The sequence below is a fragment of the Sminthopsis crassicaudata genome, chromosome 2, assembly GCF_048593235.1.
Source record: "Sminthopsis crassicaudata isolate SCR6 chromosome 2, ASM4859323v1, whole genome shotgun sequence".
NCBI classification, from domain to species: domain Eukaryota; kingdom Metazoa; phylum Chordata; class Mammalia; order Dasyuromorphia; family Dasyuridae; genus Sminthopsis; species Sminthopsis crassicaudata.
The window spans coordinates 561,942,888-562,087,066 of NC_133618.1; positions in this window are offsets into that span (position 1 = coordinate 561,942,888).

Genomic DNA, 144,179 nt, shown 5'->3' on the forward strand with positions numbered 1-144,179 from the left:
GCAGTGTTATATTGGCTGTGAATCACAGAGTACCATGATTTTAGAAAAGTCACTATATTAGATGGCCTAAAGGGTAAAGGGCAGAAGTTTATGTCCAACAAGAGCTTTGCAGATAATGCATCCTCCAGCATAGGCCGCACCAGCAAGGGTTAAGAAATGAGAGTGAGATAGGACAGCTGCAGTTTGTTGTTTCACTGGTACCCTTGAAACAATAAAAGGGCCAGAGGGAGATGTGTAGCAGGCATAGCCTTTATGGAGGATTTAGGGAAAGAAATTGAAAAAAATGCAAAAATATGTTGTAGGGAATGGCTAAGATCTGCAGAAAAAATGCCAGAATGAGGGAGATCTTACATCAAGAGTCCATTAATCTATTGAAATATGGAAATTGCTGTTTTTCTCATGTAAACATGAGGTGTCAAAGTTATAGGAAAGCCTAATGTGGAAGAGAACATTCCTATTATAATTATATCAATATATAATGTATTAATTATAAGTTTATTGTGAACCAAAACATGGAAAAGTTCAGAAGCAATAAAATACATTTGCTGGGTTCTTAATTTTAGATATTTGTGCACTTGCTTTTGATGTGGATTGAACAACACCCTCTAATTTCTTCCTGTTGTTATCAACTACAATAAGCCCCATTCAGTTCATGAAGTTGGCACGAATGCTTGTGTCTGATTATTATCAGCAATTCCTGTTTCTGCGTTGCCAACAACACTAAACACCACAAATGGATGTTTTCTAGACCACTTGTAATCTTTATAGTCCCAAGCATATTGAGGATAGCATAAGTAGAATCTGAGAATGTATACAGGATCATGCCAAGTACAATATGACTTTTTTGATCAAAAAAGCAAATATTAAGTACCAATTGTGTAGAGTTCATCATATATTGGCTTATCTGATAGCTCTATGAAAAAGCTCCATCAGTTCAAGGATATGTATAAGTTGATAGGTATTGATTTTAGGTTTTTTTTTTTTTTTTTTGGAGGCTGGGGTTAAGTGACTTGCCCAGGGTCACACAGCTAGGAAGTGTTAATTGATTTTAATTTTTATGAAAGAAAAAAAGTTAAGTGGATCTAAAATGAGCACTATTGGCCAATTGTATACAAAACTGACTCAGAGAATGAGAAGATGGTGAAGTGCTTTGGTTACAACCACTAACAAGAAAAATGAATAGGAGGAGAATGGGCCAGAATAAACAAAACAAAACAAAAATAAAAATAAAATAATTACAGCCACAATGGCACAATGTGGACCAAGGGAGCAAAAACATTAATTTCTCAGTAGAACCACAGATCAGGTTGACAACAAGATAGAAAGCAGAAGTTGGTGGGCACTCAGAATGCCATGGAAAAAACAGTGTGTTCAGCCCCTCTAAAAGATCCCATGTTAAAAAGTTCATAGGGTTTTGGAGGTAAGCTTTATTGGAAAAAGTATTTCATTTGAAAATAAACTGGGAGGGTCATGTAACAAAAACAATAGACAATAGACAGACTGCCTAATTAAGAAGTTAAATTCCAGAAGACCCATAAATAGTTAGTGGGAAGCCAAAAACTTATTGTGATGAGCCAATGGTCTTACTTTTTGAGCAATCATGGCCAAAGTGAGTGCAAGATCATTTATTAAATCTGGCATTTAGAGTAATATGAATATTGTGTGCAAAGCACTCTACTAGGAGTTGTGTAGAAAGAGCTATCATGAAGATGTGATGAATCAAGGCAGTTGTCACAGATTAACCTTTTGGAAAGCCCTTTAGAAGGCTTTTTTTTTTTTTTTTTTTTTTGTTCCATCCACTCCTCTAGCCTCTTGATCTACAAGCATAAAGGTAATAACTCAGGCTGACATCTAGTGGGGCATCTTAGTATCATAGATTGATAGAGCTAGAAAGAGCTGTCTTAGAAAAGCTCTATACTTAGGATTTTAAGCCAAAATTGGCCAGAGATAATTTATTATTATATAAATATTTCTGCTTGGAGAGAAGTCCAGAAATCCAAGCCTGTGTAGTTACTTCTGGTGATCATGAAGTCCCAAGCAATTTCTATTTTCACTTCCTAGTAATCATGAAACAAGACAAAATAGTTTAGTTTTTTTCCCATTTATCAAGCAGAACAATAAGAATATTTGTGTTGGAGGTGGAGTTGTAGGAGAAAACTTCCTGAAACTCCCTCTCTAATTACTTCCTCTAAAGATTCCCTTTCAACCTGGTTAACAGTAAACAAAGAAATACCTCTCTTAATTGGATTCATCAAAAAGAAATCCCCACTTTTAGTTTGGTCACTATAAATAAGACAAACTTTCTAATGATTTTAGGCTCAGGGAATTAAGATTCCTCCCTAAAATTGATTAAACCTTCTGTTTAATGAAGACTGATTAGGTCTTTGATTCAAATGAGACTTGAGCTTATGAGTTATATTTTTTCTTAATATTTTATAAGATAGATGAGGCCTTAATGTGCTTGCTTGGTGTGCTTTCACAGGAATTAAAACTTATTTAGTTTAATACTATCATTTTACAGAGAATGAAACTGAGGTTTAGATGGGGAAACAAATTATTCAGAATCTTATAGTGACTGGAGGTTCAAGAGCTGGATTTTCTGACCCCAAGTTTAGTGTCTTTTGACTACATCTCCCAGCTGCCTATCAGCTGATGTTACAAAAGAACTCAAGTTCATATGCCTAGAATTAGTCTAAAGTACTTCTGTGTATTTCATGAAGACAAAATTTTTTATTACTGAATTAGATTTCAATCAAGTTTAAAATATTGATTAGTCCTATGAAAGCCCACCCTCTCATTATCCATCTTTCAATCCATATTCCCTTCTTCTAGGCTGTTACCTAAAAGATTATATATTTCTCCCTATCTCCATTACTTTTGCCTCCAGGCCTAGACTGAGCCTATAATTTTTTTTCTCCTCAATCCCTAAAACCCAAAAGGAAGCCCACAATGAAGGCAACTCAATTTTGAACTTTTTAAGGGATCAATTTTCAAGATAGCTGAAAGAGGAAAGGAAATCTAACACTGAAATTATATTAGAAAAATATCTCCACTATGATGTGGATAAAAAGCATGGACTTGCCTGAGAGTTTCCAAATTCCCCACCAAACAACTTTAAATAATGCCTCAGAACAAATTCTGGAATGATAGACCCTGCAAAAGGACAAGGTAAAAAATTTTCCAGCCCAAGACAACTTAGAAGGTTTTCAGGGAAGGTCTGTTACTTTGGGGTCAGAGTGGAGTGCAGTCCAGTATACACTTTGCCTGCATGGGCCATACCTTAGTAAAAAATCTAGGGTGATCAAATTATCAGAGGCAGAAGCAGCTATTAGAGCTCTTGCCTTGCAGACATAAAGGAGGCTGGACAACTGGTCAGAAACAGATTATAGGGGACCATTTATTGGTACTGGATGAAGAAATCTGTTTTATTGCTCATATGTAAATCTGAGTTACAGTTCTGGATTACAGTCCCAGGGTGAGGAGGAACCTTAACACACCAACATTTGTGGCTACAGAGGAGTAGGGATGATGATCAGAGCTGAAAAGAGTGCTTATGGTCTTGCACAGATCAAAGTACAGGCCAAGACAGTAGTAAACACACTTATTCTCAGATCATACCAACTTGGAAGAACTGAAAACTTCCAGACTTCCAGAACTGTAATAGTTGCAAAAAAAAAAAAAAAAAAAAAAAAAAAAAAAAGAATTATTGGATTACTTGCATGCCATGATTTAAAAAAAAAAAAAGAGTTTAGGAATCATCTTTCAAGAAATTATCAAGGAAAACTGCCCTGATATTCTATAACCAGAGGATAAAATAGAAGTTGAAAGAATCCACCAGTCACTTCCTGAAAGAGATTCCCCCCCCCCAAAAAAAAAGTTCCCAGGAATGTTGTAACTAAATTCCAGATATCTCAAGTCAAGCAGAAAATAAGGATCCAGAAAGAGACAATTAAAACATCATGGAGTCATAGTCAGAATAATACAAGACTTAGCAGCTTCTACATTAAAATATTGGAGGGCTTGGAATATGAAGTTCTGGAGGGCAAAGGAGTAAGATTACAACCAAGAATTACTTATCAAGAAACACTGAGTATAATTCTTCAGGAAAAAAAGATATTTAATGAAGCATCTCCATCTTTTTGATGAAAGAACCAGAGCTAAATAGAAAATATGACTTAAAAATACAAGGTTCAAGAAAAGCATAAAAATATTAAAAAAAAAGAGAAAGAAATAACAAGGAATTCATTAACCTTAAACTGCTTATATTACTACATGAGAAGATGATACTTGTATTTCTTAACTTTCTCACTGATATGGAATTGGAGTATATATAGACAAACGGTAGAGGTGTGATTTGAATATGATAAGATGATCTCTAAAAAATCAAAGTCTCACATAAAAACATCACAAAAAAGCTTTTACAGTAGAGTAAAGATAGGGGGAAGACATTGCTTGAACCTTACTCTCATTGGAATTGACTCATAGAGGGAATAACATACACACTTTATTGGGTATCAAAAATCTGTCTTACCCTACTGGATTGTAGGAGGAGAATGGGACAAGAGATAGAGATGGTGCTAATATAAGAAATAACAGACTGTGTGTGTGTGGGGGTTGTAGTCAGAAACAAAACAACTTTGAGAATGGATAGGGTTAAAGGAGATAAAGTAGAATAAATAGGGAGAAATACAGTGGAGGGAAATTCAGTCAGTAATCATAACGGAACAACATTTTATAGCAAGTTTCTCTGATAAAGTCCTCATTTCACAAATATGGAAAATTGAGCCAAATTCATAAAAATAAGAATTATTCTCCAAATGATAAATAGTCAAAGAATATGAACAGTTGGGGAATGGCTAAACAAATTGTGATCCATGAAGTAAATGAATATCACCTCACTATAAAAAGTATGTATGAACAATACAGAGTAGCAGAGTAGCAGAGGGAAACTTAGATAGAAAATTAAGTAGACAGAATCAGAAAAACAATATGCACAATGACTATAAAAATATAAATCAAAAGCATAACAATAAAACAATTAAAACTAAATACTATGAAACTATAATGTTTATAAAAGAAAATTAAAAAAACTAGAAATTGAAAAAAGTTATTATGACCCCTAAGAAGACAAATGAAAATTTATCTTTCCCTCCTTTGCAAAGGTGTGTAAGAACAGATGTAGAACACTGCATGTAATGTTGGATTTGGATGATGTGTTGGCTAGTTTTTCCCTTTTAAAATTCTTTATTACAAAGGAGAGCTCTTTGGTAGGGGTAGAAGAAGTATTGGGAAATATATTTGGCAACCTCATCAGCTCCCATGGATTTAGCTATCATATTTATGCATGTGACCCCCCACAACTATATAATGTATTGAATGTCTCTTAGGAATCTGAAATTGAACATATTATCAATCAAACTCATAATCCTTCCCTTCAAACCCACCCATTTTCCAAACTGTACTATTTCTTTTCAGGGAATTACTATTTTTCCATTCATATAGGTTGTTTAGTAATTTGGCTGTATCCATGTCTTAGTGATCCTGTGAACCATTGCATGTCAGTTATTGTCCATGACTTTTCTTGGCAAAGATCTTGAAGTGGTTTGTCATTTATTTCTTCAGTGGATCACCTTTTGTTAGGAGTCTCCACTATGACCTCTTCAACTTGGCTAACTCTGCCCAACATAATCCATAGTTTCATTGAGCTGTGTAAGCCTTCCTACCATGACAATGCAGTGAGTGATGTAGGAAGGGAATTTGCAACTTAGGTCCTACCTCTGATTGCTTGTTCTCCTTTATTTTACAAGTTAGTATTATCAATTGTCAAATCTTTTCTATATCTACAGCCTCTATTTAATCTTCCCCCTTCTCTTTACTCACAAGGCCTTAATGGAACTTGTCACATTTTGTCTGGTCTATTGATATAAGCAAATAATTCCTCTACTAGTCTCAAGCTTCTCCCCTCTTAAATTTATCCTTCACATAGTTACCTAAGTGATTTTTTCCCCTAAATCTCAAGTTTGACCATTGATTCCTCTGCCCAATAAACTCAGTTTCTCTTTTACCTTGAGGATCAAATATATCCTCTTCTTGTTGACTTAAAGCTATTTACAACCTCGCCCCAACTTTATTCCTTCACCACTTCATACCACCCCCTGCTCCCCAAATTATCTTGACTATTTTTTTTATAGCATTAACTATGTTTTCCTATATGACAGAACTCAGGAGCTGCTTCTTTTTTTTTTTGTTTGTTTGTTTGTCCAATAAACCCCTCATGACTATTTGCTGATTCACTGAAACAATAGTTAACATAAAAACAAAAGCTCTCAATACAATTAAAAAACTTTTATTTACTGAAACAAAACAACATATTGAATGCCCTCTTCCATAAGATGTCTTTCTTGTTAATGTTAGATTCATACAAAAATCCTTGAAAGATATAATAGCAGAGAAAATTTTATTTGATGAGTTATTATGAATATCAAATAAGGTAATTAATAGAATGATATATTTCAAAGATACTTGCCACTGTCAGAGAAGATATCCAATGTGGAATAAAAATGGAAGTTAGAGTTTATATATATGGTGTAAAGTCTGGGCTGGTTCCCTGGAGGCCTTAGGAACAGCTGGAGTCAGGATAAGTAAAAGTCCTTTGTCTTTAGGGGGAGAAGTGAAGGAGACAGACAAAACTGCTACAAGGATCCTGGATTCTTGAGTCCAAAGTCACCATCTCTTTCCTCTACTTCCTGTGAAGTCTTCTCCTCTCTCTCACTCTAGTCCCTAATCCTTATCTACAATTCTCTTAACCCCAAACATTGAGCCAGCATTAACTGTGAGAAGAGCAATTCCAAACATATGCTAACAGAATCATTGTCCAATAAGTAATTAGCTTAAGTACTCGGTTGTCTGATTCAAGTGCACCTATTCAAAGTTTCAGCCCTTTACAATATAGCAATGTCCTCCATATACTTCCGTTTGCAGATGATATTTTGCTGAATATATCAAGCCTCAGAACATTGAAAAGCCTTCTCAGAGAGTTCACAATCAGTCTGAAAAGCTTGGCTTAATTTGTTGCATAGGAAAAACCAAGTAGAATTCTTGTCTAGACTGATATATGGTTGGGAGAACAACTTAAAGAGCTGATCAATTAGTACATAGGTCTTGGATAGACACTATCTCTAGACAATGAACTGGACCCAGAATTGAAATTACCTTTGGGAAACTGAATAATTCTTTAGTTGATCTTAACTTTTCCACTGAAACAGAAGGTCAATCCTTAAAAGGTCAATATTTCTCCAATGTTGATATATGGCTATTAGTCATAAAATCTTACAATCTCTAAAGAATTAAAATTTGTGTTATCCAAAATGCAATGGAAAGATCAAAGAGATCATGGATCAATTGAATAGTTGAATTATGAGATCTTTAGAAAACAAGGATTTTTCCTGCCAGAAATTGAGGTCCATTCTTTTAGAGTCTAAGTTGCTGTCCCATATAACATTTAGGGCCTCTTTCTTAGCACTCATTACAAGCTTGGTCAATAGTTGTATGTGTACATATCTTATCCTTCTTATTATTCAGAAAGCTTCTTGAGGGCAAGGACTTAGTCCTATCAATTTTTATATTACCTGAAGCCTAGCAGAGTAATTCATGTATAACAGGTTCTGAATAAATGTCAGAATTGAATTAACTTCCATCTGTTCCATCCCATTGGATCACCCTTAGGAAAATCTAATTAGCCTTTTTCCTGGATATAAGGAATCCATATTTATTCCATTTTCCTGAATAAAATCATGTAGTTCAATATGAACTTGAACAATAATTTCTATTAAAATATTCCTAGCATATTGAAATTTGAATTACTCAAGAAACTAGAAATTCTCGACCTCTTAGGGAAATGCATTCCATTTTTGGGCAACAGTGATTTTTTAAGTTTCACTAGTTTTTAAAGTAGCAGTTATTAAATTTTTCCCTCTTGGTTTCTTTGTCTTTGATCTCTCTCATACACACAAAGATACCCTTCCCATGATATTCCAGGGAAAAGCCCCAAGTAATTTGAATAACATCCCTGGTGCCCCAAGGAGAAGACAGACAATGGAGGAATAATTGACTGAGGCAAGGGAATTTTGCCCATGTCAAAATTTCTACTTTAGTTATTTAAGGAGAATGGCATTTGGGAGAGGGAACAAGAGAAACAAGACTTAAACTGAAGAAGAGCTAGAGATAAAAAAGAAGGACATAATCTGAAAGTGAAAAATAATTGATCTTAAGGAGAAAATTTAAGGAGAACGAGAATGGACTATAAGAGAATGAAAACAATCAAGGAATTGAGAAGAAGGGGAAGGAACATAGAGAGCAAGGTAAGTTTTATAGTGATCAAGAGCGTAATGTTTAGTCAAGTAAAAGTGGGTAAAGGCACAATTCTTGGCATATAATAGGCATTTAACTAATACTTATGGACTGACTAACCTTGAGAATCTCTCCACTTCTCAGTAAACTGGGGCCAACAACATTGAAACAAAACCCAAAAAATATGAAAGAGAAATTTCTTGTGAAGACTGAGAAGAGAGTAGGTTTTAAAGGAGCAAAGGTAAAACCTTATCTATCAGGAAGAGGAAGGAGAGAGTTTTTACTCAAAGGAAAGAGGAAGAAGACTTCTGAATAATTGATGCTAAGAAACAAATGTGAGACTTTCCCCCAAAAGCAGGGAGGTGGACGCTCTGTGTTTGATTCTTGTCTTCAAAGGAATATTGATCATTGATGCTATTAGATGAAGGCTCATTCAGTAAAGGTTTGGGTAGAGGGAGAGGAAGAAACATGTGGTGACTGGTAACTTCCTGCTGAGGGCTACTGAAGAACTAGGTGACCCAATGGATAGAGTGCCGAGCTTGAAGTCAAGAAATCTCATCTTCCTGAGTTCAAATATGGCCATACTGTGTGATCCTGGGGAAGCGACTTAACCCTATTTGCCTCAGTTTCCTTATCTATAAAGTGAGATGGAGAAGGAAATGGCAAACTACTCCAGTATTTTTGCCAAGAAAACTCCTAATGGTATTGTAAAGGGCTAAACATGACTGAAATAACTGGATAACAAAACGTGACAAAGATAGAAACGTGCACTGGCTTTCCAGGGCAAGTATTTAAGACATGACAGAGTATGGCACAAGATGTGTGAATAGATGACTACTAACCAGTGATTTAGGGGTGCTTTAAAGAGGCATAGAAGATAAGTTTTGTACAAGAATGTGAAAACCTTAGGACAATTTATTTTTATCACTGCTGCATACAAAGGATTCAGAAAACAAAAGGATATTTGAAAAGTAATTAGTTGATTAAGAAGATGGTGTATGTGAATGAAATTAGGATTTTGTGATTGATCATGGGTTAAATTAAAATATAACAATTACTTGCTCTTGTTCAGGGATGTTGTGAACTAAACAAGGACCACTAGGAATACATTTTCCTGAAGTCTTGAAAATATAATCAAAAAGAGCTTTAAATGAAAAGGAATCAGGTGAGACAAAAGCTAGCAAATGGATATAATGTCGGATACAGTACAATGAAGATGCCCAGAAATTCAAAGGAGACAAAATTAAGCAAAACCCATGGCTTTCAAGTGGCTATGTAAAAGCACAAAGGAGGGATATCAAACTAAATGAACTACAGATTCTAATGTATGAATAAAATTTGACCTTATAGGTATCATTAAAACTTGGTGGGATTAGATCTATGACTAGAATTTGGCTGTGGGTAGTTATATATTATTTAACAGAAATAGAATCAGCATACTATATGAGAAAAGGGCAACATTGCATATTAAGAAGATACACTCATGTGAAGAAATTCAGGAACTTGGGGCAGACAGTAAGAACTTTTGAAGAAAGTTTAGTGGATTCAGACACAGAAGTTATTTTTATAAAAATTTTATCATTTAATGAAGTATGCTAAAGACCACCTGGAAGAATGAGGAGTTCATGAAAGAGATCACAAGCTTAGTAGCAGAGACATGATATAGTTATGAAGGTGTGTATGTGGATGTACTTCCATTATTTGGATATCTGCTGAAATATTTTATCTGACATTTATCTGGCCAAAGTAGGTTAATTAATACATTTTACCTTGCCTTAATGATTATTTCATTTTTCAAAAAGTGGAGGAACCAAAATGATAAATCATTTTTCTGGATCTGATTCTCACTATTAGGGAAGAGCTGTTTATTAGGATGGGTATGATGGGTACATCAGCTGGGAAGTGGTCTTTCCAGCTTAGAGTTTGTGATAGAGGAAGAGAAAGCCTAGAATAATTTATTGTGATTTTTTTTGGGGAGGCAGATAGCAAAGAGTCCAGAAAAAAAAAGGCTACCACAGATAAAAATTCTACAAGGTAAGGCATTCCAGGAAGGGTTGGATGCTTTCAAGAATGAAATTATGAAGACAAGAAAGAGGTAGAAAAAATGCCAGTGAAGAAAAGAGAAGGGATGTTTACATAGACTGATGTGAATTAAATAGGACATTTGCGAGCCAAATTAGATTTTCTTTTTAAAAGACGTAATTAGAAGGTATAGGCAATAAGAAATGTTACTAGATGAAGAAAAAAGCCTGTTATAATCCTGTAACAAAAATCTCAGGGATCCCAGCACTTAGAATAAGCAGAGACTATTAAGGAAAGCTAAGGAAGAAAAATGATTTCTTTTAAAAAAAATTATTGAAAAAAGTGAAGGATCAAAGAAGGAAGAGGAGCCATTTTGGGAGGAGAGAAAGAGAAGGAATACATGCTCAATTCTTATGTCACTTCTGCTTTCTCTGACATGAAGAGTGATAATTAGACTGGAAAAGAAAGAACAACAAAAAAGCTTTCAGGGAATTGATAATCAAAGTTAGTTAGGAAGTAAGAAGAGAACACCTTGCTTCCTTTGATGTTTGCCTTATAGTCCAGATTAATTACATTCTCAGATATTGATATCCAGTTAATCTATCCACATCACAACTTTTCCCATTATGGTTTAAATATATCATGGGTCCGCATAAGAATGGGTGGAGCAGCTAACTGGTGCAGTGGATAGAGCACTAGCCCTGGAGTTAGGAGGACCTGAGTTGAAATCTGGTCCTAGACACTAAACACTTACTAGCTGTGTGATCCTGGAAAAGTCACTTAACTGAAGTTGCCTTGCCCAAAAAAAAAAAAAAAAAAAAAAAAACTAAATGGGAATTTTTTGTGAGTTTTGTGGAAGCTGCAGATGATGCATTAAGACCAGCAAAAGATGCAGAAAAGATGCATATCATAACAGTATGATATGATATAAATGCATTTTATCTTTTAATATATATTAATTCAGACTTCTCTGAAATGGAGGGTCAAAATTTTTATATGAGTTTTTCAGATTTCGGGGACACCACAACCTAACCCTGTGATGTTGAAGTATAACTTTAACTGGGAAATATTATTAGCCTTTATAGAATGGCAGACCAGAAGAACAAAAATGCAATATTAGAGAATTGTCCCCCTTTCTTCCTCTCCCCCCAAAGAGAGAATAATAGAGTCTGCAAAATATACACCAATAAGCTTCACCAAAAATTTGGAAAATTTCTAGAACACATTATTAAAAAGATGCTTAATGAATAGCTAGACAAAGAAGCAGTGATCACAAAGAGATAGCATGGCTGCATCATAAAGATGGCAAGCTCAATTTAGAAAGCCAATACAAACTTATGCTTCATGAAAAAATGTATCATATCATTCATGAATCATTTATTAAGTTGCTATGCACCAGGCATAATACTAAAAGCTGGGATAAAAATACAAAGCATGAAAAATCCCTACTCTTAAGGAGTTTACCTTCTTTTTTTAAAAAATGTTTTATTAAAGCTTTTTATTTATAGAGCATATGCATGGGTAATTTTTCCAACATTGACCCTTGATACCCCTTTGTTGCAAAATTTCCCCTTCTTCCCCCCATCTCCTCCCCTATCTGGCAGGTAGTCCAGTACATGTTAAATATGTTGAAATACATGTTAGATCCAATATGTATATACATATTTATACAGTTATCTTGTTGTGCAAGAAAAATCAGATCAAGAAGGAAGAAAAAGAAAAACTGAGAAAAGAACAAAATGCAAGCAAATAACAATAGAGAGAGTGAGAATGCTATATTGTGTTCCACACTCTGATCCCATGATTTCTCTCTGGGTATAAATGGCTCTCTTCCTCACTGCACAAGTAAAACTGGTTTAAATTATCTCAATGTTGAAGAGAGCCATGTCCGTCAGAAGTGATTGTCGTATAGTCTTGTTGCCATGTACAACGATCTCCTGGTCCTGCTCATTTCACTCAGCATCAGTTCATGTAAGTCTCTCCAGGCCTTTCTGAATTCATCCTGTTGGTAATTTCTTATAGAAAAATAGTATTCCATAGCATTCATATACCATAATTTATTCAGCCATTCTCCAATTGATGGACATCTATTCAGTTTCCAGTTTCTTGCCACTACAAAGAGGGCTGCCACAAACATTTTTGCACATGTGGGTCCCTTTCCCAAGGAGTTTACATTCTATCCAGAAAATCAACATTTATAAATGTAAGATGGTGACCCTTTCAAATATGACTATTTTGGTGGCTAAAAAGACAGAAGAACATTTACATAAGGAACACTGATACAATCAGATTTAGAAGACATAACTTCTCAGATGCTGCATGGTATCCCTCAATAGGTGAATAAAATCTTTACCTTTTTGTATTAATGGGAAAGAGAATGCTTGTACCTCTGGTGTATAAATTTAAAGAAAGAGGCAGTTTTGACTACATAGTCAATGGACATAGTAGGTTGTTGTAGAATATCCATGAATCTTCTAGTCTTCCCCAAAGGAGGTCCCTGAGGTATCCCACTTAGGAACTTCACTTTAGGTCATATGAGAATGCACCAAAGCAGTATACATAGTTAATTTGTATGTTGCCTTTGAGGACAGGGACTCTTTTGTCTTTCTTTGTGTTCTTAATGCGTAGCATGGTGTCTAGCATGTAAGAAGTACATAATAAATATCTGTTGGCTTGACTTAATGTAAGGAAGAGTCTAAAACAATGCTAAAGTTATGAATAGAAGAATGGTGATGACTTTGGCAGAAATAAGAAACTTAGAAATAAAATGTTTTTTTTGGGGGAAAGATGTCACATTTTTATTATGATCATATTGAATTTGGAATTTCTGAAGAGTATCCACTTCGAACTTCCCCATAGGAAGTTGATGACATAAATTTGAAGTTTGGAGAAAAGATCAGATTTAGAGAGCTTTGAATAAACTGCATGATTAAAACTGTGGGATCTGATGAGAAAACCAAGAGAATATAGAGGAAAAAGTAAAGAGCCCGTGGGAACTCTCATAATCAAGGTGTGAGATACGAGTGATACAAAGTACATTGGTGAACCTACAGGTGGAGAAACAGGAGAGAGCAGTGTTATATAAGCTCAGAGAGAAAAGAGCATCCTGGAGGAAGCATTAAAATGGCACAAAAGGTTGATAAAGATAAGGACTTGAAAAACATCATTAGATTTCACAGTTAGGAGGATAAAGATTAAGAGATACTTGCTGGAGAGTATCATGAAAAAGGCAACCAGGTAAAGAGCCTTAAGCTCATGCTCTCTGGGGATCATTTGAAGCCACTTCTCATCTTTAGTTTGGAGAAGGGAATTAAAATTATACAAAGGTGGGTTGGGGTTATTCCTGGGCTAGTAGGTTCTTCCTCCTTTTAGGAAGATATATGAGAGAAGAGGATAGTTTTTTTTTTTTTTCCAGGACTGGTTAGTCTAGATGTTCATTGAGCCCCTTTACAACTTTTAAAGTCAGTAGTACTATGCTAGTGATGTATTACCTCTAATTCCTGGATTTAGTGGATAGACATGAGTGGGAGACACCTTGCCTTTCTTTGTATCTCTAGTACTTCACATAATTCCTGGCACATAATAAATTCTTAAATGCTTATTGACTGACACGGGGGGGAGAGAGAAGGCAAATGAAGAACCATCATGAATACACTTGGAATTTGAGAAAAAGACTTACTTTTTAGGTTCTAGTAGAGAATTTCTACTGCCTTTAGATAGAAGTCAGTGTGTAAGGCCTGGGGATTGTGAACATCATTTGCAAAAGAAGACTTAAGGAGGGTGGAGATAGGTTTATTTGAGCTGTAGACACTCTTAGAGGTTGTTCACACTTTGGCCAGGTAGTAAGGAGGTATCTCTTGGGAAGGTAAGGAATGCCATCTGCTGTATGCTGAGAGGTGTGACAGAATTGTGGAAAACAACTCATAGGGATATTATTGAATAAATGCTGAGAACTTTGGGCACTGGATAGAATAGGGCCTAAGTAGCTAGAAGGAGAACTTAAAACTGCAGGAATCAGGGTTGCATAAGTAAGGGGATTGGATGAAAGATAAGATGGTGAGATGGTTACCACCTTCAGGAGAGCTGAGGTCCAACTGTGGAGATGAAGGATGGGGAAGAGCGACAGGGAGCACAGATGGCTAACATCCTGGCCAAGGCAGGATTTGGTGAGTATTTTCTATTTTTTTCATTGATTGGGGAGCTCTTGGTGAGGATATTCACTTTGCCAATTCAGATAAGCACTATTTTTTTTCCAATTTCTATTCTCAGAGAGTTGCTTGGGATAATGAGAAGTTATATGACTTGCTTAAAGTCAAACAGAATCTATGTGTTGGGGCAGGACCTGAGCTAAGATAGTAAGCTATCAATATACCAAGACTGATGTTTGATTGCTGACACCATCTCTCCCTGTTTCTGTCTTTCTCTTTTCATTGATGTATGTGTACGTATATACACACATCCATGGTTACATACCAGGACTTTTTTTCCCCAAGCTGTAGACGTGAATGCTGTTTCCCTATTATTGTGGGGTGGGTGTGGGGAGAATTATGGGAGAATGATGTGGAGGTAAAAGATACTGACCTTACATTCTCAGGGTTGTTTTCCTGCATTTAATCACTTTTATTAAAATCCATCTCACATTGCAAGCACATTAAAAATATATTTAGTTTCACACCGTTCATGTCTTTAGAAACTAGCCATCTGCCCACTTCCCCCACCCCCTGCAATCTTGGGAAATAGTTTTGAGGATATTAGGCTGACTTTTCCAAACAGCAGAGAAGAGACACATCTCAGAAATATGCCCACTGTGCTAGACTTGTTCTTGCCTCTCAGAATAGCTTCAGCATTTATACCAGAAGCAGGAGACAGCTTTGATGATTGCTCACAGAAAAGAATAGGAAGCCAGAAGCAGGAACCTATAATGCCAGTAGGGATGGGGACTCTGTAGGACAGGCAAAGCTCTTCACCAGCTTCTTTTCCCCTATTGGGTCTGTGCTCCACTACTAAATGATAAAGAAAGATACTGAGATTCCAGCTCTGGAGCCTGGGGATGCTTATAGAAATGTTTGTGTGCAATGACAAATTAATGGTTTTTAAAGAATTATGTATGTGTTAAATATTGTGACAGGAAAGCTAAAATAACTGTGAAGACCATTCCATATGTCTCCTCTTGTTTATAGCCTGAATATTTACACTGTTTGCATCTGAATTTTAAATGATTTAGTATTTCAATGTACAGAATGCAGTCTTCTGACCAGGCAACTTTTGGTTCTGGTAGCAAGCAAAGCTGCTTCCCTCTTCTGTAAATAGATCCTGGCAAGAAAGAAGTTGCCATGGTGGTTAGGTTTCTGGGGATGACTCCCTACTTTGCTGTTATTTAAGCTTGATATTCTCAGAATTTCATTCACCAAGCATTACATGCATTTGAAACCATACTGTTGATCCAGTGTTATTGGGTAGGGGTGAGGGATTGTTTTTAAAAGATAGGTGCAGAATGCCTTGTGGTAACATAAATTGGAGAGAGATGAGATAAGAAAACAAATCACCTCTGAGACTTGATGGATCCCTTGCCTTCTTTTTCTTCCTGACTTCCCTCCATCTTCTTTAATTTACAAGTTTCTTGAAGAAGATCAGTATCTGCCCCACTCCCTTCTTTCTTTTCCTAGTCTCCCCACCCCCAATAGGCTGTAAGGCAATTTTATTTGTATTAATATTAATGCACATTATGTGAGTATCTACTGTCTACCTTAGTGTCTACTAGAAAGCACAAAAGAAAGAGAAAATAGGACCTCTGCTTAAGGAATGTTTAATTTACAACAATGTGGTAATAATACACACAACACACACATATACACACACGTGCAACACTTGGGAACAATGACACTAAAGCATGTGGGCCAAATACATAAGTGGAGAGAAGAAAAATGTACGATTAATTAGAAGAAGGAGGGGCATGGTCTCATGAATATTAAGAACAAATTTGATCTATATGCCTCTCAGCTTCAACAAAGGCTCCTAACCCATGCGGGTTTTTGTGCTTTTCTCCCCCACAGCAAATGGTCAAATTCTATTCAGTTCTATACCTGTTAATTCCTGATTTATAGCTTACAAAGGAACTTTGGGTATCCATTAGGATGCTATCACATAGACAACTGGCTAACAGCAGCATCAATGCTAAAGGCAGGGGTATTGCTGTGCTTGGATAGTATGTCCTCAGAAAACTATCCAGGACCACTTCTTACTTAAGGGATGAGCATTAGATACTGACAAAGGTTATATTTTTACCTTTCTCCCTTTTGACTCCCCTGTATCTGTGGATATGTTTTCAATATATCACTTTAGTTAAGAAAAAAAAATGTACCACTCCCTCAGGAAAGTGATTTTCAATGTGCCACTAGGTGGTATTGCTGATCCACATTTGGATAGTGAAGATGCTTGTTACTATAGTAACAAGTTTACAAGTTTACTGGGGATGAATACCCCTTCCCTTTTTCCCCCCCAGTTTTTTTTGAAGGAGAAAAATGGAAGTATTTGTGAAAGTCTGTTTTCTGCAGCAGGGAATATTATTGTGAAAAGAGGGGAAGAATCAGCTGGGCATTAGCCCACTGTCCAAGGAAATGAGAAACCAGAGTGGAGAGATTGCTTTTCCTAGCACAGTCAGTCACAAAGCCTGCATTTGTCCAGTATAGTGGAGCTCTAGTATATATTTGTTGCATGCATGTGAACATGCTACAAGAGCTCCAGTATAATATATCCATAGCCTGTAGTATGGGAGGCAGGTTTTTTGGGATGTGGCTCAAGGAGGTTCAACTAGGAGGCCACATCTGTCTGTTTAAATTGTAGATGTTCTGCTTGGTGGGGGAATGCAATGGACACTTCACACATGCATAAAACATGTGTTAAAGTAAGGCACTCCTGGAGATTGTTATTTGTATGTGCACATTCACATTCATACCTACGTACACATACATACTCAGGGACTCTCATTCCTCTTTGAAGAGCAAATCTCTGAAGGCCTGAATACTTCCATGCAAGATCAAAAGACCATACCTTTGATCTTCTAAGTACCTTCATGCACCCATTTTTATTCTCTTCCCCTCGAGGGGAGTGTTGCTCTCTCAGTATTTAGGATTTGGATGCCCACTATTGTGGAGCCTGTTCCAGACAGGTGGGAGAGAGTGCTCCTAGGCCTGCTGTGAACCAGATGTGCCTCACTATGCTGGCAGGGAGGGAACGCTTGTGTGAGAGAAAATTGCTCACCAGATTCCATCTTCTCAGGCACTAGGGGACCAATCAATAAATTATCTTTTCCTGTGCAATACTAATTTCCTGGTTCCTAGGACAAAATTAGTCCATTATCCCCAAGTGAACAGTTTAATGCAACAACAGATTCATTACGTATTTAACATAAATACTTGCCCTCAAGAAGCTTAGTGTATGTGATGTGTGTGGGAACTAGGAGAGAACAAGCACACACACACACACACACACACACACACACACACAAACACACACAAAACCATCATAAAAGGTAAATTGAAGAGGTCCACTGACAATTGGATGTATGGGGAAAGGTTTCACTGAGCTAATCCTTGAAAGAAGATGAAGATTTATAAAAGATGGATGGATGGAGGGGGAATGTTCAAAGCATGGTGGTGGTAGAGACAAATACACAAAACTAGGAGATGGAATGTCAAATTTGGAAAAAAAAAAACTAGCTGTCCAGTTTGGCTATCATATAAAGTTTATGAAGAAGAGTAGTATCTGAAGGAAAGCTGGGAAATAGGTACAAATCAAGTGGTAGAGAGAGAACTTATTTTATTTTAGTGATCACTGAAAAATTTTTTGAACTGGCGAATGACATGGATAGGACTGTACCTTAGTAGGATTGTTTCCTACTTCCTATCCCTTGTTGGATGGGAATAGATTTTGAGCTGGAAGTCACCTCAGAATGCATCTACTCTACTCCCCCTCCTCATTTGATAGATGAGGAAATTGAGTACATAGGTAACTAGCAAAATAAGCATTTGAATCCAATTTTGCTTATTCAAAATCTAGCACTCTTTCTCCTGCTCCACATTAGTATAGAGAATAGATTAGAGATAAGAAAGGATGGAATCAGGGAGACCAATTAAGTAGCTATTAAAGAAGTCCAGGTGACAGGTGTTGAGGATCTCAAACTAGCTAGGAGGTTTGCTGAGAAAGTCTCCTCCCTTGCACTCATTTTCTCAGTTTGCAATAATAATTAAAAAAATCATATCACACAGTGCTTTAAGATTGACAGAGTACTTTCTCTATAAAAATCACTTGAGAGTGATAGTTTAAGGAGTGTCATCATCATTTTATAAAAAAGGAAAAAGGCTTTGGGAGTTTGATTGATTATATGGGGGTCACATAGCTAGTAAGGGTCAGAGTTGGCCCTTAGATTCCAGGTGTAGAACCTCTTCCCTCCTAAACACACTGCTACTTCATGAGTATTATATTCAGGATAGGAGGAGTGCTAATCTGTTCTGAGCTTTGGTGCCATTGCTTGGGAGGAAGGGAGGAAAACAAGGAAGTCAGGGTCCAAGAAGGATAACATCATTGTTTTGAAAGCAGAGACTGGACAAAAGAAGAGGCAGAGGGATTGCCCAATAGGAATCCAGGATATTTCTTGGAATGTTTTTTACTTCTAGTTTAAACCTCTCTTCCTCTATTTCAGTAAATTAAATTGCTTTTTATTTGTAATAGCCTTTAATTGATTTTGTTGAAGTACTGTTTTTGTAGTAAGGTGATCTGGGGTCAGATTCTGATGATGATGCTTCCTAGGTAGACCCAGGCAAGTCAATTAACAATTCTAAGTCTATTTCCTTATCTGTCAAATGGAAATACAAAAACTTTATACTACTTAACTCATAGGATTTATTTAATATTATTTAATTTTTTTCCAATTACATGTAAAAATAATTTTTAACATTATTTTTTGGGAAAGATTTTGAGTTCCAATTTTTTCTCCCTCCTTCCATCCTCTTTCCCCTCCTCAAGATAATAAGCAATCTGATATAGGTTGTACGTCTCATAGGATTGTTGTGAAGAAAGTGATTGGTACACCTTAAAGTCCTGGTTAATTCAGTTATTTTTATTATTCCTCTGCTCAAGTCTCAATCTGATATTTTACTCAGGTATGGAGATGACCTTGGGTTTTCAAAGCCAATATCAGTAGAGCATGAATTCTGTCAGTTCTTCCAAGATAGAACACATATCCATAGATAGAAAAAAAGCCTAGGAGCCTAAATTTGGAGAGGTTCATAATATTTGCCAATTATCATTTAGCATCTTAGTCTTATTTTTCCTTATCTCTAAAATTGGAATAAAAATGCTTTTCTCATAGGAATTGTTTTAAGACTAAAGAGATGATACAAGTAAAATACTTTGCAATACTTTATTGTGCTGTAAAAATACCATTTATTATTGTTTGTAAATCATATATACAAATATATATCTTGTGTATTTATATATGCATATACACATAGGTAAATAGGTGGGTAAATAGATATGTTTGTCTCACTCCCTTCAGAACTAAGAGACTTAAAAGCAATTAACAGAGCAATATAGAAGCTGTTCATCCAGGAGACATCCTTATAGGCATTTTGAAAGCCTTCTGTTCCAGAGTATAACTTCCAGGCATTGAATAAAGTTTAGAGATAAATCAGTTAGTTGGGCCAGAGATAAACCTTTTGGAAACTTAGTGAAGTCTCTAGTCACCCTATACTATCCTCTGGAGAACCATTCATTATAGATCTGCTTAAACACCTATGAACATGGAAGTTGGTGAGGCTGTTGAATGATAAGAAAGGAGGAATAAGTTCCTAAGATTAATGCACTATTTATATAATGCTTTATACCTTTAAAAGTTTTGATATTTTTTATTTCATTGGAAGGCATTGGATATAGTGGACAGAAAAGTGACTTTTGAGTGAAAAAACCTGAATTCAACTCTGGCCTCTGACACATTATATGACCCTGATCAAATTATACAACCTTTCAGATTTGTAGGCAGTTCTTTAGAACTATAGTTTGCAGAAAAAGGCTTTATTTGCATTTTTGTTGTTGTTTTTGTTATTCAGTAGTATCTGACTCTTCCAAACTCCATTTTGGGGGTTTCTTAGCAAAAATACTGGAATGGTTTGCCATGTTTTTTTCCGGCTGATTTTACAAATGAGGAATTGAGGTAAACATGGTTAAATGACTTATTTGGGGTCACACAACTAGTAAGTATCTGAGGCTGTATTGGAACTTAAGAAAATGAGTCTTCCTAATTCTAAATCTTGCACTTATTCCACTTCACAATCTAATTGTCTTATTTTATCCTGCATTAGTTAATCCCAAATCATAGATCCAGTCCTATACCTATTTTATTAGATTTTTACAACAACCCTACATAGTAAATAAAATTATGGCTAACATGTACATAATGTTTTAACTATTATAAAGTGCTTTACAGTAGCTGAGACTCAGAGAGGTTAACTTAGAGAAGAAAATGGCAAGCCACCCCAGTATCTTTGCTAAGAAAACTTCAAATGGGGTTGCAAAGAATTTAGGGTGATTGAAAAATGATTTAATAACAAACCACCTTCTCCAATGTTCTTTGCATTTCATAATAAATACTGACTGCTTGGAAATAGAAGGCTAAAGAGAGTGGAAATGAATGCCTTGGATACACTAGCCCTGCCATGACATCCCCCAGCTCTTGGACCACCAATATAGCCATGTTTCATAGGACATCTAGCCATGTTTCTCCACACCGGCTTTGGTTCAGAGCCTCTGCTGCATTTTGTCATTGCCATATCACTGGGTAATTTCCATTCCATTGGAAAGTGCTTCTCCAGGAGGGAACTGCCATTATGAAGCTCCTCACTCGAGAACTGCCATTATTAAACTGTCGTTAGCAGCAGCATGCATGTCAATTAACTAAGTGTGCTGCTCCTTTCATCTGTCGCTCATCAGTGAAGGCAATGACTCCCTCAGGTGAACTGTCACCGAGCTTGCAGTTCAGGGGAGTAGGATTCATGGTCTGATAAACTCATCAAGCATCTCCTCCAGTTCTAATTGGCCAAAGTCGATCCCTGTGAAGGGCATCAATAACTCCACCGAATCCTTAAACACTGGTGCTCTCATGCTTTGCCCTTTCTCCTTCTCTTCTCCCACTCAGATCTGTACCTCTGTCTTCCTCACTTTTCTTCATTTTCCTTCATCCACAGTTAGTAAAATTTTCATGTCACTGAATCAAACCTGAACCCATGCAAAGCATCTTGAAGTTGCCATCAATATTTAAAAAAAAGAAAAGAAAAGCTTGTTTTCTTTTAGGGTAAAACCAAATAGTGGTTTCATCTTTCAACTTAATTCCAGAGCACTAAAGGACTGGTTGCTTATAAAAACCCTTTCTCAAGATGTGCCAGGAGCCTCTCAAACTCTGTGAAGCCATCCCCTGTGTAAACACACACAGACAATTGAAAAGACTTCTCAGAAGGAATGGTATCAGTTTGAACTTAACTGAATTGGGCCTAATGTAAAATTCATGCTGAGGTGTCACAAATGAAAGGCAGTTTATTAATCCAACTTATCTAAGGCAGGTAGAAGATACTCTTGCTTACATTACCAGCGGGCAAATATTCTCTATTCTAATTTGGACTAGGTTTCAGACTTCTTTTGCCAGGCTGGGTTATAAGAAAGCGGCAGGGCCCAATTACCTCTGGAGGCATTGGAGTCTCCACCTGCAAGTTTGTGCTCATATTCTCCCACACTGAATGCAGTATAGCTGAATGAGGCGTGATTTCTCTTCTGTTTGGACAATCTCAGTGTGTCCCTCAAGGATGGCTGTATGTGGTTCCCTTTCTATTTCTGATTTCTTTAGCTGGGTCTTGATAAGTATTATGTTTATGTTTCATGGGAAATTAGGATGAAGTGGTATGGAGTGAGGCATATGGAAAAACCTTTCCTTAAGGAATGATATTACATTATACATGTGCATATGCTATGGATAAAAGGCACACCATAACTAATCTTCATGGCTTGTGTGTGTGTATGTCTGGTGATAAATCTCCTAAGAGAAAAAGGATTGTGTCATTCAAGCAACAACTATTATTACATATGGTAAATATGATTACTGAGGCATTGTCAGGGAACGTGGAGAACAGGAGAATTCTACAACATTGCAAAAAGTTAAATATTATTCTAATTTTAAAAAAATAAAAAGGAAGAGATGGATTGGGCCTTATAGCCCAGCCAACTTGACTAAATTCTTAGCAAATTTTTAGAACATATTATTAAATCTATAGTTAGTGAAACCCTAAAAAAGGAAGTGATGAGCTCAAAGAGTCAGAATGGTTTTATCGAGAGCAAGTTGCATCAGTTTAACTTGATTTTGTTTTTGACAGTTTCTAGGCTTATGGGAAAAATGCTATAGATATAGTCAATTTAAATATGTTTTATGAAAGCATTCTGACAAAATCTTCTCATGCTGTTCTTGTGAAAATGATGGAGAGATGTAGGCTGGATAATGATGCAATCAGGTGGATTCAGAATTGGTTGAACAGCTGGACCCAAAGAGTAATCATTTGTGGTATAATGACAAGTTGGAAAGAAGTCTGTAGGAGAGTGCCCTATGGATCTGCACTAGGCTTGTTTACTATGATCAACAATCACTTGGATAAAGACATGAATGGTGTGCTTATTATCACAGCCAGTGGCATTCATGTCTAGAGTTGAAGCAGTGGCATTTTGGCAGACCCCCCTGGCCACTCCACAGCTGGCATCTCTACTGAGAAAGGCTCTCCATAGCAGAACCAGTGGGAGAGCCTGATACAAGGGGGGAAATTTCAGTTTCTACAGAAGTTATTGTTATTATGGAGAGCAGCATCTTCACAATAGCAGCGACTGGGTCCACTCTCTGACATATGCTAACAAAAGACAAGGAACTTTGTCTCTGAGAGATGAGTACTGCCTATCTCTGGGCTTGGAGATATGGGCTAATCCACCCTTGGGCTTCAAACCTCCTTAATTCAAGGGCCCTAGGAAGTATTATATTTCTCCTTGGGAAGTGGGCTATGGCAACTTTGGGCTGACTGCCATCCCAAAGGCAAGAATTTTCCCTTCCTTGAGTGGCGATTGTCTTTTTCCTTTGGCAAAGCAGTACTAAATCCAGTGTGTTTATCAACTCACAAAATATTTTCATAACAAAACAAACTTTTAATATAAAGGTTAAAAAGTACCAGGCCTAGTATGGCGCACAGGGCAGGCACTAACTCCTTTTCTGGTCTCAGCATCTCATTATCCCTGCACTGCCACCAGCACCACTATGGGCACTGACCCTAGGTGGTCTTTGATGTCTGCTCAAAAGCCCCTTCCTATAGACTTTTGAGGGGATGTTATTATCTTCTACATATATCTACTAGCCTTTGCTCTACTTCTGCCAGTGAGGATAATCTTCCTGATTAAAGATTGAAGAACAAGAGAAACCATTGTCATGGTATCAGTTTTTTTCTCTATTTTTTCTTGTTTTGTTTTTAAGAATTAAATGGATGGTCTACTGTCTGAGACAGATGAATAGCTCTGACATTCTATAATTCAGTGTCAGGTTGGATTTTCTATACTCTGATACCAATATTTTCTATTGAGCTTTGTCTAGAATTAAGACTCAAAATGGATATCCTTTGGAATATCAGCTATTGCTCACAAAATCCTAGATTGAGAGATAGAGGGCACCTTAGAGCAGGAGGGTCAACCTGGTGGCAGCAATCCCCATTTAGCAGTATTCTTCCTGAGTGCAACTTGAACCATATTGCCTGGCACATAACAGGCACTTCATGAAAGTCTTTAAAGCATCTCACTTGGTGATCACAACAATCTTATTAGAGGTAGATTCTACTATTATTATTACCCTTTTACAGATGAGAAAACTGAGGCTGAAAGTGTTTAAGTTACTTGCCCAATATCAAACTGCCAATAAGTGTCTAAGGCAGATGGGAACTCAGATCTTCCTGTCTCCAACTTCCTTAGTCCATTCACTATGATAAAAAATTTGTAAATACAAAGTAAGGAGAGAGGTAAAGCCCTAGTATTTGGTGGTGGGGAATGCAGATAGTCAGGAAAGGCTTCATGTAGATAATTAGATTTAAGTTATTTAACTTCTCTGATACTTTGTTTCTTCATTTGTAAAATGGAAGAGTTGGAGAGGTTGGTCTAGGTCAATGAAGTCAAACTCAAATAGAAATAGATTCCTGTAGATTTTGTATTTAGAAAACTACAACTTAACATTATCTATGTTCTATTGTATTTTAATTTAATTTGTTAAATATTTTCTATTTGTATTTTAATCTGATTAGGGTCTTACTGGGACCCTGTTCCTCTTGTTGACTCTAAAATCTCTCCCAGATCTACATCAAAAATCTATGCTCCCAAGTGCTATTGCTTATTGGTGTTTAGTAGTGCAAATGTATGGATAAAGAAGTTGAAAATTTCTGATTGTCTTATATGATTTAGTATTAACAAAATTCTCTTCAAGCTATTCTGAAGAATATTTGACTAATGAGTCAATATTGCTCATTACTTAGGGAAAATCCTAAAGCACACATATAGAGGAAAACTGAAAATGATCACAAAATTTTAGCTTTGGAAGAGTCCCTAGAAATCATTTACTAATTATTAAGTAAATGCATGGTCTAAATTGTCAACATTCTTGACATATGGTCATTAAACCTCTGATCAAGCAGTAGTACATTTCATTGTTGAGTAAGTTTAAACTTAGTACTTCTTATCGGTCTTAAAGTCGAATATATGTATTAGTTGAAATTGTGAATGTTCATCTACCCTTAACTGTAATTCTACCCACTATAACAACACTTAACAAACCAACTTTTTTTAAAGAAAAATTTCAATAGTATTTTATTTTTTCAATTGCATATAGTTTTCAATATTCATTTTTGTAAGATTTAAAGTTCCATTTTTTTCCTTCCTCCTTTCCTCTCTCACTCTCTCCTCAAGACAGCAAGCAATCTGACATAGGTTATGGATGCATAATAATTTAAAACATATTTATATGTTAGTTATGTTGTGAAAGAAAAATCAGAACAAAATGGAAAAATCCCAAGAAAAAAAAGCAAACAAAAAAATTGAAAATAGTATGCTTCCATCCACATTCAGTCTCCATAGTTTTTTTATCTGAATGCAGATGGCATTTCCTATTATAAGTCTCTTGGAATTGTCTTGGATCACTGTATTCCTGAGAAGAGCTAAGTCTATTATAGTTGATCATCATACAATCTTGCTGTTACTGTGTACAATGTTCTCTTGCAAACTAATTCTTTCTTGTACATGAACCTTTTCAGACATTTGAAGGGAGAAATTTTGTGCCTTCCTGTCTGTCTATCACTAGGAATATTCACTGTTTCTACTGTTGCTCATTTGATATTGCTTTTAAGATTTACAATAAACTCACAAATGAAAGGCAATTTCTAAGTCCGACTTATTTATCATTTGGATCAACAAGAAATCTAGGTACATGTTTGGGCTCATTACCATCCTGTTGACTTTCCTCTTTATGCAATTTGAAAATGAAATTCTGCTTTTAAAATTTTATTCTCCAGAACTAAATAAAATATTTATTACAAATGTAATATATCTCAGAGTACAGTAAGATCATTACCTTCCCTGTTAAAATCAGCAGCTAAGACCTGTTGGATTTAAGATTTTCATGTCTAGAACTACTACTTAAGTTTTATTTATTTTCTTGACCATCTTCCACCAGAGGAATGATTACTGTGCATGTTTTTCTGAATCCCTCAAACCCTAACACCTTCCTTCAATTCTGAAAGCAAAAACAACAGTCAAATAAAATCTCTAATTGCTCCTGGAAAAAGGTGTATCATTCTACAGATCTTTATCACATGAACTACTGTCAAGACAGGTTCCCCCCTATTCTGAATTTATAAAATTGGCCAGTTTGACCACTTATTTGATCTTACATAAAGGATAAATAGAAGAATCTAGTAATAAGAATGAATATGTTTGTCCTCCCTTCACCAGGAGGCCCAGAATCTTTCTTTTCATAAAGTTGGATTGTGGTCTTATATTTTTCATCCTGTTTTTCCATGATGCCTTAGTTTTGAGCATCAACCCAAAAATTTTCAAAGCAGAATAAGGTCATTGTATGGGATGCCTAGATTCAAATCCCACCTTGGCCATTTATTACCTATGTGACCTTGAACAAATCATTTAAGTTCTTCCAAGCCCTAGTTTCTTCATCTATAAAATGAGCAGTGAACTAGATCTCTAAGAAAGTAGTGTCAAATTAAAATAGATCTCTGTCCCCACACATTGATTGAGAAAAGTCACAAGTTAATATTATTGATACTATATTGGACTCACTGTATTTATTTTTGTTAAAAATTCCCTATTTGTATTTCAATCTGATTGAGGCCGAACTGAGGAGTTTTCCAGCCAAATGGGGCTTGTTGCTATGAGTCTGACACCTCTGCTCTGAGGTATTTTCTGTCTCTCAATCTATGATCCTGTGTTGTGAGCTGAATTCTAGACAAAGCCCAGCAGAGAAATGTTGGGATCATAGTGCAGGAAACCCATCACAAAATGTCAGAGCTGTTAATTTATCCCAGACAGTTGACTATCCATTCAATTCTTAAAAACAAAATACACAAGAAAGAAATAGAAAAAAAAAACCCAACCTTGCTATCTTGGTAATAGCTTCTAGTGTCCTTCAACCTTTAATCAGGAAGGTTATTCTCACTGGCAGAGGTGCAGTGAAGCCTAGTAGATAGATGTGGTCCGAGCCACGTTGGCTTTGGCTTCAGGAAACACTGGGTTTAAATCCCTCCTCTGACACTGGCAGCGTCACCACAGGGAAATAGTTTAAGCTTCTGGAATCCAGGTTTCCTTATCTGTAAGTAGGAAATAATACCTTTGCAACATAATTCCTAGGGTTATGGAGATTGAATTGAAAAAATACATATACAGAACAAAGCTTTCATGTCATGGAAAAGTCAGCCAAAGGTATTGATAGGACAGGCAAAGGCTTAGCACCTAGGGTTGGTTTTTGTTGAAAAAATGAATTGATTTGACAAATGTTGAGCTTTAGATAGGGTAACTGATTTGCCTGTAAATATATGGCTGATTAGTGTCAGGAACAGGATCTGAACCAAATTTTTCTTGAACTGAGGAGGAGCATTCTCTCTATCCATTGTGCCACACTGTCTCCAGCACTCCCATAGTTCCTCATTTACTATAACAAAAGTTATTATATTGTAAAAATCTAATATACATAGAAAAACCCATTGGATTCAATACTGTTTTGCCAAAAGTCAAAGACAATTGCCATTTAGGGAAGGGAAAATGCCTGCCTCTGGGGACAGCGGTCAGCTATATGTCAGTATCCTTTATAGTAGACCTGTACCCAGGAGAAGTATAACCTTCCAGTGTCCTCTGAGGAAGGAGGCTGGAGACTCAGAGCTGGGGCAGTCCATATTACCAAGCCCAGAGGTAGGCAGTGCTCATGACCCTCAGGAACAGTCCAGGTGCTGTACTTCTCTGCTATATATCAGAGCAGTAACAGTTGGAAGAACTGGAAAACAGGCATTGCTACTGTGGAAAGGCTGCTGCCATTCCACTGGGGCCAAGTTCTGGTTAATTCACATCCTGCTGCTCAGCAAGGGATTAATAACACAAAGAAAGACTATGTTTTGGCTTCCTTGCCTACTTTACCTCTAGGGTGCTGAAACCTTTGGACTGGGAATGATGGGATATATTGTGGGAGGGAAGTAGAGATGAAATAAATTTATGTCCAATGTAATCAAAGCTAAAGGGCCGTCCAGTGATTCATACTGGAGTGTGGAAATAGGGAGGGTAGAAACAGGTAAGGGTGGCTGCTGGAATTGATTCTTGAGGGATTCTAAGAGGCAAAAAATGAGGAAGAGGGACATTTCAGGCCAGTGCAAACGCTTAGAGACTGGACATGGAGCCTCACATGTGAAGAATAGCACGTAAGCCTGCACTCCAAAGTGCCAGGAGATGAGTAATTTATAAGAAAATGAAAATTTCAATGGAGGATTCTGGGAAAATGGCAGAGTAGGTTGGTAAATTTCAAACTTCCAATTAATGCCATAAATAGAACAAATTTACGCCTCAGGGAAAACAAATACTCAGCAGGAATCATAGAGACTTTCACCTCTGGGACTGTTTGTGGGGCCAAGGTTTGAATCCTGGAAAACTGAGTGAATGACTGATTGGGAACGCTAGGCCTGTTCTGTGACACTGACACACAGCTCTGGGTAAAATAAACCAGCATCTGGTGAGTGCAGAAACAATAGGGCAAGAACTGCTGGCTGTGGGCACTTGCATCTTGGTTTGAGGTTTCTGATAAGAGTGAGAGGTGAAGGGAAGCTTGAGGCAACATCCCTCAACTTCATCATTAAAGGTGTTTACATTGATACTTCTTATTTAAAAAATGAATCCACAAAGAAAAAAGAACCCTCCACCCATTGAAACATATTATGGGAAGACCAGAATTCATCTTCAGAAGAAGACACTTTAGTAAAAAAAAAAAAATAAATAAAAGCTTCTGCTCCAAAGAGTAATAGTAAAATGGCTCTCTGCCCAGATAGAATTTATGAAACTTAAAAAAGAATTCAAAAATCAAATGATAGTCATTGAGGAAAAATTAAAGAAAAAAATTAAAACTATCCAAGAAAAACAAGAAGCTTCTGAAAAAAAAGTTAACCAACTAGAAAAAGAGGCACAGAGTCTTAGAATTGGACGAGGGCAAGCCAGTGAAGCTATGAGACATCAAGAAATAACAAAACAGATTATAAAGAATGAGAAACATTTTATAAGAAAAATGACAGATCTGGAGAACAGATGGAGAAGATAAAATATAAGAATAATTGTACTGCCAGAAAGTTCTAACCAAAAAAGAGAACCTTGACACAATAATGCAGGAAATAATCCAAGAAAATTGTCCTGGAGTGATAGAACATGAGAGGAAAGTAAAAAAATAGAAAAAAATTCACCAATCAACACCTCAAAGAAATCCTGTGTGAAAACACAGGGTTATTGTTGCCAAATTTTGAAACTTCCAGATTAAAAAGAAAAATTTGCAAGAAACAAGAAAAAAAATTCAAATATGTTAGAGCTACAATTAGAATTGTACAAGACCTGTCAGCAGCTACAATAAAAGACTGCAGGTCCTGGAATCATGTCTACTGACAATAAAAAGAACTAGGTCTGTGATAAAAAATATTATATCCAGCAAAATTATCTATAATCCTGAATGAGAAAAAGTGGACATTCAATGAACTTGCATATTTTTAGGTCTTTCTATCAACCAAACCTGAACTTAACAGAAAATTTAACATATAAGAGTATTATGAAAGATCAGTTTTAAGAAATTTAACGTGGAGAAATTGTTTAAATATGGACTATATATACATTCACACGCACACACACACCATGGTATGTATAGCACCCTCCAAAATCTATAAAGAAATAAGAGGGATGAGCAGATGGGGAAGCAAAGGGTGAAGGAAGAAGACAAGGGAGGGATCCTTGGGTGGAGGGAGGTTAAGTAATAAATAGCAAGACAAGTTTTGGAACAGAATTTAATTAAAAAGGCAGCAAGGATAGGAAAAACATATGTGTGTATGTGGGGTGGGTCTGGATGTGAGTATGTGTATATATATCTATATATCTTTGTATGTATACATAAATATATCTTTTCTTAAATGTATCTAAATGTATGTATCTATACATAGATATATATGTATGTATGTGTATATATCTATATATACTTTCTTGATCTGGTAATTTGTTGTTACATATTCTGAATCCTCCCTGATGTTTATTTTGTTTTGCATTATTTTGTCTTGTATTTTTTTATATTTTCCTTTTTTCTTACTGTTTTTTCAAATTAAAAAAATGATTAAAATAAAAAAGAAAAGAAAAAAAAGAAAATGAAAAATTTCCCCCTAATAACATCACTCCCTCTGGTTTTGTGGACACACCTCTGTCTGCTACAGTGGAATTGACAGCTATACAGAGTCCAGGGGACCTGCCCAATGTGCTACCAGATGTGCATACCACTGGCTGTGATATACACACTGTCTATGCCTTTATCCAAATTACCATAAATAGTACAGGGCCTACCACAGATCCCTGGGGCACTCTCCTATAGACTTCTTTCCAAGTTGTCACTTTCCCTTTCATGATTGCTCATCTCTTCCATCATTTTTCTAGAATAGGAAGAAGATTTTGTCAAAATGTTTTCATAAAAGAGGTGACATGGTATGTGGACTTGTAGTTGAGAAGTTTGAATTCCACCTCAGGCAATTACCATTTGCAGGAGTCTGGGCAAATCAATCTCTATCACACTCAGCTTTCCAATCTGTATATTGGAAATAATAATGATATCTGCCTCAAAGAGCAATAATAACAATCAAATGATATAACATAAGTAAAGCACTTTAGGAGAAAATAAAACTGCGTTTTATTGTTCCAGTTCTTAACTTTTTCCCTTTCTCCTTATTCACCAGGCTCCCCTTATGGTTTATGCATGCAGAAAAAAAATCAATGGCTTCAGACATAGCTGGCATCTTACCTTACCAGAGCTACCGTCTCATGCATGTAAGAACTCTCACACAGGTGTGGAACACAATCCCTCCCATGCCATTTGTGCTGCATGATCCCTGACCACATCTTCTTGTAAATGCCATAGAGAGGAGCTACCCAATGTGCAGGAGGCCTTCCTCCTATTTTTTTAATATTAAACATTCAGCACCATCATGCATTATGGAAATAATGACTGAACACTGGGTTTCTGGAGAATCATTTCTGCCGCCGTCCTTTCCCACCTGCTTTACTTCTCCTATTTCCCAAGCTTGTTTGTTTGTTTTTATGCTCCTGCTTCTTGCTGTGTTAAGTCTCTCATGTACTTTCTTCCACTTCTCCATGAAAAGTACTTTATTAGGGAAGCAAGTACTTTGCAATTACTATTAGTTGTAACAGTGCTGAAGAGGCAGCATGCAAGCTGGCCTCTGAGTGAGGAAAACCTGATGGCTCCTCTGACACATACTAGCTGTCTTACAAGTCCAAGGAACTCTATACTGCAGAAAATACCTTGATTTGCACTAGTGGGTATAGTGTCCTCATCTGGGAATTCCCTATCTTAGTGAAATCCCAGGTTTAGTTTCTCTAGTCAGCCATGTTTTTTTAAACTGTCATTTTTCTTCATAAATAACAAGTTAATATGATCTTCAAACTTCCTGTGGAAGCTTAGATTTTTGATAAAAAAAATAAACTGGACACAATTTATCAATTCACAAAATGAAATCCTGTCTTCTATTATACTATAAAAGTATAACTATAAAAGTGCTGATTCTTTACTTTTTGTATGAAGTTGATAAAGAATTTTACAAACAAGTACCAAAAATATCTTTGAAAACTGCTTGAGAAAATATTTGTGCCTTTGAAATATTTCTGGATGAGCCATTTTTCCTTAAGATTCTCTTTCACAACTCAGCTGTTGACTTACCTTTCTCTTTTTGCTAAGACATTCTACCTCCGTCCATTCTGTCAAATCAAGAATTATCACACTCACCTATTTTCCAGGTCTTGTTATGACGACAAATTAGCATCTGTAAGGGGCTTAGAAAGCTTGTATTAACATCATAGAGCATTATTTTTATTAACCTTTGTGAACAAGAAAACAAAGCCAACAAGTCAATATGTGCAAATGGCTTGTAAAATACCAGTAAATGGTTTCCCAGCTATAATTTCATTGAGTGAAATCAATGAAACCTTTGGTAGTTCTGGGCATTTTAAAAGAAAAAAAATTACTCAGCAACACAAAAACCTCATATACACCTAGGAAGCTGCTGCAAAAATGTTAGCTGTGTTTTATTGTTACTCACTTTTGAATGCATTTAATAAGTGTACTTAAACTTTTAACCTACAATGTGTTAGATATAACTCTAAAACGGTATGGCTCATTACAATATGACTTTGGCTTGGTATGCAATGTAGGGAATGATGTTTTTGTTTAGACTTAGACACTGGGATCCACAAGATGGCAGTAGCTGCTAAAGTATTTGGTACAATATTGGGGCAAATTACAGAATGGCCAACCTAGAGAATTCTGTGGCTAGATGGGACTCTTCAAGGTCATGGAATTCAATCCCATGTTTCCATGTTTATATCTAAATAATATGGCTAAGTAGATTATTTCTAAAACTCTAAGGAAAGGACATTCCATTACAGTCTTTAAAATATCTGTGCAATTAAATTCTTTTTGTCTAATTTGTCTCAGCAGTCATACTTTGAGCTCTATGCCTCTAGATCTATTTTTAAGAAAGAATATATTTATTTGCCATCTTCCCCTCTTTTATGTGTGAATTTTCCTGGATAGATGACAAGAGCACAAGATGTTCACAGTTTTGTTCTCAGATGTAAAGCCAGTTCACCACAGTCTGGGGTAGGAATCTCAATCTTACCATCATTATTCATTTTGCATGGCTGCTCTAGGATTCACTTCATGCCATGCTTGTGGGCCTTAATTGCTGCAGCAAACACTGCCATATTCCTCTATTCTGATCGCCAGGTATTGGATATATAAAATGCTTCTTTTTTCCCTTATGTATCAAAGAGGTTTTTTTTTGACTTTTACCGTGTTGGAGATTGGAAGTCAAGACTTCCTAGATGTATAGTTTTCATAATAATACACAATGGGGGGTTTTGAGCACTAATCTATTCCTATCTTTGCAGATTGGACAATGGCAATATCATCTTTACCTGGTAATTTTCCAGAAATTAGAATTTAGCTCTATCTTTACCATGTACTTAGAAATTCCACCTAGCTATTAGGGCTGTCTATTTCAGCATACATTCACTTAGGGATGCAAACAGGTTGCTTACTAATTATGTGACAGAAAGAGCACACTGACATAATGAAGTGAGAAGAACCGGGAGAATAATTTCTTTTAAAGCAACATTGTAAAAATGAACAACTTTTATATGCTTAAGAACATTGATCAACACAAAGACTAACCATGATGGCAGAGTACTGATGATAAAGAATGCTACCCATCTCCTGACAGAGATAGGATGATCTTGAGATGTAGAATGTGATACAAATATTTGGACATAGCCAAGATAGGAATTTGTTTTGCTTCATTATACATTGTTATAATGCTTTTGCTTTCCTTTTTTAGGGGGGGCTGGGGAAAGACAAAAAGAAGAGAAAATAAATAGTGTTAATTAAAAAAATAATTTAAATAGAAAAAGAAAAATACACCCTAGAGATCACTGGATCTATAGTTGGATGTGACTCCCAATCCTGCTTCTGCCATGAATTCATTGTATGATTTGTGATCTTGGGGAGTCACTTAATCTCTTCAAATATAAGTCTTTTTGCCTGTAAAACTGGCCTAAAAACAAAGATATTTCCTTTACAGTACCCTTTTGGAGTCATAAATCTTGATAACTTTGCAGCCCTCAAATGGACCCACATTGCTACTTAGTCATGTGTTCAAATTCATTTTGAATAAACAGCTCTGAGATAAAAACTTATTTGAAATCTAAGGTATCTCAGTTCTTTTTTAATGTGAAATTGATTATTGATTGAACAATGATAAGAGCTCTTGTATATCAAAGTCCTTGTCCAATTTTTTCTTAGGTTGCTTAGAGTACAATGCTCTAAGAATGAAGATACATTTCTTCACTTGACTCATGTATCAGGAAATATTTTTTATAATGTCCACAGCATGTTTTAGAAGAATTTTAGATGGCTGCCCACATTGGGCCTCTGGAAACCTTATCTCATTGAGGTGAAGTGTAATTGAAAGCTCAATTGAAAGCCCAAACAAACTTTTTTTACTTTCTCTGCTAGCATCTCTGGGGCTTAGTTTAAACCTAGATTAATTGGCATAGTCCTACTGAAATGAAGACCAATAATCTTAGACTCAATCATTGTTTCCTTCATATTAATCCAGTTGCCTTACTCTTATCTTGTCATGGCTTCCCTCTTGCTGGTCACAGAAAAGAAGAAAGGGAATAAGAAACATTGTGTGCTTGGAAAGATAATAAAACCAAAGATGTGCAAATTTCCATTTTTTGTGTCTGAAGGCATAGAAAATATAGTTCTATGTATTTCAGGATTGAGTGACAAAAGTAGATATCAGGGAGGACTGAGATCTGGATAGAAGTTGATAGGAGCATAGAGTTTGGGGAGCAGCATATGGAATAGAAAACAGCTCTGCCCTTTGTCAGAGTAGAATATAATATAAAGGGCAGCTCTGCCCTTTGTCAGAGACCCCTGATCTCTGATATAAACATGTTCTAAGAGAGATGAGATGACTTCATAAGTAATAAGGCTGAGTCAGTGACACTTGTCAAATGCCAGTTTATTGATATTATATATAGCATTCTGGGACTAATGTTACTTTGCAAATATAGCTGCAGAAGAATCAGAAGGGAAACAACCAGGACATTCTGATGGTTTCCATTTCGTAAGGGGAAGATGTCCTGCAGAGCACAAGAGCACCAGAATAATATAGTTTTATTGGCGTGGTAGCTCTTTCCATCACTGTATTATAGATTATATAGGCTTATGCTATCTACAATATAGACTTAGAGACTGTTGTGAGTCTTAGGGAATTAAATGACTTCCCAATGGGCACTTAGTTAGGGAGTGGTAGTGGTGGGATTTAGACCTTCAAGTTATCTATTCTTTCCACAACATCATACTAGCTTTCAGTGCTAAGAGAAGGAAGCTTCTCTATAAGGCTACCATACTGTACATGTCTAGTATAGTTTCAAGCAATATCAACTGCATGGTTATTATAATTCTTATAAACGTATGATGATAACTTGAGGAATAGATATGATGGGAAATTCTTATCCTCCTTCAAGCTGAGGCTCAAGTACTACTTTGATTTCCTTAGATCATAAAGGCAAGGGAGGAAATGTCCCTGCTGTGGTAGCTCTTCTTGCTGTTTTTGTTCTCCATCATGTTGGGTTTCAGGATCATAGAGCTGGTCTCATGAACAATGCTAACACTACTTTTTGCTGTTTGCCTTTTCATTATCCTGTTATGTATTGCATTCTAGGCTCCTCTATCTTTTGCTATCTCCTAAAACCTGTCCAAGCTCATGACATTATCAGTCCATCTCACCCTCTGTCATCACCTTTTCCATTTGCCTTCAATTTTTCCTAACATTAAGGTCTTTTCTAATGTGTCCTTTCTTCTTATGTGGCCAAAATTTAAGTTTCAGCTTCAGTATTTGACCTTTCAGTGAAGAGTCTTTGTTTAAAAATGGACTTATTTGTAGTAGGTGGTGTAGTAGATAGGGCACTGAACTTGAACCCAGAAAAACTCATATTCAGGAGTTCAAATTCAGCCTCATATACTTGATAATTGTGTGACCCTGGGCAAGTCCCTTAACCATGTGTGCCTTAGTTCCTTATGTGTAAAATGAATGGAAGAAGGAAATGGCAAACCACTCTAGTATCTCTGCCAAAACAAAAACAAAAACAAAAACAAAAAAACAAATGAGATCACAGAGAGTTGTATTCAACTGAAAAATGACTAAACAACAAGTGACTGATTTGATCCCCTTGTTATCAAAGAGAATCTAAAAAGTATTATCCAGCACTACAATTTGAAAGCACTATTTAAATGAGTAATGACTTAAATAACTACTATCTTTATCTCTTAAATATACTTGATACATCCAAATCTAATGTGAGTGCTACTAACTTTATTCTCCCCTAGTACAATAGAGATATCTGCTCCCTGCCTAACCTTATTGTAATGGCATTGCCTCCCCTGTGGTGCTAATGACCTACTTTTTTTTTTCTTTTTATTATAGTTTTTTATTTACAAGATATATGCATGGGTAATTTTTCAGCATCGACAGTTGCAAAACCTTTTGTTCTAATTTTTCCTCTTCTTCCCCCTACTCCCTCCCTGAAATGGCAGGTAGACCAACATGTGAAAATGTTAAAGTATATGTTAAATACAATATATGTATACATATGACCTCCTTTTAACATAAGTTTTTTTTCTCCCTTCTCTTGGAGATCTCACACTGTAACAAGGTTATAAGATGGAAGGCAAATGAAACTTTATACCTTGTGCTACTAGGTATAAGACCATATTAATTAGAAGACTCACAAAAGTCATTCATTTTGTTAGTATATGATTCAAATTATTCAAGATTGAAAGACTGGTTTTTGTAAAGATCAGTTTGTTTTGCTCCATTCTATAGCCGTAGAATAATTCTCTAAACTCAGATGGCCATGTCCCAAAACTCATGACATAGATTAAAAAGAGACTCACCAAAGACAATGTGAATGGGAAGCATAAATACATCACCACTGCCAAAAACTAACTCAAAGCCCTATTGATAAATTGATAATTCATTTTAACATAAATTTAATAAGAGCCTACTAAATTCAAAATACTATGCCATGTGCTGGGAATACAGATCCCAAACTAAAACTGTTCCTGACTTCAAAGAGCTTACAACCAACTGGGGAGAAAGAGCATATATACAGAAAAAGAAACACAAAATAATTCAACAGAGGGAATCAGTGCCAACAAACTGAGGGGGAAGTTTCAAAAGAGGAGGTGACAACTAAGGTAAGCCTTGAAAAAAGGTAAAAATTTTGAGAGTTTGGTTTAAGAAAAAGGAGTATAGAAGCTTATACCTTGGGAATAGCTTGTGCATATGCACTGAGTTGAGAGGGTATATGGTTTTAAGGCAATAGGTAGTAGTCTAGTTGTGTTGGAAATAAAGTGTGTAAAAAGAAAATAATTTGAAATAATACCTGAAAAGTTAAAGGCAGATTGGAGAGCCATAGATGCCAGGATGGAGTTTTTTTCCTTAGAGGCAATGGGAAGCCACTGACAGTTTTTGAGTATGGGAGTGACATGATTAGACCTTTTTCTTTCAAGATTCTGTTGGTAAATGTGTAGAGGATACATGTGTGGAGGATGGATTAGAGAGTATAAAACACTTTTCACCAGTATGTACTCTGGATTTCTCCATCATGCCCCAGATATTTCTCTGTCTTAAAAGATTACTTTAGCCTTGGAATTCATGCCTTCAAAGTCCCCTTGACCCCTGTGGTGTCTCCCTCTGATTGGATGGTTCTTCTCTGCCCATTTACCATTTTATTTCTTACCAAGTTGCAGTCCACATTTTCGTCATAAGCTAACATAAATCATCTTCCTCCTTTATCATTAGCTTACTTTTAGTTGTTGTCTTTGCTCAGTTGAATGCAAATTCCTTGAGGACAAAGTTGGCCTTTCTTTTTGCTATTTTTCCAATCTTTAGCACAGTGCCTGGCACACGGTCATGCTTAATAGATGCACATTGCCTGACTGACTGATACAGAGCAGAAACAGAGAGATAAATTAAAAGACTTACAGTAGTCTAGGGCAATGGAGACGAGTACATAAACTAGGGGGCTATATATGCAAATGGAGTAAAGGGAATATATTTATGAGATGATTATAGCCATTGGAATCACAAGAACTGACAACTGACTAGAATAATTTAATATGAAGGAGAAGGAAGAGTATAAGACAATTTTAAGATTAAAGGTGGTTGCCCCTCAAAAGAGAAAGGAAAGTTTGGAGAAAAGGCTATTATAGAGAAGAGATTAATGCTGATTTGAAGATGCTAATAATACATCCAGTTAGAGATGGGATATAGATAGGTGATGATACATATCTGGAATCAATAGTACCATCTTTGAGGAGAGATTATTTCAGTCTTTTGTGCACTAAATAAGGGAATTCTAGACTATTATTTTAAAGGTCTCTAGGGATTAAAACAAATCTGATTGGTCACTCACTCTCTTTCAGTCAGGAGTATAGATATCTCTGGAGACTCTGTAAATAAGCTTTTCCTCACTAGTGTTGATCTTTTTCTCTGGATGATGAAAAACATTGATTTTTTTCAAGTAAGTGATCAAATATGATAGAGGGAGTACAAGGATCTGATATGTCTTAACCAGTATACCACTCAGCATGCAGGGCTTGCTGAATATGTTGCTTCTCAATCTATTATTATTGTTGTTGTTTATTCTTGTCCAATTTTTTGTGACTATGTGTACTATACTATTCATGGAGTTTTCTTGGCAAAGGTACTTGAAGGGTTTATATTTTCCTTTTTTAATGGATTTAAACAAATAGAGGTGTAATAACTTGCAAAGAGTCATACAGCTGGTAAATGTCTAAGGCCGATTTTAAGCAGGTATTCTTGACTTTAGACTCAGTGCTCTATCCATGGTGTCATCTAGCTGCTCTCTTGGCAAACAGGGTTTAAGGGATTTTCTCAAGGTCATACAACTAGTAATTGTCTGAGGTCCAACTTGACCTCAGGTATTGCTCATTCTAATTTTAGCACCTGTCTCCACTGAGCCATCTAACTCTTCCATCTCTATGTATGAACTATTATTATTATTATTATTATTATTATCATCAGTTTTGTCACTATATCCCCAGTGCCTCACAGAGTACATTACACAGAGTGGTAAAAAATGTCTGGTTGATGTAATATAATACTTGAATTAAAAGACTCTGAGTTGAAGGTACCTTGTAGATACTTATTTATATTTATATTATACTTTTTGTATATGTCATATTATATGTATATATGTTTATTTGTATGTATATTGTCTCTCTAGGTTAAATATAAGGAAAAATGGGTTTCATTTTTATCTTTGCAACCTCAGCACTTTATATACTGCTTGGAACTTAGTAGTAATAAACACCTAATATACTGTAGACTTGTTGATTGATTGATCTAGACTTCCCTACTCTTGAACAAGAATTTCCTCTGTATTATTTCCACTAAATGGTAATCCCATTTAGACTTCATAGGATCATAGATTTGGAGCTGCAAAGGAACTTTGAGGTCATTGAGTCCAACTTTTTTATTTTATAGATGAGGAAACTAAGGTGGACTGGGTTTCAAACACAAGTCCTTTGACTTCAATTCCAACCTTTTCATTCTGTCAGTCACCCTCTTGATGCGTTTTAGTGATGAGGACACACTAAAGTGCCCAAATAGCTTATTTCATTTTTGGATAGTCATGTGATACAAGGAGAAAAATTGGCTCTGAAATAAGAAGACCTGGATTCAAATCCCATTCTCTTGAACTTCGAAGTCAGAGAATTGAACTAGATGACTTCTGATTTTCCTTTCCCTCTGTATGCCAATTGTGCTCTCATATCAAACTGAAATCTACTTCTCGGTACCTTTTGTTATTTTTTTTTCTATTTCCTTTCTCTAGGGCCAAGTTATACAGATCTAATTCTTCATCCATAAAATGCTCTTCTAAATACTTAAAGATGACCTTCACAGTTGGATACCCTTTTCTTCTCTATGCTAAATATTTCCAGTTATTTCAACTAATTCTATTCCCAGATAAAAGTAATCTTTTCTCTGTCTTAGGTAAACTAAATTTAACTGCTAAACTACTAAACAACTAAAATTAAGTTTGTGACTTCTGAGATGAAGCTGTTGTTCTCATTGAAGCCTCTGCTGCCATGCAGAGAATTGTTTGAACCTCTCCTATGGACTTTTTAATCTCTTAACTTGATTATTTACTGATAATATGTATTCCATTTTTTGTGCCTCAAATCAGTGCTTCATCCAGTGCATAGATGCTTAATAAATGTCCAAATATTTTTAAGAACTAGATGATTCACAGGAAAATAATTTCCCAATCTTGGTGCTTTCTCTTCTAGGTTTGAGTTAAGAGACACTTCGGGGACTATTCAGGTAAAGCTGGTTTCTGTTCTCTCAGCAATAAGAAACAATTTTATCAGTAGTCCTTTTATTTCATCAGGACTAAACTCAGTTAAGAAAGCACAGCATCCAATTCTTCCTCCTAAAGTAGGTGACCTTATCGTGTTGGTGACTGGCCCCCATTTCAGTTGAGATGAGAGAATTCTATAACAAGACCTTTCCCACTTGTCCCCAAGTACCAGATTTCAATGTTTTTTCCCCTGTCTGCCACCCTCACTGCCAGTGGCATCTCATGGACGTTTTCTCTGAGCTGACAAGTAAAAAGCCAATAATTCTCTGTCAGGCTGTAGTCAGTCACACAAGAAACCATTGAGTGGTCATTTCAAAGAAGCAAAGAATAGAGAATATCCTTAAAGCTTCTCTGACAGAAGAGATTTAAGAACAGGAAAGGGCATTAGTGCTTACATACCATTACTGGATGAACATTCAATGACATGCATTTTACAGCTGGTGATAAAATCCCTAATATCGTCCTACTTTACCTCCTAGAGGATTTGATTCTTCCTTTACAGACAAAGTCCCTATCAGAACAGATCCTTTTTATGAGAAGAGGCTGCTGAGAAAGAGGGTTCTTTTGTCTTCAGAAAAATGGGTCCACTTTTGAACTACTTTCTTCGACACTGATAAAAAAGCCCTTTCATCTCCCTTTAAGTCCTTCCATTTCAGTCTCAAGTCAGACTGATTTACAACATTATCCAACTCTGACTGAACCAAGCCAGCCTTCAAAACTGTTTCTGTGTAAGATGATAGAAGACAAAGAACAAACAGAGATAGGAAAGTTCTCCTGCTGTTTAAAGACTTCTTACTTCCAGGACCAAGAAAGTAAGTAGCAGATAAGTTCTAATCTCAACTGCCTTCCAGAAGACCTATCTTGACTTCTAGATTTTTGTTTTGGAAAACCTCAGTTGTTCTGAACTATCATCACCTATGAGGTGATATACAACTCATAAGGACCATTCATGTTCAGTGATCAATATCTCCATAATTCAAAAGGTGAATACTGGAAGGATTTCCAATGTTTTTAGCATGGGGACTCAAAGTATAAGAACTCTTTCCATTAAGATAGATCCAGTGCATCTCTGATATAGCAGATAAGAATAAGGAACTGAAGCACTAGGAGATTAAATGATTTAGCAAAAGTCACACAGCTAATAAGAGTCACAAACAGGACTTGTTACTAAGTCTTCCTAACTTGTCTAAGCTCATCCCATTTACTTCTTAAATCCAGATGCCTCTCTAGTTTAAAACAACCAATTGAAAGTAAAAAAAAATAAGTCAAATTAATTGGTTTATTTCTATGAGATTAATTTCTGTTCTAATTGATTTTTCCTTACTGAAATGACAGAATTGACTAATTATTCTGGCCAAAAACCTATTCCTTGAAGTGCTTCTGCATATGAATTCCAGATTAAACTTCGCAGAGTCTCACATTAGCAGATCATTTCCCTGCACAATACTTTATAATACCTCCCAGATTCTTACTGTATTAAGTTCTTCCACTTCATTTGACTAGTTTTTAAGTTCCTCTGATATAAAAAGGGGGCAACTCTGTTATCACAAAACCTGCCCTCATTGGCTGTTAGCACTGTAAATACAACAATAAGGAAATTTCTTGCATCTGGAACCTTGTTTGTAGTCCTATACTTCTAGCCTTAGTTCAGGCTCTCACCACTTCTTGGCTAGCTTATTGCAATTCCTCTCTACTTCAATTTATTCACATGATGCCAAGGTGTTTTTCCCTAAGCACAGGTCTGATCATGTCTTTCTCCTACTCAATAAACTCTAGTGACTCCTTATTGTTTCCAGGGTAAAATACAAAGGCCTCTATTTAGCTTTTAAGGCCTTTCATAGCCTGACCTCAACATATATTTCTTTTTTGTTTAAATTAATTTCATAATTATAACATTTTTTGACAGTACATATGCATAGGCAATTTTTTACAACATTATCCCTTGTACTCCCTTCTGTTCCAAATTTTTCCCCTCCTTCCTTCCACCCCCTCCCCTAGATGGCAGGCATTCCCATACATATTAAATATCTTATAGTATATCCTAGGTACAATATATATGTGCAGAATCAAATTTTGTTTGTCTCAACACATATTTCAAATCTCATTATAAAATATTGTCCCTGCTGCAATTATCCAGACAAAATAGCCTTCCCTTTGTTTGTCAGATGTCACGCCTTCATCTGCATTAGCTTTTCTCCGGGTCCAGAATGTACTCCTCTTCTAGTAACGCTCCTCTTCTAGACCTATCCATTGACCACCTTCTACCTTAAGCCTTCCCTTGTACTACTGTTCTATCTACTGTCTTTTATTTAACCACATGGTGTTTATTTTTATATTTTTCTATGTTGATGCTTTATATTTATTTCTATGTGTATTTGGTATTTTTCCTCTACTCCTTGAGAGGAAAGATTATTTTATCCTGTATCTTTGTATTCCCAATGTCTTGTATAATGTTTAACATATACTATGTGCTTAATAAATGCTTGTTGATTGATCAACCAATAAAGCAGTACAGTTAAGAAGTGTATTCATTAATATTAATTCACCTGTTCCTCACAGTGGGCATTATTGCTTAGCAGTCACTAGCTGCTAATGTCAGTGAAGAATTAAGAATCCTGAAGTTCACTAGAATTTTAAGTGAGCTTCCTAACTCAGCCTATTAGGAAGTCAGCCTATTATTTTCCACTTTAAAGGTGGGGAAACTGAGGCTAGGATCTGTTGAGTGACTTGCCTGAAGATACAGTGCTAGTAATTACCAGAAATATGATTCAAGCTTAGTTCTCTTCCTTTTTAAAGCTAGTGTTCTTTCTACTATGAAAGACTGTCTCTCACAAATTGTTTTTAATTGGTTTTTCTAAACCAATCTTTAATCATCACTAAGCTAATCAACCAATATGTATTAAGCATCTACTATGTGCTCAGACACGGAGGTGGATGCTAGAGAATACAGGTAAAAAGAACAAAATATCTCCTTACTCACAAGGCACATAAGGTCAAACTGTGAAAGGCAGTGTAGTATAATAGAAAAGGTAATAAACTTGGATTTAGGAGACAGCTGAGGTGGAATTCTTCCTTGGACACTTATTAGCTGTGATTGTGGGCAAGGCCTCTCTGTGCTTCACTTCTAAAACATGATGGCAATAGTTACACTGTCTACCTTCCAGGGTTGTCATGAGGATCCAATGGGATGTAAGGTGGGTTGCAAGCTTTAATGTACATCTGTTGTGATTGTTAGGTATCGATATAAGCTTATTTTGTTGTCGGGGATTAAAGGGCAACCTGAGGGAGTTTACAATTTCATACAGGCTTTGAGTTGTAGGATCTCCCCAGATATTCTAACATGGCCTGTGACAATGCCTGAATTGGTGATTTCTGTGGGAAGGATAGTGGGCTGGATTGATGAATTAGGAGATGATGTTGTTCCTCTCTGAGTTAGCAAAGGGCATCAAGCAGCACTCTGTGGGTGTCTATGTTTTGCCAGATGTAGGCATTATGTTTAGTCTCTCAATTCTTCTCCGCCTACCTCAGGTCATCATTAAAGCCTGCTTCAGTGTAGGTGTCCGTTAATAGCAGAAACTGAAAAAGTTTCATTATTTTTTTAAAGGACCACATTATGGCTATGGGCTGTAGGACAAGAAGCTCCTGGAAATTTCAAATATAGCTGACTAGTGGGTGGTGACCTTGTGGCCTGGGGCTTTTTGGCATAAGCAGTTAAGCCCTTGCCAGAATGCCCTGTTGCCAATAGCATCCTGGCTGAATCCCAAACAATTCATTATATTCTGCCTTTCTAACTTCCTCCAAAAATTCTAGTAGGCTTCAGGATTCTTAATTCTTCACTGACATTAGCAGCTAGTGGCTGCTGAGCAGATGCCACATTTCAACCTTTGGAAGGGGGGTGGTGACATTTCAAGGAAAGGTGAGATGGTTTTTGAGAACGTGATATAATTCACAAAAATTTTGGAAGGGTTGGTGTATGAAAGGGTCTATTGAAATGTCAGTCTTCTTTATATACTTATTCCTCACTTTATTTATAATAATCCCTCAGAAGTCAGGAGCTGAAATTGGTTTCTTAGTGATCTCTCTTTTCACCCTAAATAGTGCCTAAAGGATTATTCTCAAGTACTCAAATCCATGTCAGAGTTCATTGGTGACATTCTTCTGGGAGAAGACAAAGGCACTTTTATTTTAAGTGAAGAGGCTTGCTAGGCTTGGTTGATGGGCATGGGGATTGCAAGTATACCATATTTCTGATTGACTACACCTGTATCTGAGACTTCTCTATGTGTAATTCCTACTTCTAAAATATCCTTCCATGATTGTTGATACTACTCAGCTTGAAAAATCATCTTCCTTTCTTCCTCCATCATCATCTCCTGAAATCTTGTCTCCTCTAAAAGACCTTGCTCAAGTACTCGGAGAAGAGGAACCTATTTCTTTCTGATCCTTTCTTATCTAAATGTAAATTCTATATCTTAGCCTAGTTCTAAGGCTAGAGTTGGCCTTAGAACAGAATATCATTTAGCAACATCTTTGATGAAAGATGTAACTGGCTAAGATCTATTAATTTTGCATAATTTTCTTTTGACCTTAGTCATATTGCTAGCCTCAACTATGATCATTGTTTAAAATGTGTTTATTAGGTGGGTAAAACAGTAATAGGAGCCATGCAAAATAATTTAATTAGCAAAGAACCTTTGGAAATTTATTCTGAGAGCAATATTGATGCAGACTTATACATAACAGATGCCCAAAGACATCTAAACTAATATTTCACAAGCATGGTAATTAAATAAAATGTTTACACTATAAGCAAATGGGTAAATATTTTACAGGCATGTGTGTGTGTGTGTGTGTGTGTGTGTGTGTGTGTTTGTGTGTGTTCTTCAATAACCAAAGTATCAAATTCACTTCGATATTAAGTCTACTTTTTCACACAAATAGAATGAAAATATAAATGTCAGACCCTCACCTCTGACACAAAGGATGGGGTCAAATGTTAGGTTCTCTCCCTAATAATTTCTTCAACTAATGCTTTTGTCCAGGGTCAACCCTAAAAATGTTATAACCTGGCTTACTTTTCTTAATGGCCTCTTAGCTCCCTTGCAAGAATCCAGATTAACAAAAGTATATGATAGATTTATAGAAAAGAACAGTGAAATAACTTGTACTCAAAAGTCATACTTTCTTTCCCAGATGATATCATAGCCTCTCCTTTCCTCTCCATTGAGAAGCCATTGGGCTTTATTTTTATTTATTTATTTATTTTATTTTATTTTTTATTATAGCTTTTTATTTACAAGATATATGCATGGGTAATTTTTCAGCATTGATAATTGCAAAACCTTTTGTTTCAATTTTTCCCCTCCTTCCTTCACTCCCCTAGATGGCAGGTTGACCAATACATGTAAAATATGTTAAAGTATAAGTTAAATACAATATATGTATACATTAAACCACTGTTAGTGAAGTGGCTGCCTCTTGAGGGAAATTACAGCTTTTTTACAAGTACAGATTCTGCATCTCAAGAGCAAGCACAATTTCAAAGCTTCTTTCAACATCTGCTGTCTATGAGGCTCCAGTGGTCTTTGGTGCTTTCTTTCATTTATATGCACAGCCTCATTTTCATGTTATCTTAGTGTTTTATGCATCTTTAGGAGTTCCTTTCATTTCTTGCATGAAGGGAAAGATGAGGGAGAAGAGGGTTTGACTTAACCTTGTTCTACACAAACCCATTATATTAGCACAAGCCTATAAGTGGAAAGAAGCCATTTAATTCTCCCTCCAATGTGTTCTTTCATTTCATTCCAAGTCCTATGACTAGTTTCCCTCCTTACACAATTTTCTTTTTATAGCTGTCCCTTACCTTTACACAATTACTCAGCTCTTTCAAGAGGGACAAAGGAGTTATATTGCATGTTCTGATTATCTTGTTCTGATCTATGTACCACCACCTTCTCTTTACACTTATTAGCTTGCATCTGTGCCATACTTATTTTATATTCTTTTAAAAAATGTTCTTATTTTTAATTTATGTGATAAGCATTTTCCTAACAGTATAATGAAAAAGAATATTTCACTTGAAACAACAAATCTATTCTGTACAATTTGCTATTCCTTTTAAATATATAATAAATTTATCATGTAAATTTTTTTCTTTCCCCCCTCTTCCTTCCCTCCCACTCTGCCTTAGAGATGGCTACCATTAGACATAAATATCTTTATTTATATATATATATATGTGTGTGTATATGTATACACACACATATATATATATAGAAGTAGAATTGCTTTATGCATATTTCTATTTATCAATTCTTTCTCTGGATGCAAATAGCATCTTTTTTCATCTGTCCTTTATATTCACTTGTCACAACTCATGACCTTTTCTTTTATTAGAGATCAAATATGAGAAAAGGTTGAAGTCAACGAAAAGGTTATAGTCATTGGTAAATCAGAGGCTCCCTTTGTTAACTCTTCCTTTTAGGCTTCCATTCGTGTGAACTCCAATGTCAGAAATTGCTACCCTATGTAAATATAGTCAATGAAAATACAATCAGAGTCCTGATGGCAAAGATTTCCTTTGATGTAGTGAAGGTTGAGATTTGACTCTCAGATCATCTTCCTAATTGGTGCCATAAACAGCTATACTTACTTGAATCACAATGGTTTATTCTTGAGAACCAACTACCCTGACTATCAGTGGCTTTGGCCTTGCTAAAATTGGCAACCCAAAGCCCAGAACTGATGAGGGACTACTGTTTTTTGATAGCCAAACCTGCTCAGAAGTTTAATTTCTTTTGACAAATTTCCATAAAATAACCAGGTTTGCTCTTTGTCTTGGAAGTGGAAGAAGTGAGGAGTCTTATTGTAGAAATTTCTTTTGTCTGTGGAGGGGTTGATTAGATGCCTGCTGAGGTTCCTTTCAACTCTCAAATTCTTCAGTTCTGTGGATTCATATTGATACTTTCCCTTGGCACAGGCCTGGGGCCTTCCTTGTATTTTGGCCCTGTCTTCTTGAAGTTTTAGCTGTTTTCTCCCTGAAACTATCTGGCTCCTGTTTCCCTTATAATCTCTGTCCTCTCTCCATCAAATTTATTCAGCAGATCCGATTCCACGAATATTTATTAAGTGCTTACTAAATGTGCAAGGCAAAAGGGTTCTAAGCATAAACTCTGACAAATTTTTGACATATTCCTTACCCTTGATGAACATTTTATTAGGGACATTTAACTTGTACATGGCTAAGTATAATTTAGGGTAGGGCCTGAGGCCAAAACATGAGAAATCTAAACAAAAGTGTTTAGGGAAACTTGGGGAATGGGAAAATGCATTTAGTTAGGGGTCTCATGTGAAGACTTCATAGACGAAGAAATAGCTGACCTGATCATTAAAGGGAAAAAATGATTCTGAAAGGGAAAAGTGAAGAGAAGATGTATTTCAGGTATATAGTAAACATACAACTAGAAAGGACTCAAAAAGGTCCAATAGTCTTATTTGATGATGAGGAAACAGGACAAGGGAGTTGAAAGAATTTGTGTAAGATTTCAAGATTATAATTATCAAAGAGAGGATTTGAATTCAGATCCTAGGCCTCTGGAGTCAGTATTCTTTCTGCTGCATATCCCTATTAATATTAACGGGATGACCTTGGATTTCATTTGTCTTTGGTTTCCTAATAAATCATTAATTAATAAAAAAAAAAAGAATCTTCTGCAACCTAGAAATGCAGTTTGCTTAGAAAATAATATGACCCTTTGTGCATGGTTCAAAGGATAGTAATCTAAAGGAAACAAGGATTAAAGGTTGAGTGAAAAGTTAGGGGAAAATGAAATCAAGGAATCTGAAGAGGAGATGGTGATTTCATAGCAGTATTCAGATATGGAAAAGACTTATGAATTAATTAAACATTTTATTAATTTATTTTTAAAATTAAATTTTTTATGAAAATTTTTTTACAATGTTTATTTCTATTTTTTTGAAGAGTTTCATTATTTATTTTAATACACATTGCTTTATGTATCATGTTGGGAGAGAAAAATTAGAACAAAAGGGAAAAAACCATGGGAGAGAGAAAAAAATAGAAAAAAAGTGAACATTGCATTGTTGATTTACACTTAATCTCCATAGTCCTTTTTCTGAATGAATACAGATGACATTTTCTGCCCAAAGTCTATTGAGCTCATTTTGGATTACTGAACCACTAAGAAGAACTAAGTCTTTCATAGTTGATCATAACAATTCTTGCTGTTATTATGTAAAATGAATTCTTGATTCTGCTTGTTTCACTCAGCATCAGTTAGTATAAATCTTTTCAGGCCTTTGTAAAAATCAGCTTGTTCATCATTTTTTATAGGACAATAACATTCCATTACCTTCATATAAGACAGCTTATTTAGCCATTCCCCAATTGAGGGGCATCTACTCATTTTCTAATTTTTACCACAAAAAGAGCTGTTATAAACGATTTTGCACATGTAAATCTTTTTCCCTCCTTTATGATTTCTGTGGGATACAGACTCAGTAGTGGCACTTCTGGATCAAATGGTATTTTCCCAGTACTTTTTGTCAAATAGTGAGTTCTTATTTCAGAAGCTATTCTTTGGAGGTTTATCAAATACTAGATTACTATAAGAAAAGGAAAATGTTACTTTAATTAAATATTAATATTAATAAGAAAATAATTTCTAGTACAATGTTGAATAATAGTTGTGATAATGAGAATACCTGTTTCACCCTGATCTTATTAAGAATGTGCCCAGCTTTTCTCTATTACAAAAAATTCTTGCTGTAGATTTTAGATAGCTATTGCTTATTATTTTAAGGAAAACTCTCTTTATCCCTATGCTTCTAGTGTTTCTAACAGAAATGATTACTACTTCATTGTTTACACACCCTTTATCAAGATGTACTTATCTTTTTTTTATCTCTTTTTACTTTTGCTTTTTCTGAAATCAGAGATGGATTCTTTCAAGGAATATTTCTCTTTCTGTTTCTAGAATATTGGGACAGTTTTCTTTAATTATCAGTTGATGAATGCTATCCTGGCTCTTTTTTTTAGTCATGGTCTTAATTTTTAAATTGCCTCTTCTGGATATATTTTCCAGGTCGCCTATTTTTCTAGTGAAGCATCAGTCAGTATAAATCTTTTCAGATTTTCTTCCTTTTTCCATTTTTAAAGTTTGTTTGACTGTTTCTTCATGTCTCATAGAGCAATTAGCTTCCTTTTGCCCCATTTTAGTTTTTAAAATAGTATTTTTTGTTGCATTTTACTCCACAATCATTTCCCCTTTAACCTCTTATTCCTCAGCAGAACCTTTGACTGTAACAATAGCAACAAGTTCCATTTAAGCAAAACCTCTAACCCAATCTGACAGTGTATACCATATTCCACACCTATAACCTTCTATCTCTATGCTGAGAAGAGGATAAGTTGACATATTTTATTCTCAGCTGGAGGCAGAGAAAAAAAATTGAAACTGTAGCATGAACCTTTCACATGAATCTTTAATACTATTAAGTAGTATTAAATTTTTTCAAATACATGCAAAGTTAATTTTCAATATTCACTTTTGTAAAACCTTGTATTCCCAATTTTTCTCCTTCTTTCTCCCTTTCCCCCAAAGATAGCAATTTGATATTTATTAAACATGTATAATTCTTTTGAACATATTTTCATGATATATATTAAAAAGACTTTCTGAGAGAAAGTGTCTAAGAAAGAGTTCTGGTTTACCATTCAAGATATATATATATATATATATATATATATATATATATATATATATATATATATTCTAGCTTTCATTCTACCACTAACTATTTGTGAGAATCGAGGCAACTTTATTAAACTTCCCTGAGACTCTCTCCTTTATAAAGTTAGTGAGTTAAAATGGGTGATCTTTGGAGATCATAGATTTATATATTTGGATCTAGAAAGGTGGCCAGGGGATACTCTCATTTTATAGATGAGGAAATGGAATCTCAAAGTGGTAAAATGATTTGCTTGTTTCCTTTCAACTTTCAAAATTTAATGATTTATTGGTTGGCAAAAACAAGAAGGGCTTGCCCAAAGAGGTCAAGGCATCTTCTCATAGGGCTTAGAAAACTTCTTCCAAACAATTGCTTTTAGTTTAACAGGCAATATTAATTAATTCTAATATCTTTCATTATATTTGCATCAGTTTCTGCATTCATTTCTTGCACTACCCAAACATCCTTTCTTCTTCAGGTAGATTGTGATGGCTCTGTTCATTCTCTCATTTGAGCATCTCACAGAAGGCTTCTTTACCAAGACTGGAACTGGAACAGAAGAGAGATCACAGATACAACAGCTTGTTGACATATTGAGCATGTACCAGTAAATTATTAAGGACTATAGCACAGTGAAACTGGCTGAGAAAAAACCTGCATAATTGGCACCACTGGGCTGCATGTATCAGAGAAAAATAATGAAGAATTAAATAGCACAGGAAATCCAAGCAGCATCTCTCCTCTCTCCCTCCCTCCTCTCTCTTTTTCTTTCTCCCCCTTCCGTCTCCCTCCTTCTTCTGTCTCCCTCTCTCCCTTTCTTCTTCTCCTTCTCCCTCTCCCTTTCCCTCTATCACCTCTCTCTCTGTCTCTATCTTTCACTTTCTCCTCTTCTCTTTCTTGCACTCTTTCTCTGTGTCCTCTTAATTTTTTTTCTTTTTCTACAAATAAGAAAATTGTTAGGGAGCTTTTGGAATATTTTTATCCTTCTGAGGACAATGAGCACAAGTCTATCTATCTGAATATCAATCTATAAATGAAATTTGAATTCATATTCTAATTAGTTATTTATTGAGCACCATGAACCATATTATAAAAATAAATAGCAGCTTAATTCAATTTTCATTTATTAAATTCATACTTTGTATAAGACAATGTGCTATGAACTAGGAATACAAAGGAAATTTTCCTTGTCCTTAAGAAGCTTATATCCTAAACCTTAGCCTCAGTGATTATATCTTCTCATTCCTTCAGACAAAAGTAATTTCTTCTTTCTTGGAAATCTTATTAGCCAGGGTAACTCTCTTGTGTATTTACCATGGACTTGTGAACAGAAGTAGTCCTCTTAGTTCATTCCTATCTACCAAAGCTATTATTAAGGGTAAAAGCCCCAGTGAAGAATGGAAGCTCCATCCTTATTAACAAAAACACCAATCAATAAGCAAGCAGGTAAGCTCAAGAATATTAGGGAAACAAGCATGCCCTCATGTTCTGAATTATTGTCCTTGCTTCAAGATCAATGTTTGTAGGGAACTAACTCCTGTGCAGAAAGGGACCCACTTTTTTACCTTTCTTTTTCTTTTCATCTGCTGACCAACTGTTACCTATAGACAGGGAAGCCAACTTAGCTGAAGCAGCATGGTACACTGAGGAAGATAAAGGAGATGCCACATACCTGGCAAGTCAAATCATCACCACCATCACTTTGACCATCACATCCTTTCAGATTCAGATGGAGACAGCCCAGATCCTTAAGCCTAAGAGGCCAGGAATAGTAACATAACTCAGACTGCCAGCCCAGATTGCCATCTGGGCTCTGAAGCCATCATCTGGAGAATCAACCCTTGTGGAGATGCCACCTGGCAATTACTTCTGCAAGTGCTGTGTCACCTGCCTTCTCAGTAGCCATAGCTATTGAAGACCTAGAAACACCATATGATGGCTCAGCATCATAAACATATATGATTTTATCAGTGCAAATAACATTGAAAAGATACATTATCATTTATTTTGCTGTTGTATCTTAAGGATACTTTACTTCTGATATGAAACTGAGATCTCTGTTCTATTTGTATCATCTTCCCCTGGTAGAATGTGAGCTTTTTGAGAGCAAATACTGTCTTGCTTTTCAATTGTATTCTCAGTAAGTAGTACCATGCTTTGCACTAGTAAACTTTATTTATTCATTTAGTCATTCATTATAGTGAATCCATGATGTTATCTTTGTAAATCCTTTGAGGTCGGGGATCTAGCTGAGCATAGTGTTTCACATAGAGTAGGTATTCATTAAATTAAAATTTTTTTGAGTTGGCAACAAAAGAGCAAGCATCAGAACAATTTCATGATTTTTCCAGGCTAAAAACACACTATTTTTTTGGTATGCTAATAGCTCCTAATGGGGGGGAACAGAATTTATTACTTAAATAAATAAATCATTACATTGAGGACAGAAGTATCAACACAGGCACAATTTTCAAACTTGCCAATCATTAATGGACCTTAACCAGCCTATGCACTTTGGTTATGGTAAATAGATCAGCACATTCATTTGGCTCTCAATCTAAAATATGGCAACATTTGATTTGTAGCAAAGAGTCTATAGGAAAAAGATGCATAGGTTGTTGATGGCAGAATTTATGCTTGTGGCAGACGTTTATTCTCCAAGTTGTACACGTTTCTATGGTTTTCTTCTTCCTTTGTGTCTCATGATCTTCTTTTGGAATTCTGCATCACAGTTCCTCAAATCTAAGGTCAACAGACCAAAGTTAAGTCCTTGTCGAGAATAAGTTGAGAAAGTCTGTTCAAACCCATTGGATACTTGTCTGCTGGCCAGATTATCTCTAAATGAAAGCTTCAGTCTGTTAGAAATGAGGGCTGTTTATTTCAATAATTATAAATCTCAGCAATGTATTTTTCAGTCTCATTCACTTTGGATTGCCTTCATGACCTATAAGCCCCCACTGCAGCAAGTTTCAGAAGGCTCCCACTGCAGATTCTCTGGAAAGCTTGGACTTTTTCCTAAAATCAAAATCTTTCTTTGTTCACAAGCATTTTATGACTTGTTCCATCAGCTGATCTAAGAGAAATCCTGGTACCACAATGGGGCTGCTGAATCACAGTTTGATATCAAAGTTCAAGAATTACTAGTCCCCACTTCCCATCATCTGCCTTGTCTGGAGAAAGAGGAAAGGATATGACTCAAAGATTCATTGAAAGTAAATTAAGAACCTCAGCCTCAGGCCTATGAAATAGACTTTCCCCTCTTCATTTCTCCAAGGGAGGCATGATTACTTGGATGTTTTCTCTGTCCCAGTGATCTACTTTGAGTAGACCAGGATCCATTCAGAAACTGAGACAAACAGGGTTAAATGGTGTGCCAAGGACACAGCTGGTAAGTGTCTAAGGCCAAATTTGAACTCAGGTTGTTCCTGACTCCAGGTCTGGTGCTCTATCACTGAGCCACCTACCTGCCTAAGTTCTGAATTAATGAAGCCTTACTTTATTGTTGTGGAACCAAATTAGACCTAAGCAAAGTCAGAATAAGTTGCTTCCTTTAGTAGTGTGGTTGAGGGACTTTATATATCTTCATTCTCTTCTAAAGTGCCTACTCAACCCTTTGCCAAAGTACTTAAAATATATGAGTTACTTTTTTCTATCTTCAGAAGGCCTTGTTCAAATGCTGATGCTATCTAATAAAGGGAAGAGGCTCAGGGGACTGACTAGCTGCCCCATTAATAGATGAATGCCAATTATCATAACAATAGATATATATGCATTTACGTAGTGAAACAGTGAAAAGTCCACTGGATGTGAAATGTGAAGGCCTGGTTTGAATCACAGCTTTGGTACTTATTATCCTGGGCAACCTAGTTCTCCTCTTTAAGATTCAGTTTTCTCATCCCTTCCTATTAAGAAGAGAGACTGATGTTTGCCCTCTCCTTTGTAGATCCCTTGTAGGGTTGTGAGAAAAACATTATAATCTGTAAAATCTGTGTGAGCCATTATTATTATAATTTACTTCATCTTGGCAGGTTTGGAACAGGGTACTAGGGACATGAGATACAAGACAAATGAATTTTGATGGTCCTAATAATGAAGGAAAGGTCTCGAGTAGGGTAAATGTGTGAAATAGAAGCTAAAGAGAATGGCAAGCTTGAATGAAGCAAAGGATCCTTATTTTTTTTTGTGTCATGGACATGCTTGACTGACTAGAATTCAGAAAGGTCAGTGTTATTATCACTTTCATTTATAGATCAGGAAACTGAAGTTTAAAGAGATTAAGTGAATTGGCCAAAATCACACAATTAGTAAGTGTCTAAGGTAGGATTTGAGTTCAGATCTTCCTGATTATGGGGGTCTAACATGACATCTACTGAAGCTTCTAATTGTTTTCAATTGGCTCAGTGGAGAATAGCACCAAAGATTACTTCCACTACTTTATAATTTTTTCCTTGGGTCTACAGTTTGTTAAATAGCACATTCTTTCATAAATTGAGACCCTCCAGTATTTCTTTGTATTGATAGCTAGGTGGTGCAATGAAGAGAGCTCTGGGTCTGGAATAAGACTAGGGAGGATTCATTTTCCTGAGTTTAAATCTGGCCTCAGATACTTCTTAGATATGTGACCCTGAGCAAGTCACTTAACTCTGTTTGTCTCAATTTCCTCATATATAAAATGAGTTGGAGAAAGAAATGGCATTCCAAAATATCTGTCAAGAAAAATCAAATGAGATCACAAATGGGAAAAACTACATACTAACATTTATTTCTCTGTATTAGTTTCTATAAATTGATCAAACCTCTTAGAAAGTTTTTGCTTGCTCTATATGAGCTTTCTTTTTTCTTTTTCTCTAGTATCCACACTCCTTATTCTTTTATGCCTTATTTCCTTAGCCTAGCTTCATGTTAATTGTCATTTGAAATTTGGCAGAGGCAAAAAATTATCTTATATATGACTCCTTTCTCTTTCATCATTTTATTGGTTGACTTTTTCACCTTCCATCATCTGGGACCATCTTCTTCCATTCATGGATTGGATTCAGGGTAAATACTGAAAAGGAAATTGACCATAATACTAGAATCAATGAAATAAAACTAAGTAAGACTAATCTTTAACAATAAGATAGGTTTTTTTCAAGGGCTGGAACACAGTTTTTTTCCTTCTAAAGCTCAACTTGAGAATCTAATTTTAATTTACCAAAATCACTTTGCATTTACTTAGAATACATTTTGTATCATCTTTGTACCTTTTGTTAATCTCAATAGAATGAAAGCTCCTTGAGGGTAGGGACTGATTTAATTTCCATTTTTGGTTCTTTAGAGTCCAACACAGTTCCTGATGAATAAGCATAGAGTAGACCTGTGATTTCAATGGTATTTCATTGGCTACTGAATGACTACAATAAGAGGCCTTGAAGTCCTCTTTATCCTGTAGCGGTAAGGCAACTGTTGTGGAGTTTAAGTGGTTAGACAGAATAGCTGGTGGCCAATCAAATATGTTATATGCCTCATACATATTTGTTTTTTAATATTCTCCACTGTACCTTATACACAGCAACTATCCAATTTTTTTTTGCCTTAGTTACTATTACTACTACTACTATTAGCAATAGTACTATTACTGTTACTGTATTACTACTACTACTACAAATGTACATTTATAGGGGTACTTTATGACTATAAAGCACTTTTGTTTAATTATTTAATTTGATCCTAAAAACAGTCCTCTGACTTATATAGCACAAATATTTTTATCCCATAATAATTGGGTTCTTTGGAACAATGAAAGAGTAGTGTACTGTGAGAGAACTGGATTTAAATTTTGACTGTGATATATAATAAGTATGTGATCTTGAGGAAATTAACATCTTTTGAGTCTCAATTTCCTCATCTGTAAAATGGGATAAATAATATTGACACTACCTTCACATTGACACTATTTTCATCTAGAGTTGCAAGGGCGATGTTTTGTAAGCTCCAAAGCCATGTAGAAATTTGAGTTACTTTCTAAGAAATAAGGAAAATGAGACTGAATGTATAAGTCCAGAATTCCCCAACTTGTAGGTGATAGAGCTAGGACAGTAAAACAGGGATTTTGACTGTAAATACAATGTTCTTTCCCAGCTAGCACACTAATTGAATTCAATGATAATTTAATATAAAGAATATTTTCCTCTTAATGATTGTCAACTGTATGGTAATATAAGTTTTATTGGGTCAATCCTGTAACCACAGATAAGTCTTTTTTTTTTCTGGTATGATTTAGCTGAGAATTCTTAGACAACTGAGGAGACAGTCCAGTTGAAATCTTTGATTGATTCAAAACTATCTATATTTTTTGATGATGACATGTCACACAAGAAATGTATAAAAGAAAAAAAGGGCTGTTTATTTGGTTTTTTTTTGAAGCTTTTTATTTTTAAAACATATGCAAGGATAATTTTTCAACACTTACCCTTGCAAAATCTTGTGTTCCAGTTCCCCTCCTTTCCCCCCAATCTCTCCACTAGATAGGAAGTAATTCACTATACGTTAAATATGGTAAAATATATGTAAATCCTATATAGGCATACATATTGATACAATTATCCTGCTGCACAAGAAAAATCAGATCAAAAAGGAAAAAAAAATGAGAAAGAAAATAAAAGTCAAGAAAACATCCTATTGATTATTTCTTAGAGAATAATAATATTCCATAACATTCATATACCATAACTTGTTCAGCCATTCTCCAACTGATGGGCATCCACTTGGTTTCCAGTTTCTTGCCATTACAAAAACATTTTTGCACATGTGGGACCTTTTCTTCCCTTTATGATCTCTTTGAGATATAGTCCCAGTAGAAACATTGCTGGATCAAATGGTGAGCACATTTTGATAGCCCTTTGTGCATATTCTAAATTGCTCTCCAGAATAGTTGGATCAGTTCACAATTCCACCAACAATGCATTAATGCCCCAGTTTTCCCACATCCCCTGAAACATTCGCTATTATCTTTTCCTGTCATCTACTAATCTGAGAGTTGTGTAGTGATACCTCAGAGTTGTCTTAATTTGCATTTCTCTGATCAATGATTTAGAGCACCTTTTCATATGGTTAGATATTGATATGTTTCCAATTGATTAGATATGACTTTATTTGTGTAGAAAATGTTTTGTAGTTGTGTTCATTTAGCTCCTAACTTTGGTTTGGCAGATGGACCCCCAAATAATTTATCAACAGATATTTTAAATGGAATTTCTCTTTGTATTTCTTGCTCCTGTATTTTGTTAGTAATATATAAAAATGCTGATTATTTATGTGGATTAGCAACTTTGCTAAAGTTGTGAATTGTTGCTAGTAGCTTTTTAGTTGATTCTTTAAGCTTCCCTAAGTATACCATCATATAATCTGCTAAGAGTGATAATTTGGTTTCTTCATTACCTACTCTAATTCCTATAATCTCTTTTTCTTCTATTATTGCCAAAGCTAACATTTCTAATACAATATTGAATAGTAATGGTGATAATGGACAACCTTGTTTCACCCCTGATCTTACTGGGAATGCTTCCAGTTTATCTCCATTACATATGATGCTAATGGTTTTAAATAGGTGCGATTGTTCATTTTAAGGAAAACTCTATTTACTCCTATATTCTCTAATGTTTTTAATAGGAATGGGTGTTGAATTTTATCAAATGCTTTTTCTATTGAGATAATCATATGGTTTTTGTTAATTTGGTTATTGATATCGTAAAATATGCTTTTTTATCAAATGTTTTTTCTATTGAGATAATCATATGGTTTTTGTTAATTTGGTTTTTGATATAGTAAAATGTGCTAATAGTTTTCCTAAAATTGAACCAGCCCTGCATTTTGGTATAAATCCTATTTGGTCATGTTGTATTATCCTGGAGATGATTTTCTGTAATCTCTTTGCTAATATTTTATGTAAGATTTTTTTCATCAATATTCATTAGGGAGATTAGTCTGTAATTTTCTTTCTCTGTTTTCATCCTATCTGGTTTAGGTTTCAGCACTATATATGTGTCATAGAAAAAATTTGGCAGAACTCCTTTCCCTAATTTTTCAAATAGTTTTCATAGTATTGGAGTTAATTATTCTTTAAATGTTTGGTAAAATTCACATGTAAATCCATCTGGCCCTGGAGATTTTTTCTTAGGGAATTGGTTAATGACTTGTTCTATTTCTTTTTCTAAAATGGGATTATTTAAATAATTTGTTTCCTCTTCTGTTAATCTGGACAATCTATATTTTTGTGCGTATTCCTCCATTTCAGTTAGATCATTAAATTTATTGACATATTGTTGGGCAAAATAAATCCTAATTATTACTCTAATTTCCTCTTCATTGGTGGAAAGTTCTCCCTTTTCATTTTTGAGACTAATAATTTGATTTTCTTTTTTTCTTTTTCTAATCAAATTAACTAAAGGTTTAACTATTTTGTTGATTTTTTCATAAAACCAACTTTTTGTTTTATTTATTAATTCAATACTTTTCTCACTTTCAATTTTATTAATCTCCCTTTTTATTTTCAGAATTTCAAATTTAGTATTTTATCAGGGGGTTTTAATTTTTTTTTCTAGCTTTTTTAGTTACAAGCCCAATTCATTTATATTTCTCTATTTTATGAAAGTAAACATCTAGAGATATACAATTTCTCCTAATAACAGCTTTGGCTGCATCCCACACATTTTTGTATGTTGTCTCATTATTGTCATTCTCTTGGATGAAATTATTGTGTTTATGATTTGTTATTTCACCCATTCATTCTTTAAGATGAGATTATTTAGTTTTCAATTGATTTTTGGTGTATTTTGCCTGGCCTTTTATTCCATGTAATTTTTATTGCATCATGATCTGAAATAGTGCATTTACTATTTTTGCCTTTCTGGATTTGATTTTGAGATATTTATGCCCTAATATATGGTCAATTTTTGTATAGGTTCTAAGAACTGCTGAGAAAGAGTACAGTTCTTTCTGTCTCCATTCAATTTTCTCCAAAGATCTATCATAACTAACTTTTCTAAAATTCTATTTGCCACCTTAACTTTTTTCTTATTTATTTTGTGGTTTGATTTATCTAGTTGCAAGAGAGCAAGGTTGAGATTGCTGTATATTTCTTCTTGCAGCTCTCTTAACTTCTCCTCTAGGAATTTGGATGCTATACTACTTGGTGCATATATGTTTAGTATTGATATTATTTCATTATCTATGGTACCTTTTAGCAAGATATAGTGTCCTTCCTTTAATTAGATATATTTTTGCTTTTGCTTGATCTGAGATCAGGATTGTTACCTCTGCTTTTTTTTTTTTTTAACTTCATCTGAAGCTTAATAGATTCTGCTCCAGCTTTTTACATTTACTCTAAATGTATCACTCTGATTTAAATGTGTTTCTTATAAACAATACATTGTAGGATTCTGGCTTTTAATCTAGTCTGCTTTCTGCTTCTCTTTTTCTTTTCCTGAGGCAATTGGGGTTAAGTGACTTGCCCAGCATCACACAGCTAGGAAGTTTTCAGTGTTTGGGGTCACATTTGAACTCAGGTCCTCCTGACTTTAGGGATGGTGCTCTATTCATTGAGCCACCTACTTGTCACTATCCACTTCCCTTTTATGGGAGAGTTCATCCCATTCACATTCACAATGAAAATGACTAATTCTGTATTTCCCACCATCTTATTTACCTCAAGTTAAGCTTTTCTCTGTCTTTTCCCCTTTTCCTTCTTCCCCAGTATTCTGACCACTACCTCCTTCAAACATCCCTTCTGCTTTACAGCTCCTCCCCATTTCTTATGCCTTTTACTCTACTACTTTTGTTTTCCCTTCTATTAGCCTCTCCCTTTCCTTTCCCCTTTCCCTCCCACTTCCCTATAAGATGAGACAAGTTTCTCTGTGAAACTACATATGTTTAATATTTTCTTTTTGAGTCAAATCTGATGAGAGTAAGATTCACACAATTTTCATCTCCCTCCCTTTTTTCTCTCAATTATAATAGGTCTTCTTTGCCTCTTCATGAGATGTAATTTCCCTCATTTTATCTCCATTTTCCTCTTTTTTTCAGTACAATCTCCTTTCCACCTCTAGTTTCTTTTTCATCTTATCATAAAAAAAATCAAATTATACCTGTACTCTCTAAGTATCCCATAACAGAGGTATTCTTCTCAAGAGTTCTTTCCTTTTTATCTTTTTATGCTTCTTTGGAGTTCTGTATTTGGAGATCAAATTTTTTTGTTCAGCTCTGGTCTTTTCATCAGAAATAAGTGAAATTCACCTCTATTGTTGAATGTCTATCTTCTTCCCTGAAAGATAATGCTCAATTTAGTTGGATAGTTAATTCTTAGTTACAATCCAAGTTCCTTTGCCTTTCCAAATATCAGATTCCAGGTTCTTTGATCCTTTAAGTGGAAACTGCTAGGTCCTGGGTAATCCTGATTGTGGCTTCTTGATATCTCAATTGTTTCATTCTATCTGCTTGCAATATTTTTTTTCTTGATCTGATAATTCTAAAATTTATCTTTGATGTTCCTTGGAGTTTTCATTTTGGGTTCCCTTTCAGAAGGTGAATTCTTTCAATGGCTATTTCACATTCTGATTCCATGGCATCAGGGTAATTTCTCTTGATGATTTCCTGAAATATAATGTTTAGGCTCTTTTTTTCATCATGGTTTTTAGGAAGTCTAATAATCCTTAGATTCTCTCTCCTAAATCTATTTTCCATGTCAGTTTTTTTTCCCAGTGAGATCTTTTTACATCTCTTTGTATTTTTTTCTTCCTTTTTTGGTTTTATTTGACTGTTATCTCATTGGGTCATTCACTTTCATTATTTAGTTTTGATTTTTAGTGTATTATTTTCTTCCTTTTTAGTGTATTATATATTCTATAATACCTTTTTTTTAGCTCTTTTTGTATTTGGACAATTAAATTTTTAAATGAGTTGCTTTGTTCTATGGAATTTTTCTTTTCTTTTCACAAATTCTGTTTTTCAAGGAGTTGTTTTCTTTCTCCATTTTGGCAAATCTATTTTGTAAGGAGTTTTTTGCTTTTTCCATTTTACTAAATTTATTTTGTAAGAATTTTTTTAGATGATTTCTATGTTTCTTTGTCCAAACCCTCTTGCAAAGTTCTCATTCCCTTTCTCCATTTTTTCTAACTCTTTTAAGATCCTTTTTGAATTCTGCCAAGGGAGCCTTGTGAGATGGGGACCAATTCATATTACCCTTTGGGGCTTCATCTGGAGATGATCTGCTTTTAGTGTCCTCAGGATTGGAAATATGTTCTTCTTTCTATCCATTAAAAACTATCTATGGTCAGAGTTCTTTTTGCTGTTTTACTCATTTTTTCTTAAAAAAAAAAAAAAAAAAAGGTTGAAGTCTGCTTTTAGGGCAAAGGAGAGATTGTCCCCTTCCTTTACAAGAAACAATAGCTGTGCTGGATCAGTGCTGACTAACTTCTGGTGCTGAGTGGGTGTGTCCAAGTTCTACAATATTCTGGGGTTTAGGGGCTCCCTGTTTGCCTTTTGTATTTGTGTTGGATATCTGACAGCTAATCTGCTGATCTACTGGTTTGCAACCAGGAAAAAGTTGTAGATTCCTCCTGGTAGATTCCCTGGCAGGCCTTGGATCTGTACTGCCTGTGCTTTGCCTGCCTCCCTCGTGCCCAATTGAAACAGACCTTTTCTGAAGATCTTTCAAATTATTTTCTGTTGGGAATTTGTTACACTCCAAATATTTGTGGGTTTTGTCACTCTAAAACCAGCTCAGAGGTTTGATTTGCTGTTAATTTGAGGGACATTGAGGAGAGCTCAGAAAAAGTAGGGTCTCCTCTCCACCATCTTGGCTCTGCCCTCTGAAAAAAGGGCTAGTTATGTGGCCAATGGGAGACATAACTCACGAACCTTTCATTTACTTTTCACTATGTTGAGAAAAACTAAGGAACTCTCTCTGTTTTTCCCTCACAAAGTAAGATTTAATAAATTATTGTTGACTGACTGAAAGATTACTAGGTAGTTCAATTTTAATTTTTGGTCTACATTGCCCTGAGATTTATGACTTTTTTATGGGGAAGCTAGAGTGGTTATTTGAAGTCTTATTTTATTTTATTTTTTAAATTTTTTGTTTGTTTGTTTATTTAATTTTTTTTTAATTTTATAATTATAACCTTTTTTTTGACAGTACATATGCATGGGTAATTTTTTACAACATTATCCCTTGCACTTACTTCTGTTCAGATTTTTTCCCTTCCTCCCCCAAGCCCCTCCCCCAGATGGCAGGCAGTCTTATACATGTTAAATATATTACAATATATTCTAGATACAATATATGTGTGTAGAACCGAATTTCTTGTTGCACAGGAAGAATTGGATTCAGAAGGTAAAAATAACAGTTTACACTCATTTCCCAGTGTTCCTTTTCTGGATGTAGCTGATTCTGTCCATCATTAATCAATTGGAATTGGATTAGCTCTTCTCTATGTTGAAGATATCCACTTCCATCAGAATACATCCTCATACAGTATCATTGTTGAAGTGTATAATGATCTTCTGGTTCTGCTCGTTTCACTCAGCATCAGTTGATGTAAGTCTCTCCAAGCCTCTCTGTATTTCTCCTGTTGGTCATTTCTTACAGAACAATAATATTCCATAACATTCATATACCATAATTTACCCAACCATTCTCTAATTGATGAACATCCATTCATCTTCCAGCTTCTAGCCACTATGAAAAGGGCTGTCACAAACATTTTGGCACATACAGGTCCCTTTCCCTTCTTTAGTATTTCCTTGGGATATAATAAGCCCAGTAGTTGTATGGCTGGGTCAAAGGGTATGCACATTTTGATAACTTTTTGGGCATAATTCCAGATTGCTCTCCAGAATGGTTGGATTCTTTCACAACTCCACCAATAATGCATCAGTGTCCAAGTTTTCCCACAGCCCCTCCAACATTCATCGTTATTTGTTCCTGTCATCTTAGCCAATCTGACAGGGGTGTAATGATATCTCAGAGTTGTCTTAATTTGCATTTCTCTGATCAATAGTGATTTGGAACACTCTTTCATATGAGTGGAAATAGTTTTAATTTCATCATCTGAAAATTGTCTGTTCATATCCTTTGACCATTTATCAATTGGAGAATGGCTTGATTTCTTATAAATTAAAGTCAATTCTCTGTATATTTTGGAGATGAGGCCTTTATCAGAACCTTTAACTGTAAAAATGTTTTCCCAATTTGTTACTTCCCTTCTAATCTTGTTTGCATTAGTTTTGTTTGTGCAGAAACTTTTTAATTTGGTGTAATCAAAATTTTCTATTTTGTGATCAATAATGGTCTCTAGTTCTCCCTTGGAGACAAACTCCTTCCTCCTCCACAAGTCTGAGAGGTAAACCATCCCATGTTCCTCCAATTTATTTATGATTTCGTTCTTTATGCCTAAATCTTGGACCCATTTTGATCTAATCTTAGTATGTGGTGTTAAATGTGGGTCCATGCCTAGTTTCTGCCATACTAATTTCTAGTTTTCCCAGCAGTTTTTGTCAAATAATGAATTCTTATCCCAAAATTTGGGATCTTTGGGTTTGTCAAACACTAGATAGCTATTTTTATTCACTATCTTGCCCTGTGAACCTAACCTATGCCACTGATCAACTAGTCTATTTCTTAGCCAATACCAAATGGTTTTGGTGACTGTTGCTTTATAATACAGCTCTAGATCAGGTATAGCTAGACCACCTTCACTTAATTTTTTTTTCATTACTTCCCTTAAAATTCTCGACCTTTTGTTGTTCCATATGAATTCTGTTGTTATTTTTTCTAGGTTATTTAAATAGTTTCTTGGAAGTCTGATTGGTATAGCACTAAATAAATAGATTAGTTTAGGGAGTATTGTCATCTTAATTATATTCGCTCGGCCTATCCAAGAGCACTGAATGTCTTTCCAATTATTTAAATCTGACTTTATTTTTGTGGCAAGTGTTTTGTAATTTTGCTCATATAATTCCTGACTCTCCTTTGGTAGATATATTCCCAAATATTTTATACTATCGACCGTTATTTTGAATGGAATTTCTCTTTGTATCTCTTGCTGTTGGATTGTGTTGGTAATGTATAAAAATGCTTAGGATTTATGTAGATTTATTTTGTATCCTGCAACTTTGCTAAAATTCTGAATTATTTCTAATAGCTTTTTAGCAGAGTCTTTGGAGTTCATGTCATCTGCGAAAAGTGATAATTTGATTTCCTCATTTCCTACTCTAATTCCTTGAATCTCTTTCTTGGCTCTTATTGCCGAGGCTAGAGTATCTAGTACTATATTGAAAAGTAATGGTGATAGTGGGCAACCTTGTTTCATGGAGTCTTATTTTATACATAGAACCCTTCACAAGGAAGGAAATAGAGTCAGGGATATCCCCTCATTTCCACATTCCTACAGAAGTCTCTTCATCACTATTAGTGAGATGAATCAAAGTGGAGCAAGGGAATTTGACACTTGCCTTTCATTATAGATTTTAGTTCTCAGGTATTATAGAATATTATAGAGTACAGTATTGTGAAATCTTTCATAATGATTTTTCCCTTTGGAAGAATTTTTAAAAACACAAACCCCCTCAATAAATAGAAACAAACAAAATGTGCTTTACAAGCAAAGCACAGAACAGAGATCAGCCAGGTGGCATGATAGCTGTTTTGGAACCAACATAGAAAGAAAACAAAACCATTTAAAAAAATCTCTTCTTAATAAGCAATAAGACTGGGATGGTAAGGACATGAAGGAAACTGAACAAATTCTTCCTGTAATTAACACTACTAGGCACCAAGATCAAATGCATCTGATGGGGTTTCACTTTTACTCTGTAAACAAAAACCCCCATTTGGCAATATCACTAAAGATAAAAACCTTGCTTTGAATCTTCTCCATTCAATCTACATTTAGACAGATATCTAGGACAGACTGGCCTTAGATGTGCTATGGCAGAAGGCTAACTCCAACTCCAATCTGGTTCCCCATTTCTGCACAATTCTGTTCTACTCTGGGCACTTGGAGAATGTACCTTTTGGGTGGTACTGGGACAATGAAGTATCAGCTGCTCCAGGCATTTCAATTCCAGGTCATCCAATTGATTCTATTTTCAGGGTTTGCACATTGCCCCATCTTGTAATGCAGAACCTGAAGTTCCCCAAATGCCAGGGACGCAGCTGTTCCTGAGGTATTTTCAATCTCATGCAGAGTGTACCCAAACTCTGCTTAGTGAGGGAAGCTGGATATGGATGCCTTTAGAAAGCAGCTAGAATCCAAATGGACTTATTAGCATTTGAGGCAATCAGGCAGACCTTTCTTGGGATTGAAACAGATCTTTCTGAAGGAACTAAGCAGAACAGGACTAAAGTATATAAGCACAGATCATAGATATTCCCTTATAGACCCATTCCAATGCACAGTTCATGGACTGAGTATTTGAAGGGATCTCAGAGGTCATATAGTTCCACTGCAGAAACCAAGGCCAAGAAAGATTAAATAATGTAGTCAAGATTTATACAGAGTGAACCCAGGTTCTCTTACTCCAGAGCCAACATTCTTTTTAGGGCAGATCTCCTTATCTCTCTGATTCTAGCAAGGCATGTCAATAAGCACATACTGGCCTGTGGTATAATAGGTCATTTCTATTTATTGAAAAGAATAATACTATTACATAGACACTGGAAGAATTATGATATAGCTACATAGGTGGAAGGAATATATCATTTTCAGGAAGTTAGAATATCCAGGAAAATTAGCTTTCCACCTTTTAAAGATCAGTAGGAACTCTGCAATTTTCCTTAGTAGTGCTATTCTATGTTGTTGTTGCTACTCTGGTTGTTAACAAACTCTGTATCCAAACAAAACCTTTGACACACATTAGCTATGCTACCATGGGTGAATTGCTTATCCTTCAACCCCGCATTTCCCCTTCTTTCTGCCCTCTCTGCCAATCCTATTCCAGGTAATTCTTTAAGACTGCAATTTAAAAATGAGTTGGAGACCTGCTGTAGGGGAAAGAGTATTGACTCTGGTGTGAGAGGATGTGAATTCAAATATCATCTCTGATGATTACTATTTGGGCAATGTTTCTTACATTGATTATAAACACAGATATGGACCTCTAATTTTCTCCACTTCACCTTGCTCTTCCCCAAAGCCTTCATTGTTCACAAATATTGAGAACAATAATGATTTCATTTGTCTAACTAGTAATAGAAAGAAGAGGCTGACATACAACTGGGAGAATCTCATTTTCTTTTACCCATGATTTTTTTGTTTTAGTGTTCCAGCAAGTACAACCAGGATACATCCTGTACTATAGTATAGCCAAGCCATCTTTGAGCATATGGGATAAATCTTAGACTATGGATACATCCTAGCATTCTCTGACTGCCCTTATCCTTTACTTTGTTTTCATATTCCCATAGGGGCATTTTGTTAGCCAGTGAAGAATATATATATATATATATATATATATATATATATATATATATATATATATATATATATATATATATATATTTTTTGCAACTCAGCAGGACTTGTTGCTACATCCTATAGATCTAGAAAGAGAGACAGTGATGAGAGAAATACCTTGGATTTACAAGGCTGCTTTCTTACAAAGAATTTGATATGTTTTTACATCCTCAACCACTAGTTGGCAAGATGACATTGGGAAAGTCACATTTGTGTACCTCAATTCCTCATCTGTAAAATGAGAGCTTTTGATCTAAGTGACCCTTAAGGCCTATTCTAGATCTAACATTCTATGATATTTGTATTTTGAGAACTTTTCTGTAGAGGATAATCATTCCCATCTCAGATGTCTGAAAATTGAGATGCAGAATGATATGGCTTTCTGAAGGCCATAAAGGAATCTGCAGAACCCAAACTGCTTTGTGGTTAAGTGACTTGCCCAGAGTCACACAACTTGTAAGTATTAATTGAGGTTAGATTTGAACTCAGATCCTCCTGATTCCAGGGCCAGTGCGCTATACATTGTACAACCTAGCTGCTCCTCCTGTTCTTTCTGCCACAAAAATCAAAGGCATCAATGAATTTGGAAATGATGTAGCAATCCACTCATAAGCTTTCCCATTCTTGAACAAGTCAGAAAGAGAAAAGGACTGGGAGCCAGAAAAGAATGAGAGAGGTTAACTGTTACATTATATCAATTTCCAATGGAGCCCATTAATAGCAATGTATGCAACTTTTATATACTTCTCTTATTAATTAAACATACTTGGGATTTGATCTAAGGTCAAAATGACATTTAATAGTGTCTTTCAAATTGTGTTAACACTAAGTGAGAAGCTCATTGTGACAAAAAGTTTGTAGAATTGATTATATTAAAAGAAATATATCTTGGTGTTAAAGGCTACATTTGAAACTCTGGTTATTAATGGGAAATATGCATCATAGGTGCCCAATAAGCACTAGTTGATTGATTGATGGATATCTAAATTGGGCTTCTTTTTCAAGGGCTACAGTTTCTTATCAGCACATATTAAAGATCGTCTCCTTGGACCTATCAACTCCACTCCCCTCTCTCCTACTCTCTAGCAAAGCCTTTCATTTTCAGACTTCAGAAGTATTAATGCATAATGAAAAAAAAGATGGAGAAATGAACTATCTCTCTCTCTCTGTGTTTTAATAACCTTTTTTGATTGTAGTATGGGAGGCAGGATGGCATGGCAACTGAAAAGCAAGCTTCTGATACAGTAAGACTGGTTCAAGTCCTTTAGACATATTCTGGTTATGTGACCCTGAGAGAGACTTTTAACTTTTTAGTGCTTCCAGGCAACTCTTAGGATGAAAACTGCAGAAAGGTTCAGAACTGCAATAAATGAATGAAAAAGTATTTATTAAACAGTTACTATGTGTCTTGAAAGCCAAGAGCTGAGGAGAGAAACAGAAAAAGGTAGACAGTGCCTGCTTTTCCCCTACTTTCTAACTGGGGGAGAGAACATACAACAGAAAGTTGAGCTGGAAGACAGATGGAAAGATACAGAACTTTATAGGGATGTTGCAGTGGAGAAAATGGCAAGGTTTTGAAAGCCTTACATTACTTAAATATTTACAATAGCTTTGGGAGCTGAAGTAAGTAGATAACATGGTAAGGCCATTTCATCAGAAGAAATGAGTTGTCGACATATTTAATGGGAGAAGGGAAATGGGTAAGGTAATTCTAGAGGTGTTCTTTCTGTTCAGAACAAGGAGGGGATAAGGGCAAGTTAGGAAAAAGTACAGTGTTTTGATAGTTTGTGCAGCTGACCCTTCTAGAAGTGATAGAGGCTAAGAGGGATAGTTCATTAGAAAGAGTCAGAGGTTTGCTCTTCTGCTAGTATTATTATTCTATTGTGATGCTCCATTTGATAGTGGTAAATATTGGTAACCTAAGGATAGAACCCAGTCTGGTCAGCCATTTCTTTCATATTCAAATTCAAATTATAGTTTTATAGTTCATTATGAAATATAAGTCTTCTTGTGCTCTAACTTCTTTTAGATATATTCCAATTTATTTTAGGTCCTAATTTTTATTTCCCTATCCTGAATTCTAGAAAGAAGCTGCTTGGGACAATTGAAAATTTGAGGAAAATAGTTTAGGAAAACACTTCATTTATCCAGACTTTAGAATCTCCATAACCTAATCATCCAGAACATATCTGCAAAAGTGGAAATAAGTGAATCTGGATAATTGAATGGAGGCAGTATATTAGTATAGAGTATAAGATCTGTTGATTTTTGTCCTTTGTTTTTGAAGAGGACCATGGCATCAGGGAGTTGATGTCATGACATGCCAGTGAATTGGATTTAAGTGAGGGAGGGCTGTGTAAGGTTACCTTTATCACTTTCCCCCATTGTCATTTGGGTTTAATGGCCAAATACAGAGTGAGACAACTAGAGATGCCACTGGAGGCAATGGGAGATTTTGGCTTTGTAAGCTAAGATCACAACTGGTCTCAGTTTGACCAAGGTCCCACCCTTTCCTCAATTAAAATCTAAACTCAGAGAATCTGGATTCAAATCCTTTGTTTTCTATCAGAATCACCTTGGGTAAATCAATCACTCATTCTAGACCAGTGTCCTCATCTGTAAAGTGAGTCACTTGAGTGGTTTGAGCTCTAAGGTCCTTTTTAACTCAATCTGCCATGAAACCTGTTCACTTTACTTTGTAGGAGAGGCCCTCATACAGAGTCTAATGATTTATTTTGCACACAATTTCAACAGGCTTGTTTGTCTGATTTCCTAATACAGAACAGGTTTAAAGCAGGAAATGGAAAGAGGACTTGAGAAGATTGAGACAAGCTGGTGCATTGATAGCAGTGGGAAATGTTGGCTGGCACTGAGGTAAAAGTCTGACATTTAAAATAAACCCAAGACTACAAAAACAGAATAGTCTGGGCATCAGGAAGTGTGACTATAAAGCTCTCATACCTTTGGGAGAAGGAGAATGACTTTAGTAGAAAATTTTAAATTCACAGGGTTAGCATGGTGGAGAGTCATAGAACAATGGAACCATGAAGGCAGGTTTTAGAGCTGGGGGAGGGGAGTAATCTATGTCTAAGGAGAATGCATCAATATTTCTATCCATGCAATGTCAATAATTACAGAGAGAAGCCAATGTGACCATTATTGCTGCATTTTGAAACTAGCTTTAATTATTCTGTGAAAACAGAAAGATCATACTAATGGAAGTATGGGGAAGAGTCTGCTAGGTTCCTGGGAAGGTACTTAAAGTGGTCTTGGAACCCTGGACATCTTTCCTTCTCTCTGTTTTAAGGTAATATATTGGTAAATCAATTCTCAGGGAAAGATAGGCTGGAGGGAAGGTAATTCATGCTTCTCCTAGAGGGTCTGGTGTGGAGGCATGAGAAAGGCCCAGCACTTGGAGCCAAAAAACTTGAATTGCTAGCTCTGCCATTGTAGAGGGCTGGAACTCTGGAGGACCTCAGGATCAGTCCTAGTCCTTGGTCTTAGTTGAGGTGTGAAGAAGGCAGGAGGGTCACTTGGATGGAATCTCTTGTGTCTGTGGCTGAGAGCTATGGCTGAGAGCTGTGGCTGAGAGAGCTTTCTGAGTCTGAGACTGCCTTTAAATACTCCAGTACTATTAAGTCACTGTCTCACACTGAGCATGAGCAACCACATTGAGCATGTACAACTGTAGTTGGCATATACTTAAGGTAATATGGTGATGTAGAACATTACATCACCATATTACCTTAAGTATATGCCAATTAGATTGATTACATCATTATATTACATTAAGTATGTGCACCATTATCTCACATTGAGTAGGTACTTAACTATAAATACCTTGCTGTCCTAGATTTAAGTACACCTTTTCAGAGTTCCTGCCCTCTACATGCCATTAACTTGTTGTGTGACATTTCAGGGCCTCAGCATCCTCATGGATAAAATAGAAATAATAATACTTGAAGTTGGTATGGGATTTTTATGAAAATCAAATGAGTTAATGGATTTAAACTGTTATAGCCATTAGACATTAATAATATAGCCATTATTATCATTACTCTGTGTATAAGGACAAATTGACTCTTTGTTCTGAAATCTGGATAAAATTAAAAATTCCATGTATATATTTTTATTTGTTTGCTTTGAAGTTTGGTGAAAGTCCCATTCTTATTATTCACACTTGAGACTACTCCTGCCACAATTTCTGATAGAAGCATATGTAGAACAACTAAATTTCCTGACAAATGTTGGATAAATGAAGCATTATTTTTGATTACCATATAGAACAGCAGGCAGTAATTCATATGGAACTTGCAACTTTAAGAAATTAAGTAAGTAAAAAAAAATAGAGTAAAAAATTAGATGAATCCAACTAGAAGATTAAGATCTGCTAGAAGTTATTACAATTTGATTGATTTTCCCAGCTGTTTTCATCCATATAAAATGACCTGGAATGCATACCACCTTACTTCTGCTTTATAGCTTTCCTAACCACTCTCTACAATTCTGACTTCCCACCCTCCCAAACTGCCTTGTATTTAACAATGTTATATTTATTTTGTTGAATACTGGACCCCTTAATATCTATCATTCCTTCTCCTCTGATATCCTGGGATTTCCAGCAAGAAAAGAAGCACAGATAGTAGTAATCTCTCAGTTTTCTCCAACGCTCTCATCTTTCTCCAACGCTCTCATGCCAACATTTTTCATTTTATCTTCCTAGCTCAGGATAGTATGATTCTATCTCCATCTCTACATCAAACTCAACAAAATTTGGAAATTTGGAGATAGAGAGTAGCTCTCATAAAATATTTTGGAACCTTTGGGTGATAAAGTTCCATACTCTATCACATTAATGGAGGTATAGTCACCAAGCATGCAGATCACAACATATCTGTACCTGCCTTTCCTGATTAGTTTTCTTCCATATTCTCCTGTCCTGAGGTGCTGAAGACATTCCTCAACTTCTAACATTTTTATGCAGTCATTTCAGTCATTTTCAACTCTCTGTGACCACATTTAGGATTTTCTTGGCAAAAATACTTAAGTGGTTTGCCACTTTTTTCTCCCGTTCATTTTATAGATGCAGAAACTGAGGCAAATAGGGTTAAATGACTTGTGCAGGATCACACACCTAATAAGTATCTGAGGTAGGGTTTGAATTCAGAAAGATGAAACTTCCAGACTCCACGCCTGGCACTCTAAACACCATGACTTGTAACAGAAAGACTAATACAGCATACAGATTATGTTAGATATTTTTGCTCTTGTCACATGAGCACCTTCTTTTTTGTTCATAGATTTCCATAATGGAATCCTTTAGTCCTTTTCTATACAGCTTGTTTGTAGTGTAGCATTCTGCTCATATTCAACATGTTGTGTGAGTTTCATTTTTAATTATTGCAGTCCATAAAATGCCACTAGAAGAATATCAATGTTAAAAAGATAGTTCAATGATGGATTAATAAAGGGAAGAGATCTTGTCTGAGGGTGCATCCCTAGCCTTTGAGGAGGATGTAATGGAAAGTAGCCATTTTGTATTTGCATAAATTCTCCTTTGTGTACCTGACAGAGACAGAATGGGATGGATTGGTCTCACCTAGTGTGATATTTCTTCTGTTCTTCAGTGCCCATGCCAAATTTTACAGCTCTATTGATTCCTCATTTTGTCCTCAGAATCATCAATTAATTAGCTAATCTGGATTTTGATTCACACACATTACAAACCAATTTTTTGTGCCCACAAAAAACCTTTATGTGAAATAAATGGTATTATGTCTATGCAAAGGGTGTTAGATTGTCTTTTACTTTGGAAGAAAAAGAGGTAATTAGTTTGATATATATATTTTAATATGGGAACATTAATGCCTTTTTCAATGCTGAAGAAAAGGTGAATGATTCCATCCAGTCACTGCTCCTGATTTTTGTTACTCTGACATTATTTGAAAAGAGTGTAGGGAAATGAAATTCAATAAAAGAGTCTCCCTTGAATATGTGGGTAAGTAGAGTGTTTAATACTTCAACAAAATCTAAAAGTGTTTGCAATTCATATCTTTTTTTTCTGGATGGTCGCCAAGAGGGGATATTTTCAATATTATTAAATTAAATGTATATTATTCAGGAGAAGATTGCAATTTAATCTAGTATGTGGACAGGTTAAATTTATATCAATAAATACTAAGCATAGAATGGCACTATTTGATTTTCAGTATGTGTAGCTTCCATATATTTCTAGAAAAAATGAACATGTTTTAGGGTTTTGTGTTCATTTTTAAAAGCAGTTTGGAAAGTTTTTGCAATGTTTTGGAATTATAGACAATGGCAAGGCTGTGGTCAGATGTGATGTATTATGCTCCCAATGTGCTTGAAGTTTATGATTCATTAATCCAGCTCTTTGAATTTCAAAGAACCAAAGTGATGTCATTTGGAATATATGTCAAAGAAAATTAATGGAGTTCTTGGTCAGAATCAAGAATTTAGACAATGAGGAGGAAAAGAAGAAGCTGTGTTACTAATGATTGAGGAGTGTAAAGTCTATGTTTCAAAGAAAAAATTTGTGAGCATGGTGTGATAGAGAGAATATACTCATTTTAGTTCTTGGAAAAACTTTGAATCTTTTTTCTGCAACTCTCAAGCTTAGGCAAGTCACTTAACATTGTTGAGATTTAATTTCCTTTTCTATTCAGTTAGTTCAACAAGTGTTTATTGAATACCTACTATTTTCCTGGCCTTTTGGTTGGGAGTTCATGATACAAAAGCAGAAATGAAACAGTTTTTCTTTTTGGGAATCTTTCCTCCTACTAGAGGAAATTACATGTACACAGATAAGTATAAACAAAATATATGCAAGATAAACACAAAATAATCTGAGGGGAGAGAACTAATGAGGAGGAGGGCTTATTGGGGAAGATTTAGCACTTGAACTATGGATGCTTTGATGGAAGGTCAGGATTCTCCTAGGTAAACTCACAGACTTGTTATGGAAAGTTGAGTAAGAGGAAGAACATATAAGCCTGTTTACCTGGAACACAGAGTGCTTGTGTGAGATTAATTAGCAATTTATCTGGAAAGATGTACTGAAGTCCAATTCATAAAGGATTTAAATGCTAAAGATTTATCCTAGAGATAATAGGGAATCATTACCGAGGGAAACTTTTTGAGATGGGAATGATATGGTCAATTCCTAATTACTTTGCCCTAGTGATATCTCTGCTAAAGCTAACTCATTTTTAAAAACCCATATGAAATCCAAATATATCCATGAAGATGTCTTGCTACTGCACTCTTATTATATTTAAAGCTTATTTAGCATTTATAATCAATGCCACCTAATGTAATACTCAGTTGTTATTTGATTGTTTCATGGATATTAATTTTATCTTTCCAATAAGTTTGTAAGCTACTTGAGGGCAGCAACAATGCTCCATTATTGCTTTTTGGAGATGGGGGATGGGAATGATCTCCCTCACATTACATAATACAGGCATGTTTGTTGAATCAAGTCTTGTCTCTTCTTTAGGAGGCAAATTTCCTAAGTTTTAGCCAGTGGTACCCAAATAATTCCTAAGTCTTGTCCATGTAAAGTAATTCAAGGTTGGATGTTGGGGGAGTGGGGGTGTCAGTGACAAAAATAATGAGTTTGGGAGATAGAGACATTTAGGAAGAAATAAACATGATGTTTTCTTTTTCCTGTTAATAGCTTTTGTCTAATACTAAGGTGAATGATTTTTCAGCATTTTAATTTTATTTCATTGAATTTCATTCTGCTCAAGTTGATAAGCATTTATTAAGCAACTACTAATGTGCTAGGTCCTATGGTATTTGTTATGATTAAAAAGCCAAAAAACATTCTTTTTTTAAATGAGTTTATATTTTACTGAAGGAAACACATATACACAGGAAAAATAAACATAAAAATATATAAAGTAAATAATTGGTAAAAAGAAAAATTGGTGAGGGAACTAAAGAATGAGATGAAAAGAGGAGAATGCTAAAAAGTCTAACAAAAACTTGTCTAAGGAGATTTGAGCTGCTTGAAAGGCGGTAAGGTTGCCAAGAGTCTGCTTTATGTGATGAGGAAGAGCTTTTTAAGTATAAGGAACAGCCTAAGTAGGAAGGCAAGAGATAGAATACTTGGCAGAAGGAACAGCATTTGACAAAAACACCATAACAACATGACCAATTAGCATTTAACCAATCTGGATGTTTTGAAGGGGGTTTCCTTTCTCTTGCAAACTACTTAGATTAATAGTAGCATAATGTTCTCTATTGGAGGTCCAGCCTGAGATAAGCAACTCAAACACATGGTTAAATAATGGTTTCTAGTTCACACTTATAAATAAAATTGGAAAGCGGTAGAGACTGGGTCACATTTTTTGTTACAAAATAATATTTTACTGAGCCATGGTTTTGGAAGTGATATTGTTACCTTCTGTGTATTTTGATATGATATTTGAATGATATTTGCCACAAGTGGGAAATTTGAAAGTGAGTGTATCGACATTGTAAAATGGCCCCAGTAGCCTCCCCATCCTGCTAAATGAAATAGTCCTGAGGAACTTCCAAAATAGCTGAAGCTGAGTCACTCTTTCATAATAAGTAAGATCAGAATAGCTTCTCAAAGTCCATACTCCAGAGGGGAATTTGAATATCAACTAGTCACAAGTTCCCAGTCTTTTCTCCCCACCAACATGAATCAGTTCCAGTTCCCAGGTCTAAAATCCTTGTTCCTTTCCACCAATGTCTCATCTAGCTTAGTGTAGAAAGGAACTTTATTAAAATTATCCAGATATTAGTGGTTTGGGGAGAGGATGTCCAATTTCTTTAGGGCACTTATAGGGCACTTATCCCCCTATTCAGGACCTCAGCAGATGGCCTTATATTTTTTTCCTCTGGCTGCACCTCTGTTTTGTGAATTTCCCCCCCTCAAAGCTAAATTGCTTTATCTTTTTTTTTGTAATCTCAATGTTTCCTTGTACAAGGAAGTTGACATTTTGAACTTTCTTAAGCTTATATTAAGACAATCAAAGATGTAGATTTATTAAGCAAAATCTCTACCCAGATCAATATAAGGAGCTGTTATCATACTGCCAGGTATGTCATCTTCTCCCATTAAAATTAGTCATCTAACACCTACAAACAACTTACTGTTTAAGGTAACTTTCTAACAAAGAGGCCATGAATTTTCAAAGAGCCCTGGACCAAAAATTAAGAGATCTGCAATCTAATTCTGACACTACCATTAACTCATTGTGTGACCATAGTCAAGTCAGATGCTTCAATTTCCTTCTCTGTATAATGAGTTTGAATTAGATGATATCTAATGTTCCTTTTACTTGTGAGAGAAAATTTTAGGCATATAAGCAATATATATGTTTATATTTAAGCATACAAGTTCCTTCTTTTTCTTTTTTAAAACTCACATTAGTTTTTGTGTGACAGTTGGAAATTTTTTTTTGACCTAGACCTGTGGAAAAGTCTCCCTTTAGAATTTAAAATATACTGTCTTTTATGGAGGCAATGATATAATCCAAAACACTAAAAAGTTTCTGTAGACAATGCACATATAGTTCTATTTCACATTAATAGCTGATAGCATTGCATATAGTAGCTATATGTTTATTAAAAGTTGAATGAAATGTGAACTTGATAGCATATAGCCTCTTCTAACATTAACTATTTTTGCTTTAACAAAATGCATTTGAAGTGTTATGTAACTATGTAAATGTATATATTCATTTAAAAATTCAATAAAAGTAAGCATATAAGAAAAAATGGGAACAGCTTTATGTATATTTATTTTTATCTTTTATTTCCACTTAAGGTTTGGTAGTCATTTAAGTCCCTATTAAAGCTGATCTATAAACTAGGATGCTTGGGAATCTTAGGAAGTAGAATCTAAAGGTCTTAGAGACATTCTCCCTTATCTTCTTCTTCCATGGAAATCCTAGGATCATAAATAAAGGCTTTGAAAGGATCTTAAAGGTCATCTTATAGGTGAAGAAAGAGCGGTTTATAAAGTTAAATGATTTGCCTCAGGTCATGGCATATAGCAAGTAACAGGCAACTTTGATATCAGGTCCTCTGAATCCAGTGCTTTATTCAACAACATGGAAGGCAGGGAAAGGAAAAGAGACATTTATATAGCACCTACTATGTGCCAATACTGTGCTAAATGCTTTATAAATATTTATTCATTTTATTCATGGGATAAAGAATTCTGGAAATATTAGGTATCTACTGATTGGGGAATTCCTGAATAAATTGTGATATATGAACATATATTGCATCTCTTAGTAGAGGACAAAAATGAGATTAGGGGAAATCTGGTAATTTGGAGGAATTTGACTTCTCTTGTTTAAGGGATAGCGGGTCAAATGAGTTGGGTGATGTGAAGGGCGGGAGGGCTGGAGACTTGCTTGGCGGAGGGCAGCTTCCTTTCTTTCTTTCTTTCTTTCTTTCTTTCTTTCTTTCTTTCTTTCTTTCTTTCTTTCTTTCCTTTTGGCAGGGAGGGAGGCGAGGGAGGGACTCTTTCTTCTTTCTTCTTCGGAAGGGGGGGATCCTTTCTTCTTTCTTCCTTTCTTCCTTTCTTCCTTTCTTCCTTTCTTCCTTCTTCCTTCCTTCCTTCCTTCCTTCCTTCCTTCCTTCCTTCCTTCCTTCCTTCCTTCCTTCCTTCTTCCTTCCTTCCTTCCTTCCTTCCTTCCTTCCTTCCTTCCTTCCTTCCTTCCTTTCTTCCTTTCTTCCTTTCTTCCTTTCTTTCTTTCTTTCTTTCTTTCTTTCTTTCTTTCTTTCTTTCTTTCTTTCTTTCTTTCTTTCTTTCTTTCTTTCTTTCTTTCTTTCTTTCTTTCTTTCTTTCTTTCTTCTTCTTTCTTTCTTTCTTTCTTTCTTTCTTTTTCTTTCTTTCTTTTCCAGAGAACTAATGTCAACAGTGAGCTGTTTATCTAGTGACCACAGCAATGCAAAGAGAAACAATAAGTGAAGACTTCAGAGTTCTCTGATCAATGTAATAATCAATTGTGATTTCAGAGGACTAATGGAGTGCCATTGGCAAAGGTGGTGGATTATAAAGTGTGGTGAAATACTTTTAAATATAGCTAATGTATTGACTTATTTTAGCTAACTAGATTTATTTGCTGTGATAGTTGGGGAAGGGTAGAGTTCTATTTGGAGACCGAGAAGACTCATTGGGAAGTGACAATGATGTAAAAGAAAAAGCATTAATAAAACATTTAAATAAAAACCCCACAATTCTCATTGAAGATTTAATTCCCGTTTTCTCATAAAAACAACTGGGAGATCACTAGGGTATAAATTCATATGTAAGCACAAAGTTTTCTATTTGGGGCCCAGGGACACATTTAGCTACTTCTTATAGAGCAAAAAACATCCCCCAGGGTTGTTAAACACTTTTAGAAGCTGTATTAAGACCACCAAGGTAACATTTTGTAAATGACTATGTACATTCAGTAATACTCTAATAATACTTAAGAGTTAGTTCAAGTTTTCCAAAGTGCAGAGTAGCAGGTGGAAAGAATAATCTGGATCTATAAATATTCAACAACAACTCCTTTAAAGATAAATTCATTAATATTCATTGGTTGCTTTTAGGATTCTTTGCACCCTATGGGGTAAACATTAAACTCAAAGAAATGCTAGAGGTTCTCATTTAGCCTGGATGAGACAAATGGCTAGAACAAACATGTAAGGTTAAGGACTGGAACAAATTCACAGTCATCAAAATTGAGGAGGAAGAAGTTCAGGGGATACAGCCAGAGGACATGGGAATAGCTTGGAAACAGCTCACTTGCCATTTGGGATATTTTGCCAAGTTTTCCTGGCCTGGAACTCCATGTCCTGAAACTGAGGAACTATCAGGGAGGCTGGGAAGGATATCCCAAATATAGTGGAAGGCACAGTGAAAAGTTTCAATTTGTTGCTATTAAAAGTCAGTTTTCAAGTATTAATTACACAACCTAGTACAATGTTTTGCATATCTTAAATGCTTAATAAAGAAGCTACTGTAGCCCTTCATAACCCTTCAAAAGATTATTTGGAAAAAAACAGCTAAAACCTTTGGCTTCCTTCTTACAAACAACTAATTGACACCTCATTCCTATTTTGGCAGCCCCAGTGACTGGCAAAGTATTTGTCTCAACCAGGTGGTCATCTTGCCTGGCAAAATGTTTGTCCATGTCCAAGTGGACACCTGGACTGATGAAAATATCTTTCTTAGCAAGTTGGGCTCAGCTAAAGAAAATAACTCAGGCAATCCAACTTCTGTCTAACAATTTAGAACATGGACCTTTTGCTCTTTGGGAATTTGTCGCCATTCATGTCACAATGTTACTTAGTTCCAGGGCCTCCCTCAAGGGACTTTTGAGGGAATCATCCTTTAATTCATCCAAAGGATTTGAAAGATGGGATGGGCAAAGACTGAGAGAAGAAGGACAAGCATCCAAATCTGTCTATGTGAGCCAATTTAGAGCTGCAAACCAAATCATGACTCATGACAGTATAGATACAACTGGTCATCTGGACAATCCCCTGGGCCCTAAAGTAGGATGACACAAAGCAGCTAGCTGAGTCTGTCTTAAGGCTCAAAAAGCAACCTCAGGGGTATCTAGCAGCTCTGATTCACTCTTAGTGAGATAACGGCCTCCAAATAATGTACTGCACAGAGCTCTGACAGTAGACAGTGTATTCCTGGCAGCCCTCTTGCTATTAATACATCTTTGTCCCCTGATCTTTGCTTAATGGAAAAAAGGCCTTTGTGTTTGCAGTGAAGCATTTGAGGCTGGGAGATTGTGCTTGGACAGGAAAACCCAAGGGAAAGCTTTCAGTGACAGTGAATTAGGAAATCTGAATCTGTTGGTGGCCTTATTCATCAGAAAAGAGTAGGTGATGAGTTCCCAAGCCTTTTAAGTAAATAAACCCTGAGAAATCTCTCTGATGTTTGATTTTATCCCCTTGGAGCATATGTAAGGGGCAACTTTCAGAAGTTCAGACATTTGCCCTACCACTTCATGCTCAAGCTGAGTGTCTGAGCCCAGGATGAGTGAGTCTTGGTTGGCCTGATGCCTTCATGAAATGAGGATTTCATCTTCAAAATGGAATTTCTTCTTCAAATACTATTTACTCTACTCTTCCATATGAGTTACTATATTAGTCAGAATTAACTGTCAGGGCTCTTCTCTGAATTTATATTAAAAGTGGATGGAGAATTCTGACAAATCAATCTTTGTGGAGCTTTGGGTCATGGGGTTCCCACAGTAGACCCTGGATTATTCAGGATTTGATTTATAAGCTTGTGAATATTATAGACTCCTGGATTATTTCTTGGCTCTTTTCTGGCTTGCTGCTCATGACCTTCTTCCCAGTCCTTTCCACCTATTTAAATTCTGCCAGTCCTTCGAGACTTTCACTACTAAGGAGCTTTTGCTGATTATCCCAGCACTCTTATTCCTCATGGCTAGTAGCATTCATTGTCTATACTGGAAATTTTGTCTTCTAATTTTATTTCAGTATTTAAAGCTATCTTGAGAGTGGGCCCTTACTTTTTGGATCTCCCAGCATGTGGTAGGCATTCAATAAGTTCTTATTGAATCGAATGAAAAGGAACTGAATTTAAAAGAGGAGCAAAGAAATTATTTGTGACCATTGGTGGTGCAATGCGACATAAGTATCAAGATTTTGGAACTTGGCTAAACTTGGCTAGGATGATTTATCCACCTTTCAGCAATTCAGACTGCATCTAAACCAGAAGCTGAAGGTGTGAAGGAAGGATGAACATTACAGAACCGTGCTGGTGGATAGAGGTCAAAGGAATGAATCTTTGGTGATAATTGTTGTTTGAGTTAACAGAAAGGTAAAGTTCTGGGAGTGACTATGGTGGCCTGGGATTTTCCTCATAAGATCTCCCTACTTCTTCACTCATTTATAGAATTATAGGCTTATGGATTGAAGAGATTACATGGATCATATGGTCCACACTCTCCTCCTATTTTCAAGATCAGGAAAATGATCCTAAGAGAGGAGAAATGATATGTGAAAGTCACACAAGCAGGAAAATGACAGACTTAAAATACAAACCTAGGTCCTCCTATTACATTTGCTGCCCTGTCACACTGCACCATATGGAACTGGATGCTGACTCTGTGAAAGGCAGTGATGAGCCTTATGCGATATGCCTGTGTTCCCTCTGTGGTCAGATCCTGTATTATTCTGGAATTTGAATACAGAATTCATCCTGTGGGAGGATCGAGAAATGGTAATAATGAAGAACTATGCTCCAGATTCAGTCTAAAGCTGCGTGTCTCATTCTCAGAGAATGAACTCCATCAACTAACTAACTAACTGGGGAAAGGAGGCCTGGTGGAGGGCATTGAAAGGAGGTTGCAATCATACTTGTAAGGATTCTGGTATATTTTTCATAGCTAAAAGATTGAAATCTTTTAGGTTTCTGTACAATTAACAGTAAACATTTATTAAGAAGCTAATTTGTGCAAAGCGATGTTCCAGGCAGTAAGGTTATAAAAATAATGACACTCTATCCCTAAGGTGGTTACCCCCATTTTGGTGGGGAGTATGATACATAGATATAGGGGAGAGATTGATGGGGGCAAAGGAGGTAGCTTTTATACTCCAGGGAAATTTGAGGAGAGAGAGAATGCTTTTTACTAGGAAAGAAGCTGAAAATGATTCATTAAAGAGATGAACTTTGAAGGAAGACAAAGATTCTGAAAAGCAGAGATAAGGAAAGAGTTGAAGGGACTTCACTTTTGGAGGACAGCCTGTGTAAACACACTGGGTGTGCAAATTGTAAAAGTTGGGAGGTCTAGTATAACATGAATGTAGGATATGTGAAAGGGAATAATGATATAAAGTTGGAAAGGTACAGTTGGTTGCAGCCAAATTATGGAAAGCCTTAAATGCCTAGCTAAGAAATTGCATTTTTAATTAAAAAGAGTAATTGCATTTTATCCTAGAGGCAAAAAGGAGTCAATGAGCTAATATATAGCATGTTTTCTTTAAAAATTTTTTTATTATAGCTTTTTATTTACAAGATATATGCATGGGTAATTTTCCAGCATTGACCCTTACAAAACCTTCTGTTCCAACTTTTTCCCTCTTTTCCCCCCACCCTCTCCCCTAGATGGCAGGTAGACCAATACATATTAAATATGTTAAAGTATATATTATATCCTATATATGTATACATATTCATACAGTTATTTTGCTGCATAAGAAAAATCAGACTTAGAAATAAGGTAAAAATAACCTGAGAAGGAAATAAATGCAAGCGGACAAAAACAGAAAGAGTAGAAATGCTATGTTGTGGTTCACACTCATTTTCCACAGTTCTTTCACTGGGTGTAGCTGGTTCTCTTCATTATTGAACAAATGGAACTGATTTGGTTCATCTCATTGTTGAAGAGAGCCATGTCCATCAGAATTGATCATCATATAGTATTGTTGTTGAAGTGCATAATGATCTCCTGGTTCTGCTTATTTCACTCAGCATCAGTTCATGTAAATCTCTCCAGGCCTTTCTGAAATCATCCTACTGGTCATTTCTTACAGAAAAATAATATTCCATAACATTCATATACCACGATTTATTTAGTCATTCTTCAATTGATGGACATCCATTCAATTTCCAGTTTCTGGCCACTACAAAAAGGGCTGCCACAAGCATTTTTGCACATTCAAGTCCATTTCCCTTCTTTAAGATCTCTTTATGATATAAGCCCAGTAGTAATACTGCTGATCAAAGGTGTACACAGTTTGATAACTTTTTCAGCATAGTTCCAAATTGCTCTTCAGAATGATTGGATTTGTTCACAATTCCACCAACAATGTACCAGTGTCCCAGTTTTCCCACATCCCCTCCAACATTCAGCATTATCTTTTCCTGTTAATCTAGCCAATCTGAGAGATATGGAGTGGTATCTTGGAGTTGTCTTAATTTGCATTTCTCTGATTAATAATGATTTGGAGCATCTTTTCATATGGTTAGAAATAGTTTCCATTTCTTCATCTGAAAATTATCTGTTCATATCCTTTGACCATTTATCAATTGATGAATGGCTTGATTTCTTATAAATTAGAGTAAATTCTCTATATATTTTGGAAATGAGGCCTTTATCAGAACCTTTGAGTATGAAAATGTTTTCCCAGTTTACTGCTTTCCTTCTAATCTTGTATGCATTAGTTTTGTTTGTATAAAACTTTTTTAATTCAATATAATCAAAATTTTCTATTTTATGATCAATAATGATCTCTAGTTATTCTTTGGCCACAAATTCCTTCCTCCTCCATAAATCTGAGAAGTAAACTATCATATGTTCTTCTAATTTATTTATAATATCATTCTTTATGCCTAGATCATCAACCCATTTTGATCTTATCTTGGTATACAGTGTTAAGTGTGGGTCAATGCCTAGTTTCTGCCATACTAATTTCCAATTTTCCCGGCAGTTTTTGTTAAACAATTAATTCTTATCCTCAAAGCTGATTTTAGCATATTTTCTTGGAAAATCACACTGTATTGCATCTGCTCTATGTAATCCATTCTTATTGGGTTCCTTTAAGAAAGAAAAAGGGAAGGAATTTTCAATATTTTAGAAGAGAAAATGAGACATAGAGAGATAAAATATAGTAAGCTATTACAAAAGATAGGGAAACACCCCATATTTCTCGTATAATTCTGAAAACAATGACCAAATGATTCCTGCCCCCCTTCATATACATTAAATAGTTATGAAGTATGGAATGAAATATGCATGCATTGTGTATATAATCTACATTTGCTTACTTCTATACCTAGAAACTTTGTAGCTATGTGATAGATTCAGTTCCCAGATACTTTTTCAAGTTGACATTTGATTAAAATTATTCTCAATTTTGGATTTCCTTTTTCTACTTTACCCATTAACATGACTCTGTGTTGGGATAAAGTAGAAGACTAGGAGGAAATATCCAGGAACTACAAAACTGTTAGAGTGAACAATACCTGCTGAGGTCTTATCAGTGAGTTTCATGGGAACACACAAGAGATTCATAATTATTTCAGTCCATGGTGAACACTTCAATCTCCATTTACAAAGCAAATGCCAGATTGAGTTGACATTTATAACCAATATGGTGTAAGGAGAAAAATACGGAGTCAGGAGATCTGGTTCCATCATTTGTTTATAATGGTTCTTCATGTAATTTAAATAGTCTTTATAGACCTGTTTCCTTTTTTTGTACAATGAGGAAACAATCCTTGTCCAGCTATACTTAAGCCATGGAGTTATTGTGATAATCTAAGTAATAAATATTTAGAGAATTATAAAATGAGACTATATCTTTCTCTATTTATATCTATCTATAGATATCTATCATAACATTTAGAAGTACCTCCTATTTATAGAAGGGCACCCAAAGTAAGGCTACACAAAGTTTAGGAACATCTAGAGCTTGATATATACTCAAAATCATACTTCATGAGCCTTTTCCCATCCCAAAGTATTTAATTTTTTAAAAAGACATAATGGATTAAAGTAATGTATATAAATAAAATAGTATAAGAAAAGTAACAATAAAACATTTTCACTTACATCACATTGTACACATATATACACAAAACATACATAAACATGTAAAATCAGTGGGAATGGACACACATAAGAAACATTCATGGACAAGTAAAAATATAGGAAATACATGGGTTGGATGGGAACACACATTTGGGGCACACATATAGAGAGGCAACTCATACTTCGATTGATACATTGCTACTGAGGCCTTCTGCCTCACCACACTGCTTTTGCTGGACCTGTTCCTTGCTTGCCTTGGAAGGTGTGAAGTCTCTGCTGGTATATTGTTTTTGTGGGTTCTTGAGATATATCTTTCTGCTGGTCTTTCGTGATTACTGCTTGATGGCTCTCTGCTGATCTCAAGGTTACTATTAGATATGGCTATCCTGGGAATGAGATGATGAAACTTCTATCTATATCTAGCTAGAATTGGAGTCCTCAACATCTTCTCCATAAAAGGAAGACTCTTTCTTTCTTTTGCTATATTATGCAATTGTGAAACATGTGAAGAACTGAAAAAAAAATAACCTTCCTCTTATTGTTATGTGCATCTATGTATAGACTTTTTTATTCATCATTCACTATCCATCTCTTAAATTTCAAGGGCTTTTTTCTTTAGGTTTTTCTTTCTTTTTAAAGATTGGAAAACTTGGCAGATTTTTCCTATAACAAAATTGGGGGTAGGGAAGTCTTTTTCTGAACATTATAAAGAATAAGTTTTTATACATTATACATACATATACACACATAAATAAATGTATATATGTGAACATTATAAAGAATAAGATTTTAGAAGGGGATTTCTTTGGAATCTTTGGAATACAAAACCTTCTCATAACAATTAATTGAGCTTGAGTCTATTTTTTAATTTTTGACTTTCTAGTGACCAAGGACAGTATCTCTGTCAGATGCCTCACTTTGATTTAGGGTTAGATGTTCCTCACGGTTTTCTGCTTAATTATTGATTTGTAACATTTAATCAGCATAAATTTGGAGGTTGTCTTTCTAGAAAATTGACTAGAACTTTTTGAAATTGAGGCTCTCTAATTTCTCAACACCAAGCCTTTTAGTCTTCTGAGCAAATAAATGGAGTTGGTGAGCAGTGGAGAAGGGAAAGGACACATACAAAATGAAGTCCATGGGACAAGGGTATTATCCTCATCTTTCATAGCTACATTCTTGCTTTCAGTATATGCAGCTAGCCATAAGCAATATGGAATCCAAATTAATGCAAGTCGTCATCATCATCATCACCACCATCACCACCATTACTGCTTGCTATTACTGGCTTCCAAAAACAGATAAACTACTGGAAGAAGTCTGTTAAATAGAAATTCTGAGGATTTGCTGACTAGGGCAGATATAGGCTACCAGTGTTTATTAAAAACAGCTGTGTTTCTATGTACCTGAAGTGGGGGAATATTTGTACTAAACTTTTGTCTGGGACCAGCAAGAACATAACTAAATAACCACAACATCTTTGGCATAACAGGTTCTTCATGTGAGAAAATGTTGTTTAGGAAAATTTTAATTTAGCTCCCAATAGCAATTACTGGATAGATGATAGAAAATGAATGCTAGCAGATTCACAATGAGCTCCAATGCCCTGCTAAGCCTGTTTCTCTCAAAGTGGCAATGGACATACACCATGAAAGGCATCCTATTTTTCCTTCAACTTCAGAAGGTTGTAAGTAATCACAGTTATTCAGGAGGGATTCTCTGTTATCTCCACGAAGCCAGGAAACTAAGCATTTCCCTTTTCCCCTTTTACACTCACTGTTTTCCTTGATCTATATATACAATTGTGAAATATGCCAGATATGGAAAAATGTCCCTTCTTTTCATGTTAAGTATACATGTGTGTATATTTTATCTATCATTCTTAGTTTCATAGATTTATGGGTGGAAGTGATCTTAGAAGTCATCTAGTCCCCAGCTTTTTAAATTGTAGGTCATAACCCTAAGTTGGGTCTTATGATTGAATGTGGGGATCACAAAATTATGATTTATTATCAGCAAATGTTTCTGTAAACCTATTTTTTTATACCTGTCTGCCTGGGCTCATGTAAAAATTTCTTGAACGAAAAGGGATTGAGAGTGGAAATAGTTTAAGAAGTGCTGACCTAGTCCATATGAGGAAAATGAATCTCTGAAAGTTTAAATTACTTGTATAAGATCATTCATATAGTGACCGGTAGTGCCACAATTTGAGCTTGGGGCTCTAATTCTTTGTACTACATGGTGGTTGTTTTCTATCTTTTGTTCTTGAAGAGGACCATGACATCAGGGAAGTGATGCCAGAACATGCAAGTGAATTGAATTTGAGTGAGTGAGGACTGCCTACAGATCAAGATGAGTGGAGATGGCCCTGGACGCCATGAGAAACCTTGGCTTTTTTAAGCTGAGTTCTTTAACAAGTCTCAGTTTGACTGAGGCAATGTCTCTTCAGTGATTAAGGGTAAGTAGGAAATGAGGTCAAGAATAGCCTTTTTAACCTAGTCAAAAAAATTAATTAATCTGGGGAGAGGACTAGGGAGTACAGTTTACTTTGTTTCTTTTTTTCATTCTCAATATTTTTGAGTTCATCAGTTAAATTTCTCCCTTAAGTCCCTGCCTGAAGCCCGAATCACTGTTTCTCATTGGTTGGCCAACTAAGCTCTCACACCAGGCCCACTTGGCCTATATGTGGACCCTGATTATACTATATAATTGAATGTGTAAAGTGATTTTCTATTGTTTTCAAATTTTGAATGGAGTGTTAGAAAACTGAGGTGAGTAGTTTCTATATCTGGATTATGACTCTAAGAGAGTTGGCAAGAAGTAGGTGGAGCTGACTACAATCTTTGTGGCCATATTTTGTACTTAGTTAGCACCTGGGTATCTTGTCAGGTAAGTCCCAAAGCTGGAAATTAGAAGTACTTGAGAAACAGAAACTTAGTGGGAAGTCAGAGAGCAGACAGAGGTTTTGAGTAAGGTCTGCTTTGGGGACTTACAAAGACCATCTCTGAGTTAACTTGACTAAAGAAATTATGGCTACTGCTACTGTGAAATATGGTAAGTTGAGTCCACACTATTAGGGAGGAATTAGGCTTCAGCAAGTCATTTTTAAAGCCAAGCTTCACTTAAAATGCTAAATGACTATACTACCTAGATAGTAAGTCTCTTCAAGGAATAGTAGGCAAGATGGAGGAGAAAAACATGAAGGCCAAATTAGAACTTCCACTGGTCAAGGTTAGAGAAATTTTCAGAAAAAATGAGAACTTTTCAGGATAGTTGGAAACCCACAGAAATAATTCTCAGTGGTAGAAAATTGGAGCGGAAGAGAAAAGCTGCCTTGCTGAAAGTCATGAGTCCCACACCTGTACATTAGATTGGGGAGAAGGTTGCAGGGGGTTGTGGTAGTGAGAAGCTAAGCAGTAATGTTAAACTGAATCTTAATTTTTAGTCATTTCAGTTGTCTGACTCTCTTGACCCAGTTGAGGTTTTCTTGGCAAAGATACTGGAGTGGTAAAGAGGAAATAGCTAGAGACAGAATGGAAATAGAAGAGTGAGGCAGGGAAAAAACAATGAGGGAACCAGTGAGGCATATTTAAGTACTTGGATGTAGAAGAAGGGAAAAGTCTCCCAACAGGCCATAAGGATATTGAGAAAATTCAGGATGGAACCCAATGCCTTCTCTCCTTTTTTGCTTCCCTTTTCCATAATTCCCCTGATTCTATAACATTTTATTCAAGGTTGTGTTTATAAAATCAAGTGCTAGTTGATGGAAAAATTTTACCAGTAGAATATTTACTAGACAAGGTATTTCTTACTGCAACTTCTCTTCCTTCTTTTCCTCCTCTGGGAATCCCATTTCTTCTAAGCCCAATTGATTTTTTTTGCATGAGTTCTAGGCTTGCTGTTTATGAGTGCCTGAGAATCATTGTTTAAAAGCTGCCAAGGACAGAGCAGCCTGAAGGAGAGAACTGAAATATTTTGCCATTTGTAGTATGGTTTAGCTTGAGAAAGTCTCTTCAAGACTTCACTTAATTCAACCAAAATCAATCAATATACTTCAGCCTTCATTGAAGTCCTTATCTCCATGTTGCTCCTACTATAACAGTCCCTAGTGACTTGGACCCTGCACCTGGTTGTATGTTTCATTTCTCAGCCCTCAGTCCAACTCTCTAGTATGACATATGTCCATACTACACCTATATAAAATACTGTTCAAAGCCCCTGCCATAGAAGAGGGTCCTTTTCCTGCTGGACATCTATTTATTTTGGTAGCAAAGATGGTCCAAAGGCACTTTTAAAAAATGCATCATAATGCTAAGTGAAGTGAATAGAACTAGGAGAACACTGTATACAGCAACAGCAAGACTATATGATGATCAATTCTGATGGACATGACTCTTTTCAACAGCGAGATGATTCAGGCCAGCTTCAATTATCTTGTGATGAAGAGAACCATCTACACCCAGACAGTGGACTGTGGGGACTGAGTGTGTATCACAACATTTTATTTTCACCTTTTTATTGTTTGCATTTTGTTTTCTTTAAAATTTTTTTTATGATGTAATTTTTCTTGTGCAGGATGATAATTGTGGAGATATGTATAGAATGATTGCACTTATTTAATGTATTTATTACTTGCCATCTAGAGAAGGGAGTAGGAGAAGGGAAGGAAAAATACTTCAAATACAAGATTTTGCAAAGGTGAATATTGAAAATTATCTACGCATATGATTTGAAAATAAAAAGCTTTAATGAAAAACTGCATTTAAAATGCATTATTAGATCATAGATCTATATGGAAATTTGGACACTATTTAGCCTTAGACCTTCATTTTTATAAATGAAGAAATTGAATATAAAGATATTAAGTGAGCTGATAACCAGTCATACAGTTTGTAACAATACTGGAGCCAGAGCCCTGGGATTTTGACTTAGTTTTTCTCTGGCCATAACATGCTGCCTCCCCATGGAACTCATTGTCTTAGAACCCCAGGACAATACAACTTGAGGATTTTAGAGATCGGCCCCAAAGATCATATAATCTAACTCATTCAATTTATTGCTAAGGAAACGGGAGTACAGAGTGGTGAAGAAATCAGCACATAAAATGATACAGTCAAAATTTGAATCCACATTTTTTTATTTCAAATTCAATGCTCTTTCTACCAATGAACACAAGATTCACAAAGGAGAAATAACTTGCCCAACATCTACTAGCACAGTTGAGATTTGAACTCCAATTCCAGTGTTCTTTTCATTGTACTTGGTTTCAACTGAAAAAAACATGCATCACTGGATCCAAATGTTCTTCTTCCCTACAGATTTCTGGTTCGAAAGCAAACACATCTGGAACTTAAGGGATAACTCTTTTTCTCTAATCAAGTAGCTTCTCTCTAGCGGCTGTGGCCTGCCTCTGGCAGTCTGGCAATTTCACATTGATCTGAGAAGCAAGCTGGGAAGTGTCTGTACATTTTGCATGAGGTTTGAATTCACAGCAGGGTTGCCAGGCAGCCTGATTGAGTGTGAGCAAGTCTCAGCCTGAGCACCTTGGCAAGGGAGCCAAGCAACCTGCCTGGGATGTGGGCAGCATCTTTGAGTATATGTTAAAGAAGATGGATATGGGCTTCAAAGTCCCTGGCTATCAAAAGCAGCAATGTTAGATGAGTTTTATAATGTGTTCTTCAGCCAGACTTTAAGTGGGTAATTGCATTACCTTGGATTATGGCACTTTACATCCTGCACGGTGAGGCTGCTGTATTCTGCATTTGATGGCTATGGTATGTTGCAAATGCAAGCTTATTAAACCCAATCAGGCCCAGGTTTGTGATGCAGGTTTGGCATTGGCATAAAAAATTCAAAGAAGAAAAATATCCCCCTGATGAATCAATCCATTGAGAACAGAGTGTAACAACAGGAGGGACAGTGGCTGTGGGGCACCATTTCTATTTCTCAAATAGGTTGCTCTAAATGGTTTGAATAGGTAATGATGTATAAAAGAAATGAAATAGTGACAAAAATGGGCCCATTCTCATACTGCCTGAACCTTATTTATGTGCTATGCAGACCATTTAAAGCTATATTTAGGTGATAATTTATGCTTTAGCAAAACCAAATGTCATTCTTCTGTAGAGATGATGGCAAGCAGCATCATCCAGTGGATACACAGAGTACTTTGCAGAGAGCTAGGATTGTCTCTTTGCATATTGAAGGGTAAGGTTTTTTCCTCAAGATCTTAGTTTCCCCAGTTGTAAAACACAAATATCATTGCCTTGGTAACATTTCATGAAGCTATTTATTAATTTGATTTGTTTTACTCCCTTTCTCTCCCCTGAGTGCTCTAAGTGTTATTTCAAGCCCTTTCCAAAAAAATCACTATCTATGAAAGAACCCCAACAGTTAAAACCAGCAAGGGATTCTAAGTAGTAGGATAATCAAATAATGCCTGTCAGAAAGCTGAATGAAAAGGAGCTTGGTTATAATCTTGATGGCAAAAATCAAACCACAAGAACGAGATCTGCAAAACAGCATTTTTTTGACTGCCCTTCCCAAATTTTTTTCCAGGGAGTTGGGGAGGGAATAGTGTAGATGGATATGATAATGATGTTCAGAGCTAAAGAGAATCATGGTATTGGAAATTAGTTCCCTAGAAGCATTAGGAGATTGTGGTGAGTTAGTGATGGAAAGCACTGGTATGTGAGTGCTGCCATTCTCAATGTGGGTTCTCAGGTACAATTGATGAAGGGAATAGTTAATTAAAGCACTGTTTCTGTAGGAGAATTTAGAGCTATTAGAGAATAGGACAGACAAGGCTACAAGACCTTTCATGAAGAGAGAGTGAAAGAATGGAGGAGGATCAGCAGATGTGGTAAATTGTATATTATTTGATGTGAGAAGAGGATCATAGATTTAGAACTCAAAGAAACCTTAGAGATCATCTAGGTTTTTCAACTTTTTCATTTTATACATGAGGAAAATGAGTTTCAGAGAGATGAATTGAATTTTGAAGGGCCATACAGGTGAAAGGATCTGATTTGGGCTTCAAATTTAGGTACTTTTGATTCCAAATATAATACTCTTTCAGATAATCCAGGTTACCTTTTGGACCATATGCTCTTTAAGAGTAGGGGTTGCTTTGTCTTTTGTCCTAGCACAATTCTTGGAACACAATAGGCACTTAATAAAAATACAAATAAATTGATTGGTGGAAGAAGATGAGGAAGACCTCTGATTTAGAGTATCAATACTGCAGGGGGCTGGTTGATTGTAGTTATGTATCTTATTGCTCTAAGTGAAAGAACAAGTATTTATGCTGTGGTAAGAGATCCAACCAAATACTGCTTATTGGAATTGAATCCACTGAAGAACCTATTACTGGTTTCCATCCGAAGAGAAGAATAGTGCTGATGGTGTTAACATTGGGCAATGTGATGGGAATTTTGGGAGGTCTACAATCCCTAAAATTTCTGCTTTCTACTTTTATTTGTCTATTTTTCTTGGATTGTGATAGGTTGGAATGACTTTGGGTAAAGAGTCTTCTCATTTGCTTTTTCTCCCCCTGTCTTAATGTTCTTATTCATATTTGTAGCACTCTCTTTTTTACCCTTTAGTCTCTCATTCTTCCTCATGAGCACCTATATTCTCAGGCAGTACTCTATCTTCTAGATACATTTAATTATCCTTGAACACCAACAAATCCTACCCTATGACTAATTTTATTTTATTTTATTATGTTTTTATTATTGTTCTAGTTTTTTATTTACAAAACATATGCATGGGTAATTTTTCAATATTGACCCTTGCAAAACCTTTTGTTCCAACTTTTCCCCTCCTTTCCCCCACCTCCTGCTCCAGATGGTAGGTAGTCTAATACATGTTAAATATGTTAAAGTATATATTAGATCCAATATATGTATACATATTTATACAGTTATCTTGCTATATAAGAAAAATCAGATCTAGAAAGAAAGAAAAAAATCTGAGAAGGAAAACAAGAATGTAAGCAAACAATAACAGAAAGAGTAGAAATGCTATGTTTTGGTTCACACTCATTTCCCATAGTTCTCTCTCTAGGGTGTAGCTGATTCTTTTCATTACTGAACAACTGGAACAAGTTTGAATTATCTCATTGTTGAAGAGAGGAGCCACATCCAGTAGAGTTGATCATTGTATAATCTTGCTGCTGTGTATAATGGTTTCCTGGTTCTGTTTATTTCACTTAACATCAATTCATGTAAGTCTCTCCAGGCCTTTCTGAAATCATCCTACTGGTCATTTCTTACAGAACAATAATATTCTATAACATTTATATACCACAATTTATCCAGCCTTTCTCCAATTGATGGGCATCCATTCAATTTCCAGTTTCTGGCCACTACAAAAAGGGCTGCCACAAACATTTTTGCACAAACAGATCCCTTTCCCTTCTTTATTATCTCTTTGGGATATAAGCCCCGTAGTAACACTGCTGGATCAAAGGGTATATACAGTTTGATAACTTTTTGAGCATAGTTCCAAATTGCTCTCCAGAATGGTTGGATTTGTTCGCAATTCCACCAACAATGTATCAGTGTTCTAGTTTTCCCATATCCCCTCCAACATTCAGGATTATCTTTTCTGTCATCTTAGCCAATCTGAGAGGTATGTAGTGGTACCTCAGAGTTGTCTTAATTTGTATTTCTCTGATCAATAATGATTTGGAGTACCTTTTCATATGACTGGAAATAATTCTAATTTCTTCATCTGAAAGTTGTCTGTTCGTATCCTTTGACCTTTATCAATTAGAGAATGGCTTGAATTCTTATAAATTAGAGTTAATTCCCTATATATTTTAGATATGAGGCCTTTATCAGAACCTTTGACTGTAAAAATGTTTTCCGGGTTTATTGCTTCTCTTCTAATCTTGTCTGCATTAGTTTTATTTATGCAAAAGCTTTTTAATTTGATATAATTAAATTTTTTTATTTTGTGATCAATAATGATCTCTAGTTCTTCTTTGGTCACAAATTCATCCCTCCTCTACAGGATTGAGAAGTAAACTATCCTATGTTCCTCTAATTTATTTATAATCTCATTCTTTATCATGAACCCATTTTGACTTTATCTTGGTTAAGTATGTTAAGTGTAGGTGAATGCCTATTTTTTGCCATATTAGTTTCCAATTTTCCCAGCAGTTTTTGTCAAATAGTGAGTTCTTATCCCAAAAGCTGGGGTCTTTGGGTTTGTCAAACTCTAGATTGCTATAGTTATTGTCTATTTTGTCCTGTGAACCTAACCTATTCCACTGATCAACTAGTCTATATCTTAGCTAGTGCAAATGGTTTTGATGACACTGCTTTATAATATAGTTTTGGATCTGGTACAACTTGGTTACCTTCATTGTTTTTTTTTTTTCATTAGTTCCCTTGAAATTCTTGACCTTTTATTTTTCCAGATGAATTTTGTTGTTATTTTTTCTAGATCAGTAAAATAGATTCTTGGGAATTTGATTGGTATAGCAATAAATAAATAGATTAGTTTAGATAGTATTGTCATCTTGATTATATTCACTCTGCCTATCCAAGAGCACTTAATATTTTTCCAATTGTTTATATCTGACTTTGTGACTATGACTAATTTTTTAAAATCTTTCATTTTATTCTTAATTTATAAAGAATACAATCATTTCCATAACATAGCAGAAAAAAAGATGATTGCAAATTATGTACAACTTGCTATTTCTTTTAAATATATAATCAAGTTATCATGTAAATTTTTTTTCTTCCCTCCCTCTCCCCTCATCCTATAGAGTTGCATAGGACAATATGGCTACCATCAGACACAAATATATGTTGGGAAGGAGGAAGGCTGTTTTGCAGGTCACAGAATAGAACAGACCCCATTATTAAGATAGTTTCTCCTCAATTCCCTAGGAATTCAGGCCCTCTAGGCCATGTTCAAATGTCAAGAGAGGAATCTGAGCCTCTGGCTTCTCCTTATGTCAGTTGACAGTTTTCCAGTTAAGATCTTCCCACATAAATGTGAAGCACAATTCTTTGATTGTCCCACCCACCTTCACCAATTGCCACCCCCCACCCAAGTCCTTCCAATTTCTAAATGCCATAGCACATAAAAAAGAAAACAAATAAACCTCTCACAGCTGGCTTGCAGCTTTTTTTCCCCATGTTGTTTGTTCCCTTTTTTAAACTTAATATTTTATTTTTTTTCCAATTACATGTAAAGATAGCTTTCAACATTCATCTTTGTGAGATTTTGAGCTCCAAATTTGTCTTCCTTCAATTACATGTAAAGATAGCTTTCAACATTCATCTTTGTGAAATTTTGAGTTCCAAATTTTCCTCCCTTTTTTCCTTTCCCCCCCTCCTAAGAAAACAAGAAATCTGATATAGATTATATCCATGCTATTTTCTTCAATTCTGATGCAGTATCTTGTTTGTTTTTGCCCTTTCTATCCTTAGTGTTTAGCATAGTCCGTAGCACATAGTAGGAACTTATAAACACTAATTCCTTCAATAGACATTTAACAAATACTTACCATGTGGATTGCAACATATTATGCTATATACATATGATATTATATATATATGATGTTATATATATATATATATACATATATAGATAGATAAAATAAAATATTATCCTCTAAGAGAACTACAACTAAGATGAAATTCTAAGAACTGTACACAAATAACTACAATAAGATAAAATGTATTACATACATGAGAGAACAAAGTGTAGGTGATTTTAAAGGAGGAAGAAATTACACCTGGGGATGAGAGAAGCTCTGTGCAGGAGGTGGCTTGTTTTTTTTTTTTTTGTTTTTTTTTTAGTCTGGATCTTTGAGGATAACTTAATTTCATTTGGTAGGTAGAGAAGTGGGAACAACAATCCACGTGAAAAGAGTAACTTGAGCAAAAGTGGAGTAGTAAGAAAATGTGAGGTATGACTTGATGGGAGCTAGAATATAAATGCTTTGGGAATGGGAGGTGCTTTCATTCATTACCTTTCTATCTCATTGCTTAGCCAGGCATCTGACACATGATAGGTGCTTAATAATTGCTTCTTGATTGTCTGAGTTAAGGATAGATAAAAGAATTTAAGAGAAATAGGTGAGAAACATAGGTATCCCGGGGCTTTAAGAGCTGGAAAGGACCTTGGAGGTTAAATATGTTATGGAACCATGATGAGGACACTTAGTCAATATTTGCAGAATGAATAAATGGATGAGCTTCTGGTAACTCTTCAACCTGAATTAATGTCAAAGTCTCAGTGTTATGTCACCCATGACAAATAGCAGCAACAGCCCATTGTGGGCTGAGGGCAGCAGGCTTAGGATGATGGGGTGAGTAGAGAGAAGGCAACATCTTTTTTGAGGGAAGATACTCTTATGCAAAAACTGATTTAGGATTAGAAGCATAGCTTTGTTAAGTTACAAGATCTGGCCTTCAGTTTCTCCTCCTGGTCCTGGCAATTGGTCAAGAAGCTTATTTCTTCTTTTCAGAAAATTTTTGTTTCTAAAAGAGATATTAATACAAACTCCCTGCCCAAAGCTCAGGAGGGTCATGAAAATGAGCTCAGAAAAAATATTTGGAAAACAAAATCATGATTTTGGGTCTGCTTAACATGGATAAGGTGGCTGTACAAAGAAATGGACTCAGATGAGTAACTGTGAAATCCTGGCAATCCAGGATGATTTGGAACAGAAAACAAAGTACCAGTGGTCTCCATGATGTTGAATTTCCTTGCGTTGCTAAGCGTCTCTCTCTCTCCTGTCCTCCTACATTTTTGCCTTATGGTTCTCCTTGTCAAATTCCAGGTGGCTCAGGAGAAAGATATAACACTTTGGGGCCTATACAGTTGGCAGAACAGAAGGGTGAAGAGAGGTGAACCGGGAAGCTGAGAAAAATGGCTAATTATTGGGAAGCTTTTTACATAGCTAGCTACAGAAGGAGCTTCTGTTAATGATGTTTGGAGCTCTTTTAGAGCACCTGAATACAGAACCCACCCATATACATACATACAATAAATACACACACTCACTGTGTTTTATTGTGACTATTTTAGTCCAGAGTTCCCTCTACGTGAGCGATTAATCAGTAGTTTTTTTTTTTTTTTATTTTCACTGTGACTGTATTTTTAGTATAAAAGGCTCTACACCTGGCTCAGTGTATAAAGCACTACGCCTGGAGACAGGAAGACTTGAATTCATTTCTGGCCTCTCAAACTTACTAGCGAACCTTGGCCAGTCATTTAACCTACTTTCTTCATCTTTAAAACAGGGATTATAATAGTATCTGGTCTCCCAGGGTTGTTGTGAAGATCAGCTGAGATAATAATTGTAAAGCACTTAGCACATAGAACCTGTAAAGCCTGGCACATAGTAATTGTTATATAAATATTAGCTTATTATTATTATTATTATTATTCCTGTTTTTTAGTTTTTCTTCTATCTGGAGCATTCACAGAACTAATGAATCAGTTATGAGTTACAGTTTAAATATTCTTACCTGGGGAGAGAAGAGAAGGCTTTTCATATTAAAGGAGAGGAGTTACCAGGCAGAAAGAAATTGTTCTACTTTCTGAAATGTGCTCTGAAATAAATCCAAGTAGTACCACAAACTGGCCTTTCCCCCACGATGCCTGCTTTTTAAAATAGCTACTTTAGAGAAAGAAAGAAGGTAGAATATAGTGAAGAGTATTGGAACTCTGTGGCAGCAAATAATTGGAATCCAAGTGGGTGCTCATTGATTGCAGAGTGTCTAAACATAATGTGCTATGTAAATGTAATGGAATATTATTATGCTATAAGTAATAATGGACATAAGGATTTCAGAGAAGAATGGAAGGTGAATAAATGACAAAGCACTCATTATGTGCTTGCTGGCTTTATAGAATGCTACAGATTTGGCCAGATGGTCAATTAGCACTTTTAAAATGGCTATATTATGTGCCAGGCATTGTGCTAAGCATCAGCAATACAAAGAAAGGCAAAAAATTCAATGATAGTATCTGCACTGAGGGTCTTTCTATTGTAACGGGGGAGACAGAACATAAGGAGGAGCAATGGAGGAATATCTTGATCTAGAATGTTATAGGGGTGATGAATGAAGTCAAAAAGGACAGAATTGGATTGATTAATCTCCCACAACTGAAAAGGGAGGAGGTAGAATGTGCCAGGGGTGATAGAGGAGAATTTAGCTACTGATGAAGAAATGGTGAGGGGGCAAAGCAAAGTATGTCTTAAGGTTGGGTGTTAAGATGATAGTGGGAGAATGATGTGGCCTCTAATCCAAAGAGCAGACCCCCAGAGTGGGAGCTCTAGGCATGAGAAAGTTAACTCCTACTGAGGAAATGGTACATTGTGAATGAGAGAGAAAGTATAAACAAAAGAACTGCATGCAATGATTTTAATGATGTAAATGAAAATAGCCCTACAAGACAGCTGAACTAAGCTTAATCACAATGAAAATTCATGGTTTTAAAGACAGAGGAAGAAGTAGATTCTTTTCAAGAGAAAGTGGGAGACTAAAGGTAAAGAATGTTGCATGTGCTGTCAGCACTTAATTGCTTTTGTTTAAACTTTTCCCAGAGAGGGCTTTAGTGGGAGACAAAATTGAAAGAATGAAAAATTTTTAGAAGGATGGAATCAACAAAAAAGAATTCCAGATTTGAGTCCTATACCAGGTTCATCCAGTTACTTAATGTTTATGAGCCTTAGTATGCTCTTCTGTTAAATAGTAATGATAATAATACCTGCCATACTTATTACATAGCATCATCATGAACTCATATATATATATATGTATATATATATATTTATATACATACACACACATATATATATATATATACATACATATATATATTAAAGCATCTTGAAAAACTGTAAGGAATTATAGAAACATTATTTGCTATTCTTTTTCTGTTTATGAAATGCTCATTGAGTAACCATGGGATGTACATTAATAAAAAACGTCAAAAAGTCCCTTTTTTAGTGAACTTGCAATCAAAATCAGTGTCAGCAGTTGTACAAACAATAGATGTTACCAAGAAGCAAAGAGATGACCAAAAATATACAACATGATCGCAAGGATACATATGCTGGTCAGAGAAGGCAGATGCTGCACTCCTACTCTGACATTAAAACAACAGGAAATCTTAAATTCCTCTGCTCCAATAATAATGCAAATTCCTCAGGACTCAAGAATCAGTCTACAATTTGTAAGGATTTAGTATGTGCCAATTAATGAGGTAAGTAAGTACTGAGGAAACAAGAAAAGACAAAAACAACCCCAATCTCCAATGTGATTATATTCTATTGGAAAATATAGCATATGCATAAATAAGTATAAAATAGGCACTATTGTATCAATAAATATACAGAATAGGAGGAAAATAATTTAAGAAGGACAGTTCTCTAGGCATGGGTGCCTCTCCCCTGAGGGAATTAGTTCCTAGCCTGGAGTTAGCTGGAAAAAATAATTCTTGTTTTCTCCTAGACTGGACCACAATTATAGGACATTAAAAATGGTCCCATTCTTCCTAGAGCTAAGTAAGCACAGTACTGTTAACATCAGTGGTTGGACTTGTAAACATTTATAAAGCACAGAGCCTCCCTGGGAATCAGGATCAGACAGAGTAGGCAATCTGCTTTAAAGCCAAAGCCTTCATATAGAATCTTTATTGATCACCATATATCTAAAACTGATAGAAGGTTTTCAACTAGATGAGACAGCAAACGCCTTAAAAGAACAATGCAGCTTAATGATTTGGGGAAGGGGAAGGAAGATCATCTCCTGAAGTAGTTGAGGAGGAGGAGGGAGCTTAGGCAGAGAAAAAGAGTATGTCAATTTTAATGCAAAAATGTATTAATTGGATCTCTTACTTTAGGTACTTTTTGTTTCTTTCCCAAACTAGTTTGCTAAAATAAGACTTTAAGAAGATCACTTAAAGATTTATGTAAGAGCTAAGCTTGCATTCAATTTAGATTTTCTTGGTGCCACTCAGAAAGAGTGTTTGGGTGAGGGGGAATCTGTTATTTCCTATATGGAGCAGGGTACAAAAAAAATAGAATTTATTTTCCTGTATAATCCTATCTATTTAAGGGAATCAGGATTCATCTCCTCCTTTTTCTTCTCTTTCCCCCTCTTTTTCTCTCTCCTTTTTCTCCCTTTCTCCTTGTCTTTTCTTCTCCTCCCTTTTTCTCTCTCTCTTCTCTTTCTCTTCTGACCTTTCTCTCTTTCCCAGCTTTTCAGTGATATATTCTATGTTTATGTCACCTTAATTTCCCAGTATGTGTCTCTCCCCTTTCCCACCCCAGTGATACACACCTTATAAAACAAAGTAAAAAGAAAGAGGGGGAAAAGTAGTTTAACAAAATCAATCAAGTTGATGTCACAGATCATCTCTCTCTTTTTACTATTAAGAGACAAACTATTTTCCAAAGCTAAGACTCAGCAAGTAAGCTGTGCCCTGAGTTTAACATACCAACAATCCTTTGCATGTACCCTCTGGAGGTACTCAGGCACAGCAAAATCCCAGAATTGTTTCATACCAGCACCCAGTAATTTCTGAGTTTAGGTAAGTTCTTGCAATGCCACTATTCTGGTCATGAATTCCTAGCATATATATTGGGATTTGCGCATATTAAAGTGGGTCTCTCACCAGAGAGTATCTAGTTTCCTTCTTCCAACTGAACAAAGACAGCTTTTTACTTATGATCGCTGTTATCTCTTTGGTTTTATTTATTATTTTTTAGAGTTAACTGTGGTTTTGATAATCTGTGTGAATTCTATTTTTTTAAGACTTAACAACCTGTGCAGAATTGCTGTGGCTTTTTGGTTTTTTGATATAAAGATTGACATTAGAAATTATGGACTATGTTCTATATCCATAGTCCCCTACTTCTGCAAAGAAGGGAGAGAAGTATATATTAATAGTTTTTCTTTGATATCATACTTGATCATTATGAGTACAAAAAACAGAAGTGAAATTTGAACACTTTTTGTGTGAACTTCCTTTGCCTTATTATATTTTGAATTATAGTTGTTTCTGCATAATCCTTATTTCCACTATTCTTTTTCCAACTTAGTATCTCCCTTGCTGCATAGCAGAGTACTTTATACATAGTAGAATCTTAACAAATGACTATTGAAAGAATGAATAGACCAAGTTGGTAAAAGAGAAAAGGAATAAGAGCTAGTTAGCTTCATGTTAAGGCTATAAAAAGGAGAGATATTTCAAGGATAATGATTCAACATCTGTTGGATTCTCTTGGGATTCTGAGTACTGAACAGAACATAATTAGGTTGTATCTACCTGACTGTAAAATAGGCATTCCCCAAATCAATAAGTCCAGTTTGCTAGGTTGTTGATTGTGTATAGGGAGACATTATGCTGTAATCTGTCTTAGAATAGTCTTTTGAATAGAAAAAATTATCAAAGCTCTTCTCACTAGAATCTTGTCTTGTTTTCCCAAACACCTTCTGTGTATATTTCTGTGGCTTTTGACATGTTGCTTTGGAACTCAATGGTGTATAACCTCCAAAGCTGGTCTCTGTAATCCAAATTCCTGGCTTTGAATGTTGGATTATGTTGCCAGGTTGCTCTGTGGATTTCCTCAAGTCTGATGTTGTAACCAGGCCACAGCAGGCCTAGCTACACCCTGGGTTCCTGATTCTTTTACTCCCTGGGCTAAGATTCTCACCAGCTAATCGCCTGCTAATCTCTTGACAAGTTTGTGCCTATCACACTGCTTAAAGGGCCAGCAACAGGTGCCATAGCATCAGTACCAAGGACAATAGATGGTATGCATGAACTGGGTGAAAAAAGTATGCATGCATGTATATGCATGCCTATACATGTTATGTACATATAAATATATCCACACATACAGATAACATATACATATACAAGGTACATGCATATATACTCATTCTGCCAATAAGCATTTATGAAATGGTTACTTTGTGCCAGGAATTGTGCTAAGTTCTGGGGACACAAAAAAAGACAAAAGACAGTCTTTATATTTAAGGAGTTTGCTTTCTAGTAGATAAAATAGTATGGAAATAACTCAGTACAATATATTACATATATAATTTGTAATAAATAGAAGGCAATCTCAGAGAGGAAGGCATTAACAGATGAGAAAACTGGGAAAAGTTTCCTACAGAAGATGGGATTTGAGCTATTTTGAAGAAATCCAGAGAAACTAAGAACAGAAATAAGGTTGTCATAGCATTTCAGCCATGGGGGACAGCCAGCACAAAGATCATCTAAGCTGGAGTGCCATTTGTGAAGAAAAGCAAGAAGAGCAATCTTTCTGGATTGTAGACTTAAAGACAAGCATTGGGTAGGGGAATTAAGTGTAACAACTGAAAAGGTAGCAAGGAAGCAAATATGGGAAACCCAAATGCCAACCAGAGCTTATATCTGATCTTAAAAGTGTTAGGAAATCACTGGAATTTATCTAATAAGGGGGTGACATTGTCAGAGCTGAACTTATATCTATTTTATGGGATATAACTTAGAATGTGCCATATCCCTGGATACCCAAAGTGTTGAATTTGGGGATTTAAGCAAATTGAGTTTCTCCTGTTCATTAAATTTAGAGAAGAAAGAGATGTTCACAGTGATATAGTCCAGCCTCTTTATTTTACAGATGAGAAAACTGATACTTGGATCCTGTCTGAGAACACGGGGTAGTAAATGGCAGATCACTGATCAAAGATCAAAGAGTATTTCATGTGGACAAAAAACTGGCTGCCAGCTAAACATATGCCAAAGATGTGATGCTACAACCCTTCAAAGCATATGTAATCATAAACAGCAAGAATAAAGGGGCAGCTATGATCAGCCACGTACCGCCGCGGAGGAAGAGGACGGCAAGGATGCATAAATGGAAAGCCATTATTTGAAACAGACATTTGACCTACTCTGAAACTCCAGAGGGAGGCACTGGAATACACACACACACACACACACTGGAACTTTTAGGAAAGTAGCTTTTGGCTTAGTATAAAAAAGACCTTTCTAAAAATGAGAGCTGTTCATTCAATGAAATGAAGTTAATGAGTTCCTTAATGTAGAAAATGTTCAAATAGGCCCCAGATAACCATTTGCCAGCCATGTAGCAGAGGAATTACTACATTGGATGGAAGTTTGGGTGAGATGACCTTTCTCCTTTTATCTTCAGATCCTATGATATATTGGTAGCAAAACTCCTTTTTACTAGATTGGCTTGGGTGTGGAGAAGTTAGGATCCTGGGCTAAAAGCAGGAGAAAGCAGTGACATTTTCTTAGGCATCATTCTAACAGGTTAGAACCAGGATGTAATTGAGGAGAGGGCCACTCTCCCAGAGTTTGTCTAGTACAGGCAGGCACTCAGAGCTAGGGGGAGACATCATCTATGATTTTTGAATATCTGGATGAGAAAATTGTTTTGTCATTGGTTTATCTTCTTCCTAAATTACAGGAATTGTTAGAGTTCATAAATATAGATAATCTCACAGGATTCCTTCATTTTACAGATGAGAAAATTGAGGTCAAGAGAGACTTTCTAAGATCGCATAGCTAGCTCTAAATAGTATATATATATATATATACATAATACATAGATAGTAAAGTCTGGTTTTGAATCCAGATCATTTGATTTCCAGTCGAATATTCATTTAATTACAATACACACCCCTTCATTACCTCCAACGGGTTGAAGTGACTAGGAAGTCATGATCTGACTTCTCTGGAGGTACTGATCCTATAAAGGCATGTTGGGGTAGGAGTATGGCCCCCCTGTTTGCTGTCTTTTATATCTAATAATTCTATCAATATATCACAGCAGAGTTGCATTGGAATTTTTCTTAGTTTTTCTTTCAAAATATCACATAACCAATATTTCCCATGTTCTCTTGGTCTGTATTTTCATTGTTATCTGTTCTGATCCTCCAGGTCTCTTTTCAGAGAACAACTTTTAGCTAGGACTGAGTGATAAAAAGGGTTTTTTTCATTCCTTACTCTTTTAATGTTAAAGAAATCTTTTGAAAAAGGGTATTGGGGGTTAAACAGAATTTCTTAAGGAGTTGAGAGAGGGTTGCTAGAAAACTTCCAAATGCAGCTATTGAAGAAATCAGTAGCTTGCATCCCATGCAGAGCGCTAGAAGAAAAAAGTCATGACAGGATGAAAGTGTGGGTAATGCAGATTAGAATTCAAAAACATATCAAAATGCTTTCCTGCTTCCCCCCATGTAATTCTTCTTATTCTTCTTTCCTCCACATAATTCTTCTTTCTTTCTTTTTCTTTTCTTTTCTTTCTTTCTTCATTGACTATCAGATGACCTTTTCTCCTTTTTTCCGTTTGTCAATTTGGCAGAAGATGTTTTAATTCAAGAGAAACAGACAGCTGGTGTATCTGCCACTCTCATAATCACTGCTCAGCATTTTTATTGGCACCTACTAATTGATCAGCCTAGTGGGTGTTAAGAGATGACAGTTTATTGCATCTGCCTATCTGGGGGAGCCAGGAGCATGGGTGGGAATGGTCCCTTCCATGTTTAAGGGGAAAGTACTCTAAAGCTCAGAAGGCAGAAGTCAGGGATGAAGATAGGGATGGTTACCTGGGAGGGTGGATAATCCAAATCACTTTATTCCTAGACTGAGAGGGGGAAATTTGGGGCTAGTTTAATGAATTGTAGGACTTACTTGGCTATTCTAATGATGAATTTGACTTCTTTCTCTGGCAGAGCTGGGCTGACAGGTCCTCTGAGGTTAACTGTTCTTTTATCATCACAATGCACATTTCTATACAAAGTTAAGGCTTGCAGAGAATTTGCTTGACAATCCTCTGGTGGGTCAAATGATGTTATTCCCATTTTATGGATAGGAAACACACACACACACACACACACACACACACACACACACACACATACACACACACATATTGACCAGTACAAGGTTAAGCAACTAAAACCCATTATAGCCAGTTTATAAACCTGAGTTCTTTGGGTCTGAGTCCAGGGATATTTTTATTATAACACATTACTTTGGTTTCCATAAATGAGATTCAGTCTGTGGCACTGATATTCCCTGAGTATTATGAGATAGTGCTGTTTATACACAGCAGTGAAGCATTTTACAATATTTTCCTCACTTTATAAAATAAAGTTTCTTAGGAGTTATTGGCAGAGAAAGGTGAGTTACCTTCAGGTAATCCATAAAAATGAAATATTTTTCTGGTAAATTTGACTCTATAATATTCCAAGAGTAGATAAGTTATAAAAATTGATATTGCTTTACCCACCCAACCCCACCCTTGGTAATTTTAGAGATATTTTTTAGGAATCAATTGGTCAGAGTGCAGCCAGATCATCTGGGTTTTATCCAAATTGTTCTTCCCTACTACTCTCCAGCCATGAGGCTGGGTGGGACATCTTGTTCTGGTCAACTTTTAGCAACTGTTCAGTTAAATGGGAGCAGGCCCTGAGCCAGCCTCTGAAGCAAGAAATAAAGTCTTCAGTAGTTTTTGGCCTCAATGACTCATTGCTATTAAGAAATAGAATTCTTATTTCTAAATGAGAGCTCATATATATTAGCTGACCACTGCAGAGATGAGTCTGACACTATCAGTAGCCAATCAACAAGCATCAATTGCAAGTATGATCTCACTCTCAGACAATCTGATAGTTCCAGGAATGTTAGGCTTTTCATGACCCTCCTGTTATTTTTAACTCTTCCAAAGAAGAATGTACTAGGAACATGGTTCAGGAGCTTAGATAGAAAGATAATTTCATCATTGTCTCTTCTTCTATTAAAAACTCTTCTCCTCCCCTCTCTTTCTTCGTCTCTATCTTTGTCTCTCTCTGTCTCTGTTCCTCTATTTGTTCCTCTGTTTTTGTCTCTCTGTTTTCTGCCTTTTCTGTCTCTGTTAGTCTCTCTTATATTGTTTGAAATTCTAATATATTACAAGCCTGGTTTTTGGTAGGACCTTCCCCTCCTTAGTGACAGTTTTTAAAAACAGAAAAAAGAAGGCGTACAATTCAGATATCACTGAAGCAACATCAGGTGCTTGATATTTAACAAGAAAAGTTGTGTGTGGGGGGAGGATTCTGGGAAGATGGTAAAGTAGGTTGGTAAATTTCAAGCTCTCCTCATTTACCCCACAAATAGAACAAATTTGTGCTTCAGGGAAAGCATAGACTCAGGAAAATCAAGAGTACTTGGGGTGGAATGGGGGTCTTTCTGATGTTCTGAGGGAGGATCTGAGGCTGTGATTGACCCATGTGGAGTGTAGGTGCCTCCAGCCTACCTCTGCAGAAGCTCCAGATGGGGAGTTCTGGGGCTGGCTGTGTGTGACCAGGCCTCAGCAGGAACCACAGAGACTTTCACCTCCCAGACTGTTTGTGAAATCCTTGTCTGAGTTTGGGAAAACTGAGGTAACCTCAGCTGATTAGGAACATCAGACCCAACTGTGCTGCAGAGACTGGACCCTAGGTGAGAAGAAACCAGTACTCTCATGAGTGCAGAAGCAGTGGGGCAGGGACCCTATAGGCTATGGGCATTTATTGGGGGGTGGAATTCTTGGTTTGGGGTTCTTGGTCAGAGGGGAAAGCTGAAGTGAAGTCAGATATACCATCCCCACTCCAGGATTAGGGGTGTTTACACTAATACCTCTTATTTAAAAAATGAGGGGCAGCTAGGTGGCACAGTGGATAGAGCACCAGCCCTGAAGTCAGGAGGACCTGAGAGCAAATCCAACCTCACACACTTAATACTTCCTAGCTGTGTGACCCTGGGCAGGTCACTTAACCCCAATTGCCTTAGAAAAAAAGAACCACCAAAGAAGAAAGAATCCCACCAAAGAAGACAAAAACCCACTATAGAAACTTACTAGGGGAACAGAGAAGACAGGGATTCCTCTTCAGAGGAGGATACTGAAATAAAAAAAAGCTTCTCTCCCAAGGAGTAACATGAAATGACTCCTTGCCTAGAGAGAATCTATAGAAAAATTCAAAAAAGAATTAAAAAATCAAATGAGAGACATTGAGGAAAAATTAAAAAGAGTAAAAATAAAAACCATCTAAGAAAAACAAGAAAATTATGAAAAAAAGTTAGCCAACTAGAAAAGGAGATATAGAGTTTCAAAGTCGAAAATAACTCTTTGAAAATTAGAATTGGACAAGGAGAAGCCAATGAAACTATGAGAGAACAAGAAATGACAAAATGATGATAAAGAATGAAAAAAATAGAACAGTATGTGAAACATCTTATAAGAAAAATGATAGCTCTAGAGAATAGATCAAGAAGAGAAAATATAAGAATAAGTGGACTTCCTGAAAGTTATTACCAAAAAAAGAACCGTGATACAATAATGCAAGAAATAATCCAAAAAATTGTCCTTGAGTAATAGAACATGAAGGAAAAGTAGAAACAGAAAAAATCCACATATCACTTCCTCAGCAATATTCTTTGTGGAAAATACATGGGATCATTATTGATAAATTTTGAAATCTCTACATCAAAAAGAACAGATTGTAAAAAATAAGAAAAAAAAACATACAATTCAAATATGCTAGAGCTACAATTAGAATTGTACGGGACTTATCAGCAGCCACAATAAAAGACCACAAGTCCTGGAATCATATCTACTGACAATAAAAAGTAGGCCTACAGCCAAAAATATCTAGCAACATTATCTATAATAATGAATGAGAAAAAATAGACATTCAATGAGTTTCCATATTTTCAGAACTTTCTATCAACCAAATCCAGACAATAGAAAATTTAACATGAAAGAGCTAATATCAAAGAGCTAAATTCCTTAAAATTTGACATGAATGAATTGTTTATTTTTCTTAACATGGGAAATTTATAACATATGTTTAAGGTTGACATCAACAACACAACAGCACAAAAGAAAGATTGGGGCAGAGTTAAGGTAAAAATAGTAATTATGTCATACAAATGAGGTATAGAGGAAGAATAGAAACAAGCATTAAAGGTGGGAGAAGGGCTTGTAGTTCTGAAAACCTACTTGCATCAGGAATGGGTTAAATAGACAACACTACACATATACTGTGTGTGTGTGTGTGTGTGTGTGTGTGTATGTGTGTGTGTGTGTATCCCTCCAAAAATCTCAAAAATCTATAAAGAAATAAAGGGGGAGGGATGGGCAGACAGGGTACAAAGGATGAGGAAAGAGGACAAGGGAGGAACCCATAGATGGGGAGGGAAGTTAAATAATAGCAAGGTACATTAGGAACAGAATTAAAACAAAAGGACAGCAGGAATAGGAAAGATATGTGTGTATATGTATATGTAATAAATATATTCTTTCCTAACTACTAGCCTGCTTGGACGTGGTTGGGGAAAAATAATAAAGTAAAAAAAATGAGCAGCAGAGAATAAAAGAACATTTTATAAGGAAATAAAGAAAAAATAGACACTCATTAATATAATTTCTTTATTAATATATATGCTTTCTTAAACTGGTATTTGTTGTTATGTATTTTGAATCCTCCCTGTTGTTCTGCTGGACATATGACAATGTTCTCTTTTGTTTTGTTTTATTTTGTTCTGTATTCTTTTCCTCAGTGAATTCTTAGCCTTAGTTTTTGTATTTAGGCAAAACTTTGTAGTCCTAATTCCCTATTGTGGTCATTTTTATCTCCTAAAACAAACAGATACGTAAATGTAAAAATTTCAACCCATTAAACATACCAAACTCTTTGCTATCTTCTCTGTACACCCTGTATCTCCAAATCTAGACTCCTTTTCTAATGTCTAGGCATTTCCCTTTACACTTTTATAAAACAGTTAATTTTCAATGGAGAATTTGCATATTTTTTTGCTCTCAATAAAATTTGGTTTGGAAAATAGTCCTTTAAGAAAAGGAGCAGGTTCTTTAATTGATTTGAAAACTTGGGTCTGTCCTGTCAGTCTTTTGGCTAATTAAAGAAAGTCTCAGATTCTCAAAACTAAGAGGGACCTCAGAGGCCATCTAATCAAATTCATCTCTGAAAAAAATATTGTCCCTTCAACACATACGGTAAGTTGTGGTCAGGCTTTACTCCATAACCACCAGGAAATAAGAATCTACTATTTCAACAAGTTTTCGCAAACATCAAGCTTAAATGGGCTTCTTTGTCATACAATTAGAATTAGAGCTGAGCAATAACAGGAACAAGAATTAGAGCAATGGAAGTTACTCATTGCTCCCAAATTCTGCCTTCTGGACCAATCAGAACAAATAAAAGTAATTTCTCATCCATGTGATAAACTCTTTAAATGCTTAAGGACATATCTTGTGTGCCTGTATAGGTCTTTTCTTCTTCAAGCTAAACATTTATTTCTTCAATCTTTCTTCACATAGCATGAAATTGAAGATGCTTGCTATCCTGGTTCATCTCCTTTGGATAATTTCCAGTTTATTAATGATCTTTCTAAAATGTGGTACGAGAGAACTGCCACAATGTTCAGATATAATGTGCCCAGAGTATGGCAAGACTATTATCTCTTTATTCCTTGTGCCTTTCAATATAATCTGAGATTATATTAACTTTTGGGGATATCATATCCCAATGTTCAATGTCACTGGAAATACACGAGATCTTATTTTAATGCACTCTTCCAAAAGAAAAGTCCATTTTTTTTTCAGTTTTTCTGCTTAGACTGTCTTAAAAATTGTCAAATCTGACCTTATTTCTGAAATCATTGTGCCCATCTTTGGAAATGCCAGTTTTCTTTTCCTTCTTGTAGATGTTTTTATTGAATTTTGAAATTTACATTTTTTCTCAGTGACTGTTATTAGTACTATATTTTCATTAAAATGGTCAAAAAATAAATCACTTCTTTAATCTCCTTAAAAAATCCAAATAATTTCAAGTTCTTTTTCCATCTGTTGTAAAATTACAAGGATATCAGGACTTTGGAAATCTCCATGTAGTCAGGAAAACTATATGGCAAATGTTTGTAGTCTTCTCCCCCTGGTCAAGATGAACTCCTTATTAGCCCAGGTTAATGAGGTTAAGGGATAAGGATTTTATTCTGAAATTGAAGTGATCTCCTAAATGGGATGTGAACTCCTCTTGCTCTGGGTCCACTGGCAGAACATTAAGGTTGATAGATTCACAAATTCATACACTTTAGGCTATACTCTTGGATTTGGGCTTTAAGAAGGAACTAGGTATGTTTAAAAGAAGCTAAAATTAGATTATTTTAAATAAATTAGCTGGACATTCACATTCTCGTTTCTTGTAGGGAAGCTAGCATGGACCTATAGACTCACATTTCTGACAAGTAACCTGTGCATCAAGAAATCATGTAATCCTAGGCCAGAAAGGAACCAGATGGAGCTTGGAAAACAGCAGGAAAGTGTTCCTGGGCCCAGCTAGAAAATGTAGGAATAAGTGATAATAGTGATGGATCAGTAATAGTGTAGTAAGAGTGATGGAATTAAGAACAACAAGAGACAGAGCTATGAAGTAGAGAAGAAAGTCTGGACTTTACTCTGTTAGCCTCTAGCTCAGTACCTGGCACATTGTAGGTAGTGAATAAATGTTTGTTGATTCACTGATTGATAGTACTGTGAATTTTGTGATCTATGTAGGTCTGAAAGAAAGCATCAGTTCCTTCTTTTCTCTGATTGATTCCTTCCTTTAGGAGAATTGCAACCCTAAGGTTGGCCACAATAAAGGTAGGGGCCTACAGGTTTTGATTGTTTGTGAGTTCAGGCCCAAATTTTTTATCTGTGATTTTTGTTGGGTATCGTCTTCTATTTTATTTGTTAGTCTGAATATTTACATGGGAACTAAAGGCCCTTCTATCATATTTGTAGAAACCTGTATATAAACTACAGTCTGAGGATTCCCAGGGTATGAACTGAACAATTATGTGTGGAAAACCTCACTAAGATTGTCTACCCAGATGTTTGTTCTGTGCTTTTTTATCAGAGAGCTAGGAAGGTCCCATTAGGAATAAACCTGATCAGGTGGTATTGTCAACTGGACAAAACTTGTGCTATCCTTGTTGGTCCCACAGAGACATACTCTCTCTAACTATTCCAGCTCCTCTTTTTCAATGTTCAAAGCAGTCTTTTCAATTTTTGGAATTGTAACATCTAGTTTAACACCCACCATTTGTCCTCAGTTACCTCAAAGTATGAGAAAGAATTTCTGGGCTTTCACTTTTCTTTGACAAACTATAGCTTTAGGCTGTTGCTGATTGAGTAGGCTATAGCTCCACCAACACAGAGTGATTTGCTTTCTTAAGAATAGTATCTCCCCATGTGCTTGGTATCCTGATTTCCCATATAAATGAGGCTTCATCATACCTCACAAAAGCAAATTTTTTTCCCTTCACTTTCCTTCTATGATAACTGCCAGACTCTGTTTCACATGCCAACTGAGTCTTAATGAAAGCTGATAGACCTCACAATTAAACATGATAGGACATGGGGGAAGATTCTAGGAATGCTCTGAATGAATTATCCTTGGGGTTCATTACTGAGACACTCTTCTGAGATTATTTATTTTCTGCCTAGGCACTGCCAAGATAGCAAGAAGAAAACCATCAAAATAGGAGTTAGTCCTGCTTCTTTCCCATAGGCCTTGAGTTTCTTTAAGTAGAGAAATGGCGTATTGTGGGAAGAACAGGATGGAAACCATATCAGCTGATGTCACTAATGCTTGCTTCTCTGAAAGTACTCTGTTTATACCAGTACTTGCTAGGAAAAAAATCTTAACGCACCACAGAGTTGCTTTAAAACTTGCATGGAGACTATCTGAGGTACTTTGTCCTCAGAAACTGGGAATTAGGCTTTGCTCACATTAAGAGCATCTATTTATTATTCTGATAGGCGACATATAACTTTGAGGAACTAGACTTAAAGAGTACATGAGGCACCATAGTCCTGAACTGACAAGCTTTGGATAAATTAGATGAGTCAAAGGATCTTTAGAGATTTAGAGCTGGAAGGGACCTTATAGACCATCTAGTCCTTATATTACAGGTAATGAAACTGAGGCCCATAGGGCTTAAAAGACTTTCTCTAGTGTGCACATGAGTATCAGAGTTGGTATTTGAACCACTTCATCTGACTTAGTATTCAGGAACTTTTCATCATACTACACATGCTGCATCTCAAATTTGTGTCACTGAAAGCTTCCTCTGTCCAGGATAATTTCTAGGGTTTTTCCTTGAATGCTGTGTTGTGATGTGTTAATTTATGCTTCTCTGTGGTTTGAGAAGTCACAGTTGGGATTCCCAAAGGATGGCAGAAATTGTCAAACTTGTCTAATTTTCATTCCCCAGAAAAAAAGCAGCACAGGAAGGGGAAAAAAAACCCAAACCAGCCATCTGCTTTCTCAAAAAGTCTGCAGATGCTGCTCAGATAGGTATCTGGCAGGCTATGGAAACTCCCAGACAGGACTAGGTAGCTGAAAAGATGAGTCCCATGTGACTCATCCTAAGGCTGGCCAACATGGTTAGTAGTAACAGCATTTTTGTAAGTGATATTGTAAAGAGAGAAGCAGCAGGTGCTAGCTAGAGACTTGGTGGGAGGAATCCTGGATTCTTTTCTCAGCAACCCTGCTACTCACTTGTTGGTGACCTTAAACAAGTCACTCAGATTACTTAGGCTTTTTCAATAAAGGCAGTTATGGTATAACTAAAAGACACCTGTCACTGAAGTCAGGGGATTCCTTCTAGCATTTGTTATTTACGAGAGGTAATTCATTTAAACTCTCTGGGCATCAGTTTCCTCACCTGAAAAAAACATTAAAGAACTAGGGGAAAAAACTAGATGGCTTCTGAAGACTCTCCAACTCTAGATAAATAGTGCTGTGACAAGCTAAATACAATGTCCACTATCTCCTTTCATCACCTTGGACTCAGTGACTTTCATGCACCATAAAAATGCAATGAATTCTTTTTGCCTGAGTGACCTTGAGATTCTTACCTTTCTTGCTTGTCTAATAGTACTCTGATATTCACAAAATGCTAGGCTGTTAAGTAAGAAAATGGAAAAACCAGAAAAAGGGTGATTTCTAGGCAATATTATTCCTAATAAATCAGATCAATCCCTAGGTTATAGGCTTATTATTTAGTTGTTATTATTTTGCATCCTGAATAACCTTTTTATTTTAAACATTCCTTAGTAAATTTAGCCAAAGGAAACAAGTCTGCTCCCTTGCTTTAGGCTTTACAAAGAGGTAAACCAAAAATATCATTAATATTTCTTTTTACTTCTAGGCTAACCTAGCACCTATGCAGTTTATTCTGCCTTTCTGTAATCTGTGAAAGAATAAAACTGTTTTCTTTAACAGAGAGGAGCAAAGGGATAGAAAGATTTTCATTCACTAAAGGCAATGAAGAGGAAGGAGGAAAGTTAGGTTATCATTTGTTGTATAGCTTGCTTAAGTCTTGCTTAGCTAAGTACAATGTACTTGCAACCACCACTTCAAACTAGAGTGGATCCCTAATCTGGTCTCCTGTGATGTATCTCAGTTGAAAAATTGAATAAGAGATAGGCCAAGAGGATTTTCTTCCTCTAAAGTGAAAAATTGAGATAAAATTATAAAGTCAATTGTTTCTTTTAGAGGCTTCTACAGGCTTCTTTTGTTTAATTCCCTTTTAAAGCTTTCTCTTTCAGGACTATATCCAGTATTTTAATTGTGGCCTAGATTACTTCTGTGTTTCAGGGAAGTTATCTTATAAATGAATTTATAATAAAATATTACTGACTTGATTTGATTCACCCTAATATCACACTAATTGTTAAGCACATTGAAAGAGATGTTTTGCCTGAAGAAATCAGTCTCTCATGGTAGAGTTTTTGACACCACAGCACTTTGAATGTCACTTGAACGAGAGCTGGGGAAGGTAACTTAATGTTCCTTGGATTTCTCCACATAGGCAATGCCCTATCTTGCTCATTTCATGGATTTCTCTTTGTAGTTTTGCTTTATTTTTCATGTGTCTGTGCATTTTGCCAGCATTATATAATAAAAGGAGCAGTAGACTTAGAGTTAGGGAACATTTAAGGGTCAGAGTCAACCTTTGACATGTACTAGTTTGACCATTCAGTCATTTAACCTCTAAGTGTTTGTTTTTCATTTGTAAGAGAGACATAGGGATAGGGACCTATGATTCTATTGGTATAGGGAGTTCCTGGGTGTGGAAACCCTCTTTACTAATCTAATTCATCAAATTTCCACAATTTAGTGTCTTAGCCACCTAGGATACTTAGATGTTGGGTGACTTGCCCAGGATCACACATACAGTCTGTATTAGACACCGAATTTGAACTCAGGTCTTGGTTTTACCCATATAGAGGGATATTTACTATGAAGGTCTTAATTCACAGAAAACTGGACATACCAAACAAGATATTGTACATAAAGCACCTTGTAAGCCTTAAAGTACCATATAATATATTATAACACAATATATATGTGTATTTATATATATTCAGCTATTTTGTTGTTAATGATAATTATTAGTAGATTGAGAACTCTTTAAGTATAGAAATTGTTTTATACTTTCTTTTATCCCACATAGGGCAAAGAATTATACACAGAACAGGGGCTTAATCAGTAGATATTGAATTGTGAATGAATCAGTGAAAAAACATCCCTTGCTTAATCCTAGACAATCTTGGAATTTCAGCTGTTGGGAGGGAAAGATGAAGAAGCATTTTAGTAAGCTTACAAGGGACAAGAGATATCAACTTTAATGCTTCTGAAAGAGGATCAGTGGAGCTATCAGCAGAGGACAGCAGTACTTACAGTAGTATTTATGGGTCCTTCATATAATCTCCCTGCCAGGGTTTATTTAGAAGTCATTTGTGCATGATCAATTTCCACTCATTGAAAGAGGTGGTATTACTGGACTGCTTGGTGTGCTGTCTCTATCCCTCATACAAATTGGCAGAAAGTGTCACAATGTATGGACAAGACTTGTGATCTTGTCATGTCCTGCCTGGGGAAAATTAGGGACTATAACATTGAGAATTCTTAGGAAATCTGTGAAAATTTGTTGAAAAGGAACTGCTTCCTAATGGAAAATGATAGATCAATCAAGAGAATAGATTATCATTCAGTCATAGGATATTAGAACTAAAGGGGTCTTAACAGTTCCCTTATAGATCATCACTTCAGGGAATATTTGAATTTTGGAGTGGTTAGGGGCCACAGATGCTATCTATTCAAATCATACTGAACAGGAGACTTCAGATCAGTGGTCATATAATCTCAGCTAGAGGCACCAGTGAAGGAAAAACCCCTGCTTCCTAAGGCAGCACATTATATTTTATCATAACTCTGATCATTAAGAAACTTTCTAACACTGATCTGAAATCTGCCTCCTACTTTTGCCCTTTGGGACCAAGTAAAACAAATATAATCCCTCTTCCATTTGACAATTCTTCAGAAGCTCTCAAAGCAGTTACCTTTTCTCTTCCTCTTCTCTAGGTCAAACATCTCTATTTCTTTCATCCCACTCACCTATGATAAAATTCATAGACAATTCACTATCCTTCCAAAAATATTGCACACAGGCATTCAGTATTCCAGATGCAGTCTGGCCAGTATAATGGGACCATGACATCTTTTGTCCTAGATATCAGGCTTTTAAAATGAAATTTTGGCTTTAGATTCTTAGCTGTTATTTCATTATTTTGACTATATTCAACTTGCAGTCTTCCTGATGATTTTTATGCGAACTGTCATCTGTCTGTGGTCTTCCCTGACTTCTCTTTGCTTTGATGATTTTTTTTGTAGATCTTTTATAGAACTGTAGAACTTTCCACTTATCTATATTTCATTTCATCTCATTAGAACCATTCCATAATTCTAGATCAATTCAATAATTTTATAGATGACAAAAGTAAAACTTATCAAGGTAAAGTAAGTTGACAACTGAAATACTCAGTGAGTGGCAGAACTTGGCTCAGAACTTGGGTTTATTGACCTAATTTCTAGAGTTAGAGGGAGAGTGACTATTTCTAGTATACTCTACTATGTCTCAGAGATCATATTTGAGGAGCTTCTTGTGAGGGATATAGAAGACCCTTACCCAAAATGACTACTCAGAGATCATTCAGTAAAAAGCAGAAAAGTTGTTTATTGAAAACCTCCTGAGGATGAGCCATCCCATCATGAGATAAGAAAGAGAAAGCTCGTGGTAGGAGGGCTAAAGAATAGTAAAGATACATAGCTTTTATACAAGACATTACATCACAAGTAAGAGAGCATTGAGAAGGGGAGGGGGAGGCATCTAATTGGTTGTTGCTATTTGGAGAGATTGGAATGGAAGGTTTCTGTTTCCACAAAATCTCTTGATTTCTAGGAAACAGAAAATCAGGCCGTCAGGCTTAATCAAGCAGATAGTGGTCCAGCTAATAGATTAAATATCAATAAATGTCAAATACTGATAAATGCCATCAGCTCAGGTTAAGTAAATATGTTTATAGCTGGCCAAGATTCAAGTAAATATGAGCCTGCACATATTATACAGGTCATAGGGGAAACACAGAAATAATGAAAATAAAACACAGAAAAAGAATTCATACATTCCTGTAAGTTCTTCACCTTATCTCTATTTCACACATTCTGTTCTGCACTTAAGGTTTTTGTAACTATTTGTTTCTTTTTTAAATGACTTTTTTTGTTAGCAGTTTTCCAGTTCTCTGAAAGCTACATTGGGTAGAAACAGAATCTGATGGATATAATAACTCCACAGTGTCAATCACTTGGCCCACATTTCCAAACCCTAGACCAAAACTTTGTTGAGTAGAAACTGAAAATTGTAAAGAAAGACTCATAAAATATAGAATTGATGGATTCAAACTTGATCTTAGGCACTAGGTTGATATGAAACACTGGGCCTACTCAGGATAACATCAGTTAAACCTTTAACACTCCTGGAAGAGTAGAACATCCTAGCAAATGTTTTAATTTCTTTCATTTTGTGGTAACATTGCAAAATTCCTAGGAACAAATATCATGTCAAAGCTATTTAATAATATGGTAACCACTGACCATTTAATTACACGGTAATTGTCACTTAGTGGCTGGGTAATTGCATAGTAAGTACCATCTAATTACAGGGTAAAGGGTAAATACATGATTATTTCAGGCTCCTTAGGCACAGTATAGGTCACATAGGAATTAGATTTGGATTGACTAAGTATAAATTACCTAGAAATCTGCTGTGGTGCAAATACTCCCGTCATCATTGGATAAAACCCCTTGCGGTTACCATGCAATTAAGGAGAGATTACAAGATTTTGGCCCTTAGGAACTTAAAGAGACACTGCTTAGTTTGGTAATTAATCACTGACTGGTACAGACAACTTTGTGCTACAGGGCTGGGGGTAGAGATGGACAGGAAAGATTTTAAATTCTAACTTTTTCCAACTAGCAGCCATGTTGGCTTTATTCTTTGGGGGCCCTAAATCCTGGATGTTGACATTTTATCTCTTCAGAATCCCAGAGAGTGAATGATATAAGTTCCTTTTCTACTTTTTTGGCACTACAGGTATATGACAGAATATGGCTCTGAAGGGATAGTCTTTAAGGGCACACAGGATACCTGATGTTTATAGCCTCTCCAATATTGCTATCTCATTTCTATAGTCATTTTGGATACCCAGCTAGGTAATGTCTAAAGGAGATAGAAAAGCATTTCCTTCAGAGGTTTAAGGAATTCTTAATACCTAAGTATTGTCTAAAGGTGTTTTTAACAGTGGTCACTTCCAGGTGATAGTGCAACTTTCTCCTGGTTAAGAGCTGTGATTTTTCTTTCTCTCCAGTGTGAGAAATAAAAAATCCTTTTTAGGGTGTCCCAAAAGTTTCAGTGCAGTTATAAGATTTAATAGTTTAAAACTGCACTGAAACTTTTGGGACATACTGAATTTCAGATCATTTAGAACTGGAAACCTTAATAGTAAATCTCCAAGGTGTCTGCAGGTATTTTGGTCAGTGTTTACCTTGCTCCTTTCTTGTGATCTTTGCTATGATTTTTAGTGGAGGTATAATATAAGTGGATAACTTGATTATCTCTTCAATTGTGATAGGAACTGGTACAGGATGAACTAGGTAAGGAGTCAAGAAATGTGATCTTGCTATAAAATAATTTCATAGCTGAGAATATCACTTCACCTTTGGGGGTCTCATTTTTCTTTCTAGTAAATTGGAGGTTGGACTAAATGATCTATCTGGAAGTCCTTTCCAGAGTTTTAATGTTCCATGATTTTCCCCTTAGCAATTTAATAATCCCTCCCCAGTCCAATACTCAAGGGACTTCATTGTTAGTATTATTCCGTAGTGGCTTCAGAAAGTGAAAAGCATCTCTTTCAAAGATTGAGGGAATACTGCTTTAGAGAGATGTCTGGCTGAAAACAGAGGTCATCAAATAACCTCTTGAAGTATATGTAGTTCACACAATCACTTCTCAAGTTTTATGAAAAGTGATTCCAGACACTGCTTCTTTTTAAGAAACCTAAAATTACATTTTTTTTGGCTTATGGGAAGATTAACCAACATAGAGAAAAATTAGGCCTCTGGCCTAAATAGACTGAGCCTGATCCTGGGGGTGGGAGGATGATCCTTAAGGACCATTTTTCTTTTTTACTCATTTTGTCTCCACCCCAGAGTGTTACTCTGGGGAAATCACCATTATAAAACTTATGTATGGTTCATATATAGATTTCCCAATATAGGTAACAGGGGCTTTTGTACAAAAAGGGTATCAGATATAGGGCAGCTTTTATTTCACTCACCACAGAAAATGCATAAAACACAAAGGACTCATAGAAGTTCATGAACAAATATTGAAACATAAAACACTCAAATAGCCCACTAAACTCCCACTAGAACAGAAGTTCATAATCTATAGTTTGTGGCTCAGTTTCAGGAGGTCTGTGAAATTGGATGTGAAAAAAATTAAATCTTTCTTTCAATATAATTGATTTCTTTTGTAATCCTTTGTTTTCTATTACATGTAAAAATAGTATTCTGAGGAGCCTATTTTACCAGACTTTACCAGACTGACAAATAAGAAGACATACCTGAAAAGTTATGAATCCCTGCTTTGAAAGTTAAAGATTCTGCTTGAGCTTCTGAATAAATACTTTCCATTCTCCTCTGACATACACCATCTGAGCAACACTCAGCAATAGTAAAAGCTTGGCAAGGCCTTAGTCTCCTTAGAGATCATTCCCAGGATGTGACTTTAGTTCTCCAGTTCAGGAGACTACCTGTGACCCTTTTTCTCTTCCAAGGAGTATACAAATATTTTTTTATAAAATTTGAAAACTTTCAAAAATATAAGTTTTAATAAAATAAAATTATTTCTTTTCAATTATCAAGTATTTTACTTTTTTTTCTTTCCCATTCCACTCTGACCCTATCCCAAAACTTTTGGGAAGAAATAAAAACTCTTATATAAATAGAATCAAGCAAAATTCCCACAATTCTCCATCATCCATACTCTGGAATTATGATTAAGCACTGAGTTGATGAGATCTCAAGTCTTTTAGAATGGTTTGTTATTATGATATTAAGATAGCAGGAATTATTTTTCTGCTTCTGCCCATTTTACTCTGTATCAATTTAAACAATTAGGTAATGGGTATGAAACTATGGAATGCTATTGTGTTGTGAGAAATTATCAAGTAGCACATTGTTGAGAATGTCTTTTACAGTAGTTTTGAACCTGAGGTTAGTGGGGTCATGATAGATTTCAGGAAACCTGTGAACTTGGGTGGGAAAAAGACCACTTTAAACTTAATTTTTAATAACTTTTAACTAAAATTTTGTACTTCTTTTTATCATGAATCTATGATTTAGGATATCTGGCATCCAATGCTCAAACTCAGAAACGCACAAAATTGAGTGCTCCAAAACATGTGATTTATCTATGAGATAACTAAAAAAGCTGATGAAGCCTACTCTTAGGAAATTGCCTCTTATGTTTCATACAAGAAAAGGTCTTTTTCTAGAGTGTTCTTCAAAAGGAACTGTTTTCATTGCCATGGCTACTATCACATTTTGAACTTGGAGAGGCAATTTTTTAGCACCTCTAGTCTTTGACCCCCAGTCAGAAAACTCAGAAAAGGGAGCAGAAAGACAAAAAAGGTGGTCAGGAATTGGAGGTCAAGGAACATGTTTCATTTCCCTCCCACTCCACACATACAGTTGGGCTGGGCATGTGTTTTTTCTGAAAATCACAACTCTTTGGAGCTTTTTTCATCTTATTGAATTCCAGTTGAGAAGTCTAAGGGAAAGAATGCATGTACAAAAATTATGTTGAGTCATTTCATAGCTGGATTTATAAACTCCGAGGAAAGGGCAGTTCTTCTTACAAGAGTGTGCCTCCTTTCATTTATAATCAATATTGTTGAAGTTGGTCCTAGTCACTGGAAACCAAATGATATAAGATCATTGCATCCTTTCAGAAAGACATTATTGGGCATGTTAACCTTCATGGAAATACCTTCCATCTCCTTTTGACAAAGGTCCATTCTCTGGCATCTCATCCAGTTCATTGAAGAGATGCAGTTAATTGATCAGAGCTTCCTGTGATCATTCTTTCCTACATCAGGATATAAAACTCTCACTAAATAATAACAACCTAGGCTAGTCCCTTAGAGTTCCTATAGCATGTAACTGCTGCATTTGAAGTAAAGTTTATTTTTATGGGTTTTGAGCCATTCACTCCCATTGCTCTTCTCACTCTTATAATAACACTCTTTCTGCTCAGTTACATGTTGCATTCTGCAGACAGTTCTCTAAATTTCCCAGTTGGGCTATACAAATGGTACCATGGCCAAATGCTGTGAATCTGAGTTAAATGGCAGCCAGGTGTAGCCTGTGGTTTGCCAGCACCAAGATTTTCTATTTCTTTGCTTGGTTAGATAACATTGACCAGGGAGGGAAACAACCTATATTTTCTGAAGTCTGCATAAATGGCTGAATAGTGGAGAGGTAGTAGTGTTGCCTTTTGTAATTGGTACTTTAGGTCCATGGCATTTTTTTTAAAAGAATTTTCCAGTTAATGAGTGATCAAGAGCAAAGCTCTCAGATATAGTCAAGAACAAAAAAATGGAAAGGCAATTTTACTTAATAAAGAAATAACTTATAGAATATAAAAATAGAATTCTCAAAAACTTCCAATTCAACAAGCACCTGTCAAATGTACAGTGTCCTATCTAATCACAAAACTGACTTGATTGCTGTTCTCAAGAAGCGTAGAGTCTAAGAGAGAATGATATAACACAGGCACAAATATTTAGTGCAAAACACAGTGCAAAAAGATATAAAATGCTATTTGAGATCTGAGAAATGAAGGGTCAGGTCTAATTTGATGTGGGAGGGAAAGTCAAGGCACATGAGGCTTATTGGAAGGAACACTTGAGCTAGGAGACATTTGAGAGAAATCTAAATTTTCATTTCCAGTGACATGAAAAAATTGACTATATTCAATTCATCTCTGTCTCGTATAGTAACTACCAATATACCAAAATATTTGATAGCTGTAAAAATATAAGTGAGTGAGCAAGAGACAAGCTAGCAGGTTTATGAACCTTGGTGACTACTCTTATCAAGGATATGTCAGTGCCTAGGGCATAAAGTAATAGGTACTTAACTTGATGTTCATCTTGCCATTTTATTTCTACATATTAGATTACAAAATACAGGAGTTGAAATAATTTTTCTCCAAGTGTTTGAAACTTAAGATACTATAAATAATACATTAAAGGTAGCATAGTACAAAAGAGAAAACATTAGATCATTGGTTTCTCGTTCTGATTTTTATCATGTCATTTAACCTCGCTGGTGCCCTTTCCCTGACTATCAAATGAAGGGTTACACTTAACCATCCCTAAGGTATTCAACTCTGCTGTAAGCTTCCCAAGGGCAAGGACCAAATCTGGTTTATCTTTGTAACTCCCTAGGGCCTAAATAGAATACTTTTACAAAGATGGGTGTTTGATATATGCATATTGGAAAAATAAGAATAAGTATTATTCTGTGAAAGTATCATAATCCTGGCTGATTGTAGAAATCAATCCTTCTCACATCCCTCACCAATTGTAGAGGTTTTTTGAAAGGGCTGGCATCACTACAATAAATTCCTAGTTATATATATCTCTTTATCCATACATACCTGTGTATACCTTAATGCCCTAATCCACAACCAAGGAAATTGATGTCAGAAACAAAAGTATAAGTAAAGTAAAATATTCATGGCAATACTCTTTGTGGCAATAAAGAAGCAGAAACAAAATAGAGGAAGAGGTCTGTAATGAGATCTCTGATTCTGAATTCAGAGAATCTGGGTTCAAATTCTGCCTCGGACTAACAGCCTGTGTGACCTAGAACACATTTCTTCATTACCTAGAATTCAGTTTCCTCAATTCTAAAATGAAGTGATTGGACTGGCTGTTCTCAGAGGTTCCTACCAGATCTAGCTCTGTGATCCTTTGGATACCTATCAAGTGGGGAATATTTGGGTGAAGAGGAACAACCAAACACTGAATGTATATAAACTTAGTAAAATTTTCTTGTGCAGAAATAAATGTTAAATATAAGGAATTCAGAGTATCATGGGAAGATTTGAACGAACTGATGCAGAATGAAGCATTATGAAGAGAACATACAAAGATTACAACATGGTAAATGAGAAGACATCTGAAAAGGAGTTAAACTGAACAGTTGAAAGAATAATGAAGATCCTAAAGAACAGATAATAATAACATATATTTCCTCCCTTGTCAATGGATGAAAATGAATGAAAAGGAAAAGCATTTGTGAAATTTGTGAAGCACTTACTAATGTAAGATTACTAGGACAAACACTGACTATATTGTAAGATCCAGTCACTACACTGGATATTGTTGCTTAGTCAGAATGAGAAAGAATTGAAACAACCACTGTAAAGACAAAGGGCATTAATAAAATGTATTTTATTTTAATTTTTAAAAAATATTTATTTATTTAATATTTTCCCTAGTTATATTCAAAATTTTTTTTACATTTGTTTTTAAGATTTTTGAGTTCTAGGTTTTCTCCCTTATCCCCACCCACAATAATAAAATATATTTTTAAAGAAAAACTGTCCTGTTGTTTAATATAAGATTGATTTGAACAGGATGGAGAGAATCACTGCAACTGATATTCAGACCAATGTGTCCTTACTACCCTATATCAGTTATCCCTCCAAGGTTGTTTGCTTACTAACTTCATTAGATGCTATTGCAAAATGGCAATTATTGCCAGGCCCATATTTACAATGGATGGGAGCTTAGTTTGATTTTTCACTAGGCTGTGGACTGAGGAAAGAAATCAAGCTGCTTGTAGCATGCATGCTCCCCACCCTGGATGTTTTATGAAGTGAAATAAAAGTTGCCTTCATTGCTTGCCGCAGAATATAAACAAATGCCAGCCATCTTCTCGAAGAGGCATCATTTTATTTAATTGCAAATTAAAAAACATAAACCACCTTAAACACAGAGCTAATGCCACATCAAATCAATACAGTAATTGCACTGGAGCAGTGGGAAGGCTCATGGAATATCCCCCTCCCTGACTTTGCACACAAAAAGAAGCAGGTCACAGAAGAAGTTGGCAAGTTACACTTCACCCAAGGCCATTATGGCAATGAACTACATTGGCAGTCTCCCTGATTTGTCTGTAGTAAGACAAAGAATGGGGTCTTCTCAATGAAGAACAGGGCTTCTGAGTCATATTTGAGCCACAAGAACAAAGGGACATTTCCCCCCCCCCCAGGCTCCTGGCTCACTATCATTGCTTTGTGCAGATTTACTTGAGGCTTAAAAGTTGCTTCTTCAAGATAATTCTGTATATTATTTTGTAATAAAATTATGCCAGATAACATTTTTGACAGTACCAGAGTCATTGTCTTTTATTTAGATATATAAAACATTTGGTCTTTTTAAACCACAGAATAAAAGATAGCTTTGGTAGAGGCAAATTCCAAATATCTTCCTTCCCTAAATGAACCACACCCATCCATCCATCCATCCATCCATCCATCCATCCATCCATCCATCCATCTATTTGTCCATTCATCTATCCAGGTGACAGCTTCTTGGAGCCACAAATGAGAGTTGAGTGACAGGTGAACACCAAAGGTGGATGAGCATCCCTAAAAGGGGCTTAGCAAGCCCTCATACTAGAGGTATTATTCCTCCCTGAACACTCCATACAGTCTGAATTTTAAAATATAGTCTTAAGGCTAGGGGAATGAGATGGTTGTCTCATTCATACATTGTATGATTTGAGGCATTCTGGAACAATCTCCAGCTCTAAAATACCGCTCTAGCACAGCTTCTGAAGTGACTACCATTAGAAATCCATTTTTTGAAATTTTAGCATAGTAACTTCAGGAAATTCTATTAACTGTAAATACAACTATTCTCAAAGGAGTGAACATACTTATCTATAATGTAAATTAAAACATCATATTAGGTCATCACTTGGGAGGATCCTGAAGGGACACTAAGTAGGTCTGTTTTGTTTGGGGAATGGGGACAGAGGAAAAATGACAGAAAGGTGAGATTTTAATCTGTGGAAGATTCAGGTGAGATTTTAATCTGTGGAAGATTCAGGTGAGATTTTAATCTGTGGAAGATTCTGTGGAGGAATAGTTAGTATAAAGTATACTTTTTAGTACTATGACCTTGGGTAAGTAACTTAACCCCTCAGTTTGCTCATCTATTGGATAAAGAAAATAATGCTTATACTACTTACCTACCCTATAGAACTGTTGTAAAGTGCATGCTTCACAAATTTCAAAGTGCTATATAAATGTGAATTATTATAAGTTATAGGGAGATAGGAGAGGACAACTAACATGCAGAGTAGTAAGCAGGAAAGCAAGACTGGATGTTGTTAAAGACAAATATTGAATATGATTCATTTTAGTCACAGCTCAGGCTTGTCTACTGTAGGCCCACCATCTCTAAAGGTCAAAGTGTTTATTTAATTTATGACCCTTGGCTTAAGATCAACATCAAAAGTGTGGGTACTAAGGGGGCACCTCGATATTCTTCGATCACCTGGCAGCCTGATTCATGGGGACCACTGAACAGTGGGAAATCATTTGGCTTTCAATGTCCTTGTAGCCTGACCGCATCCCTCCATAAACAAATCCACCTGCTACTGTGACGGCATCAGGATTATTAAACATAATCCAGGCATTGCTAATATGATATGATAGGAACTAATGGGAGCTGATTTCCAAAGCTTCCCCATGAAGGGTAGAGTCTGCCCTTTGGAAAAAACCCATGGGTGTTGGGGATGTTTTGTTACTGTTTACATAAGGGTTGTCAGTAGAAGAAAATACCATTGACTTTCACCTGTTTCTGAGGGAGGACGTGGTCTGACTGCTGAGGCCATCCAAATCACAATACTATTCAGCACATTTGAATCTATCTGGCAGGAGCAGACAAGGCTTAATATTGGCATGGTGTCTATGGGAGGCTCTTTGGAGAAGTGATAGGCCCCAGAATAGAAACTTGTTGGGAAGAGAGAATAAGAGATAAAAGAAATAAAATGGAGGCCAGAGAAACCATTTTCTTCTTTCATTCAATAAACACTTAGCTTCTGAATGGGATAGATTCCTTCTCTTTTTCTTGAAATAAGAGTCTGGGGATATAAGGATTCCATGTGACTTGTAGGCACAAGACTATCTAGGGCTTCAGTAAAAATACCAATTACTAAAATAATGGTGCCAGTCTCGGGCTAATAAGAAACAAGAGTCAGGGAAATGGGAGATTCTGAGGCAAAGGGATAAAAGGCTTTCTGCTTTACATAAAAGCTATATTTGGTTAAGCTCACATGATATAAGATAGAGTCAATTTAAGTTCCTTCTGGACAGTGATTATTTTATATTTTTGTCTTTATGACTCCAGTATCTAGCACAACACTTGCTTGGTATGTAGTAATTACTTAAGAAATGACTGTTGACTGATTGGCAGCTTGTACTTTAAGAAGCATTGGGACAAAGCAAAGACCCACACAAACCTGAACACAGAAAATCTGTTTCTTGGATCCTTGCACTATTCTCTTAATCTGATGCTCTTTCCTTTGGGTTTCAATAAAACATTTAATTTTATTTTTCTAGTGGGAAAAGAAAACAGCAACTCTTATGGATGGTTAATATATCTGATAATTCACAGACCTTTTAGCACAAAAGATAGTAGAAAAGCAAAGATGAATTAAAACAAATTCCATGACCACAAGAGATTTACAATCCATAGGAGGGGATATAAATTATGTGTACAAAGAGCTATGTATAGTTTATGCAGAAAGGGCAGAATGTGTTCATTGCAAAGGAGAGACCAACAAAATGCTAAGAGAGATAGAAGGAAGAAGAGAGTACTTTTGGTTAGGGATGGAGCTCATGATAATGACTTCATTGGGGAATGTAGCCTGGACCAGTGCAGTGATATGGGTGAGAAATAATGCAATAGAAGACTCATGGACCATAAAATGCAATGAAACTACTTATAATAACATTAAAAATTAGATAATTTCCAATTAAATTAAGAATGAAATGTTATTCTTTTTACTTTTGCCACTCCCACATCAATAATAATTATCAACAATTGGTTAGGAAGACCACCCATAGGACAATGGGAATTTGGCTAAAATTGGATTTTAGAGTGTATGAAAGGATTAAAATTAAATTAGGAAAATTAGATTAGGAGATTAGAAAGATAAAATGGTCCAGATTATAAATGGTTTTAAGATCAAAACAGAAAGTTTTATTTTTGATCCTGCAGGTCATAGGAAGCCATTGATGTTTTTTCAGTGAGGTGGCTGGGGTGACATCATCAGAGCTCCATCTAAGAATAATCATTTTGGTAGCTTTTTGGAAGTTAAATTGGAGTGGGAAGAGATTTGAATTAGTGAGGTCAATAAAGAGGCTATTGTAATAATCCAATTGAGAGATTATGTAGAATTTTACCAAGGTGGTGGTTGTGTAAGTGGCCGGTATTCATACACAAGAGATGTTGTGAAGGTAGAAATGACAATATTTGTCAGAAGGTTGGATGTTTGATGAAAAGTGGAGGATGACATTAAAGTGGCCAATGTGAATTATTGGGAGGATATTGGGGTCTTTGACAGTAATAGGGGGAAGGTACAAAAATGGAAATTTTTTGGGGGGAAAGTGGAGTTAATTTAATGTGATGGTTAATTTAAAATGTTCCTATGACTTCCAGTTTGCAATGTTCTGAATGATGCTAGTGATGGGAAACCAGAGTTCAGGACAGAGCTTAAGTCATGAGTCATCTTCATGGAGATGATTAAATTCAAGGGAGCCAATGAAACCCTCAAATTAGATAGTATAGAGGATGAAAAGATAAATCCTTGGGATAGAACTTTGGGGGATTCCCACATTTAGAGGTCATGACTTGAGTGAAAATTAAGCAAAGAAGAACCAGGCATACAGGGAAGAAAAGAATCAGGAGAAACAGAAAACAAAAAACTTAGATTGAAGAAAAGTATCTCACATGGTTCTTTTCGACAGCAAGGTAATTCAGAACAGTTCCAATGCACTTGTGATGAAGAGAGCCATCTGCACCCAAAGAGAGGACTGTGGGGACTGAGTGTGGTTCACAACATAATATTTTCACTTTTGTTGTTGTTTGCTTTTTGTTTTCTTCCTCATTTTTTTTTTGATGTGATTTTTCTTATGCAGCATGATAATTGTGGAAATGTGTGTAGAAGAACTATATATATTTAACACATATTGGATTACTTGCCTTTTAAGGGATGGAGGAAGAAAAAAATTTGGAACATAAGGTTTTGTTAGGGTGAATGTTGAAAACTATTTATACACATATTTTAAAAATTAAAAAGCTTTTAAAAAAATAAATAAATAAACAAAAAGAAAAAAAGTGTCTCAAAAGGTAAAGGATGGTATTAAAGGCAGAAGAGAAGTCAAAAAGAATGAAAGTTAGAGAAATTTACGTTATATTTAGCAATTAATATAACAAAATCACTTCTGAAGAAATTACTACTTTATGAAGTTTAATTTACATTTAAACATTGTTTAAAATGAATCAACATGTGCAACAGAACTTTACATACATTTATCATTTAATATAGCACTGGTGATTAGGCAGTGGAAAAGTAAATATTTCAGAATGTTAAATAGCCACTCATTTTCATTGATTTGTTGGATTCTCAAGCAAGAGAATTTATTAAAAAAATTACAATTTTTCACCACATATTTGTGGGTGCAAACATTTTCAATTTATTCTTATTTTAAATAATAAGTCAGAAACAATCTCAACTCAGAACCAGATTTAAACATATATTTTTCTTGAGTTGAAGCAAATATTGTAAACTTTTGTTCAAATAAAAGAATTCAAATGGAATCAGAGTGGAGAGGAGGAAGGAGAAAACAAGCATTTTTAAAAATGGCTATGATGTGTCAGGCACTGTACTAAGTGCTTTCACAAATGCTGATCCTCACTACTACCCTCTCAGGTAGATTCCATTTAAATTTGAAGAAGCTGAATAAGATAGAGGTTAAATATTTTGTCCGGGGTAATACTCAGTTATTCCTCTCTCTAGGTCTAATATGATATTGTCTCACCTAGTTGCCCTTTTAAATTAAAATTATATGTGATTATTACATATTATGCCATGATACATAATATAATGGGTGCTACCTTGGTCAAACTGAAATCTGTTGAAGACCTTAGTTTAAAAATTCCATCGTCTCCCATTTAATGAAGGACTATCTCCAGTCATTTTGTTCTATATCTGGCCACTGGACCCAGATAGCTCTGGAGAGGAAAGTAAGGTAGGTGACCTTACACAATCCTCCCTCACTTAAATCTAGTTCACTTGCATGTCATGTCATCACCTCCCTGATGTTATGTTCTTCTTTGAGAGGAAAGGACAAAAAATAATAATATTATATTACACTATAATTATATTATTTTTTATTTTTATTTTTAAAATTTTATTTAGAATTTTTTCCACAGTATATATGCATGAGTAATTTTTTTTATAATATTATCCCTTGTATTCATTTTTCCAAATTATCCTCCCCCTCCCTCCACACCCTCCCCCCGATGATAGGCAATCCCATACATTTTACATATGTTACAATATAACCCAGATACAATATATGTGTGTAAATACCATTTTCTTGTTGCACATTAAGTATTAGATTCCAAAGGTATAAGTAACCTGGGTAGATAGACAGTAGTACTAACAATTTACATTCACTTCCCAGTGTTCCTTCTCTGGGTGTAGTTATTTCTGTCCATTACACTATAATTATATTATTACAGTAATTATTATATTATTTAATGTGATATTTAAACAATATAATATATAGTAGTATCATTAATTATAAATATAAATTCAATTAATTACATTAATATAGTACATGCAATATATTGATATATTAATATTTATTATGTTAAATATGCTGAGTTGTAACTTATTTCTTTGAGATTTTATTTACATTCAACAAAGTTTTTAAAATAAAAAAATTTAACATGAAATCTTCCTGGAATATTTCTTTTCATTCTTATATAATTTTCTATATAAAATGATCAGAATTATTTTATAATTAGTATTTTATTATTTTCTTTAGAGCATTCATAATAATATAATTATTTATATAAAATGGTAACACAGAGGAAGCCTGGAGTCAGAAGAACTGAGTTCAGATTTAGCCTTAGCTACTTACTAGCTGAGTGACTCTGGATAAGTCACTAAACCTCTGTTTCCTCACCTAGGAAATGAGGATAATAATAGTACCTACCTCCCAGAGTTATCTTGAGGATCAAATGCAATAATATTTGTAAAGTGTATAGCACAGTACTTGACACATAGTAGATATTATATAAATTTAATTGTTATACATTTTAATTTGATACTTTTTGTGGGGTAAAGTTTTCATTATAGTTATAAGTACTTAATGAATAAACCTGAAAGAAAATTATGGATAGTAGCTTAAATTACCTTGGGATTTCACAATCTATTTTTGTTGTTGTTGAAGGGGGTTTGTAGAACAAAAAAAGTTGGGAATAACTGTATTACACCATTAAGGTTTGTAATTAATGTGATAAATACCTATAGAAAATTAATTGTATACATAAAGATAGGTTATGAGCAGCAGTTGGGAAAAGTAAATGTGGAAAATATGGGAAAATAATAGGAAGAATATATGTTATGAAGGAGGCTCTTGAGAAAGGTATTCTGAAACATGGCTTTTGAGTTGGTATGCCCCTATATCAAAATAATGAATATATAAAGTGTTATAAACAATATTGCTTGGCATTGGAAATCTACCAGATCAGGGCTGATGAAAAATATGATGCTAATTCTCCCTTCATTCAAAGTATATGCATTTGAATTTACTTAGGCAATTGCCCTGATATTGAGTCTATAAAATGACAAAAATCAAACTATTTGGAAACACCTGAATTTTTGAATTGACATTCACACTGTCTTTCATAATCTCTGCCATCCTACATTTCCAGTTATGGCTCATACAACATCTCTCTCTGGATTCTGTATTTTAATTTGAATTGAACTACTTTCTAACCCCCATCTTCTTCTGCTTTGGTACTTTTGCTTATATTGTTGCTTATGAATGAAGTATGCAATATTGTATCAAGTGGATACACTTTGAATCAATGAAGAATTAGAATTATCATGTATTATTAGATCAGACATATATTCTAAGTGTCTCTAGGTTGCTTCTTGAAAAAACCAGAAGGTAAATAACCCTCTTTCTTCCCAAACCTCAAATAACACCTAGTACTTTTCTGAGACACTTATAATGTATTATTCTGTATCATTTATTTTGTCCATCCTATTACCCACAGGACTGTAAGGTTCTTTAAGGCAGCAACTATGTCTAATCTAAACTTTAAAAAAGAATGATAAAACCTATACACAAACAAGTTAATATGAAATATTTATAAAGCTCTACAAAACAATTTAAAGGGAGAGAGAAAGAGAAATGGATTACTGGAGAAATAAAAACTAGAGGTGAAGAGATCAGGAAAGGTTTTATGTATATGGAAAATAGTAGGCAAGTCTTTACTGGAACAGAGAATGAGTGAAAGAGAGTTGTAGTAGGCAATAATACTGGGATAAAGGTAGAATTTTAAATGCTAAATTGAGGATTTAAAATTTTTTATTCTAGGCTATAGGCAACTATTGAAGATTTGGAGCCCCTGGAAAAACTTTTAGAAACATCATCATTATCACTATCAATATCTACATAGCAATTTACCACTTCATGTAACACTTTATGATTACCCAGCTTTCTCACATACATCTGTTAGCCATAATTCTCATAAGAACCTTGTCAGGTAGGTCTAACAGGTTGATAGGAATGGGAACCATATGGATGGGAACTATATTGTGAATGACATTAAATGCTAGACCAAGGATTTTATATTAGAAACAATTAGAAACAATAGTTACCAAAATTTTTTGAATAAGGGTTGGGTATGGTCAGAATGAATAAGAATATAAACTGTTTATCCATTGTCTCATTAGAGTTTTACTTTGGAAAATAAGTAGTAAAAAGATTATTTCCCTCATTTTATAAAGTAATTAGCTGAGGCTTTTTTCTTTTTCTTTGATTTTCTTTCTTCTTATTTTTTTCTTTTCTTTGCTAGTCTAATTCAGATAAAAAAATAGGGACTATTGGAATGGAATACACAAGGAAAAAATGATGGGCAAAAGCCCCTAGAATTTGGAATTGGATTGTTGGGAAGTGGTGGGTAGAATGGAATACTAAGGAAATCATTAAAATATAATCTAAGAATTTGGTTCAAAAGATAGGAAGATTAGGTCTTAAACTTCCAGAGAGGAAAATACAACCATGTACATTAATTCCCAACCTCTATATTTTAGCATGCCTCTTTAGTCAGAAAAACATCAAAAGGTGTCAGTTGCTTTCTGAATCAGTGAGTTACTCCCATGGAGCTAGTCTATTTTATTCTGCTAAATGACTGTTAGATTGATTTTAAAGCTGAACTTTCCTTCACTTTGGCAGAGACAACATTTGAGATCTGTAGCACCAATGATGACTCAGCTGGGAATTTCTTTTTCTATTAGTTCATTCTCAAGAAACCCTTGCTATATAATTTTTGTTTTTTTCAATAGCACTTTGTACTTTGCTACTGATTTGATGAGTTTTGTCAGTGTATTAGATCAGCATGATCTTTCATTTAACTCCAATGGATGGCATGTTTCTTTGAAGCTGTCCTATTTCAGCAGTATATATGGAGATTGGCTTGAGGGAGAGTGGGCCTTGTCATAGTTCACACAAAACATACATCTTTATCAAAATTCTCAGGAAAAACTATGGAGGATTAGATACCAGAAGACTTAGTTTCTAATTCTAGATTTGCCACTAACCAGATGGGGGTGATTTTATACAAATCATAATCCTTCTCTGGGCCTCAATTTCATTATCTGTAAAATGAGTGTTTGGTGAGGTGACCAGTTGCAAAGGTCCCCTTCAAATCCCAAGACTCCATGATTCTATTATGAAATACTCTATTATGTACATTTTAGGGGAGAGGTAAACAAACTGGACTATGTCAGAAGAGGGTGATTAGGAGGTGAAGGATTTGAAAGCTATCATATAAGGCAATGGTTGAAAGAGTAGCAGATGTTTGAGTTGGAGAAGATACTTCCTAAATACACAAAACAGCTGTCTTCCACTACTTAAAGATTTATGCTATAAAAACTGGATTAGACTTCTTTTCCTTCATTCAAGATGGCAAAATTAGAAACAATGGGCAGACAAATTGCCCAGAGGTAATTTTAGGCTTGAGGCAGGTCTTATTGTAGGTCTTCAAATAGAGATTGGAAACTATTTACTGGGCATGTTTTAGAAAGAATTAGTACTTAGATATAGGTCATACTAGATGGTATCTGAAGTTCCTTGTAGCTCTTAGATTCTAATTTTGTGATTTAAGAAAGAAGAAAAAGTGACTTAATGGCCAATTCATGGTTGAACATGCTCATCGGTATATCATAATATACTGTTATTGTAGTTGTTATGTTTATAGGTTTGCACAGATCTTTATATATTATCTTATTTGATCTTCATAATTGTCTAACAAGGTAGAAGCTATGTGAAAGCCAGATTCTCCCTTTTAAAATACTGAACACTATCCATGATAACAAATAGCCTCTTATCAGAGAGAAAGTTTAAAGCTTGTATAGTAGAAATTCCTAATTTTTTTATTCAGTAAGAATACTGGAGACTAGAGAGGGAAAACCAGTTTCCTACAATCACTCAAGTAATAAGCAAGTAATAAACTAAGTATGTACCCATATCATAACATCCTATATGGGATACAACTCTAATTTGCACCCAAACTCAAAAGACTGAGGCTCTAGAATGGTAACTTTGTGGCTTGCTCCTAATACTTTAGTTTCTAAGCCCCCATCACTGTATTTCTCATTAACATTAACAAGTAGATGATTGACTTGGCAAAATTATTTACAAGGTAATGTAGAAAAATTCATGTAATTCACCCCTCACTCCTCCCTCTCCTCAGGGAGGGCACATTCTTCCATAAAATCACACAATATCCATTGGGAGAGTGGATTGAAATTTAAAATACAATGGTAATAAGAAAGACATCTAAGATACATGTGTGACAATATGAAAATTCAAAATTCCTTGCACTTCAAGTCTTAACAGACTTTTAGCTCTTTTGAGAGATTTTACTTGGTAAAAGAGTTTCCAGCACTTTTTCCTTAAGTGATTATTTTTCTACATCCCATATATCTTTCTATTTTCTAATTCCAATGTATATACTTTCTTTGCCCTCAGTCACTGCGCTACTTTGGATATGGTAACTACTACCTTGCAGACTTCCCAGAACAAAAACCAACATAGTATGTACGTATTCATATCTTTTGGAAATCACAAAGCTTCTGGGATACTTCCATCTAGAGATTATTGCTCAGTAAAGGAATTATGGAAGTGGCAGTCCAAATCTAGGCTACAGGTGGAGCATAGGCTATTTACCACATGGAGGCTGTGCATAGGAAGTCAGCCAGTAATGCTTCCCCATGCAACTCTTGGAAGGCAGCTCAAAGAAATCCTCGTTATTCAGAGCCAAAAGGAAGGGCAAGCAAAAGAGGGGCTAGTTGTTCTTTATGCCTATCCACTTAGTGCCTGCTTAGCAACCAGTTAGGGAACTCTTGGCTGTCTCCCACTGTCAACCTTTGCATATGTTCAGAAGTAGGCTTGGTCCAAGCTTTTAATTGGTTTTCTTTGCCTGAACATCAGGATATGTGAATAAGCTATCAGGAAAGGAAAATCTAATCATTCTCCATGTCCCTGTTACATAGTAATTATTCTAAGAACTGGAGATAAGAGGGAAAAAAAGATGAAACAATTCTTGAACCTTAGGAGTTTACATTATAGCTGGGGAAGATACTGTGTTCATGTATATTAGTCTATAGAAAATAAAATGAGTTCATTAGGGAGAGTAGTACTAGTAGTTGAGATACTTCTGAGGTAGTTGGGAGTGCTGAAGAGAAACCAGAAAGAATTTCATGTAGAAAACTGTTCTTGAGTTGAAGGTTAAGATAAACTGTGTCCTAAGCATGAAGTACAGCCACTGGAAAGTACAAGAGGTATATAAGAAACAGTTTGAAAACCACCATGGCTGGCCCATAATATGTGGAGGGGAGTAATGTTGTGAAACCTGAAAAGGTGGGTTTGTAGTAATAGATCGTGAAAGGAGAGCTGAAAATGTCAAATAGAGGAGTTAAAATTTGATCCTAGAAATTATAGGGAGCCAATTAGATGTAAGCTTCGCAAAAGTAGAGACTATCTTTTGCTTTTCTTTGTATCACTAGTGCTTAGGGTAATACCTGGAACATATAGATAGTTAAAGTACTTATTGAATGGTTGACTGGAGCAAAGTGTTATTTTCTGACTTGTGTTTAAGGAAAATAATTTTGGCATCTATATGGAGAGTGCTTTGAAGTGAGCAGAGACTTGAGGCATAGAGTCCAAGATGAGGGTATTGCAATAATTTAGGTGAGAGTTAATGAGGGCCTATACTAGAGTGATAGCAATGTGAATGGGAGACAAGAGAGTAGATATGAGAGATATTTAGAGGGTAAAAACAACAAGATTTGGCAACCCATTAAATAAATGGAATGACTGAGAGTAAAGAGGCCAGAAGGGTCTGAACCAGAGTGACTAGACGGATGGTGATCTCCTTGAGAGAAAGAGGGAAGTATCAAAGAGAGGGGTGGATTTTAAGGAAATATAATGAGATCAGTTTTGGACATGAGCTACACAAGTTAGTGACAGATGATATTAAAACCTCTGTTTCCTGATTCCTAGTACTTTACATATTATATATATATGTATATATATATATATATACATATATATATATATATATGTAAATGTAGCAAAGGCCTTTCTATAACAAACACACTTGTTAGGTCTAGGGCTTTGAGTAGTGATCTGAGTGAATAGTGGATGAGGCTTATTTTTAATCATACAAAACTTCTATTTAATATTTGTTAACATAAAGAAGATTGCCACATAAATTCCAGAGCTATGAATTCTGTAATTGCAAAACAAGCAGTCAATCAACAAGCATTTATTAAGAGTTCACTATGGGTTAGAAATACAAAGAGAACAAAATTAAAACCCAAACAATCCTGCCTTCAAGGTATATCCAATAGATTATTTTGGGCTCAATCAATCACACAGTAGAGTTAGCAAAATTTGCTTTCTGTAGCCATAGGGACAAACAAGGTTGATTCTATTTCATACCCTCAGGTTCAAGTCAACAAGTCAAGTTGACAAGAATTTATTAAGTGTCTATAGTATTTGCCTGCACTGTGTTAAATTCTGGGGATGCAAAGAAAGATTAAAAAAAAACCCAACTCATAATCTAATGGGGAACACAATATCCCAACAACTGGGTACAAATAAAATACATACAAGAATAAATTGGAGATGATCTCAGAGGGATGGAATTAGTACTAATTTTCTTCTGTCTCTATTAAAGGAAAAATTATATTAAAGACAAAAATCCAAATGATAATAGGTATTAGTTTAATCTAACCATAATATTTCTCTTAATCCTTAGTTAAAAAACACAAAACTAATAAAACTCATTGACAAATCCTTTCCTATTATATGTTTTTTAAATTATTTTTAATTTGTGGAATATAGCAAGCCTCTCCATAAAAATGAATAGGTGATTGTACCTGAAATTATAGAACTATTATATACAACTTGCTATTCCTTTTAAATATATAATAAAGTTATCATGTAAATTTATTTTTTTCCTTTCCCCCTTTTCCTCTTCCCACTCACCCTAGAGATGGCTAATATTAGACACAAATATATATGTGTATGCATTATGTATATATGTATGTATGTAAAATTATAAAATTTTTTAAAACTTTGGTTTCCATTAATGTTAATTTTCATTCTATCATTTATATCAAGATTTTAATATACATCTCCTTTCTACTCACTACAGACTATCTGTAGGCAATTCCTGAGTCAAAACAAATAAATGAAGATAGAATATCTATGTCCCTATATTCTTCACCAATATCCCTTCCCATTGCTTAGGGTTTCTTTAACTTTTTCTACTTGTGACCCCTTTTCACCTGAGAAATTTTTAACATGACTCTGGGGAATATAAATAGGTATGTAAATCAAACTAATCATGTGACCCCCACATTCAGTTACATGACCCATGTGGAGTTGTGGCCCATACTATAAGAAGCTTTGCTTAGATACTGCTATTGCTCTCATGAAAATCATTGAGGGGGAAAAAAGTTTGGCAGTTTCCGAAATCTGTGGTTTATAAGCAAATGTGAAAATTAGGGGCAGCTGAAGGGAACTTATCCAGGGGGCAGATTTGTTGCATGTGCTCATATGTCTCTTTAGATTAGCCAATAATTTATTAAGTGTTTCCTTTGCTCCAGACATTGGGCTAAATAAACTAAGTAAACTCCAGGCAAGACAAGATATGAAAGGACTGCCCTCAACATGGTTATATACAAAATACATAGAACTCTTTTAGAGGGTTTGTCATGTATTCATGGGAATAATCCATTCTTGAATCCCTCATTGAGGTGTTTGAGGCTCAGGGCACCTCTGAAAGTTTTCCCAAGGTTGAGACTATGACATAGGTTTCAGAGATAGGAACATAAAAATATAGAGATTAGCAGCTTCATCACTTGTTTTCTCATTATTCTAAGCATTTTTCCTAGACTTATAAGTTTATTGGTGTGGTGAACTCTTGGTGGGGAACTTCTACCATTGCAATTTTTTGAAATTTAGTTTAAAGAGACTAGGTTGCTCAGTGACTAGAGCACCAGCTCAGAAATCAGGAATATCTGAGCTCAAATGTGGCTTCAGATACTTACTAGCTGTGTGACACTGGAAAGTTTCTTAACTCTCCCTCCACAAAAAGAAAAAGAAAAAGAGCTTGCTTAAGTCACTAAGACATTAAGTGACTTCTTTGGGGTAACAAAGTCCCCCAATGCAGAGGAGATCCTTAAACCTTAGTTGAACTTCAAAGTCATTATTCCATTATTCCAAGATGCCTGTTGGTGCAATTTTATAGATTAAAAAAATAGAGAGGTTTCTAACACTACCAAGTGTATATACACAGAACCAAAGTGGAAAATCAAATTGCTTTTACTACAGAGCTAGTTAGTTCAGTGCCTCTTATCCCAGTTAAGGAAGTCCCAAATGACAGGCCTTCAGATGATTGTCTTTATTGTTGTCAGCATCTATTTTGCAATCAGATTCCTCAGTCAAGTCTCCATGTGCCACAGTTATAGAACCCCATTTCCTTATTTTCAAACTCATTTCCACTGAATAAACCTTTTGAAGGTGGAACTACCATAGGCCATAGTTTTATTTTGAAGAGCAATAAATCTGCAAATCTGTCCCTCTTGCATGTAGGAAGCTGTGTGGGAGTGGGGCAGAATGCATCATTCTTTCCTTTTTATCAAGATGTGTTGTTAAGAGAGGCTTGTAAAATATTCTGAATTCTAACAAAACATTATAATATCAACTCTGTAAAGTGTGGAAGAAAAATAGATGAAAATCCAGAGATCTAGTAATTAATTGGTCAAATCCAAAGGAAAAGTGAGATTGATAAATTCCAAGGAATCAGGAGTACCCGGAATAGGTGTGTGTGTGTGTGTGTGTGTGTGTGTGTGTGTGTGTGTGTGTGTGTGTGTGTGTGTAATTTGTTGTATTGACAGTCAGGCATGGGAAAATACTCCAGTATTGCAAGGGGGATGAGCCAGTAGTGGAAAGTTCCCACATGAAATCACAAAGAGGAAAGATAGAAAGTTTGTATTAGGTCCTATGTACCCTGATGGGATTTTGCTTTTTCCTTATGACTTACGTCAGTCCTTGTCTCACATACAAATCCCAGTGAGTTGGTTTAGATTTAGCATCTTGCCCTTGTAGCCATAGGAGGAGACTAAATACAAACATTTCCTTTTGAAAATCTTTTGCCTAAGGCTTATTAGGAGTCTACATGATGAACCATGCCTGGCAGAAGTGTAAGAAGGTATAGTACCTTCTTGCTCTTTGGAATGGATCTTACCCATTCATGTTTTCTCACTCAGCCACAGGACAGGAAAATGTGACTAAATTGAGGAGGAAGCTTTTTGTTGTCTACAACATTGAATTTAGGATCAAAGCATCATAGATTTATAGTTGAAAGGGACATCATCAGAGGTCATCTAGCTCCATCTCCTCATTTTATAGATGGAGATAAAGGAGATTAAAGAGATAAAATGATTTTCCCCAAATCACACAGGTAGTAATCATTAGAGGCAAGATTTAAATTCAGGTTATCTGACTGCAGAGTCAATTTACCTTTTATTTATACCAATATGTGTACACATTACCATCACCACTGAGAAAGGTCAGAGCAAATCTTTTGCTGTTGGGCTAAACCCAAATTTATCTTTGCAGGCCCAGTATTGAGCACAATGCTTGGGTGTTTAGAATGACTATAAACCCTCTACTCTAGTCAGGCTAGTTTTCTCTCTGTACTACTGAAATGTCCTTTCTCTTTCTTTCTTCTGTCTATCCAAATCCTTCCCACCTTTTTTTTCATGAAAAGCTTCCCTGAAGACTTCAGCCTTCATTAAAATCATATCATAGTATTAGACAGCTCCGTTCCATAAGAAATGATGATTATTGTCCATCATTTATTTTGGTACAGTTATATACTACATTGTTACTTTTTACATACAGGCACATCTTGCAGATAAATTCCACAAACAGGGTCTAAAATATCTCTTGTATTGTCCTCAGCATCATGGCTAGCCTTGGAGTCAGAAAAACATCCCCTGATATCCAGGCTACTTCTCTTTCAACTGTAATACAACACACCACATTAGAAAAGTCAGTATACCTGAGTTATAATCTTAGTGTGGCCACTAACAAGCTATGTGATCTTGGTGAAGTTACAGCCTTTTTATACTTTAGCCTTCTCGGCTATAAAAAAAGGATTTGAACCAGATGAGGCATTTCTCATGTTCTTTCCAGGTTGATCATAACATTCTATTATCTATGGCCCTGGCTAGAGAAACATCCCCTGAGCTCCAAGTTTCCTATAGTCAGCCCAGGCTGTCTCATTTTCTGGTTTACTTTCCTTGAATAGATGCTTCCTCTGGATCTATAAAAATCTGGGTGATTGGAGTTGACATGGTCTAGAATGTGACTGTGTTGACAGGGCTTCAAAGAAATTTTATGATAAGATATCTCTTTCCTGCTTGCTGAACTATTCCATAGAGTCGAATGGAGAATATGTATTCCTTGAGAGCCAAAATGTGAAAAGGCAGTGGGAAAAAAATCTACTAGGTTGGCACTGAGTAGTATCTCTTTTTTATGAGCCTGGATGATGGTGGTAGATGCATCCCATTAGCATCATTTAGACATTAAGAGACAGTAATTGGAGACTAACATGTGTCCTCATCACAGTTGACCTTATTTATGGAGAAGCTGACATCTGAATGTCAAATCTGCATCAGTGAATTCTCTCCTCTACTAACCACTTTAATATGTAAGTAACTGAATTGCAGCAGGGAAAAATATAAGTAAGGTTCTGGTGATTGCTTAGAAGATTTGTGCTCCTTATTGAACCTTGATTGAGAGGAATACAGGTATTTTGACTTTATTTTTAGGTACCAGCTGCAAAATTGAGCTCAGGACAAAAGGAAGATAATTTAAGATGGGCAAACTGGAGTTGAAAGCATTTTTTAAAAAGTAGAATTAAAAAGGTTAGGTTAAAGTTCAATAAAGAAGGAATGCAGATTTTATCCTGATTCAAGAAATGAATAAATCACCAAATCAGGTACTTTTGGGAGAGTGTGGGGAGAGGGCTGGGAACATTTTCAATCCTGTGACTAAATCAATGTGGTGAACTCCCAATCAGAAGAATTTCATGACAGATATATACCAATACTTCTGCAACTTGAAATCTTAGAAAATTGTCTAGGGCTACTAAACAGATTGTGTCATTACTGTAATTAGAATATGTGACAGACAAGGGACTTGAACTCAAGTTTTCTTGACTTCAAGACTAGACATGATGCTTAGGGCAATACAAGAGATATTTAAAATCCTGTTTGTGGAACTTATCTGCAAGACATATCTATATGAAAAAATAATAATGTGCCAAAAATAAATGATGAACAATAACCATAATTTCCTTTTAATAATAATAATAATAATAATGAGGGCTGAAGTCATCAGGGAAGCTTTTCATGGAAAAAAAAAGATGGGAAGGATTTGAATAGACAGAAGAAGAAGAGAGGACACTTCAGCAATACAGAGAAGAAGCCAACCTGACTAGAGTGGAGGATTTGTATTCATCCTAAACACCTAGGCATTGTGCTCAATAATGAGGACTACAAAGTTAAATTTGGGTTTAGTCCAATAACAAAAGATTTGCTCTGGCATTTCTCAGCGGTGCATAATATGTCCTTGACTGCTGGATATGAGTGTATAGTCTAAAAGGAGATAAGACCTGACAGAGCTTAATATGCTACAGATAAGAATGTGTCCATGAATGAGAATATGAAGTTCTATTTTTGTTGATGAGAAATGATTAATAGTAGTTGAAGATAAGATTGAATATTGGGGCTTAGGCCTATTTATTCAAAACCTTACCCTGAATGCTATATATTATATAATCTATAACTCTCATTCCAACCAGTTATTTTACAAATAGTTGACATGATCACTTGAAGGGCAGGATTTGTCTTGGGATGATTTTATTACTACTAGTGGAAAAGTCCAGTTAAATGTCTTGCTCTAAATGGTCCGCCAATGTCCCGCCGATGTCCTCTGTATGTGATGACTAACATGTTTAGTCTCCCATCCCTAGAAGTACTAAAGTGATCAGAAATAAAAACTAAATTTTTAACTCTACAAGCCTAGCATTTTTTTCAAAGAAGTCTGTGATTTGCTTACTTTAGGCATTGCTTTTGCATTTTATTTATCTACTAGATTATGTTGCTTTGAAGGAAAATTTTAAAAATGGAATTCATAGATTATTAGATGTTATTTGGTAGGGCACTGTAATGCTAAATAAACTACCTAGTTGATATTAAAGACTAAAACTAGGATGAGTTTTCATTTTTATTTTTTAAAGACTTATTTCACCCAGTTTAATCCTAGCAAGAAGTTAAAGGCTCTGTTTCTGATATAGGCTGATTTATTCTCCTTAGGTAACCTTGTGGACTCCTGCTTCTGGAGGCTCACAGTATTAATGCCAAACTTGGGGACATCTGATCAGTATAAGTCATTGCAACTGAGGCCTCCCTGAGCTCAAAACATCTGCAAACATCAGCTTCTTTGGTATTTAGTATTGAGGGCTTGACGCAAAAACCTGACCCAAGGTTGATCCTTCTGCACAAAAGGGTAGGTCTCAGAATTTACTGATACCATTAGTGAAGAATTGCAATAACTCTATTAATGCTAGTCTAATTTCTTTAGGCATTAAAACATTTTTTTCATATTTCCATGCCTTTCCACAAGCTGACCCTCCTCTAAGAAGTATAATAGTTTTGAAGAGCCCTAAATTCATGGGATGGCTAACTTTGACTTAGAATGACTTCATTTTATGTTAATTACATAGTTGACAGAAATGGAATAATAAATTTTAGATTTGGGCATATATAGGGTTAAATGATGCTATTTGTGTTTCTGTGGCCCAAGTTGATTGAGACTTGAACTATAGATTTCTTCCTCCCTCTGCTTTAGTCAAAACCTTGTAACTTGAATGAATCATACAGGGATGTAGTGCTTGCACCAGAAGGGAGAAAATCACTCATAGCTAATTTTTAATCTGTAATCTTTAAAGTGTTGATTTTCTAACATTAAATCTATTTTATACAAGAGAGTTGGACCCTGTACTGTGCCTGATTTATAACGAGACCCTCCCCTCCCCAGTTATACTTGGTTTATATGGTTTCTTTTGGAATGAAGGGAAGGAGATGGACCTGTAATTACACGATTATTCACTTCAAAACTCTCCTCACTTTCTTTAGTTTCCCCTCTTTCCTCTACTTGTTCCAGTGAATCAGGGTATATAGACAGACAACTGCTTTTGTTCTGTAGAAATGGGAACATCTGAGACTGACTTGAATGAAGGGGGAATTCACATAAATTACAGGAAAATGCCTCAGGTTTTTCATTAAAAAAAATCCTGCTTTTCTTTGTCAATTCAATCTTGTATCATATATACTCATATTTTTCAAAATCCCTTTGTAAACATTGAGGGCAGACCTGTTTTTCATTTACAGGTCGCTAGCATCTAGCATAATGCTTTGAACACGGTAGGTATTTAATGCATGTTTGCCGAACCCTTTAGTAACCCTTTAGTCCACTCACAAAAGCCATTATCCTAGTACTAGCCCTCATATCTTCATGCTTGGCTTTTAAATTGGTTATGCTATCACATCTCTCCCTATCCTAATTCATTCTCCTCTTTTCCACCAAACTGATTATCTTCAAACATAGGTACATTATTCCTTCCTACTCAGTAATTTCTAGTGGCTCCCTATTATTTCCTCTCTGTCACTTAAAGTTCTTCACAATCTATCTCTTTCTAATTTTTCTATCCTTTTTACATTTTATTCCCTTCCCCTTTTTTGCTGTGGTTGCTTAATTTTTTCAGCCATGTTTAAATCTTTATGATCCCTTTGGCAAAGAAAAGGAGGGATTTGCTATTTCCTTTTACAGCTCATACAGATAAGAAAAACTGAGACAAATAGGGTTAAATGATTTGCCTAGGATCCTGAGGCTGGATTTGAACCCAGGTCTTTCTGATTCCAAACCTGGCACTCTATCCGTCTGGATTAAGTTATATAAGTATTATTCCCATTTTACATCTAGAGAAATTGAAGTTCAACTTTACCAAGTGATTTTTCCATAAGCATATTGTCAGCAAATGTCAAAAGTGGGATTTGAATATAGTCATACTTCATATACCGTTCTTACATGAAACTCCTTCCCTTGGTTCTGCCTTTACATTAATTGTTTTCCTATCTACAATGCTCTCCCAATTAATTTCTTCTTCATTTTTATGATTTCTTCAAATCTCAAATCTCAACTTCTGTAGGAAACCTTTCCTGGTCTTCCCTTTATTGCTAGTGCCTCTCTTCAGAGATAAACTTTCATTTGTAATATATATATATATATATATATGTATATATATATATATGTATATATATATATATATATATATATATATATATATATATATATATATATAGTAAAAGAATTTTTTTTCAAGTTGTCTCTCTTTATTAGAATGTGAGTTTTTTGAAGGATGGGGATCATGTTTTTGCCTTTGTATCTTCAGCACTCAGCACAGTGTCTGGCACATAGTAAGCACTTAATAAATACTTGTTGACAGACCCTTTCTACTACTCTCCCATTAGAATGTAAACTATTTAAGGGCTTGGAATATCTTTCTTTTTGCTTGTATTTTTTTTTGTCTAGCAGTGCCTGGCACATAATAATTCTTAATGAATGCTTGGTGACTTATTGACTTCACTTCTCCAATTCTAAGAATTAGCTTCTCAAATTTAGGACAATGTTCCACCAATTATCCCTTTCTTTCTTGCCACCACAATGTTATCTAGTAGTTCTTACTCAATAGATGGACATATATATATGTGTCTGTGTGTATATATGTCTATATCTATATCGATATCTATATATGAGTGATTGAATTTTTAAAATCCCTGTATGGTAATGCTAAATGGGATTTATTTATTTAAGGTGTCTAGCATCATAGACTCAGTCAGGAAGATTGCATTCAAATCCTATCTTTGACATTTGCTGACTCTATGGGAAAGTCACTTAGTATATCTAAACTTCAGTTTCTCTAGCTATAAAATGGCAATGATACTTTTTATCATTTACTACACAAGTTGGTTGTGATGCTCAAATAAGATAATATATGTCTATTATGGTTATTACCCTCCATGTAGAATGTAAGTTCTCTGAGGAGAGGGACTGTTTCTTTTTTTTTTCTTTTCTTTTCTTTCTTTTTTTAATATCCTTATTGTCCATCAAAGTATCTGGCACATAGTTACTTCCCAATTTCTTGAACTGAAATGTTTTGAATATCTCCTTATCAAAAGAAGAAAGAACCCCTGTAGGTCACTTGACATGACTTAGCCTAGCACTCTGTTATTATGTTACTGTACTAGATTGGCTTGCGATATATATATATGTATATATATATATATATATATATATATATATGTGTATACACACATATACATATATAAGCATACATACACATATGAATATTTTACTGTAATCCCTGGCTTAAATTATTTTTTAATTTTTATTTTCCACTACTTTGGTAGGGAGAGGATTATTATAACTAATGTCTGGAATGAATGGAGTGCAGTTATGGGACTAGAGGAAGTGATTTCTTTCTTTTTTTTTTCTTTTTTTTTTGCTCTGATCCCAATTTCAATTGCCATTAGCTTACCAAATAAGTGGGAAGAATAGTGATATTTCTCACCCCCCTCCCCGAATGAGG